This window comes from Durio zibethinus, chromosome 10 (assembly GCF_047325235.1).
Source record: "Durio zibethinus cultivar Kanyao isolate XHJ-2024 chromosome 10, ASM4732523v1, whole genome shotgun sequence".
NCBI classification, from domain to species: domain Eukaryota; kingdom Viridiplantae; phylum Streptophyta; class Magnoliopsida; order Malvales; family Malvaceae; genus Durio; species Durio zibethinus.
Window position 1 is genome coordinate 11,371,758 of NC_143171.1, and position 144,179 is coordinate 11,515,936.

Consider the following 144,179-nt stretch of genomic DNA (forward strand, 5'->3'; position numbering starts at 1 on the left):
TGTTTTTGGAAATTTTTGGAAATTTTCTAGATTTTTGTTGAATTTTTCAGCGAGGTTTGAATTTTTCGATGACTTTTTCAGCCAAGTTTGAATTTTTCGACCCGCTACCCAGTTTTCAATGACTATTTCCAGAAATCGATCAGCTTTTCGGTGAACTTTTGAAGAAAAATCCAAATTCTGACGAAAATTTTCAGAATTCGACGAAATTCAATCGGAGTTCTTTGTGGTTTAGAGAGAGGGGAGAGGAAAAGAAGGGAAGAGAGAGAAGAGAAAAAGGGAATTCTGAGAAAAAATTGACCTTCAGCCTTATATACCCTCCCCAAAACGACGTCGTTTTTGCGTTAGTAAACTCACAGGATCCGCGCGTTTTGCTCCTACCCAACCCAAGCGCCAACCCGTTTTCGACCCGCGTGCCACCCGAGTCTTCTAACCTTTTCCCGAGTCGCGTCTCCAAGCCGTTTTTCTTCCTCAAGCTGAACCACTAGCTGAGCCGTTTTCAGGTTTTTTTTTTCATTTTTTATTATTCATTTATTATTTATTAACTAGATTAGAATTGTTTAATACTTTTTATTTTATTTTTATTTATTTTTATTTTTATTTTTATTTTTATTTTATTTTCTTTAAATAAAATTTTAAAAAATATATATTTGAGGAAGAGTTGAAAGTATCAATTTTCCTTGAAAATAAGCTTTCTAAAAAATATTTTTGAGAAAAAATTGAAAGTATCAATTTTTCTTAAAATTAAGCTTTCTAAAAAATATTTTTGAGAAAAAGTTGAAAGTATCAATTTTTCTTAAATATAAGTTTTCAAAAATATTTTGGGAAAAAGTTGAAAGTATCAATTTTCCTCGAAATTAAAGTTTCAAAAAAGTATTTTTTGAGAAAAGTTGAAAGTATCAATTTTCCTTGCACAAAAGCAATCATTTTTTTCTTTTTTTTTATTTTTTTTAATGTTAAATAATCTGACGATGGAGTTTCTGCAAGTGAAACAATAGTTTTCTTGCATACTCTTGAGGTGAGGGAATTTTTTCAATTTTTTGCTAAAAGTATTAGAGTCAATTGAGAATAATTTCTAATAATTAATTACTTGATAAATTTTTAAAGCTTATTGGATAACACAAAATTAAGCTGGTACCATCTTTCGATGGGCGTTATGAGGGTGCTATAACGTTTCTCACACGTAACTGAACTCTCAAACCCTGTTTTGGTTAGTAGACCTAAACCTATTCTTTTAGAGACCCTTAAACTTAGGTGTTCCTTGAAAGGATAGATTCTTTAGGTGGCCAATCGCACCTAGATAAAAAAGATTAGTGACGACTCTTTCAAGTCAATGTCTAACAATAGATCCCCAGATCTAGACGTTATGATAGCTTGGTGACTCCACTGAGGACTCTCTGAGAGTCAGGCTAGCAAATAAATTTGTGTTATCCAAAAGCCTAATAAAATTGAACCTTTTTGTATATATATGTTATTATTCATTCATGTTTATTTACTTTATTAATTATGTCATTCATATATATATGCATAACATAAGCTCTATACCTGAGTTTCGTCCCTCTAGGAGGGAGTAAAGTACCTATTGCTTTCATAAGGTTTAATGCCTCCGCAGTGGCTACGAAATACTCTCGTTCAAATTAAACTTTTTTCGCTTGTAGCCTATAATGGGTGAGGATTAGGGTGCCTTATTAGTCTGTGATAGACAATGATGTAAGGAGCGATTTGGAAACCTTTAGACTTTAACCTCAAACCACATATAGTGAACCTTAAGAGTGCATAACCTATAGATAGAGCTATCATTCTTCCCTTTTAGAATTGACTAAAAGCATAAAATTTATTCCTTTTATTCTGTGTGATGTTTTAATTTACTTAGTTATTTATTTATTTCTTTTTTTTGGGCATACTAACCTTTTCTCTTATTCTTTTGCATTGGTTCATGCTCATATCATAAAGTTGCATAAAGAACATTTGCTTGAAAAATGGTTTTCAACAAAAACTTTTCATGGACTCCACAAAACAACTAGTTTGTTCTTCATCCGTATTAACACCTTGTGAGACACCCAATGAAGTAAGAATCCAGTCAGAAAAGATTCAACTGAAGATGGGAGATTGTTTACCAATCAGATATGATTCTATCTTATCTCAAGAAATATCTATCCTTCTCAAACAGAATAATCTAGAGGATTTTGTTGACATATGAAAGAAGATGAGTCCGTCAAGACAAGAGTAGTTTTGCTAGAGACATGGGCATATAGCATACCTTCTTACAGTAGTTATCAATGATCAACTAATCAGAGTTATAGCATAATTCTAAGATCCTGCATACAAATGTTTCATCATTAATAAAATTAACATGACACCAACCATCGAAGAATATTCGATTTTATTGGGTTTACACCTCAAGGCTCCTTATAAGATATATGTAAAAAAATACAAGTCAAGATTTCGTAAGATTTTGGCTCAACTCATGGGGATAGACAAAGAAATTGTGGATTCTCATACAAAGAAGAAACAAAAACAGGTTTGCTTGTCTTGGAAGTTTTTTCATGAGTTTCTAGTACAATATACCAACGAAGAACGGAGGTTAGATATATTTACCTTAGCTATATACAGAATGGTGATCTTCTCAAAGGTTTTGGGTTATATTGAAATAGCGATGGTTGACTTCTTTGAGAGTGTGATCAATAGTTGTAATCCTTCAACGGTAATATTAGCAGAGATTATCCAATCTTTGAGTTACTATCGTCAGAATAGAGGGCATTTTATAGGTTGTATGCAATTATTATACTATGGATGAAAAGTCATTTCGAATGGAGAAAAGGTGCTTTATCAAAGCTTTATATTCGTAATCAAGCTTCAATCAAGAAATTCTGTGAAAGTGGGTAGTCAGAACGAAAGTCTAAAAAGGAATGGATAACTTTCCTACAAAAATTGACCAATATCGAAGTCAGATGGTTGGCCCCATAGATGAATCGTGAGCCTATGTTGTATCAATATGGGGATAATACAGTGTTCCCACTTTTGGGTTTATGGGGAGCGATAAATTATACACCACTCTTAATGAGAAGGTAGTTTGAGACAGAATAGTTCACTCTTATAACGCATGGGCTTCATCAGTTAAATTTTTCTTACAGTGAGCTAAAAGTATTTCAGAAGATGAATGAGATGATTAAAGCATGGAAAAATCTCTGAAGAGTGAGCCTTGGACCATTTACTGATAAAGTCACCCCAGGGTATTTGGTTTAGAGAGTAAAACCAAGACAAGAAATGATATTCACTTATGAAAGCTTTCAACCACCAATAAAAGAAAAACTTGAAAAGACACCATCATAATTAGAGCTTGTGACAAAAGAATTTGAGTCTGAAAAGGGTAAGTTAAGATAAAAAAATCCAGAAGCTTTGAGAAGAAAAAGACTAGTGGAAAGATAGAGCTAAAAGTCATTAAGTTGTAGTTCACAAGATCACTAGAAAACATGATACATTTGTTGAAGACTTGGCAGAGCTACACCAAAAACATAAAAAGTTATGTGTGAGAGAAAGGGCTAAAGAGATAACCATTGTTGAGCTGACTGAAGAGAATGCAAGATTAAAGCAAGAGTACACTGAATTAGAAAAAGAAAGTACCTAAGTACAGATAGAGAATAACATGCTAAATAGCTATCTAAGCAGGCTAAGATAAAAGTTGAATGTATAAAAAGACCATATTACTGGATTGGTTAGAGAGCATAGGGAGTTATCATACTAAGTTTGGTGTGGTAAAAGATAGAACTTAGGAAGACAGAAATACATTGAGCACCTAACAACCCAAATTTATAAAGGAATATGTAAAATAAAAGAGATGGTGGAAGAAACAGAGGCATTGAACAAGTGGTGGCCCCAGTAGGAGAACATGGACAGCGTCTGTTGAACTTCATCGAAGAAGCCAAGGCCCAGCATGAACAGACCAAACAATTTTATGGTTATAACTCTAGGATGATAAACTTAATGTAAATAAAAGTTTTTTTTAGAATAAATGAAATCTTTTAGTTAAATACTGTCTTTAAGGTAAATGTTCTTTGCATACATATATTTTTCATTCATTGCATTCTCATTCATTACACTTAACAAAGTAACTATGAGATAGTTATACAAATTTACTAATTTTAAGATATGGTACTCAAGGTTCAAAGATAGCTCTATCTAGCGAGAACCTTATCTATCGATACAACATAAAAGCCAGAGCCAAACAAATGGAGCAAAAAACTCTCACAGATTTGAAAAGCTAAAAAAAGCATAGAAAAAGATTAAAAATAAGTTGAGTAAGATTCTAGATGCTCTTAATAAGCTGAATAAAGGAAAATGAGTTAAAAAAATACAAGCCAACAAGTTCTCTCATTACAAAAAGTGGCTGACCTTTTGTATCCTTTAGGTTTTGGTCCACCTCAAGCCCAGTTTGCACAAGAGGTTTCACCGTAACACTTCGCAAATCTTACATATCTTGGAATACTATCAACCTCTAATCCAGGGCATTATCATAGCTATGTAAATCTTGTCTTTATTGAAAAGGTAGTAAAATCAATTCCTGATCTAGATGACTTAAAAATTAAGAAGAAAGCAAAAGCGACAGAGTCTTAAGAAGATACAAAGATTAGTATGCTAGAACAAATGTTATGAGCTCTGAAAGAGATTAGATTTTATAGTTCTGTTGATGCTACTGGGCTGTGCTTAGTCTCGGATATAGTCACTCCACTAAAGTTTAAAGTACCAAAATTTGAGAAATATGATGGTACGAAATACCTCAAAACTCACATCACCGTGTATTATCGAAAGATGACAGTCCATGCTCATAATGAAAAACTCTTGATACATGTTTTTTAAGATAACCTTACAGGCTCTGCTGTCAGGTAGTATGTTCAGTTGGACAGAACCCGTATTTACTCTTGGAGCGATATGGTTCATGACTTTATCAACCAATATCGACATATTATCGATCTGGCTCCTGATCATTTATCTTTACAGAACCTAGAGAAAAAGGCAAATGAGTCATTTAAAGAATACGCCTAGAGATGAAGGGATGTAGCTTCTCAAGTATAACCTCCTCTGACTGAGAAAGAGACTACAATGCTATTTGTTAGTACTTTGAAACCACCATATTATGAAAAGATAATAGGGAATGCAAACAAAAATTTTACTGATATGATAATTTCGAGAGAAATTATGAGAATGCCATCAAGAATGGCAAGTTGAAAGGAGGTGAAACATCCAACAAAAAAGTCTCAAAGAAGAAAGAGACTAAAGCTCAGGTTGTGAGCTTTGATAGATAGAAAATTTAAGGGTTATCAATCCTACTCACCACAAGGATACCTTTCATATTACCCTACTGTAAATAACACTTCTCTTTACCTATACCAATCATTTGTACAGTCACCTTATACCCAAACATATCAACCTCCTTTTAGGCTTCAGAATACCATATATAGTCCTAACACTCAGCCTACCCCAAGACCCCAAACTCCTCCAGCTAACCTAATGGGTTGTTCACGGGAGCAACGAACTACTCGTAAAAAACCTGTATTTGACCTAATCCTAATGACTTATATAGAATTATATCGAAAGCTTTACAACAGTCATCTGATTGCTCATAGTAAGTTAGAACCCCTCAAGCCACTTTACCCTAAGTGGTATGATTCCACAGCCTATTATGACTATCACTATAGGATTACCGATCACTTCACCAAAAATTATACTGTTTTGAAACACAAAGTGTAACTATTGATCAAAGATGAAATGATTAACTTTGATACATGAGAGGTGACTGCACCGAATGTTAGTGACAATCCCTTTCCTAATCATAATGTGAATGCTCTAAGTGAAGAACATGAATGCCATGTGAAGAAAAAAGTGGTAAATATTAAGACACCTCTTAGTCAGCTATTTGATATTTTATGAAAAGTTAACATGATACAACTAGTGAGTCCACACAGTTATCATGAAGTATATATAGTCGACACTAGTTGTAAATATCATAGTGGAGCAACGGGCCACTCTATTGAAACTTGTGAGTAATTTCACCAAGAGATGTAAAAACTCTTGGATTTATACCAGATGGAGGTCTATGAAAGAGGAAAAGACTTAGAAAGTATTGAGGTGTCTATGACTGATAAGCTTGCAAGGCTGTTTCCAAAGCCAGTGACAATTTATTGTGGGAACAAGCCAAAGTCAATCATAGATAAACTCATTCCCAGACTGATAACTTTTAAAGTTTTTACTCTTTTCTCATACAAGGATGATAAAGCTATACCCTGGAGATATGGTTGTGATATAGTAGTTCAAGGGCAAGAAAAGGATGTCTCTAAAGCTGATGCTTCCAATATAACTAGTGTAAGAGGTATTACCCGAAGTGAAAAATGCTACACTCCAAAAATATTGAAGAAGGCTAGAAGAGAGAAAGCCAAAGAAAGAGAAGGATGAAATAACCTCGAAGTAAAACCCGAAAAAGATCATCCGAAGTCAGTGTCAGAAAAAAAAACTTATGAATTTCTAAAGCTGGTAAAACATAGTGAGTATTCGATTGTTGAGCAGTTGAACAAAATGTCGGCATGAATCTCATTATTATCATTGATATTAAATTCAAAGCCACACCGAAATATCCTATTGAAAGTGTTGAATCAGGCATATATAGCACATAATGTATCTGTTAAATATGTGAATCACCTGGCTAAAAATTTAATCATGTCGAATCATATTTCATTCATCGATAATGAGATTCCCTCGGAGGAAAAGGGAAATGCCAAGGCCTTGCATATCACAGTCAAGTGCAAGATCATATCATAGCTAAAGTCATTATCAATAATCGTTCTGTTATCAATGTCATGCCTATGTCAACTTTAACAAGGTTACTTATTGACTATTCTCATATGAAGGATAGTCAGATGATTGTGAGAGCTTTTAATGAAACTAGATGAAAAATCTTGGGAGATATCAAGATGCCCTTACAAATTGGGTCGTGCATTTTTAATGTGAAATTTCAAGTGATGGACATCTCTTTATCTTACAGCTATCTACTGAGAAGGTCATGGATTCACATGACAGGAGCTATACCCTCTACCTTACACCAAAAGATCAAGTGTAATTTAAAAGGTCAATTAGTAGTGGTAATTAGGGAGAAAGACATACTAGTGACCCAACCGTTAAATACTTCGTATGTAAAGGCTGTCAAAAAAGCATTAAAATGCTCCATCAATCTTTTGAGCTAGTCAATTCTGTAGGTGAAAGATTTAAAAATTAACCTTTTTCAAGGATAGTGATGAGCCAAGTCATCAATAAGGGCTGGTATCCAGGATTAGGGCTGGGCAAGAACTTGAAAGAAATAAAAGAACCCCCGACGGTGATAGACAATAGTGAAATGTTAAGCCTAGACTATGAGGTAGTAGAATGGAAGATCAAAAAAAGACCAGTAGAAAAAATAGTAAGACTAATGGTTATTCTACACCTGTATGAAACTTTTAAACCCGGAGGATTCATGTACCCAGATACAAAAAAAAATATGAAAAAAACTTTTACCAGTTAACTATTAATGCTATTGAAGATGAAGTAAGGCTTAATAAAAAAGGGTGGATCCGTCTTTGTCCATCAGATTATGAGCTGAACAATTAGAGTGCCATTGAAATACCTATGACTTTTGAAACTAATACAATGTAATTATAACATCCCAATAGCTATTGCCTAAAGCATTGTGATGATCTTTCTTGTTTGGGCCATTTATCTTTTATTATTTTAATAAAAATTAAGAATGATGCATTTCATTCATTTCTTCTTGTGTTTTCATTATTTTCATCTTTCTAAACACATCTTGCCAACATATCCCATTTTATCCAATTTTAGGTCCTTAAATGAACATAAAGATAATCATGATAACAATCAAGAGGTTAGTTTTGATAATTCAATTAACACTAATGAACTTGACAATGAAGAGAATTTTGATGAATATGTTATGCCTCCGGACCTAATGAGATTGATTGAACAAGAAAATAAGCCAATTGAGCCTCATCAGGAGATAGTTGACTTAGTGAATCTAGGAGATGAAGAGAATAAGAAAGATGTCAGAATTGATACTTCACTTTCATCAAGAGATAGACAACGTTTGGCAGACTTACTTCAAAAATTTATAGATGTGTTCGCTTGGTCTTACCATGATATGCCAGGACTGAGCATGGAGATGGTAGAGCATAGATTACCCCTAAAGCCAGAATATAAGTCGATTCAGCAGAAATTGAGATGAATAAAGCTTGAAATGCTACTAAAGATCAAAGAAGAAGTGAAGAAATAGTTTGATGCAGGTTTTTTACAAGTGGCTAAGTATCCAGAATGGGTAGCCAATATAGTACCTATTTCTAAGAAAGATGAAAATGTACGAATGTGTATAGACTATCGTGATTTGAATAAAGCTAGTCCAAAAGATAATTTTCCTTTACCTCATATCGATATATTGGTAGATAACACAGCTAGGCATTCAATTTTCTCTTTTATGAATGGTTTCTCAAGGTATAATCATATAAAAATGGCTACAGATGATATGAAAAAAACTACTTTTGTGACCATGTGAAAAACTTTTTGCTACAAAATCATACCTTTTGAGTTAAAAAATGTTGGGGTAACATATCAAAGGGCTATGGTAACACTTTTTCATGATATAATACACAAAGAAATTGAAGTGTATATAGATGATATGATTATAAAATCTTACAAGAATGAAGATCATGTCACCAACCTCAGAAAGTTATTTGAGAGATTGAAAAAGTTCCAGCTCAAGTTAAACCTAGCCAAGTGCACATTTCGGATAAAGTCAGAGAAATTACTAGGCTTTGTGGTCAGTGAAACAGGAATTGAAGTCGATCCAGATAAGATACAGGCCATTCAAAATTTATCACCTCTGAGTAGACCAAAAGAAGTTTGAGATTTCTTGGGAAGATTGAATTACATTTTTCGGTTTATCTCTCAGCTTACCTATAACTGTGGTCCCATATTTAAACTTCTCCATAAGAATAATCCTGAAAAATGAAATGAGGAATGTCAAGTGGCTTTTGATAAAATTAAGTAATACTTGTCAAATCCTCTAGTGTTGGTGACACCTGTTTTAGGAAAACTTTTAATTTTATACTTAACAGTATGTGAAAATTCAATGAGATGTGTGCTGAAGCAATAGGATGAGTCTAGCCGAAAGGAGAGAGCTATTTACTATCTGAGTAAAAAGTTCACAGAATATGAATCTAAATATTTCTCATTAGAAAAAATATGTTGTGCATTAGCGTGGACTGCCAAAAGACTCAGACAGTATATGCTCTATCATACCACATGGCTTATAGTAAAACTGAATCTAATTAAATATATCTTAGAGAAACCTTTTTTATCTGAAAGAATTGCTAGATTGCAAGTAATGCTCTCAGAATATGATATTATATGTAAGCCAAAAGGTAATAAAAGAAAGTGCCATAGCGAAGTTCCTTATCGATCGGGCTACTGAAGAATATGAACTAATGAGGTTAAAATTCCCTGATGAAGATCTAATAACTATTTCTCAATTAAAGAAAGGGAAGCATGGAAAAAATATTGCAGAATGTATTTTGATGGAGCTACCAATGCCTTGGGACATGGAATTGGGGTAATTCTGATCTTTTTAGAAGAGTAATATTACCCTGTAACAGTAAGATTAAATTTTAATTGCATAAAAATAACATTGCTGAATATGAGGTATGTGTCATGGGCTTACAAGCTGTTATAGATAGAAGAGTGAAAGCATTAAAAGTGTTTAGAGACTCAGTTCTAGTTATATATCAGTTGAAAGAAGAGTGAAAGATGGGAGATTCAAAACTCATTTCATATCATAAGTATATTCTAGAGTTGATAAAATAATTTGAAGATATTCAGTTTAACCATTTATCTCGAGAAGAGAATTTGATTATCGATGCATTGGCTACTCTGGCTACAATGATTCGAATTAATGACAATATTGACATTCAACCCATTAGGTTAGATGTTAAGGATATGCCAGCTCATTGTTTTAATGTAGAAGAGGAAAAAATGGGAAGCCTTGGTATTATGATATTCTATAGTATATTAAGGATCAACAGTACCTAGTTCAAGCAATAAAAAATGATAAAAAGATCATCCGAAGATTGGCTATAAGCTTTTTCTTGGATGGGGATGTTCTGTATAAAAAAAATCAAGATCAAGTATTACTAAGGTGCGTAAGTAAGGCTAAAGCAAGAAAAATCATTGAAGAGGTGCATGATGGAATATGTGAGGCACATACCGATAGACATATGATGGCAAGATAGATTATGAGAGCAGGATATTACTGGTTGATAATGGAGAGTGATTGCATTGACTATGCTCGCAAATGCCATAAATGCCAAATATTTACTGATAAAATCCATGCTCCGCCATCTATTTTATATGTTATGGTACCACATTGGCCATTTTCAATATGAGACATAGATGTCATTGGTCCTATCACCCAAAGGCTTCTAATGGGCATAGATTTATTTTTGTGATGATAGATTACTTCACAAAGTGGGTGAAGGCAGCATCATATGCAAGTGTAACACAATCTATGATTTGTAAGTTCATAAAGAGAGAGATCATCTATAGATATAAACTTTCAAAGAAAATTATTTCAGACAATGTCAAAAATCTAAATAGTAAGATGATGCAAGAAATATATGCTCAATATAAGATCAAACATTATAACTCAGCACCTTATCCGAAAATGAATGAGGCAGTTGAGGCAGCCAACAAGAACATAAAAAGAATTCTTGAGAAGATGACTGAGACTTATAAAGATTGACATGAGAAGTTACCATTTGCATTGTATGCATATCGAACGTCAGTTTACACCTCTACTAGGGTAACCTCATTTTTTTTATTTATGGGATGGAAGCTGTACTACCAGTAGAAGTGAAAATCCTATCCTTGAGGATTCTAAAAAAAGTTGAGTTGAAAAAAGATGAATAGATTCGAGAACGCTATAAACAGTTAAATTTCATAAAAAAAAAAGAGATTGACTGCACTATGCTATGGTCAGCTATATTAAAAAAGAATGATGAAGGCTCATGATAAAAAAATTTAACCCTGTTGCTTTCGAGAAGGAGAGTTGGTTTTGAAGAGAATTCTCTCAATCCAGCACGATAGTAAAAAAACAATGGACTCCAAATTGGAAAGGGTCGTATGTAGTGAGACGGGCTTTTTCGAGTGGAGCGCTGATACTGACTGAGATGGATGGAAATGATTTATCCCATCCTATAAATTTTGATGCTATAAAGAAATACTATGCTTGAAATAAAAAAAATGAAAATAAAAAAGAAAAAAAAGTGAATGAAAAAGGAAGACTCAAGGCGAAAACCTTAAAATGGCGATTTGAGTCATAGGAGATTTATCTAAGTTGAAAACCTAAAAAGGTAGCTTAGATAAAGGGAATACAGCATCAAATTTAAAAATCTATTGGCGTAGAGTTTAGCAAATTCGAAAGAGCTTTGAGTTGTTAAATGCATTAAATGGTTGGATTTTCAAAAAAAACCTTGAGATGTGTTATCATTATTGTCCGATTGTTCATTTTTGGGCTTTGTCTCCCATACTTATCCTTGTAATTCTTTCTTGACCAAAGTTTGCCAATATTTTGCTAATAAAAAATATTCTATTTCACTATTTGTGTCCTTCTTCTGATGACTATTTCTCAACCATTCTTATTATTTTCTTCTTAATACCCTACAATGAAAGAAATGTGCAAATGCATTCTTACTTTTTGAGTTTGAAATAATGATTGATGAATGAATAATGGCATGAAAGATTTTTATATTACATTGAAAAAGTCAAGAGTGATAAAGGCAGAATCGAGATGTTCAGTTCTTGATAAGGACATTGAATTTGGAAATAGATTTCTTACAGGAAAAATATAAGTGGAAGAGATGATTGATAGCTACACTGGCTCGATCTTAAAAAAATAACGTAATCGGGTCTTTGAAGAATCAAGGGTTCGGGGCCCAAGAAAAAAGCTTGAGAAACTTGAACACCACAATTGAATAGGAATCAAGTAACCAACATTTGCATAGCATGCATTAAATTTCACACGCATTGCATAGCATATACTACATTTAAGAAAATATAGTGCATAAATTCAAGAAGCAGGGGTATTCTAAAATCTCACATAGAGAAGACAGATGTGAAGACATTTTCAAATTTGAGAAAAAGCTTTTCAGGTAAGTTTCTAATCCTTGAAATAAGATATCTCTCAGTATTAGGGTTGATTTGTAAGACCTTTTGGCATAATTTTCTGAAACTCCTTTAAACACGATTTTCAACTCCTTTAGACATGATTGTCAAGGAGCCATTTATTTTCAAAGTTTGAGCCTCTGATTAGAGGAGCTTCATTCATTTTCAAAGTCGTTGAGCCTCTGATTAGAGGAGCTTTATTTATTTTTCAAAGTCGTTAAGCCTCTGATTAGAGGAGCTTTATTTATTTTCAAAGTTGTTGAGCCTCTGATTAGAGAAGCTTTGTTTGTTTATTTTCAAAGTTGTTGAGTCTCTGATTAGAAGAACTTTTATTTTTCTTACAAAAGTCGTGGAGCCTCTGATTAGAGGAGTTTTATTTATTTTTCAAAGTTGTTGAGCCTCTTATTAGAGGAGTTTTGTTTATGTTTTTTAAAATCGTTGAGCATCTGCTTAGAGGAGCTTTGATCAAAATTTTAACAAAAAAAAAAGGTCGAGTGGAGTCTTGAATAGGTGTCTATGTCTTTGCGCAATTTTTGTTTCACAGAAAATATGCAAAGAGGGGCAGCTGTAGACACCCAATTTGGTCCAGGCCCGGATCAATTGGGCCTGGTCCAAATGGGTAGGCCCATTTTATTTTTATTTTGTATTTTATATTTTTATTTTTATTTTTTATATTTTTTATATTTTTTTTCTTTGTATCTTATGTATTTATTATTTATTATTACTATTTATTAATATATGTATTATTTTTTTATGTTAATATATATTTATTATTACTTAGCTATTTATATATTATTATATATATGTATTTATTATTATTTATCTATTTATATATTATAATTTATCTATTATTTATTTTTATTTATCTGTTAATATTTTTATTTATTTGATTATTTTTTTTAATTTTTATTAACATTTTTTATTTGATTTGATTTTCTTTTTCTTTTTTTCGACTGAGATTGAAATATTTTGGGGAATCCTACCGTGAATTTGGGATTCAATCAGAGTCCATATTAGATTCAATGATTGAATCTCAATCCAAGGAGGAGTTGAGATTGATCAAAAACTCTTCTGATCAATCCCTATAAATAGATCCACTGATCAAAGGACTAGAACATAAAAAAAGGCAGACACTGGCTGAGAGAGAGTGGACAGAGAAGAAACGGAAGCTAATAAAGGATTTTGGTGCGTTAGAACAGCTCTAGGAATCGGTGAGAATTTTTTTAGATTTTTGGTGATTTTTTTTGAAAATTTTTGAAAAATTTTTAGATTCCAGTTAAATTTTTTGGCGAGGTTTGAATTTTTCGGCTACTTTTTCGATCAAGTTTGAATTTTTCAGTCAGTTACCCAGTTTTCGGTGACTATTTCCAGAAATCGATCAGCTTTTCGATGAACTTCAGTGAAAAACTAGATTTCGACGAAAATTTTCAAAATTCGACAAGATTCAACCGGAGTTCTTCGTGATTTAGAGAGAGGGGAGATGAAAAGAAAGGAAGAGAGAAAAGAGGAGAAGGGAATTCTGAGAAAAAAATGACCTTCAACCTTATATACCCTCTCCAAAATGACGTCGTTTTTACGTTAGTAAACTCACAGGATCCGTGCGTTTTGCCAAGATCCGATCCGACCCGAATGCTAACTCGCTTTTGACCACGAGTGACTCGTATCTCCGAGCCATTTTTTGAGTCGAGCTGACTCCCCGAACCGCATCTTCGAGCCGTTTTTCTTCCTTAAGCCAAGCCGAGTTGCTAAGCCGAACCGTTCTTAGGTTTATTTATTTATTTATTATTATTATTATTATTTATTGATTAGATTAGAATTGTTTAATACTTTTTATTTTATTTTTATTTTTATTTATTTTTATTTTCATTTTTATTTCTTTAAATAAAATTCAAAAAAATATTTTTGAAAAAAAGTTGAAAGTATCAATTTTCTTTGAAAATAAGCTTTCTAAAAAATATTTTTGAAGAAAAGTTGAAAGTATCAATTTTTCTTAAAAATAAGTTTTCAAAAATATTTTGAGAAAAAGTTGAAAGTACCAATTTTTCCTGCGCAAAAGCAATCATTTTTTTTCTTTTTTTTTATTTTCTTGAATTTTTTTAATGTTAAATAATCTGATGATGGAGCTTCTGTAAGTGAAATAGTAGTTTTCTTGCATACTCTTGAGGTGAGAAAAATTTGTAATTTTCTGCTAAAAGTATTAGAGTCAATTGAGAATAATTTGTAATAATTAATTACTTGATAAGTTTTTAAGGTTTATTGGATAACACAAAATTAAGTTGGTACCATTTTTCGATGGGCGTTGTGATGGTGCTATAACGTTCCTCACACGTAACCGAACTCCCGAACCCTATTGTGGTTAGTAGATCTAAGCCTATTCTTTTGGGGACCCTTAAACTTAGGTGTTCCCTGAAATGATAGATTCTTTAGGTGGTCAATCGCACCTAGATAAAAAAAGATTGGTGGCGACTTCTTCAAGTCAATGTCTAGCGATAGATCCCCGGATCTAGACATTATGACAATTAAAATTGCTTGATTTTTGAATCAAATGGAATGGCATTAAAGTTGATATTAGAAGATTGTGAGTTTTAAAAAGTTTATGTATGTGATGTCTTATTTAATCAAGCATAAAGGTAAAAATTTTAAAAATAGATTAAAAATTTAAAAAAAATGAAGAAGATTAAAATATTATCACATATTTTATTATAATATATTTAAAAAATTAATAGATTAATATAATAAATAATAAAATATTTAACAATATTTTAATAACATTTAAAAAATTTTAAAAGTTCATTAACAATGTATAAAATAATAATTTTACAATAATTTTTCTTTACTCACCATAAAATAAAAAGACTTCGCTTTAATAATTTTACATTCTAAAATATATAAGAAATTTCTATAAAAGAAGTCTACAATAAAGTGATATCAAAATAAATATCTTAAAATCGAAATACATTTATGGTTAAATTTGACTTTAAATTTATTTATTTTTTGGTCAATAAAAAGAGTTTTAACTGTTTTCTTTTTAATTATGTTGTTGTTTAGTAAAAGAAGGCTTATCATCGACTAAAGAGTAAATAGCTTGTGCGGTTTTTAAATTTTGGATTGTATATATGTTTGATCTATATACTTTTAAATGTCATTTGTTGAATTTTAATTTTTCAATTTTGTATCAAAATACTCTTTTCATAAAAAATTTTGTTAAATTTGATCTTATAGATTGGTTAACATTTTTTGTTAGCATAGATGATCGATATATGGATGCTAAAATTATTTATATTTTTGTATTTAAGTTTAATTTAAAAATATATATTATATATAAAAAATTTAAAAAAACTTTAAAATTAGAAAATTTTAAATTTTATTTGTTTTACATTATAATATATTATCTAGTTTTTAAATTTTGTTTTATTTTATTTATTACATTAGAATACTAGATAAAATATAAAAATAAATTATACTTAAAACTTAACAAAACTTATTAAAAATATAAAATTTATTTATTTTAAACTGTAAAATTGATAAAATATATTAAAGTTATATCATATTTAAAAAATTCAAAAAACCATTTAAAAATAAAATTTTGAAATTTATTTATTTTAAATCATAAAACTAGATAAAATATACAAATATATTATATCTAAAAAATTTAAAAAAACTTCATAAATTAGAAAATTTTAGAATTTATTTATTTTAAACTATAAATTTTGACAAAATATATTAAACTATATTATATATAAAAATTAAAAAAATATTCAAATAGAAGTTTTTTATATTTGTTTATTTCAAATTATTATATTTGATAAAAATATTTAAGTATATATTATATTTTAAAAAAGTAAGAAACTTCTTAAAAAATAGAAAATTTAAAATTTTTTATTTGAATTATAATATTTATAAATATATTAAAAATTTATATTATGTTTAAAAAATAAAAAAATTATTTTCGTTAATTTTTTATTATTAAAAATAGTAAACAAAAATTTTTTAAAATAGTATTTATTTTTTTATCTTTTTTATTTTTTACTTTTCTTTCGACTATCGTATCAATTATTTTTTATTAAAATCACATTAAATACTTAAAGGTGAAATTAATGATTAAATTGATAGAAAGACGAACTCGTTATAATAGTTGATAAATCGGAACTAATAAGTTATGTCTTGAAGTTTAAAGACCATTTCGGTATGCGTCACAAATTTAAGGACAAAAATTTACGCTATACTACAATAATTTGAAGAGTTAATATTATAAATGATTTTTAAATTATAATCAAATATTTAAAATGGTGTTTAAATTTAAAAAAAAATTTAATGTAATATATAAATTATAATTTATTAATTAATAAGATATTTAAAAAAATTATTTATTATTTGAAATTAATTGAGAGTAAATATTATTATCCCTCACAGCCACCAGTCTGGGCTCCCAGGGCATAGGTAGGCAGGGCAACTGTAGCAAAAGTTGCTGGCAGTTCAAAGACAATGAAAGGGGGAGAGACGGAGAATTAAGCGAGTGGGTGGGTTTGTGGGGGCGGAGATTGAATTTGGAGTTGGGGATTAGTTAAAGACTTCTGCTTTTGGGGTTGAAAATGGGTCCGTTTTGCAATAAATGCCGTTGTTTCTGCTTCCATTTCCTGTCCCAAAAACAACAAAACAAAAACTAACCCAGTACTTCGTTCTTTGCCTTTTTTTTTTTTTGTGTTTGAATTTCAGCCCTATAAATAAAATTTTACTATTACTGTATTACACTTACCAACCAACCATGGAGTCGTGAAATAACCAACTAACCAAGTGACTTAGTCTGTTACTCTTGAATGTATTGTTTATATGCAGATGTCCTATCTCTGTCGCTATAAAGAACCCTGCCAACTCCCTCTTTATTACTTCTTTATTTCCATTTCCCTTCCATTATTATTTTTGCCTGTTCATTTAAACAAAGCCTACCCAACATTTCTTTTTTCTCAACATTTCTTTTTTCTTTTTTTTTTTCTTGTTGGGTTTTCTTATTTATTACTCTCTTCATCTTCAAAATACTCGTTTCTTTTTCTCACTTTCTCTTTTTGCAAAACCACAAAATATCTTACCTTGTTTTTGGAAGGAGGCAGTGTGTGTTGTAAAAAATCCTCAAATTTGGGGAAAGAAACAAAAATAGAATGGCAGAAGAAGAGGAAATGAGTGTGGGTGAGGTGACTGGTCCATTTCGTCAGGTTCTTTTTGTCTCTGCTGGTGCAAGCCATTCTGTTGCTCTCCTCTGTATGCTCCTTTTCTCTTTCTTCTTCTTTTCCTTACTGATTTTCTGTTGCTGACGCTTTTTTTTTTTTTTTGTGGACACCTTAGCTGATCTTGATTGGAAATGCCCCATCTTATACTTAATATTCTGTTTATTGAATTCACTGAAATTAAAAATCTTGCCAAAACAGGGCATGCTGATTGTAGTTCAGATTTTTTGTTTCAAAAACTCACTTCAATATACTGGAAAGTAATGTCATTTGCTATATTTTTTTTTTAAGTTTTTGATCAATCAAAGATTTCCTAAATGTTTCATTTTGGAAGAAACTTGTTGGGTCTTTTTATCTTATAATAGTTTAGTTCCGTTTGCTTGTTTTGTATCTTGATCAGATTTTAGCATTACCCGTTACTGCATTGTTCTGATTTGGTTATTATTCAATTGGATGCTTTATTGTTTCTGTCAGTTGTTTCTTGCTGGAGTTTGTTCTGTGTGCACAGTACTGCTTTGCTGTTTCCGATTTTGTTATAGTTGCGCTGCATTCCTTATTTCATTTTGGCTATGATTGGTTGAGTGCTTGTAAATTACATGCATATCATCTTATATTTTTCAAATGATATTAAATTACTTTGACTTTTTTCCATCTCATGGAACTTGTCCATCTTATCTCTTGACTTTAGGCCAATTGTCATATGATTTCCATTGTTACATGTTGGACAATATTAGTGATTGATTTCATGTTTGATTTTTCTCGTGTGAATAAATTAATGCCTTACATCTTGAATAGGATCCGAGAAAAGAAAAAGGTGCTTCTGTTAGAATAATTTTTAATAAGTAATAAAAATTGGATGAATGGTCTAGGGTTTCTTGCCAGTTCAAAAACAAGACTTTTCTGTCATATCACCTTGACTTAGGCCTATTAAGGTTTAGGACATCAATTAGGATATGAATTTGTACTGTTAAATACTTGACAACTGAAATCTTTCAGTGTCTCTTACGTTTATCTATAACATGTTTCAATGTGAATAAACCGATCCAACATGGCTTTTTATTTTCTTTGTGCATATGCCATAGAAAAAAAAAAACACTTCATCTAGATTAACTTTTAGTATGAAGGAAAAATAGTATGTACGGTTTTATTGTGATGGTTAAGGAACTTTAGGAGTTTATGAAGCACCACTATTCCTTATTTTCCCGTTGTTAGTGCTGCTGCCTACTATTTTCATCAAAGGTCACTATTATGTTCATGGATATGCATACTATTAGGCTATTCAGCTATGAGAAATTGGTTTAACTTTCCCAAGAAACCAAGATGTTCTTATCTTAATAATTAATAGTGTGTCTCATCTACATCTGTTTGGATCATTGTCCTATGATGCTGAAGATTAGTTGAGAGCTTGAGGCATAAATAGTTTCGTCACAATAGTTAAGCCGCAGATCCTTTTCTCATTTAAGCTTTACAGACTCTATTTTTCCCTCATTCTTATTGCTTCCATTAACTAAAACAAACAGAAAAGTTTGGTATATGTTATCTTATTGCTTCTTTATTTTGAGGTTTATCATAATTTCTGTCTTTTGAGTCTGTGTACTTGTATCTCAAGGTTACATTCTGAAATTTATTTGTCTTACTTTATGCATTCATGTAACTTGGATAAATCTACGTAAGCCTATAATCTTGTCCTTGATTATTTGCAGCTGGAAATATTGTTTGCTCCTGGGGTCGAGGAGAGGATGGGCAGTTAGGCCATGGGGATGCAGAGGATCGACTTTCTCCTACACAATTAAGTGCTTTAGATGGACGTGACATAATATCTGTTACTTGTGGAGCTGATCATACAACTGCATATTCATTGTCACTTGCGGAAGTTTATAGTTGGGGATGGTATGCACTTCATCCTTCATAGTCTCAGACTTTTTTTTTTTTTTTTTTTTTTTCTTTTCAGTTAATTTAAGAAACATACACTTTTTTCTCTCAGATAATACATGGTTTCTAGCATGAGAGTGATAAGCGGTTTGAAAAGTTGGCTATGATACAAAACTGAGATTGTTTTGTTGATTTCAATCTCTCAAAAGTAAAATGGGTAGTCTGATTACTTTATTAAATGTTGATTAATGGTTGTGAATATGTATGCAACAAAGATTTTTTTTGTTGTAAATCTAACCTAAAGGTTCATTTGATTCAGATGTGCTGACTTTTAGAGGTGAATTTGATCAAGCTGGTTGTTAGTTTGTTGGGTTCATTAAAAGCTTCGTCAAGTCACTTTAACTATCAAGTCAAGTTGATAGTTAACTGACAGCTTAATTTTGGTTAAAGGTGGAAATGAAACCATTCAAGGTTGTTCAGTATAATTACAAGGACGATGGTTTTGTAGCTGATGGGGAACGTAAATGAATGTTTAGAAAGTCATGATGTGTAATAATTGAGCTAGTGCGCTCAAGGATGGAACTAGGGTTTTTAGATTTGGGGGCAAATGTCATATATAAGATTAACAGTTAGTTTTTTAATAAAATATATCAAATAATCTACTAAAATAACTCATTAAGCAAACATTAAAGGAAAACTGTAATGTGAAATTTTTCATTAGTTGAAATGAACACAATAATTTTTCATCATAAAAACCATCTATAATCATTGTTGCATCAAATTTTTGAACATTTTTCTTTTCAATATAAATAATTAAAGAGTCTATGTTATAAACAAAGTGCATAACTATTAAAAGAAAGAAATATTATTTCATATATTTAAACAAGATTGAAGATTATTTAATTACAATGGTCTTAAAAAGTTTTAATTTTGTAGAAGTTGGAGTAGTAAAGTTTTAATTCTGGATAAGTAAGGACAGGCTATTTTCTGAAAAACAGTGGTGCTCAGATTTATGTTTCTTTTGGGGGTTTTGTGACACTGTAGGAACTTGTGGGGTTTTATGGTTGGATTATTCTAAGTGGATCAGAAAGAAGGTAGACTAAATAGTGAGTTGTGGATCAAGGGAAGTAAGGAAACAAAATTTTGTCTTTCCTATTTTCTTGTATGGACTTTCAGTTCAATGCAAAAGCTCCACAAATATTTGTGAAAGTTCTAGAGAGATGATCTTACGAGATGGAACCAGAACGTTCTTGTCATCACCTCAGCATAGTAGCTATGGTGCTTTCTGTCATTTACAATGAAATTAAAAGGAGAAATACTATTAAATGGAAATAAGAAAAATTCAACCTTAGTGCATCTATGGGAATGATTAGGATGGCAGCATTGGCTCTGTGAATTGGGAGTCAATGTCATGATGTAGCTGGAGGTTGTAATTTATAAGATGCTTTAAATGTTATGTGGTCTTTGAGATACCTTCCTAAAAGAAGGTTCACCCTTTATAGGTGGATCTGCCTTAAAAAAGAAGTTTCTTCTCTTATGATGTCCTCATGAATCTCAATGATTGGCTATGGACTGTTTCGTGTTAAAGTTTATCCTTTCTCATTCAGGTTTACTGCATTCTTAAGTTAATAATCCATATTTATTTGGGTTGTTGCTTGTTTGTCTCATCAACTCTTCATGCAAAAACCATTTTATGCAGGAATAAGCATTTTGGTATGTCTCATTTTAAGGGTTTTATATTTCCCTTCTCTCTTTATTCATTTTTACTTGTTCATGTAGCATTTTAAAACAGGATATTTGTAATCTTAGACGTAATGTTGTTAATATCATATTCTCAAAATTTTAGCAATTTTTGAATCCTCAAATTTTACCGGTAACATCATTTATTGGTCAGTTCCAAGTTTCTTTTTCTCTAGTTTGTCAATTTTCAACTCTAATTGTATGACTTTTTTTTATTGTTACTAATACCAGGGGTGACTTTGGAAGACTTGGTCATGGAAATTCTAGTGACTTGTTCACTCCTCAACCAATAAAAACATTACATGGTCTGAGGATAAAACAAATTGCTTGTGGAGACAGCCATTGTTTAGCTGTGACGATGGAAGGGGAGGTGCAGAGGTTTGTATGGTCTTTTAGATCTTTCTTCTTGCTTTTACATTTTTACAATCCGATTAGTATAGACTTTTTTTTCCCAATTTCTCCCTATAGTTTAATTTGTGGTGCATAGAGAAGCTACTATAGTAGTTTGAACTTGAAGTGGCCAAGCTTGGTATCAAGTTTTTAATGCACCTATTATACTGAAGTAAGGGATTGGTAATATATATTGGTTCTTGTGATCTTCATCAAATAGGCTGTCATTGTAATCGAAGGTAGTTCAAGGGATTGGTAATAGATATTGGTCATTGTGATCTTCATCAAATATGCTATGGAAAATGAGAGTGTATTGAAAAACTTCTCTATTGAATTATACAAGCAGCTTAGGTCTATATACTAGGAGACTAGAAGATAAACTAGGAAACTAAATCTTCTTAGAGTTGATCCTTATAATTGAGGGATTGCCTATCCCTAATTCTCTATCTTTAATTCTAGGAATACAAAATTTGCATCCTTAATTCTAGGGATACAAATATTTATAGATTTCCAACAACTAATTACAACTGTAATTATATGTTTTCCCACATGCCCCTTTAAGTTGGTGAATAGGTGTTTATCATTCCTAGTTTGGAAATAATCTCTTGAAATGTTGCATTGTTGAGACCTTTAGTCAACACATTTGGAAATTGGCCCTTGGTTGAGACATACACTGTCTAATTTCTACTTTATGAAGTGTCAACCTACTTCAATGTGTTTTGTTCTATCATATCGCACAGGGTTGTGTGCAATGCTTATTATAGACTTGTTGTAGCAGTAAAGTCTTATTAGTCCATCTTACTTGATCTTTAGGTCTTCTAGGATGATTTTTAACCATAGTAGCTCACAAATTCTTTGAGCCATTGCTTTAAACTTTGCTTCAGCACTTGATCTTGCCATCACATTTTGTTTTTTACTCCTCAAAGTCATAAGATTACCCCCTAGGAAAGTGCAGTAGGGATCTTCTATCAATTACTAAACTTGCATAATCAACATCTGTATATGCCTCTAGTGCCAACCCTATATTTCTTTTGAACAAGATTCCTTTCATAGGATTGGTCTTTAGGTAATATGATTTACGATGGACAGCCTGTAGATGCACTTCTCTAGGATTATGCATAAACTAACTTATCTCACTCACAACATATGCTACATGAGGTCTTGTATGTGAGAGATAAATGAGTCTTCCAACTAATCTCTGGTACATCTCTCTATCCACAGTAGCATCTTCATTAGTTTTTTCTATAGGGGTGTTTGCAGGTTTACATGCCAACTTCCTAGTTTCCTTCAAAAGATCTATCACACATTTTTGTTATGAGATGAAAATACAATGTTGTGAGTGAGCCATTTCAAGTCCTAAGAAGTACTTCAATCTCTCTAGCTTTGTTATGTCAAATTCTCTAGCTAAACATTGTTTTAGAGCTTCTTTTTCTTTTTTGTCATCCCCGGTTACAATTATATCAACATATACTAAAAGAATTGTGACTCTTTTTAAATCTGAGTGCTTGATAAGTAGTGTGTGATCTCCTTGACTTTACTTTATCCCATTGCTAGCATTACTTTTGCAAATTTCTTGAACCTGACCCTAGGAATACTTCGATTGTTTCTAGTTGACCTCTAAATTCCAGTGGGACCTTAATATATATTTCTTCTTCCAAATCTCCATGTAGAAAAACATTCTTTACATCAAATTGTTGAAGATGCCGATTGTAATTTGCAGCCAAGGATAATAAAATCCTAATTGTATTCATTTTGGCAATTGAGCAAAAGTTTCTTGATAATTCACTCTATAAGTTTAAGTGTAGCTCTTGGCCACCAACCTGGCTTTATACCTTTCAATAATACCATCTGCCTTGTTTTTTACAATGAAAGCCTATTTACACCAAACTAAACTTTTTCCTTTAAACAACTCTACTAGTTCCCAAGTCTTATTTTTCTTTAAGGCCTACATTGGTAGTTTGATGATCTGCCTCTATTTCTTAGCGGATAATGCCTCCATTTCTTATTTTTCTCTTTACATCAAATTGTTGAAGATGCCATTTGTAATTTGTAGCCAAGGATAACAAAATCCTAACTATATTCATTTTGGCAACTAGAGCAAAAGTTTCCTGATAATCACTCAATAAGTTTGAGTGTAGCTCTTAGCCACCAACTTGGCTTTATACCTTTCAATAGTACAAACCGCGTTGTATTGTGAAAACCCATTTACACCCAATTGAACTTTTCCTTTAAGCAATTTTACTAGTTCCTATATCTTATTTTTCGTTAAGGCCTCCATTTCTATTTGATGGCTCGCCTCCATATTTCATCGGATAATGCTTGGATAATGTAGTTAGAGTATAAATATTGTTTAGGGTCATAAGGAAATTTTTGTCGGATGGTGAGAACTTTCAAAAGACACAAAATGAGAGATTGGGTATAGTGGATGTTTAGTACATTTTTTGGTTCCTTTTTCAATTGCAATAGGTAGATCATAATCATTAGTTTTAGCTTTAGGATATGCATGCTCATTTTGAGAAAGATGTAATTACCTCATTTCTAGAGTTAGGATCAAGTTCTTGGACTTGCATTGGTTCAAGAGCTGGAACTTTCCTCCTTGAGTACACTTGTAATTTTGTCGTAGAATCAAGAATAATATTATCCTTAGTCATAGGTTTTGTGCTTGGAATGGTTTTGGACTCAAATTTAGTGTTTGACTTGGACTTAGAAAAATTAATGGGTTGAGATGTTGATATGGAAGGCAATTCAAGCAAAAAGAAGCCTTTATCCTTATCTTTCAGGAATGAGTCTCCCTTGAAGATAAGGTTAAGTAAAAGATGGTTTATTTTCTTCAAATGTGACATCTATAGATGCATAGAATTTTTTGGTAGGAGGATGGTAGCACTTATACCTTTCATGCGTTGATGAATACCTTACAAAAATACATTAATTGCCCATGGATCCAACTTTCCCCTATTATGACTTCGAACATGAACAAATGACGTATAACCAAATATCCTAGTTGTGCAGCTGTTTGTGGTCTTTAAGTTAGGATAAAATTGTGAGAGTATTTTAATAAGAGTTTTAAATCCTAGATTCCTTAAAGGTAACCTGTTTATAATGTTTGTGGTTGTGAGAACAACTTCCCTAGTAGGATTTGGGTACATTTTCTTGAAAAATGAAGGCTCAGGTTGTGGCTAGTAGATGGCCGTTTTTCCTCTTTGTCATTTCATTTTGCTATGGAGTATTAACACATGATGATTCATTAATAATCTTCTTTTTTTGGAAATAGGTATAGACTTTGGTTGAAATAATCTCTTGCATTATTAGACCTAAACCTCTTGTTTTTCACTCCAAATTGATTTTATATCATGTTATGTAAGTTTAAGCACACACTATTCACATCTAATTTAGATTTAAGTAGAAAATCCAAAGGATCTTGGTGCAGTCATTTATGAACAAAACAAATCACCTTGCACCAAAAAATATTAGAAATTGTAAAGTGACCCAATATGTCACTATGAATTAAATAAAAAGGAGTATAACTACTTTTTTTACTAATTGAAAAATGCACACGTCTATGCTTCGCAAGCTCACAAACATCATAATGAAAATTTTTAACATTTAAACTTTTGAACAAAAAGGGTGAAGAAATTCATGAGAATTTTATTTATGAATTCTTAAGAAACTTTCTAGAGTACAAGAGTATATATATAGCTAAAACATTAAATTTGGCAAATCTTATAGTATCCTAAAGATAATAACAAATCACCTAAAAATCCTCTAACAATAAATGTAAACTACCAAGTAGGAAATAGGTCAATCAACCAAATCCCTTTTATTTAGGAAACAACCAAAATACTAAATGAATGACACCTAATCAAATCTGGTTAGGAATTGGTTTTCCACACTCCTCCTTAAGTTGGTTGGTAGATATCAATCATATCTAACTTGGACTTCAAATTCTCAAAATTGCCACGATGAAGAGCCTTGTTGAGGATGTCGGCTGTTTGATGTTTTGTTGGAGTGTAGACTAGTTTGATTGCGCCTTCCTTAGTCTTCTCTTTGATGAAGTGGCGATCAATCTCTACATGTTTCGTTTGATCATGATGATCAAGGCTCTTGGCAATTTTAATAGCTGCTTTATTATCACAAAATAGTTTCATTAAATTCCTAGTTGACTTCTTTAGTTCCTGTAGCATTCTCTCAAGCCAAATTCCTTCACAAATCCCATGAGATATAGCCCTAAATTCAGCTTTAGCACTACTTCGAGCTACCACTGCTTGTTTCTTGCTCCTCAAGGTGACCAAGTTGCCCTACACATATGTACAATACCCTGTAGTTGACCTTTGATTTGTCATAGAACCAGCCCAATCTGCATCTGAGAAAATCTCCACATCTCTATTTAGTGTTTTTCTAAAGTGCAACCCTTTGCCTGGATTTTTTTTCAAGTATTGAAGGATTCGTTATGCTGCCTCCATGTGTGTTTTTATAGGATTGTTCATAAATTTACTCACCATACTTATAGAGAAGCCAATGTTAGGTCTAGTGTATGCCAAATAAATTAATTTTCCCAAAGGTCTATGGTATCTATTTTGGTTTGCAAAAAGACTTCCATTTTCGGTTCCTATCTTGACATTTGGGTCCATTGGAGTATCCATTGGTTTACATCCGAGCATCCTTGTCTCTTTGAGAAGATCAAGTACATATTTTCATTGTGAAACAGAAATACCATTTCTTGATTGACCTACTTTCATGCCAAGAAAATATCAAAGCTGTCCCAAGTCTTTTATTTCAAACTCTTTAGCTGAAAGAGTCTTCAATCCATCTATTTCCTCTTCATAATCTCCTGTGAGGACAATATCGTCAACATAAACAATCATAATAGCAATCTGGTTATTTGGTGAATGTTTGACAAACATAGTGTGGTCGGATTGGCATTGTAAGAACCCATTCTTTTTAACAGCCTTAGTCAAACGATCAAAACAGGCGCCAGGAGATTGTTTGAGGCCATATAAGGATTTTTGAAACTTACACACCTTGCCGATGTTGTCCTGGTTGTCAAACCTTAGAGGAATCTTCATGTAGACCTCTTCCACTAGATCACCATTCAGAAATGTATTTTTGATATCAAGTTGGTGAAGAAACCAATCAGGTTTGCAGCAAGTGATAGTAATTTAGTTTTGCTATAGGAGCCAACATTTCCTCATAATCAATCTTGTAAGACTGAGTGAATCCGTTAGCCACAAGACGAGCTTTGAATTTGTTCATACTTCTGTCTGTATTGTGTTTGATAATAAAATCCACTTACATCGTGCTGGGCTCTTTCCCCAGGAAGATCAGTAATTTTCCATGTGCCATTCTTGTCTAGTGCTTGCATTTCTTCCATTACTGCAACCTTTCACTTTGGTTGTTCGAGCGCTTCTCGGATGGTATTTGGTATATGAACATCAGTTAATGATGTAACCAGTGCTCGGTAAGTAGGAAACAACCCTTCATAGGAAACAAAGTTACTAATAGGGTGCTGAGTACATGATCTCACACCTTTTCTAATAGCAATGGGCTGATCAAGATCACTAGGAAAATCATTAAAGATAGGTTCAGTAATTGTGTTACCTGTATAAATTTCAAAAGTCCTTAGATTTGTTTTAGAATCTTGGTTCTGTTTTGGAGATGTACAGGTCCCTATCTCCTTTTGAGATTTCGGTCTTGTTGAGTATACAATCATTTCTTTAGCTTTTGTCTCGTGCACAATTTCAAGAGATTTTGGAGACTTAGGATGACTAGTTGACTCGGAAGAAGAAGAAAAATTATTTGAAATGGGAATTTGAATTGGCAGACAAGTAGAGGAAAGATTAGATGATGGCTCAATCTCCCAAAGTTGATAGTCCCTTAACTCTCCACTTGAATATCGGCTTTGGGATAGAATGGCTGATTTTCAAAGTAGGTGACATCCATAGAAGTGTAAAACTTTTTGGTAGTTGGTGAATAACATTTGTAGCCTTTTTGGTTAGGTGAGTAGCCAAGAAATATACAACTGAGTGATTTGAGGTCTAGTTTATTCCGTTGTTGTTATTGTATATGAACAAAGGTAGTACACCCAAACACTTTGATTGGTATAGAGGAAATGATTTAGACATAAGGGTAGGTTTTGATAAGTGTGTGGTAAGGGATTTGGAATTTTAGCACTCGAGAAGGCATCCTATTGATAAGAGAGGCTGCTGTCAGGATTGCCTATCCTAAAAAATGTTTCAGGACATGGGATGCTTAGATCTTGCAACTTCCATCAGATGTCTTTTCTTCCACTGGGCAACTCCGTTTTGTTGAGGAGTTTCAGTACATGGGCTTGGATGAATAATTTCTTGATCTAAACAATTAAGATCCAAGAACTAAGTGATAGTATTCTTGCCCATTATCTATTATGAGCACCTTAATTTTTGCTTGAAATTGAGTTTGCACCATCTTGTTGAAATTTTGAAATATTGAACTAACCTCTGACTTGTCTTTCATGAAGAACAGCCAAGTAACTCTTGTGTGATCATTAATGTAGGTAGCAAACCATCTAGAGCCTGTAATATTGTTAACCCTTGATGGTCTCCAAACATCACTATGGATCATAGAAAATGGATGAGTTGATTTGTATGGTTGACTTAGATATGAATTGCGAGTGTGTTTGGAAAATTGAAAATTTTCACATTAATAAGACTCGGAACCTTTATTGAATAAATCAAGGAACCTTTATTGAATAAATCAAGGAACAATTTTTTTAGGTACAAGAAATTTGGATATCCTAAACGATAGTACCATAACATGACTGTATTTTCTTTACTCTTACTAGAAGAGGACTGAACAAGCACTTTTCCATAATTGTTTCTTAGATTCTTCATCTCTAAGGAGATAGAGTCTAGCACACATCCTAGCATTGCCAATCTTTTTCCTCAAATCTAAGTCCTGAAATTCACACATGTTAGAAAGAAATTTAGTAACACAATTAAGATTTCTTGTAATTTTACTAATAGACGGAAGGTTCCAATCTAAATTAGGGACATGAAAAACAGAATCAAGTGTTATGTCCTTTGAAAAAATGATTGAACTTGTCTTGGCTATTCAGGAGAGTGACCCATCTGCTATTCAAACTATGAGGTTTTCAGAACGTGGGCTATATTCATGGAACACTGATGCATCACTAGTCATGTAGTCTGATGTGCCTAAATAAACAATCCAAGATCTTGATTTTCCACTTTGCACAAGTAGAGCATTGAGAGAGTTACCTTTTTGTGCAACAAACGCTGTGCTTACAACTAACCTAGTGTTCTAAAGAGATTGTTGAACAATTTTCTCAAGGAGTTCTAACTGCTTTTTATTGAACAGGCTTGATTCCGGGGGTGTTGGAGTTGTCTCGTTGGTGACAGCATTTTCATGACTTTATCGATTTTGAGTAGAATGTTGTTTGTAGTCAGCAGGTTTCCCATGGATTTGCCAACAAATTTCTCATGTGTGTCTTGTCTTCTGACAGTGGTCACACCAAGGTCTATTACCTTTCTTTTGTCGATTTTCACCACCTTGGTAGGATTTTGGTCCTCGTTCAGCAAGAGCTGAATTTTCTTTCTCTTGCGAATTGCATGATGTCTCTAGCATCACTTTCCTTCTACTCTTTTCTTGGCGGACCTCAGAGAAAACTTTTCAGATGCTGGGTAATGGCTTGATGCTAAGAATGCTTCCATGAACATCATCAAGGCTTTTGTTTAGACCAAGTAGAAACTTATAAACTCGGTCCTTTTTCCACTATTTTCTTTTATTGTTGGCTATAGTCAGGGCACTTCCATGCTATTTTTCAAAGATATTTAATTGTTGCCAATAACGAGTTAAGGAATTAAAATATTACGTGGTAGAGGAATCTCCTTGTTGTAGGTCATGTAGAGTGTTTTTGATCTTGAATATTGCAGATGTATTGTCTATGTTAGAGTATGTTTCTTTCATAGCATCCCAAATCTCCTTGGCAGTTTTGTAGTACATGAAATTCTCACCAATCTCGTTGGTCATAGAATTGATCAACCACGATATTACCATGCAATTCTCCAACTTCCAGGTTTGATACTTCGGGTTATTGCCATTGGGTGAAACAACAATGCCTATGAGATAATCCTCTTTACCTTTTCTACAAACGAATAGCATCATTGATTAAGGCCATCGGATGAAGTTTTGTCCATTGAGTTTGTGACCAGTGATACGCAAAATAAGGGGCTCGGACACCTATGTTGCTAGCCATGGAGTAGATAGAAAGATAGAAAGAAAAAAAAATTATATATATAGGTTTTGATGATTCAGGATGAACACTCTGATACCATGAAGAAATTCATGAGAATTTTATTTATGAATTCTTAAGAAACGTTCTAGAGTACAAGAGTATATATATAGCTAAAACATCAAATTTGGCAAATCCCATGATATCCTAGAGATATTAACAAACCACCTAAAAATCCTCTAACGATAAATGGAAACTACCAAGTAGGAATTTGGTCAATGAACCAAATCCCTTTTATTTAAGAAACAACCAAAATACTAAATGAATGACACCTAATCAAATCTGGTTAGAAATCGGTTTTCCACAAAGGGAAACATGTTTTTCAAAGTTCCAAAACAAAGATGTCCAAGACGAAGGGGATAAAGCTTGATTTTGTCTTTATTGGAAGATTTTTCAGAAAGAAATGACAAAGGTAAGTTGTTCTTGATATCACTTGTGTTGTTTGATGTCTTAAGATAGTATAGTCCATCTCCTTAGCAAGTCCAACCCTCATTCTCGAATCCTAGTCTTGAAATTCACAATAAGTGGGATGAAAAGTTACGTTGCAGTTCATGTCTCTAGTAAGTTTTTGTATAGCTACCATATTAGTGGACAATTTAGGAACATGCATAACATTTTTAAAAACAAATGAGGGATTAATTTGAATATCTCCTAATTTTGCCATTAGTAAGTGAACCATTTGCAACAAGAAGTTTCTTATTACCAGGATACAAAGTATGTTTATTAAACTTCTGGGAGGAGTGTGTCTCATGTGATCATGGCTTTTGAGTCAGTGACCCAAGAACTCATAATAGACTTATCCAGGATATCTAATCCATGAGAACTAGAGACCTTACCTGAGTGTGCCAAGGTATAGAGACCGGTAGGTTTTTCGATGGTTCCCATTAGGTTTCTTAGTTTCTCAACCTCATCTTTATCAAACTCTCCTTGTTCTCAAGACTTTCTTGCTTTGACTACATTGCAATCATGTGAGCTTGCCCCTGATTTCATGGCTGTCCACCTTTATAACCTCATTCTTTGCTTGAAGTTGGGGGTTTTCCATTTAGTTTCCAACAACAACCCCTCGTGTGCCTTGACGTCTTGTACTAGGTTACCCAAAGATTGTCAAGACTTGAGGTTTTAGCCAAATCACCTTTCCCTTTCCCATTGACTAGTAATTATTCCAGGCTTTGTTTATTACCATTAGTCATCATAGTAGATCCTTCCACATTTAGGCTTTCAGGCATATCTCCTCGTTTGCTTTTTTGCTCTAACCATGGAGATCACCTTATTTAAACAAGGCAAATCATCTTTTCCCAAAATTTGGACTCTGACTTGATCAAATTCAACGGTTTCAATAAACTTCTTGAAAGTTGATGCGTCTTCTATACACTTCATCTCTATGCATCGGTAGTGATCCATCTCTTGCCAAAGATTTTTTAAAAGAATGGCATACTTCGTGATTGACTTATTCCCTTGTTTGATAGTAGTGGCCTTGATCTTTTTCTTATAAACTTAGCAGCATCCCTAATTTTGGAGTAGGTTTGTTGAATTGACTCCCAAATATCATTGGGCGTGGACAAAAACATGCTAGTATCACTGATATTTGGTATCATGGAATTGCACAACCCTGACGTAACCATGGAATCCTCTTAATCTCAACCCTCAAATCTTGGATCTCTTTTTTTTAGGTTTGGTACCAAGATGGCTCAATTTTCCTACCCCTTTTGAGAAAGGTTTGAACCAATTGAGACCACTTCAAGTAGTTCTTTCCATTCAATCTATACGCGGCTTGGATATTCTATAATTCTTTTGTGGTTTGACCCGTTGTTACTTTCTCAAATTGGGTAGTAGCGACAGATTCTGTTATCTCTGACATGGCTATCTTTCTCTGGATTGAAATGAGTCTTGACAATGAAAATATAACCATAAACAAGTCTTGGCAATGAAGGCCCGAGAAGGGAAAAATAAAACCTCTATGAAGGCCTTAACAAGGTTTGGCTTTGAAGGGCTGAAATAAAAATCAGCAATGAAAGCTGAAAATTTTGCTTCCAAGAAGAGTCTAAAGCTCTAATACCATGTGGAAAATGAGAGTATTTCTGTTGAATTGTACAAGTACCTTAGGTCTATGTACTGGGAGACTAGAAGATAACTAGGAAACTAAACCCTTCTAAAGTTGATCGTTATAATTGAGTGATTGTCTATCCCTAATTCTTTGCTCTTATTTCTAGGGATACAAATATTTACAGATCATTTTAAGATAGCTGATTCTGTCTCATTTTCCTGAAAGCAGGTCAGAGTTCTGTGTAACAGCAGAATCAGCAATCCCTTTGTGTAGTACTATAGCTTTACTGTCTTCTGAAGAAGTTTTCCAACTTTTGCAGTTATTTCTTCTTTCAATTTATATTTGTATTAGCTCTTATGTTTTTGGCCAGTGTGATAGATCTACTAAATTTTTTTTTTCACATTTTTTCTAACATTTTGTTTTTGTAATTTAATTGAAGTTGGGGAAGAAATCAAAATGGTCAACTTGGTCTTGGAACCATTGAAGACTCTCTTGTTCCTCAAAAGATTCAAGCCTTTCAGGTATTGTATGTTATCTGGCTATCTTATAACAAATTTTCATGGGATGCTACATTCTTCTGTTTGTTTGTACTTTAGCATTAAAGGAAATGAGCCTCTGCTTGTGCGTCCTGGTTCCTTGCTTTTGTTGACCTTCACAAAATGTGTATATGCTTGTTATAAATTGCTTCACACCCAAAAGTTGCATTTTTAAGACTTTAAATCATTCTATGTCAACAATATGTGATTTCTTCTTTAATCAAGTGGAATCCCTCCATTACCATGTTATACTAGCCAGAGAAGAAAGAGGATTTCTCACTGGGTTCCCTTGGAGCATTTGATGAAATATATACAATTATATGGAGGCCTTTATCAGGACTATTCAAATTTATAGTTCTGACATCTCTAACGCAGTTGTACATTTGTTGACAATAGTATTTGCATGTTGCTGAACTTTGGAATCCTGTTTTAGCCCAAAAAAGGAGACTTTGAAATCCTGAAATGTTGCCGACCGTTACTTTAAAGATTTAAAAAACCCTATCTAAATTTTTTTCCTAAGACTACAGAAGAATTCTGCATTGATACTTTGATCAAGCTAAAGGTTACATCTGTACGTTGCTGAAGTGGTTATCACCATAAATTTCGTGTCTGTTATAGGGTATTTCTATCAAAATGGTTGCTGCTGGTGCTGAGCATACTGCGGCTGTTTCTGAAGAGGGTGCCCTCTATGGATGGGGCTGGGGACGATATGGAAACTTGGGCTTAGGTGACAGAAATGATCGTTTAGTTCCTGAGCTGGTTTCTACTCTCAATGTAAGTCATGAAGCTGGTAATATTTATTTGGCCTGTTTCCTTACTTAAGTACCGTTGACTGTCCTAAATAAATATGCAAGACAGGTAACTCATAAAATCTGCATTTTAGGTTGCCATCTATATATAAGTTGACATGATTGAGGAAAAGTTTACATCAGGTGCTTTCATTTTTATCCTCTGTATTTAAAAGGGACTTTTCTTTCCTTTTGTGTTTATCTTCAACTATTTAGTCTTCTTTTTCCTAAGGTATTCTAATGCTAGAAAAGAATAATGGAAGTGAGTCTTAAAGTGTTGTTTCCTTTTCTGCATCTTGTCTTATTTTATTCCCATTCTGTAATTTCCCTTTATTTCCAATTTTTCTTGTTAAAGAAGTTGTAAAAGTTTTCAGTTGCAGGGAGAGAAGATGAATATGGTGGCTTGTGGATGGAGGCATACCATATCAGTCTCCGTTACTGGTGGATTATACACTTATGGATGGAGTAAGTATGGTCAACTGGGACATGGGGACTTTGAGGATCATCTTGTTCCTCATAAGGTTGAAGCTTTAGCTGACAGTTTTATTAAGCAGGTGATCTTTTTGTTCCCCCATCTCTTTGTAGGGAAAAATGGCAGTTTTATTATAACCTTACTGTTTGCAATAAAGATAATTTTAGGTTCTCACATGTGCCTTACAAGTTAATACTTAAAAGCATGGTTTTTCACATTCTAACATGTGTATGCTTAATGATCTCCTAATCATGTCTTTAGCTAGGGTGGGGGAGACATCATGTCTTGAAGTCTAAGTTAACTGGCTATACTTTATATGGCTTTACTGGCTTCACTTAGTGAAGGTTTGATAGAAAATCACATTTTAGATTTTAAAAGGATTTATTGGTATTTAGTGATATATTTGGAATTTGAGTTTATGTTAAGGTTTTATGTCTTGTATCTATAACTACGTGATGCCAACCTAATTTGATTATCTTATTTGGTTTTTCGTACAGCCGACCTAAGAATATGGGATATAAGGCTTAGTGTGTTGTTGTCTATAAATATGTGATAGGTTTTTATTCCAGCTTTGGATTAAGAATTCCTGAGATTTAGACTATTGAGTAATGAGATTTTCCTTCTCTATCTTGGTTCTATCTGATTTCCTTCCCTAATTCTTCTCTCTCCTTGATTCTTCTATTCTCTCTGTAATTTTCCCTTTGATCTTTATTTTCTCCTATTTGCCTCCTTGTTCTGCATCTGGGTAATTAGGAGCTTACAGCATTGTTCTTTATTAACTAGGGAAGGACTTTCTTTCATTGTGGCAGCAAGTGTTATTTTGACTATCAGTTCAATTTTGTTTTGTTCCAACCTTTTAGACCTACTAGTAAAAGGACAAATCAGTACCAGCTAGAGTTATTCTGATAATATCATATTACACTGTGTATGATCTTTCTTCCCTTTTTGTGAAACTTGCTGTGGGAAATATCTTACCATTTTGTCAGGCCTGTATAGAGTTAATACCTCATTAGTTATACTTTTCATGATATTTGATGGATATTATGCCTTCATGATATTTGCTGTTGCTGTCTAATATATGTTGACTTCAAAATTATGTTTTAAAATTGTTTTTGCATTTTGGTTTGAATCTTGTTAGATATCGGGTGGATGGAGACATACAATGGCAATCACTTCCAATGGAAAACTCTATGGTTGGGGATGGAACAAGGTTGAAAAAATCAATTTTCCTTGATTTATATATTTGAAATACATCGTATCACTATTGTGGAAAAATTAAAAAATAAAATTGTGTGAAAAACTAAGAGTAAAACTGAATGTATATTAAACCATTGCTCATCAAGAATTATACAAACACCTTAGGTTTATACACAACTAACTAGTGGGTAAACTAAGAAACTAAATATTCCTAAAACTAATCATATAATTAAGGGATTCTCTATTCTAATTTTCTATTCTTAATTCTAGGGATACAAATACTTAATTATAGAGATACAAATTTGAATATATAGATTACAAGATTACAACTAGCTATAAATAAGTGTTTTCCCACACTCTCCCTCAAGCTGTTGAATAGGTGTTTTCAATTCCCAGCTTGGAAATAATTTCTTGAAATGTTGCACTGTTGAGACCTTTAGTTAACAAATCTGCAAGTTGACACTTGGTTGATACATATGGTATACAAATCAACCCACTGTCTAGTTTCTCCTTCATGAATGTCAGTCTACTTCAATGTGGTCTGTTCTATCATGTTGCACAAGATTGTGTGCAATACTTATTGCAAACTTGTTATGAAAGTAGAGTCTAATTGGTCCATCCCACTTGATCTTTAAGTCTTCTAGGATAATCTTTAACCATTATAGTTCACAAATTCCTTGAGCCATTGCTCTGAATTCTGCTTCAACACTTGATCTTGTTAGCACTTTTTGTTTTTTTTACTCCTCCAAGTCACAAGATTACCACCTAGGAAAATACATTAGCTTGAGATGGATCTTCTATCAGTTATTGAACCTGCATAATCCGCATCTGTATATGTCTCTAGAACCAACCTCGAATTTCTTTTGAATAAGATACCTCTCCCAAGATTGGCCTTCAAAGAGTGCATACACGGTGGACAGCCTGTAGGTGCACTTTTTTTTGGACTATGCATAAATTGATTTATCACACTCAGAACATATTTTATATCAGGTCTAATATGTGAGTGATAAATGAGTCTTCCAACTAGTCACTGGTACATCTATCTATTTATAGTAGCATCTTCATTAACTTCCCCAAGTTTATGATTAAGATCTATAGGGGTATTTGTAGGTTTACATTCGAGCTTCCCAGTTTTCTTCAAAAGATCCATTACATATTTATGTTGTGAGATGAAAATACCACGCTGTGAGAGAGTTACTTCAATTCCTAGGAAGTATTTCAATCTCTCTTATCTCTTTTATCTCAAATTCTCTAGCCAAACATTGTTTTAGAGATTCTCTCTCTTTTTCATCATCTCCAGTTACAATTGTATTATCAACATACACTAATAGAATTGTGACTCTTCCTAAATCAGAGTGCTTGATAAACAATGTGTGATCTCCTTGACTTTGCTTATATCTTATTGCTAGCATCACTTTGGCAAATCTCCCGAACCAAGCCCTAAGAGACTAGTTAAGGCCATATAAAGCCTTTTTCAACTTGCATACTTTGCTTGCTTCTAGATGACTTATAAATTCTGGTGGAACCTTCATATATATTTCTTCTTCCAAATCACCATGTAGAAAAGCATTATTTACATCAGATTGTTGAAGCTGCCAATTGTAATTTGCAGCCAATGATAACAAAATCCTAATTGTATTCATATTGGCAACTGGAGCAAAAGTTTCCTGATAATCCATTCCATAAGTTTGAGTGTAGCCCTTAGCCACTAACTTGGCTTTATACTTTTCAACAGTACTAATTGGCTTGTATTTTACAGTGAAAAGCCATTTACATCCAATTGGAATTTTTCTTTTAGGCAACTCTACCAATTCCCATATCTTATTTTTCTCTAAGGCCTCCATTTCTATTTTCATGGCTTGCCTCTATTTCTCATTGGATATGCTTTGAATAATGTAGTTGGAATAGAAATAATGTTTAGGCTCACATGGAAATTTTTGTGGGATGGTGAGAATTTTTCAAATGACACAAAATTAAAGATTGGGTATAATGGATGCTTAGTACATTTTCTGATTCTTTTTTTAATAGCAATAGGCAGATCATAATCACTAGTTATAGTTTTAGAAGATTCATGCTTATTTTGAGAAACAGAGTCAAAGACTGTAATTACCTCATTTCCAGAGGTAGGATCAGGTTCTTAGACTTGCACTAGTTCAAGATTTGGAACTTTCCTTCTTGAGTACACCTATAATTCTTTTATAGAATCAAGAACAATATTATCTTTTGTCACATCTTCTATGTTTGGAATGGGCTTAGACTCAAATGTAGTGTTTGACTTGGACTTAGAAGAAACAAGTTTAGACTTAGAAGAATTAATGGGTGAAAATGTTGAAGAGGAGGACAAGTCAAGCAAAAAGAAATCTTTATCCTTATCTTCCATGAACGAGGTCTTTCCCAAAAACTAAGGTTGAGTAAAAAATGGTTTACTTTCTTCAAAATATGAACATAAATAAATTATATACAACCAAATATCCTAGGTGTGAGGTTATTTGTGGTATTAAAGTTGGGATAGAATTGTGAGAGTAGTGCCATAGGAGTTTTAAATCCCAAAACCCTTGAAAGTAACCTATTTATAATCTGTGGCAATGAGAACAGTTTCCCCCAGTAGGATTAGTAGGGTTTGGGTACGTTTGCTTGAAAAAGTAAAGCTTGGGTTGTGGCTAGTAAATGGTTGTTTTTCCTTTCTACCACTCTATTCTGCTATGGAGTATTAACACAAGGTGACTTATGGATAATCCGTTTCTTTTGGAAATAGGTAAATAAACTCTAGTTGAAGTAGTCTCTTGCATTATTAGAACTAAATCCTCTTGATTTTTACTCCAAATTGATTTTGGATCATGTTTTGGAAGCTTAAAAACACACTATTCACATCTGATTTGGATTTAAGTAAAAATATCCAAGAGACCATGGTGCAATCATCTATGAAAGAAACAAACCACCTTGCACTAGAAATATTAGGAATTGTAGAGGGACCCCACATGTCACTATAAATTAAGTAAAAAAGAGTAGAACTTCTTTTATTGCTAATTGAAAATGACGCGTGTCTATGGTTTGCAAGTTCACAAACATCAAAATGAAAATTTTCGACATTTAATCCTTTGAACAAAGAAGGAAACATGTGTTTCAAAGTTCAAAAAGTAGGATGTCCAAGACAAAAATGATAAAGCTAGATTTTGTCTTTATTGGGAGATTTTTCAGAAAGAAATGACAAAGGTAAACTATTCTTGATATTACTTGTGTTGTTTGATGTCTTAAGATAGTATAGTACATCCTTCTCCTTAGCAAGTTCAATCTTCTTCCCTGAACTTTGGTCTTGAAATTCACAATAGGAGGGATTAAAGGTCACTTTGCAGTTCATTTCTTTGGTAAGTTTTTGTATATATATCAGATTAGTAGACAATTCAGGAACATGAAGAATATTTTTAAGAACAAACGAGGGATTAATTTGAATATCTCCTAATCCTGCCACTATAGTAAGATAACCATATGCAACAACGATTTTCTTATTACTAGGACATTGGGTGTATGTACTAAACTTTTGTGAGGAATGTATCATATGGTCTGTGGCTCCTGAATCAATGACCCAAGAACTCATAATAGGCTTAATCAAAACATTTAATCCATGAGAACCAGAAGCTTTACCTAAACTAGAGAGCTTACCCAAAAAAATACCCCAATAGGCTTTTCAAGAGTTTTCAATAGGCTTCTTAGTTTCTCAATCTCTTCTCTGTCCAACTCTCTTTGTTCCCGAGACTTCTGTAGTACTCTGGTGGTTTTACCAGTGGTCACTTCCTCAAATCGGGTGGTAGTGGCAGATTCTGCTATCTCTGGCATGGTTATCTTTCTTAGAACTAAAATGAGTCTTGATAGTAAAGGATTAATCAGAGACCACTCTAGGCAATGAAGGCCAAAGAAGAAAAAAATAAGACTGAAAGATTTAATAAGATTTGGTACGAAGGCCTGAAATAGAATTCAGCAATGAAGGCTGAAAAAATTTTCTTTCCAAGAAGAGCCTAAAGCTCTGATATTGTGGAAAGATTAAAAAATAAAACAGCATGGAAAACTAAGAGTAAAACTGAATGTATTTTGAAAAATTGCTCATCAATAATTATACAAACATCTTAGGTTTTATATACAACTAACTAATGGGTAAACTAAGAAAGTAAATCTTCCTAAAATTGATCCTATAATTAAGGGATTGTCTATCATAATTTTCTTTCCTTAATTTTAGGGATACAAATATAAATATATAGATTACGAGATTACAGCCAACTATAAATAAGTGTTTTCCCACAACTACGTTTCCAACTTTTCTTGGTTTGCTTACTAAAATATTAGGCACGAATCCAAAGCTATTTTATATGCATTTTAGTTGATATATATGAGTCCCTCCCGGTTAACTGTTAGTTTTGGTAATCATGCATGCACACATGCGAATGGACTTGTTGTCACGATAATAATTTACCGGTTTCTTAATATTATGAGTTTTTTAATTACCTTTATGGTAATGGTTGCCTGTCAAAGATGCAGTAATTAATTTTTCCCTTTTAAACTTTTACTTTATTTAGTTTGATTTGTCAATTCTTTATCTGCATTATATAGAATTCATTTGTCCATCTTTTGTTGATTATATTTTCTACCTTATTTACAGTTTGGACAGGTCGGGGTTGGTGATAATGCTGATCATTGCTCTCCAGTGCAAGTTAAATTTCCTCATGAGCAGGCACATTCTTGTTACTGTATCTTCAAAATATTGGTTAAGATAGCCCTTGCGATTGATATTCAGTTCTCTAGGAATTTTCTGCTTTTAGTTTCTTATTGAGAGGTCATTTCCTCTCTCTTTAATCATGTTTTCTAAGTCTGAATTCTTTCTTCTCTTCTCATATGTTTATTTGTTACTTTGCAGAAAGTAGTCCAGGTTTCATGTGGTTGGAGGCACACGCTTGCTATTACTGAAGAGCAAAATGTCTTCTCCTGGGGAAGGGGTACAAATGGACAGCTGGGGCATGGTGAATCAATGGACCGGTAATAGCATTTTTATCTAGACTAGTGATGATAAGGGAATGCTTTTCTTTCCTCCTTGATTTGGAATGATCCATTCTAATAATAATATGTTGTAGGGGTAAATTATAAGTAAAACAGAAAGATAATTTTAGAAGCTGCAGAAAATATGGAGGAAACACAACAAAGTATGAGAAATAAGAGAGAGGTAGTTCCTTGAGATTATGTTGTCAGAAAAGTTCCTGTCTATTTTTCTAGGGTTCAGAGCTCAAAATTTGTGATCATGAATTTGAGAATGAGATAAATGAAATTCTTACAATAGGAGACAGGTTTCATGATACCATAGATATTGATTATAGTAAACAGATCTGAGAGCTAACTTTTCTTGGGCTTGTCCAATGTTTCTTTTTTTTTTGGCCAATAATGGTTTTTAGACAGGTTCTTATTTGAAACCTGTGATATTTCTTGGTATATTTGATTCTTGGTCAACATATGGTGCCTTTCTTTTATTCTCTCTTGATATGTTTTATGAAATTGAGAACAAAGTTCCCTTTTTTTGGTTGTGGACCAAAGTAGTGACATTCTGGATTCTTATTTTTAGGAATGAAGCAAAGATAATAGAGGCTTTGAGTATTGATGGTTCCAGTGGACAACAGATAGAAGCTTCAAAGCTTGACCCATTGTTAGGTGCTGTATAGTTGCTTTACAAATCCTTCCTACTTTATTATCTGTTTTATTGATAGTTTCTTCTATTCTTGAATATATAAATGTTCTATTGGCAGGTAAATCCTGGGTTTCTCCAACGGAGAGATATGCAGTTGTCCCAGATGAAAGTGTAAGTTTTAATGACAACTGAATAGCAGAATCCTGGAAATTTTAAACGCACACAAACATCTGCTTTATGTGATTGAATGCTTAGGCAATGCATGTGTTAATATTTCTTAGTATGAGCACAAACTGCATAATTTGAAGGTATAGCTTACAATGTTTGCGGCAAATATTTTTAGGGAAAATATCTTCAGACCTCTGCATTCATCCCATGTTAAAGAAATAGGTAGGTGATCAATTATTCTAAAAATTTAGCAATAAGAAATGGCCCAACTTTTATACTTAAGGTCTCACAATCTGCAATTTTGGAAGGTGTCAATGGTGTTGAAAGCCACAAAAAGCATGTATTCCTGATGAAAGTACTCTGATTAAATAGAACCTTTTAGATTCTCCTATGTTTTTTCTTCTGAAGATATTTTTATCACCCTATGGTTAAGGTCATTTACTGCTTATGTTAATGTGCATACAGGGAAAAACAGTTCGTTCAGAAAAGGGGAATGGCGGTGATGTGAATGTCCCTGAGAATGATGTGAAGCGTATACGAATGTGATTCCCTGAACCCAAATGAGCTGTTTTTAGAAATTCTAAATTTGCAGCTTCAGTACTGAATGAAGTGGGACATGCCGATCCTCACATAATCTTTAGCCTTTCATTGTAATTCAAAGCTACATCTTGAAAAACAGTGTGATCTCCTTCTATTTGTAGGTCAGTATGATTGTGCTCTACTATGATCTAATTGGATAAGGAGTGATGGAGGCAGTGTCACTCTTTATAACATTGTTTTTTTCAGTACTAAAAGACTTTCAATAGTATTTATGGGCTTGGTTTTCTGTTTTGGAGTCCTGTGAATATGAATTGTAGATCGGAAAAAGTTGTAGGAAAGACATGTAAGATGTAAAAGATATCATATGGATGTTTATGGAATAACCATGGTGTTTATGGAATTACCATGGTGAAAAACTGTTCCTATATTCGCTGGAATGGATAGTCTCTCTTCACTTTAAAGTACATAAAGTGAAAATTGTTTCAATGTTAGATAAGATTTTATTATTTTCTAAAGAAAAATGATCTTTCTTTCAACGCCGAATGCAAAGGTAAAAGTTTGTTGATTCAAGTTAAGTTTGGTTTCTACCAAAAACAAAAAAGTTAAAAGTTTATCCCTCTTAGAAAAATGTAACAATGTTGCATTATGGTTGTTTTATTATTATTAATTACTGGTATTTTGCCTGCATGTTGCGGGAAATTTTTTAATTTAAGTTTAACTTTATGAAAATATTATTCGTAAGTAATCATTTAATATATGCAAAATATAATTTTATTTAACAGTAATTGTATCGATAATGAAATAAAATTAAAATTAAATATATTGAAAGTAACAATATAATTTTATTATGAACATATTTGTAAACATAATTAATGTAAATTTTTAATTTTTTAAAAATAGTTATATTTTACTTAAAACTAATACACATTAATCTTCGTGTTCTGAAAAATATATTGATGTTTTGGAATTCAAACTATTCATTCTCATATTTGATTCAATTATTAAGAACAAAGATCACAGTTTTATATCATACTTGGTTTGATTACATACAATATATGTAAAGTGTAAAATAAATATAAGATTAAGATCATGTTCACTATATTTCTATATTGCTTAATTGAATACTTTTATTTTTATTCACATTAATCATATTATTCTTCATATAATTTTCTTATTTATTCATTATTTTTCCATTGAGATCAATATTTTATTTACTTATATGAGCAAAGTAAAAATGTATTAGAAAAATGCCCATGATAATTTTTTTTTTTTTGTTTTATCGTCTCTGTTTACTATATTTTTTGTAAAATTTATTTAATTAAAAAGACAAAAATAAGACGAAAGGTTAAAAAAAAAAGGAATAACATGTGGATACTTTAATTGGTTTCTTTTTTCATAAATTTTATCAATAAAAAATAAATACATAAAAAATTAAAAAAAAAACCACAGACACATTGATACTTTGATGTTTTATATAGAGTTTAAAATATTAATTTTTTAAATTAAAATAAAAAATAAATTAATTAATATAATACATATATATATATTAAATAAATAATAAACATATATTTTTATACATACCTTGAAATAAGTTAGAACAATATACCCTAAATACATTTTCATCCAGAGCTTTTAAAAAAAAAAAAAATTGACCCATCTCAAGGTATATTGTTTCAAGATAAAATGATCATATACATACTCAAATTGTTTCAAGATAAAATATTTTTAAAAAATGTATAAATGTTTAAAAGAAAAAAAGAAAAAGTAAATAAAAAATTAAATGTTAGCTTTTTAGGTGAAATGGTGATCCAAAAGGAGGGTAAATTAGAATGATTTCAAAATAATTGAATGAAAAATTAAGATCAATATCACAATCTAATGCAAATGACAACAAATTGATGAACTTGAAGCAAATATAAACTATAATCAAAGTAAAGAGATAGGGATAGAGAAATCAAATATAAGAATTTATAGAGGTTCGACTATTTTTCACAAGGCACCCACATCCTCTCTTTTGGTTGTCCACACTAAAACTTTAATGCACTATTCTTGAATTGAAAGTACAACCCTATTTTTTTCTCTCTAAAGATTAAGATAGAAACTTTACACTCTCTACTTTCTAGGCTAAGTAGCAATCTCACAATCTCACAAATTTAAGAGGATGCCTCACCTCTTAATTACAAAATCATTTAATATAAATGCAAACTTAAAACACTTATCAAAGGCTAAGTGTTTGCCTAATGAAGTACAAAGAAATTTGATGAATGAACAACAACAATAATTTGGATACAACAAATACAAAGATGTAGACTTTTAAGCTCTAACAATTCTTGATTCTTTTAGAGAATGAAAATATAACTTGTTGGCTCTTGCTCTCTTGCTTCATCAATCTCCCTGGTGTGTTGGAGTAGCCAAAATATAGAGAAATTGAAGAACTAGTTATTGGGGAAGCTTGGAAGAAGAAAATGCCCATTGAAAGCATGAAAAGTAGCCGTTGGAGTGATTTTGCCAAGACCTGATCAATCTTTTCCATGAGGGGATTGATTGGTTCATGTTTTAGATCCAATTCACGGCTTGAAAAAGCCTACCCGATCGATCCATTTCTTGAGGGGATCAATTAGTTCAAAGGGGTGATTGATCCTTTACATAGGTTGATTGATCCCTTTAACCAGGAGCACAATGTTGCTTTTTGGATAAAAATTCAATCGATCCTGTCTTGAAGGGATCGATCTTGTTCATGGCTGGGTGGTTGGCTTCTATTTTACACTCTACTCACTAATTTGATCATATCTTGAATTATACAAATCCAAATCAAAAATCGTTTGAAGATTTAGAAACTATACTTAAAGAGCTTTCTATCCATATAAAATTAATCATCTAATACGAATTATAGTGAATTTTGCAAAACTACACCTTGTGTAGTTTTAGATAACTGCAAAGTGTCTAGTAAAAATTCAAAATCTGTTCCTAAAAAATTTGGATTTTGATTTTGTTTGATCAATTAGAAAGTAGACCCAAAATACCTTTCTAACCATATAAAATTCAAATATTAAAGTTTTGTGAATTAATATAGAAAAATAAAACAAGTTCAATATTGGAAAATTTGTTCTTGTACAACAACTTTCTTAAGTTAATATATTTCTCAAAACCAATATTATCAAATTTGTATTAAGTCCAAAATGAATAAATTCACTTTAAAAATAACAACTGGACTTTCATTTAAGCTCAAATAAATAATCTTTAAAGATAGATTTGGTTTGAGAAATATGAAAACAAGAAAGGTTTATTTAAACTTTGAAAAACATATTATTTATTTAGTACCAAAATATAAAACTTAAGAACATGTACTAAATAAATCTTTTTCAAAATCTTGATCAAGCTTATTTAGTTTCATGTTTTGTCATTTCAAAATAAGAATCAATTCAAGGCTAACAATCTTCCTCTTTTTGATAAGATAAAACTTAAGGTCAAATTTGCTTGATGAAAAACTTTCTTTGAAATATTTAAGATTTTGAAAAATATTTTCAAAAACTCCCTCTTAAACAATGCAAGGCAAAACTTTACCTCAATTAATGCATCTCCAACACAACGTAATAAACATATGTTAGTCAAATATATGAAACAAGAACAATAAAAACATATGCATGTCAAGCACAAGCAAAATTGTCTACATGATATTTCTCTCCTTTTTTATCATAGCAAAAAGGCATGAGCATATTGATGAGCAAATAAACACAAAGAGGCATCATTAATAAATATATTCATGAAACATTTCTCCTCCTTTTTGTTTATGCTCTTTATACGAAATGTTTAAGCTCTTATATCAATTACTATAAGCATACAATAAGAAATATCTCTAAACTCTCTCCTCTTTTATGTCATTTCAAAAGAAAGAGAGATCAATTTAAGCTATAGACAAAATGCTAGATATCAATAATATCAGAGTATTTTGAATGCATGTAATCAAGTATAATGTGTACAATGAAGTTTACATACATGTATTCAAGCACAAAAGCATAAGTGCATCCAATTTTAGCATTTTAGCACAAGTCATCAAATTTACTACATGAAATTTATGAGCAAAAGAAAATGAATGATATGCAATCTATTCATAAATCATGTTAGGATAAGATGTGCTTAGAGCCTAAAACATCAATAGTAATTAAGCATAAATTCAAGCACATGCATACAAGCTCATATCAATTGTTATAGATACCAATTGTTAAAGATATGTTATCATAAATAATACCAATTATTATCACACAACAAATCAAGCAAAGTTGTATTCTAAGATTTCTCCCTCTTTTTAAAATAAGGATTAATCAATTTAAGGCACACACAATTTTGCATGAAAGGTATAAGCTATATCAATGATAGGCACATAAACAAGTGTCCATGAAAGTTAAAAAAACAAATTCTTTAATAGTTTTGATACCAATTGTTACCAATTGTTAACAATTTTATTCAATAACTTTCATAAAGCACACATACTTCAAGCATATAAAAAATTCATTTAATACATGCATAAATGAAATAGTAATATTTCATAAGCTATCCTATCCAAACAAGAACCAAAATATCATATGAATTTAATAAAGCATGAATACTAATGAGCAATGAAGTTCAATAATCATCATGTCAAAACATAGATTATGCAAGTATTTTTCAAACATGATGAACACATAAGCTAGCAAAGAAACAATGAGAGCAGAATTATTATTCAAATATGTTCTTGTTTATTTCAATGCATAGCAATTTAATCTAAACATATGCAAGTATCTAAATATATAATTCAATCAAAATCATGCAAGCATATGCAAAAACATTTCAAATCACATATAGTAATATACCAATAGAGATACAAACATTTAGACATAATGTGATACATTCTATCTCAATGATCTCAATCAATGAACATGTGTATAAAATTTCAAAATTGTAAGTTCATAATCCATGAGTCAAGGCAATTGAAAGATAAAAAAATAAATATATTCAACTCATATTAATGTCCAAAGATTCAAACAAATATTCATGCAATAAAAACTATTAATCAAAGCAATCAAGAACTAGGCATGAATATTAATCAATCCAAGCATTTAACAAAGTTAAGACAAATTCTATCAAGTAGCTTGGTGATTAATTTATGCAAAGTGTTCACAAATTCAAATATAATATCTATTTTTTGCACATATCAAAGCAAGCATTTATCAAATCATGCATTAAATATTATAAATCATAGGCACATAGCATAGATTCAATACAATTACCTTCATCCTTATCATGCTATATTGTTGTGCTCATTGTAGTTGAATGAGGCTTTGAATCCTCTATTCCACATCATTTGAGCTAGTCTTTGATGTTCTTAGGCTTGATTGATAAAGATGACTTGCTTATTGAAATTCCAAAAATGTAGGCTCATTCATGCTCATTTCAAGTTCTCCTAGCATAGACTTAGAAAAATTTCTTGACAAAAGATTTTCATTAAAAAGCATCAAGAAAATCAATCGATAAAAATTACACCAATTAGAAAACAATTCCATATTCTAAGTCATTATAGGCAAAAGAAAAATTTATTCACTAAGCACAAGTTGTCAATTGCAAGGGAGATATATACTTAAGCTAGAGGTCATATATCAATTAAACATCAAATAGCACAAGAATGGCACTAAAGTAAAAGTTCTCATGTAATGTGTAAAAATCAAACCTTTTAGATCATTCACGAACACAAAATAGACATATTCAATGTTCATGTGTATTCAAGAAATTACCAAAGAATATGTCAAAATAAATTTTAGGCTATACGAAAACTAAAAACTCAAGGAAGACATATTTGTCATAAAAAAGATATTCAAAAAAGTTTTAACACAACAGCATAAATATGTCTACACGAATTATAGCCTTAATCAACAATGACTTAAGCTAAAAATAAGCATCATAAGAAAATCATTTACTTAAGTCATATTGCAACATGTCAAGTCAAGAAAAATCATATTTATGTTATATGCACACACTTGACAAGAACAATAGATGAATTAATAACACATCATTTAAAAAACAAGTAGTCCATCAATTTAAAAACTCAAATCAAAGAGATATAACATTTAAGCATAAGAGCAAAGCATATCACAAAAGTATTTCACAAATTAAGAAATAAACAATTTAAGCATTTTCAAATCACAAGTATTAAGGTCAAGTTGAACCAATCATCATAGGAGCACATATCTTGACTAAAAACATAGATAAACAAAGAATCAATATATATATATATATTTTAAGCACATAAAGTTCATCAGTTCATCAACACAAGAGAAGAAATAAATCTTAAATTGATAAGAATAAATAATTAAAGCATGTTTCAGGACTATTCCATAAGAAATCAAAAGATTAACAATCAAACATCAATATTTATAATTTAAGCACAAGATGATCATCAATTTGTAAAATAAAAAATCAAGAGTTAAAACAATTGAGAATAAAATAATCAAGTTTAAATAATATTTCACAACCTCTAAACATTACCAACAAGTGGAGCAATTTCAAACATCATGGTTATATAGGCATGTTCAACAATCACAAATCAATACGCAAAAAAATCACAAAAATAATTTTCGTCATGCCAAAATCATTCAAACAAATATATTTATGCAAAATACAATAGGATAATCCATTCAAAGCTTAATATATCTAGGATTTTGATTTTTGCACTTTAAAACTCATTTTTGCTTGAAAAATACCTTAATAAATCTCAAAACTAGTCAAGCTCATTTTTAACCATCTTGAACCTTTCCAACAAGTTTCAAATGACAAAACAAAGTTGATCAAGTGATCATTTGGCCCTAGAAATAAGAAAATAAAAAAAAGTCAATTTTTAAATCCTATATTTCCTTGAAAAAGGTTATTAAGATGGGCCAATATGTTTAAACTCACATTTAAGCTTTTCAAACCATTTAGACAAGTTTTATATCACACTTTGAAAAAGTTCAAATGGTTTTTATGCCCATAAATGTTTAAAAACAAAATTTGACCTTTTAAGCTTCAAAATCCTTTGAAATTTGTATGTAACACTATGAAAAATTAAAACTAATGCAAGTTCTCAAGTTTTCTTTGTTTGAGCAAGTTTAAATTATTGAATTCAAGATATTCAAATTCATTTTACAATTAAAAAGCTTGCTAAAACAAAATTTCATATTTTAAGGCTTGATTATAGCAAGATCCATTTTCAAGGCAAAACATAATGTCTCAAAATCATTAAGCTTTAAGTGCTCTCTCTAAATTTGTGCATGAATACAAAAACACTTTAGCACACAATTTTCACTTTAAGCATCAATAACAATTTCACAAATAATATTCAAATATCAAGATTATTCATGCAATCTCAATATTAAGAGTATTCACATGTAATCCCACAAATTCATTAGAGCATTCATGAATTCTCTTAAAAATGTATCTAAAGCAAATAAGTATTAAACACAATATCAACAAGCATGTGGAATATATTAAAATCATACAAAAAAATGTATACTCAATTCACGCACACATATATCAAATAAAATTGGTATATTTAAGATATATCAACAAAGCATATACCAATATCCATTAAGCATTCTATGTCCAATAAGAATAGGCAACCAATTTCATATTCACTTAAGATAAAAGTTTAGGTTACCCATCTCCATTTTGTGTCTAGAGTATTCAATCTTCAATTTTACATTGTAGCTCATTGCTTTAGCACACATACAAGAAACAATCTAATTTGATTTTTGGTATCCAATTTACTTTAGGTCCTTGAAAGTTAATCACCAAGTCTTTTGTTCCTTTAGAAACCCATACTTATCTAATTCGAAATGAGACTTTTCTTTTAATAGGACAAGTATGTATAGCATGACCATGAAAATTACAAAAATTGCATTTAATCATTTTAGTACTTAATGAACTCTTTAAAAGCTTTTGTTTTTCATTCATCAATTCATCAAATTTCTTTTTCAAAACAATATTTTCTTTTTATAGAATTCATTTCTACTTTGAGGTTTCAAAATCTATTTTCAAATTTTAATTTTTTTTCCAAAATATTTTTTGCATTTATCAAAAAATCATTTTCAACATTCAATTTTGAAATCATTTTCTTGTATTTCATTTTCATTAACTCAAATTTCATAACTAACTCATGCAAGGCATCTTGCAATTCATCAAAAGTATATGAATTTGAATCAATTAAGTTAGTAGATATCTTAGGCTTTTTAAGAGCCATGACACATGATGCATTTAAGTTGAAAGTTTATCTTTCATTTAGCTCATCTAACTTCCTTTATATCTCATTTAAAGTTGAACAATTTGAGACCAAGTTGAAGTTGTAGGAGTTAAGAGCTTCATAGAGAATGCACTTGGCATTTGTATCATCCATCAAGTGCCTTATACAGTTTGCATCATTTGAAGGAATTTTAAGCCCTTTTTCTATCACATTTATAGTTTTAAAATCATGGGCTATTATGAACACCTTCATCCTTATTCTTCATTCACAAAATTTAAATTTATCAAACATAGGAGCTTTAAGGACTTTCTCACCATCTTGAAAGCTAAATTGAGCCATAGGATCTTGACTCAATGTAGTTAAACCTATAAAAAGAGACCAATGCTTTGATACCAATTATTAGCTTTTTAGGTAAGATGGTGATCCAATATGAGGGTGAATTAGATTTCTTCAAATTTTTCTAAAACAATGATTTCAAAATAACTGAATGAAAAATTAAGATCAATACCACAACCTAATGTAAAAAACAACAAATTGATGAACTTGAAGCAAATATAAACTATAATCAAAGTAAAGAGATAGAGATAGAGAAATCAAACACAAAGATTTATAAAGGTTGGATCCTTCTCCACAAGGCACTTACGTTCTCTCTCTTGGTTGTCCATTTCAAGACTTTAATCCACTATTCTTGAATTGAAAATACAACCCTATTTTTTTCTCTCTAAGGATTAAGATAGAAACCTTACACTTTCTACTTTCTAGGCTAAGTAACAACCACACAATCCCATAAATTCAAGAGAATGCCTCAACTTTTGATTACAAAATCATTTAATACAAATGCAAACTTAAAACATCTCTTAAAGGCTAAGTGTTTGCATAATGAAGTACAAAGAAATTTGATGAATGAATAACAACAATAATTTGGATATACCAAATACAAAGATGTAGACTTTTAAGGTCTAACAACTCTTGATTCTTTAAGAGAATAAAATGTAACTTGTTGGCTCTTACTCTCTTGCTTCATCAATTTTCTTAGTGTGTTGGAATGGCCAATATATAAAAAAATTGAAGAACTAACCATTGGGGAAGCTTGAAAGAAGAAAATGCCTGTTAGAAGCATGAAAAAGTAGCTGTTAGAGTGATTTTGCTTAGACTTAATCGATCCCTTCCATGAGGGGATTGATTAGTTCATGTTTTGGAACCTATTCATGGCTTGAAAAAACCTACTCGATCAATCTCTTCCTTTAAGGGATCGATTGGTTCAAGGGGATAATCGATTCCTTACATAAGGTGGTTGATCCCTTCTTCAACTAGGAACACAACACTACTTTTTGGTTAAAAGTTCAATCATCCCTTCTTTAGGGGAGCGATCCTATCCATGGTTAAGTGGTTGTCTCCTGTTTTACACTCTACTCACTAATTTGATCATATCTTGAATTAGAAATCCAAATCAAAATCTAGTTGAAGATTTAGAAACTAGACTTAAAGGGCTATTTATCCATATAAAATTCATCACCTAATTCATTGTGTACGAATTATAATGAATTTTCAAAACTATCTATTGTGTAGTTTTTAAACAACTAAAAAGTGTGTAGTAAAAATTCAAAACCTTTTTTTAAAAAATTTCGATTTTGGTTTTGTTTTATCCATTAGAAAAAAGACTCAAAGAGCTTTCCAACCATATAAAACTAAAATATTAAAGCTTTGTAAATTAATACAAAAAATAAAAACAACTTCAACATTGGAAAACTTTGTTTTTGTAAAATAATTTTCTTAAGTTAATCTATTTCTCAAAACCAATATTATCAAATTTGTATTAAGTCCAAAATGAATAAATTCATTTTAAAAACAACAATTGGACTTTCATTTAAGCTTAAATAAATAATCTTTAAAGATAGATTTGGTTTGAAAAATATGAAAACAAGAAAGGTTTGTTTAAACTTTGAAAAACATATTAGTTATTTAGTACCAAAATATAAAACTTAAGAACATGTACTAAATAAATCTTTTTAAAATCTTGGTCAAGCTTATTTAGGTTAATGTTTTGTTATTTCAAAATAAGGATCAATTCAAGGCTAACATTGATAAAAAAGAAAAAAATAACTTGAGACATCACATACATTTAGTATCAAGTTAGTCAAGTTAGCAAGATAAAAAAATTTAAAATCTAAAAAAATTTATTAAACATATAAAAATAAAAAATAATAAGAAAAAAAAATGTGACATACGTTAATATTTCATGGATCTTATAAAAAATAAAATTAAAATCTTTAAAAAAGACCAAAAAAAAGAAAAATAGCAAAAAATATGTATAAAGTGGTCTCACTTTTAAAAAAATAAAATCTTTAAAAAATATTGGTTAAATATTTAAAAGATTAAGCAAAATACAAAAAAAAGAAAAAACTTTAAAAGCACAACTTTAAATAAACAAAAATAAGAAACTTTCAAATGGCATCTCCTTTCATCATGTACTATTCATCCTTAGATAACCAAAATTTATGTGTAGAATTTAAAATATTTGTTAAATAAAAGTGAAAAAATTGTAAATAGAAAAAAAGTTTAAAAACCAAAATAGAAAATAATCAAATAGTTTGACACGTGATATATCTTTAATATCAAGTAAGTTCCTAAAAAATGAAATCTAAAATATTATTGATTAAACATATAAAAAATAGAAAAAGAACATGTGGCATATCTTTGGTATCAAGTAAGTCCAACAAAAAAATTAAAATATAAAAGAGGTTAATTAAGTGGTTTTTTTAAAAAAAATTGGTATCAAGTAAGTTCTAACTAAAAGAAAAATAAATGATTATTAAATATAAAAAGAAAACTAATAAAAGACACATAGCACCCAAGCAAAAAAAAAAAATTGAAAAAAAAAAAAACCTAAGCCAAAAAATTAATAAAATAAGTGGGTTTCACATTAAACAATTTATGAAATATATAAAAAGATTTAAAAAAAATACAAAGCCACAAAATGAGCCCCATGAAAAAAAAAATAATGGGACACATTGAAAGAGAAAATAAAAAATGTTATGAAATATTTTTAAAAGAGTAAAAAGTAAAAAATAATTGCTATGCGTTACTTAAAGAAAAAAAAAGAAAAATTAAAGTAGGGCCAATTGTGACTCCATTCATTTGCAAGATTTATATAAAGGACTAATTTATTTTAATACCTCAAAAAATATATTTTTAATAGTAATATTAAATGGGCCTAACATAGAAAAAATATTAAATATTTAATTTTTTATTAAATAAAAATGGTAAAAAATGTAAATAGAAAAAAAGTAAAAAAGAAAGAAGGACTCAAATGGCTTAACATGTTATATACTCTTGATATCAAGTGAGTTCTCTAAAAAATAAAATATAAAAAATTATTTATTAAATATATAAAGAAGAAAATATTGAAAAAAAGTAAAAGTTAAAAATTGAAAAAAAAAATACGTGGTATATCCTTGATATCAAGTGGGTTTAACATAAAAAATATATTAAAATATTTATTAAAATTTTTAAAAAAAATTAGTATCAAGTGAATCTCACAAAATTTTTTTTAATTTTTAATTAAATATTAAAAAAATTAAAAGGGAACACGTGGGAGCTAAGCAAACAAAGTTAAGAAAAGAATGGAAGAAAAAATATGGGTTTAACTAAAAAATAAGGAAATGGGTCATATGAGAAAATAACTTTTTTAGACACCCATTTAGTTTGGGGTTTCTAATTTATGAAATTCTTATTTATTCTTTTATTGGATCATAACCCAACCATTCAAAGTTTGAGTTACTATTGGACTTTGATATTTTAATTTTCATAGGCCATCTAATTTAGGTATGATAACAATTAGGCCCATTTCTTTTGCTTTTATTATTATTTGTATTTTATGTTTTAGATAGAAATAGACATAGGGTAAAAAAATAAAAAATAAAAAGCAAAAAATTGAAATTTGGTTTGGATAAAAGCTCTAGGATTAAAGGAGTTTTAAAATTTAAAAGAATTTGGATAAGGATTTTTCTCTTTCAAATCCTTTTTTTATTTGGATTAAAGTTCAAATAAACAAGATAGGATTTCTTTTAAATTTTAAAATTTGAATCTCAAGTTGATTTTGAGCCTAATCTCTACCATACTAACATCTATATAAGAGGAAGCAAAAATCAAAAGGTAATCGGAGCGAGTTAAGATTGGCAGTAAAAAAAATTTTCAATTTTTGTTGGAATTTCATTCTTTTAAAGATTTGAAATTTGTTTTGGTTTAATTTGAGAGAAATAGAGTGAGAAATAGTTTTTAGGGGATCAAATTTTATCAAAAGCGATTTTTTGTAATTTTTTGGAAAATTTTTTAGAAAATTCACAATTTTCAATTGAATTTTTCAATGAAATTCAAATTTTTTGATGAAATTTTGGTGACAACACCAAAATCTAGCAACGATTTCCAATTTCCTATAAACATTCCTATAACTGAACCTAAGTTTCAGTGAGACTCCGGCTATCATTCCAAAATTCTTGCAACAACCCTAGAATTCGATAAATTTCCTGGCAAGCTTTGAAGATTCCAGTGATCGAAATTTATAAAAGAAAAGACAGAAGAAAGAAAGAGAAAGAAATTTTGAGAAAAAAAGGTTGGCTTTTATATAAAGAAGAAACAATGTCATTTTAGAATTCAGAAGGCTAATAGGATTTGCATGTTTTATCGAGTCCTACCCAACCCGTATCGTGCGACCAAATAGCTTGCAATCTTGTTAAAGCCAAAGTTGAGCCACTAGCTATTCTAAGCTGATCAGTTGAGCCAAACATTGTTTTTATGGCCGAACCTCTATCAAGCTAAGTCGAGCCACTGACATTTTTGGGTAAAATTTTTTTCCTTCTTATTTATTTATTTGTTTATTTTATTTTATTTATTAATTTTATTTAAATTAATTTTGTTAAAAATATTTTTAAATAAATTCGTGAATCCTACCAAACCATTGTAGGATTTCATAATAAAATTTAATTAAAAATATTTTGAATAAATCATATGAAACTATTTAAAGTTTTAAATGTCAAAGTTAAATCTTACTAAACTATTAAAAGATTTAATTATTTTTATTTAAAAAAACAAAATTTTCAATCCTCCCAAACTATTGGATGATTTAAATCTCAAAATTAAATCTTACCAAACTATTGAGGATTTAATAGTTTTTTTTAAGATAAAATCATAAATAGTTTTTCAAATAAAAATCCTACCAAATTATTAAAGGATGTATTTCGAAATAAAATTTTGCCAAACAATTGGAGAATTTTATTGATTTTTAAAAATAATTAATTCCTTAAAAAACACATTAATAAAACTGATGACGAAGCCTTTTCAGAGTACGACATTAGTCTCTATGAATACTCTTAAGGTAAGAAAATTTTATTAAATTCACCCATGTTTTAAGGCTTGGATAACACGAAATTCACTTATACCATTTTTTGGATGGGTGCTATAAGGGTGCTATAACCTTCCTCATGTGTAATCATATTCTTAAACCTAGTTATAGTTTTGTAGACTAAAATCTATTACCAAATTTAAGAAAACAGAAACAATAAGAAAGAAGAAATATGGCTTTGAGGTGTGAAGAACACTATCTTAAATGCAATTATGCCTATAGGATATAATAAAGCCTTAAAAAACTCTTTAAATCAAAAGTAGTAAAATTGGTCGGGCAAAAGATCTATTTATAATAAATGAACAGTCACCCATCAAGTCAATTTAAAAAGTCATGATATTTTGTATAGTCATATTTTCTTGTTTAAATAAACTTTATTTAAACAGTTATATTTTTCTGTTAAGATATGTTTATTCGGACCATTATATTTTTCTCTGTTCAAACATATTAATTCAAAATTAGTAATATTTTGAAATAAAAAATTAAAAGATTTAAAAATTAAATCTATTTACTAAATAAACCCAAGTGCCTAAATGCCTATCTTTGATTTTAAAATTGTCTGACCCATTAAAAAAACACCTAGCAAGCCCAAATGACTTGGCTCACTCCAACATTTAGCTTAATTATTTAAATAATATAAGTAATCTCTTTTAAACTATATATAAATGATCTTTCTACTCAATGTGGGATACACCACATCCTAAACTACCAACAATTCCTCACCAGCTTGGAATGTTGGTGCTTAATTTTTAATCTTTCACACAAATATTATGAATACAAAAAGGTATCTTTTGATTTAAACCTTCAATTAGTGTATATACTTTAGAATTCTAACGAAGTTGATGGTGTCCGCAAATTAAACCTTAACTCCTAGTGTTAAAATTGGAGATATAACACATATAATATTTATTTAATATTCTATTAGAGGTTTATAGCCGCTTTAGCACTATTATGGCCATGTGCTTATCCTTATTCATAAACATTTACAAGAAAGTTTTCAATTTTCTTGTTGAAGTGGCACCACTTCTATGTTTATATAGGTGGAGTTTCTTGTTTATGTCTCCATTACTATAGACATTTAATTATAATCCATTAAGAGTTCTATCTCATCTTCCATTTATGTAATGGCTTACACTAGTATTTCAAATATTTAGAATGGGTTAACTAGTGTTTATAGACACATAACAATAACTTGTTGTTACCTATTAAACTTTATAAGTAGAGGTTACTAATTCAAAGTTAGGTATCCATTATTGGTGTCTAAAAGGAATTTTAAACCCATTCCACTTATGGTGCTTCTTACCAAATTTCTAGGTAATGCTTTAGTAAGAAGATTTACCATATCGTTAGCAGATTTAATATATATTATGATAATCACCCGATTTTTTTTTATCAATTCTTGGATATAATCATGTTTTAGAATAATATGTCTAGATTTTCTATTATAAATTTCACTATAAGCTTTAGACATAGTAGCTTCACTATCATAGTACTAGGAAATGGTTGTCATTGGTTGTGGCCATAACTCTATATCCATTAATAAATTTTTTAGCCATTTAGCTTCCTTGCCTGCTGCAACTAAAGTTATAAATTTAGATTCCATAGTTGAATATGAATGCAAGTTTATTTCTTGGATGCCCAACTAATTGCACCATTTCTAAGAGTAAACATCCATTATGAAGTGGATTTATTGTCACTTATACTAGTGATCCAACTTGCATATGAATATCCTTCCAAAACAAGTAGATATTTGGAACAAAATAAGACAAAATCATTAGTTCTTTTAAGATAACCTAGAACTCTTCCTATGGCTTTCTAATGACTTATACTAAGCTTATTGGTATATCTTAATAACTTGCAAATAGCAAAAGTTGTATTTGACCTAGTACAATACATAGCATACATAACACTTCCAATAGCACTAGTATATTCAAGTTGTGCAATTACATAACCTTGATTTTTTGTTAATTTTATACTTGTATCATATGGAGTATTGGCTTATTTTATATTAAGATACTTAAACTTATTAAGCAGTTTCTCAATATAATGGCTTTGATTAAGTACGAAACCTTTGTTATATCGTTTAACTTTAATTCCCAAAATGGTATCAACTTTAAATCTTTTATTTTGAAATTAGAAATCAAATACCTTTTGGTTTCATTTATGCCAATCATATTAGTACTAAAAATTAGCATATCATCCACATAGAGACATATTATAACTCCATATTCTTTAGTAAATTTTTAGTAAATACACCTATCCGCTCCATTATGTTTAAAACCATTGGCTACTATGGTTGAATCAAACTTTTCATCCCATTGTTTAGAAGCTTGCTTTAGCCCATAAAGTTAATTAATTTACAAACTTTATTCGTATTACCTGGAAGAATAAAACCTTGCAGTTGTTTCATGTAAACTTTTTCCTTTAAGTCACCATTTAAAAGGCTGTCTTAACATCTATTTGATGCACATGTAATTTATAAATGGAAGCCAAAGCTATAAGAACTCTAATCGATGTTATTTTAGCTATTGGAGCATATGTATCAAAATAATCTATGCTTTTTTTTTTGTTTAAAACTTATTGCAACCAATCTTGCTTTAAAGGTTTGTATAGAATCATTTGTGTTATTTTTCTTTCTAAACACCCATTTATTTCCTATAGGTTTAGAACCTGGAGGTAAACTTACCAAGACCCATGTATTATTGGACATAATTGAGTCCATTTCATCATTAATAGCCTATTTCCAAAAAACAACATCTCTTGAAATCATAGCTTTATTAAATGTTTTAGGATCTTCATCTAATTGGTGTTTTATTAAATAATTTGGTTCTATTTCCTTCTACTAGGAATACATAGAATTTGGAGAAACAAAATTAGAAGGCAAAAGATTTTTTTTTTAGTTCTTTTACTCATTCTAAGTTCAACAAAATTATTACTTTCTTTTCTTTTATTTTTAGTCATAGGAATCATTTCAATTGTTTCTCCATATCAATTTCAAATCACATATAAACTTATTTTCAAAAAATTCCACATGAATAGATTCAACAATAACATTAGTATTTAAATCAAGAAGTCTATATGCTTTTGAATTCTGTGCATAACCAACAAAAATACTTTTAATACCTCTAGGTCCTAATTTTGATTTATGAGGATGAGGTATTTTATAAAAGGTAATGCACCCTGACATTTTAAAATAATCAAAATTTAATTTTTTGCCATGATTTCAAAGTTCATATGGTGTCTTTAAGAATTTCTTTGAAGAAAATCTATTATGTATATGACATGCTATTAAAAGTGCTTCTCCTCAAAGATTTAGAGGTAATTTCACATTTAACAACATACTATTTACCATATCAAGTAAGGTTTTACTTTTTCTTTTGGCTAAACCATTTTATTGAGGTGCATAAGAGGCTGTCTTTTGATGAATAATTCTATTATCTTCACAAAAAAAGACAAAATGAATTTGGAAAATATTCACGACCCTTATTAATTTGAAGAATTTTGATTTTCTTCTCATTTTGATTTTCAACAATTGATTTATATTCTTTAAATTTAGCAAAAGCTTCATCTTTTTGTTCTCATTAGATATACAAAACTATAATGAGAACTATCATCTACAAATGTTATAAAATACCTTTTTCTTCCCTTTGTTAATAAACCTTTTAATTTACAAATATCAGAATGAATGAGTTCTAACAATTCTAGATTTCTTTTAGCTTGAAGAAAAAATTTCTTAGTCATTTTTGCTTTGATACATTTCATATTTAATGTCATGATTTTTCTGGCATGTTATATAACCATGCTTAGTTATATGATTTCTATATTGATAATTTAAATGTCTTAATCTAGCATGCCATAAAGAAGAAGAATGCTCAACAATAAAACTAGAAGCATTATTTATTTCATCAATACTTAGTTTAAACATATCATCATTAAAATATCCTTTTCCAATGAATACACCATTTTTGGACACTATAACTTTAACAAACTCTAATACAATCTTAAAGCCTTTCTTACATAATAGATTTGCAGATACAAGGTTCTTTCTAGTCTCATGAACATGAAAAACATTAAGTAAAGTTAGTTTCCATCTTGAGGTGAATTTCAATTCAACCGTTCATTTTTCAATCACTTCGGTAAGAACATGATTTCCCATAAAGATGTTTTTTCGTCTTTTACATTCTTAATAAGTCTTGAACTACTTTTTGTTGTTGCAAACATGAATTGCTACACCAGAATCTAGCCACCAATTAGATGACTTATTTGTAGTAGCCATATGAACTTCAATGATCATTCCAATTTGCATGTCAGTCACCATTACAACAAGTTCATTAATTTATTGCTCAACCGGATTCGCTTTGTTTTTAGAACTAAAACCAATCTTAATTCCAATATTTTTAAATCTGCAATCTTTAATCAAATGTCCTTTCTTTCCACAATGGACACACATTTTATTCTTGTTAAATTTGGATTTTTTAAATCTATTCTTTTTTACTTTAAAATTGTTTTGAAATTTACCAAAAGACTTGTGAGTTTTTTTAGAATTTTGTCCACTCACATAATTCACATTGGAACCTCCAAGAAAAAGTGCATCTCTTGCACGATTTTTCGCTTCAATCTGTATGTGAGTCTGAAATTCTTTAATAATGAAAGTATCTGTTGAATGTAGAACTTTCTTCCTATATCCATTCAAGAAAGAGGAAGTTTTGACAAAATAGCTCTAACTTGAAGTGAATCAGAAACCTTAATTTCTAGCTCATTTAACTTAAAATCCAGAATTTGCAACTAGTGCACTTGGACCATGATTGGTTTGTCATTAGTTATTGAAAATTCAAGTATTTTAAGGCCAAAAACTTATTGGTACCTTTATTTTCGTTCATGTATTGATGATCAAAAGTAATCCATCTCTTTTCGTGTTTCCATATTTCTATGTAAGTCATATAGAAGATCAGCTAATGAATTCAAAATATAACCTCGACAGACTAGTTCATCTTTTTCACGTTCACTTCTTGTTGCCTTAACAACATTAGAATCTTTAGGAGTTGGTTTTGGAATTTGTTTCAAATTTGGATTAAGTACATGAAACATCTTCAATGCATTAACCATTTTGTTTTTCCACTTTGTGTAGTTTGATCCTTTAAAATGATCACGTTTGATTACATCTTGATTTTAAAAATGAACCTTCATGCTTGATTCCAAATCCATAGCAGTAGTAAGGGCAACAGTAGATGTAGTATCCATAATTACCTTTAAATTATTGTAAAATTTAAGAAAACAAAAATAAAAAGAAAAAATAAATATGGCTTTGAGGTGTGAAGAGTACTATCTTAAAGGCAATTACGCATATATGATACAACAAAGCCTTAAAAAATTTTCTAAATCAGAAGTAGTAAAATTGGTCAGGCAAAAATATTTATTTATAATAAATGAACAGTTACCAATCAAGTCAATTCAAAAAGTCATGATATTCTATATAGTCATGTTTTCTTGTTTAAATAGACTTTATTTAAATAGTCATGTTTTCCTGTTTAGATATATTTATTTGGACCATCATATTTTTCTCTATTTAAACATATTTATTCAAAATTAGTAATATTTCAAAATAAAAAATTAAAAGATTTAAAAATTAAATCTATTTACTAAACAAGCCTAAGTACTCAAATGCTATCTTTGACTTTTAAAATTGTCTAACCCACTAGGAAAACTCCTATCAAGCCTAAATGATTTGGCCCACTCCAACACTTAGCTCCATTACTTAAATAACATAAGTAATCTCTTTTAAACTACATATAAATGATCTTTTTACTCAATGTGGAATACACCACATTCTAAACTACCAACATAATCTACCTTTTCAAAGATATCTGAGTTAAGCTTGGGACTTTTCTTTAAAAAAGGATAGATTTAATTAGGTGATCAATTACACCTAAGCAAAAGAAAATTGGTGACAACTCTATTCATTGTGATAGGTTTACAAACCTATACATTATAACAGTTAGGACATAACGCTTTAAATATGCTTATGCCCTGATCTTTTCTTTATTTTTTTAAAAAAAGACCTATTTCAACATTACCTCGATCTAAAAAATTTGCCCCCTTATCTAATCAGGATAAATTAAACTTTTCTACTACAAATTATTTTGGCATCTTTATCAATCAATACTATTTGTTATAAAATTAATTTAATCAAAACTTTAAAAAAAAAAGGGAAAGGAAAAAATTTAAATGGAGTTGCAATATGAATACATTAATCGGTCTCTTTTGTTAGTTAAATTAATTTAATTAAAAATAAAAATAAAAAAATAAAAAATGATTTATTAAATTAAAGTGTTAAATAATTATCATATTCATATAATACATATATATAAATATAAAATAAAAATAAAGTTATATCAAGGATTTAAAAATTGAAAAAAGGAGCAAAACTTAAATCTCGATATGATGAAGAGTGTTTGTAATATATTTTTTAATATTATCAAATAAAAAAGAACATATATTTATTAAATTAATAATATTAAATGGATCCCACTTCTTTAGAAATTTTAAAATATTTTTAAAAAATTACTAAATATTAAAATTTTTTTGAAAAAAAGCGAATGATTAGATACATGATATAAATTTAGCATCAAAGGGGTCACATAAAAAATTAAATTTATTAAAATATTTATTAAATATAAAAATGAAAAATAATAGATAAGAGAAAAAAAGAACAAAAAAAGCAAACATGTGACATACACTTGATATTAAGTGAGTCTTAAAACCTAAGAGAAAATCTGAAAAAAGAATGAAAAATTCAAATCCAAATATGATGTCAACATATTCTTCAATATCTTTTTTTTGTAGAAAATAAATAAAAAGAATGAACAACATATATTTTAATAATAATAATAATAATAATAATAATAATCATATAATATAATATAAAATGAGTTAAATTTTTAAAAAAATATTTCAATTTTTTATGAAACAAATAAAGGACAAAAGTAAATAGAAAAAAAGATTAAAAAGAAAAAGAAAAAAAGAATCAAATAACTTGGTATGTGACATACTTTTGAGATCAAATCAGTCATAAAACATTAAATCTAACAATTTGTTTGTTAACTATATAAGAAATAGAAAAAAAAGTTAAAAAAAAAAAACACATGGCATACCTTTCTTATCAAAAAGGTAAAAAGAAGTATTAAAAAATTTATAGAATCTTTTTGAAAAAAAAAAAGAAGAAGAAAGAAAATGGATAAAATTTAATATCAAGTTGGTTCCCCAAAAAATAAAAGATATTTATGCATATTTAAAAAAAAGAATATAAAAAAATTGCACGTGATAAAAAAAATCTAGGAAAAAAAAGTTCAACAAAAAAATAAAAAAAATGGGTCACATTGAAAAAAGAATTGTCATAAAACACATAAAAAATTAAACAAAAAAATTAAAAATAATCATCAAAATGGGTTGCATAAAAAAAATGCAAGTTTGATATTTTTAAAAATAGGCCCAAAAAGAAAAAAAAATTAAAGGTGCGTTTCACCTTTTAAAAAATTTTATTTAAAATTTAAATAAATTACATATGTCAGCCTTAAAACAATGTAGATAATATGTATCATATAATGCATATCCGTACACATGCATGATTAATCTATAAGATGGTTAGATGCATAGATGAATTAAATCTTAATTATTATAAGTATAGTATTTGTATTAAATTAAAAAATAAAAATGTGGGCCTCATAATAAAAGTAAAAAAATTACAAAAAAACCTGTTGAGAAAAAACTAGCAAAGGTGGGTCTTACACAAAAAAAGAATATGGGTCACACATCATTTAAAAATTAAAAAGCAAGTGGATCCCATAAATTTTTAAAAAATAAAATAAAAAATTGGATAAAAAAACAAGGTGTGGGTTAGACTTGCTCATGGGTTGGGCTGCCCACCTGAACCCGAAAGTCTGTCCAAAATTTTAAAGGGTTTAAACATGAATATTAGGCCTATTAAAAGGGTTTGGATAAATAAATGAGGTCTAATAAAAAAAAAATAGGGTTGAGCTTGGGTTTTACGATTTAAAGCTTAGGTCAATCTAGCTCAAAAATAAAAAAAAAAATCTTATTATAATGGGATAAGGTCCATTTATTTTATTATTTTATAATGGATAAGGCCCATTTCCTTTATTAATAATAATAGGAGAAAGCCTAATTTTTTTTATGTAAAACATTAAAACAATGATCCAATTTTAAATTGCATTTAACAAAATTAAATTGGATGCAAGCCAAAATGACTCATAAATTTAATTAAAATTAGTTAAATTAGTTAAATGACTAATTTACAAAAAAAATGAAAAATTTTTTTTCTCAATTTTAAAAATTTATGCTTTGGGCAGGCTTAAGCTTTATTATTACATGTAGAAATGGGCTTAGATAGAAAATAAGACCCAAAAAATCAGACTAGACTAGGTCTAAGCTTACTTAAAATGCTGAACTATCATGCTAAGCCTGGCTCGACCCAACCCAAGATTAGCTTTAGGGTGGATCCCATGCCTAAATTTTCTTTTTAGAAATGTAGGCCCCATAGCTTTTAATTTTTTTGAAAAACAAGTGGATCCCACTAATTAAAAAACCAAAAAATTGAAAAAATGATGTAGGTTCTACACTTTAAAAATAAAAACAAAGATATGGGTTCCATATCTTTTAAAAACTATAAAACAATAAAACCCATAAAAAATAAAAATAATAAAAATCAAGAAACATGTGGCAGCTTTATAATAGACATGTGGTAGCTTTTTGGTGGATATTTACACCTTTTACTTATGAGTAAAGCCCAACTTCACACGGTTTGTTGCAATAATTTTTAGTATTTTATTGAATTGAAAGCTTATTGATGGTTAATGAAAGTTAAAAAACAAACCCAATAATGGTAATTTACTTAAGGACAAAAAAAAAAAAAAACGCTTAGGTAGACTATTTCATCTTCAAATATATTGTGATGCTTTCTAGCTTACACAAAGATAGTGGCAACAATGAATGTACCAAGTTCAAGTGAAAACAAAAAGGTAGAAGTTATAAATTTTGATGTAATCATTTTATTAAAAGCGTTGAGGAAAAATAATAATACTACTCACTTGAAATATCTTGGAAACATGTATGAACGCCTTTTTTTTTCATCAAAATAACTTCTCTTGATAAACATACTTTCATTAATTCCTTTTTACCAGCTCTATATTTGATTTTCGTCAAAGCTACAAGTGACTCTTTGACCTATCAAATGGATTGGCAAGCTGGCGCTAAATGTCTAATCCAGTATGAATAACTTAAAAGGTTTTGCAAATTTATTGATTGCTATAAACCGATATGATAATTCTTCATGAAACCAATATTATTACTGATCTTTTCTTGATGTAATCTGCAATATTAAAGAGAATATAGGAAATATAGATTCATTTCAAATCTTAATAGACTTAATTTTAGATTATTTGACTATTGAAAATTTTGGTAGGTGATAATGACATAATTGTATTTGTTTCACATCATAGAATAAATATAAGAAAAAATTGATATTTTAGTAAAAAATTATCTAATATAAACAGAACAAAAAATGAAAATTCATAATTACAAAAGAAAGAAATAGAAAAGACAAAAGATAAAAAGATTCACTATCTGTAAAGCAACAGAAAGAAATTATTGCAGCTAAGAAATATTGCATTCTATAAAAGGTTTAAACTTTGTATGAATATAAGAGTTTATACTAAAATAAAATAGCAATATAAAATATTCAATTAGCCTAACTGACTAAAGTAGAAAAAAAAAGTTCATATATGTAAGTTAATAATGACAATAACAATATCAATTGAATAAACAAAAAAAAATTGAAAGCATAGAAAAAAGTTCAAAAGAAGAAAAATGCAATTTCATATATATATATATATATATATAACTTTACCAAAAAGAAAAAGCAAATCAGATTCAACAATTTGGGAAAAAAAAACACATAATACAAATAAATATCTTTTACATATGTAGTAGAAAAGAAATTGAATTACTTATATTTATAATTGTAATTAGTCAAATTACATCATTTTACATACAATTACAGATTAAACATGTAATTACTAAAAATAGTAAAAAATTACATATTAAACATGTAAGCATAATGGTATAGAAACATTTATAAGTTTCACTGATTAATCATTCATGAAACTTGTAAAACTAATTGTTAGCCTTGAATTGATCCTTATTTTGAAATGCCAAAACATTAAGCTAAATAAGCTTGATCAAGATTTTGAAAAAGATTTATTTAGTATATGTTCTTAAGTTTTATATTTTGGTACTAAATAAATAATATGTTTTTCATAGTGTAAACAAACCTTTCTTTATTTTCATATTTCTTAAACCAATTCTATCTTTAAACATTATTTATTTGAGCTTAAATGAAAGTTTAATTGTTGTTTTTAAAGTGAACTTATTCATGTTGGATTAATACAATTTTGATAATATTGGTTTTGAGAAATAGATTAACTTAGGAAAGTTGCTTTACAAGAACAAGGTTTTCCAACATTGAACTTATTTTATTTTTCTATATTATTTCACAAAGCTTTAATATTTGAATTTTACATAGTTGAAAGCTCTTTGAGTCTACTTTCTAATGGATCAAACAAAATCAAAATCCAAATTTTCTAAAAAAAGATTTTGAATTTTTACTAGACACTTTACAGTTGTCTAAAAACTGCACAATGGGTAGCTTGGAAAATTCACTATAATTCGTACACAATGAATTTGGTGATGAATTTTATATGGATAGAAATCTCTTTAAGTCTAGTTTCTAAATCTTCAAACGATTTTTGATTTGGATTGTATAACTCAAGATATGATTAAATTAGTGAGTAGAGTGCAAAATAAGAGACAACTATCCAGCTTTGACAAGATCAATCCCCTCAGGGAAAGGATTGATTGATTTTTTACCCAAAAGCAAATTTGTTTTGAAATGCCAAAAGGGATCGATCACCCTATGTAGGGGATTGATCACCCCCTTGAACCAATCAATCTTTTCATGGAAGGGATCAATCGGTAGTGCATTTCCAAGTGTGAATTGGTTCCAAAACTTGAACCAATTGATCCCCTCATGAAAGGGTTCGATTGGGTCATGCTTTTCTAGTAGAAAATGGTACCAAAACCTAATCCAATCTATCCCTTCCTTGAAACAACTCCAATGGCTAGTTTATCAAGCTTCAATGGTTATTTTCTTCTCCCAAGCATTCCAATGGCTAGTTCTTTATTTTCTCTATTTATTGGCCACTCCAACACACCAAGCATATTGATGAAACAAGAGAGCAAGAGTTAGCAAGCTATATTTTCATTCTCTCAAAGAATCAAGAATTGTTAGAGCTTAAAATCCATATCTTTTGTATTTATTGTATCCAAGTTATATTGTTTTTCATTCATTAAATTTCTCTGTACTTCATTAGGAATACATTTAGCCTTTTAAAGGTGTTCTAAGTTTGCATTTTTATTAAGTGATTTTGTAATCAAAAGATGAGGCATCCTTTTGAATTTGTGAGATTGAGATGTTGCTATTTAACCTAGAAAATAGAGTGTAAAGTTTTTGTTTTAAGCCTTAGAGAGAAAAAGATAGGATTGTAATTTCAATTCAAGATTAGTGGATTGAAGCCTTGGTGTGGACAACCAAGAAGAGACGATGTAGGTGCCTTATGGAGAAAGACTGAACTTTTATAAATCATTGTGTTTGATTTCTCTATCCCTATCTCTTTACTTTAATTATAGTTTATATTTGCTTCAAGTTCATCAATTTGTTGTCATTTGCATTATATTGTGATATTGATTTTAATTTTCCATTCAATTAATTTGAAATCATTGTTTGGAAAAAATTTAGAGAAATTCAATTCACCCCTCTATTGGATTACTATCTCACCTAAAAAACTAATAATTGGTATCAAAGCTTTGGACTCTTTTTGTAGGTTTAACCACATTGAGTAAAACTTCTATGGCTCAATTTAGGTTCCAAGATGGTGAGGAAGTCCTCAAAGCTCCCATGTTTGATAAATATCAATTTTGTGAATGAAGAAAGAGGATAAAGATATTCATAATGGCCCAAGATTTTAAAGCTTGGAATGTGATAGAGAAAGGATTTGGAATTCCTTCAAATGATGTAAATTATATGAGGTAAGTGATGGATGATGCGAAGGCCAAGTACATTCTCTATGGAGCTCTTAATCCCTACAACTTCAACTTGGTCTCAAATTGCTCCACTTTAAATGAAATATGGAGGAAGTTGGATGAGCTACATGACAGATAAATTTCCAACCAAAATGCATCATGTCTCATGGCTCTTGAAGAACCTAAGGTAACCTTTAACTTAATTGATTCAAATTTATATACTTTTGATGAATTGCAAGATGCCTTTGATTAGTTAGTTATGGAATTTGAGTCAATGAAAATGAAATACAAGAAAATGATTTCAAAAGTGAATGTTGAAAATGATTTTTTTATAAATGCAAAAAAAATTTTGAAAAAAGAAAATAAAAAATTGAAAATAAATTTTGAAACCTTTCAACATAGAAATGAATTCCTAGAAAAAGAAAATATTGTTTTCAAAAAGAAATTTGATGAATTGATGAATGAAAAACAAAAGTTTTTAAAGAGTTCATTAAGTACTAAAATGATTTAATACAATTTTTGTAATTTTCATGGTCATACTACATATATTTATCCTATAAAAAGAAAAGTTTCATTTAGAATTAAATAAGTATGGGTTCCTAAAAGAATAAGAGACTTGATGACTAATTCTCAAAGACCCAAAAAAATTTAGGTATCAAAAATCAAATGAGATTGTCTCTTGTAAGTGTGTTAGAGTAAGGAGTTGCAATGTGATTTTAAAGAATGAAACTCTAGACACACAATGGAGATGGGTAACCTCTGCACTTTTATTTTAAGTGAATATGAAATTGGTTACCTATTCTTGTTGAACATTGAGTGCTTAATGGATATTGGTATATGCTTTGTTGATATATTTTGAATATAGCAATTTTATTTGATTTATGTGAACTTGAATTGAGTATGCATTTATTTTTTCTCTTGAATGTATGATTTTTATACATTCCTTATGCTTTTTTATTATTGTATTTAATATTTATTTGCTTGAGATACATTTTTAGGACAATTCATGAATTTTTTAATGAATTTGTGGGATTATATGTGAATGCTCTTGATATTGAGATTGCATGAATGATCTTGATATTTTGATATTATTTGTGAAATTAACATTCTTGAGAACTTATGCTTATGCATGATTGTGTATATGAATGTTAGATATTGATGATATCATACATGCTTTGTGAAATTGTTATCGATACCTCATGTGATTAATTGTGTGCTAAATTATTTTTATATTTATGCACAAACTTAGGGGGAGCACTCAAAGCTTAATGATTTTGAAACTTTATGTTTTGCTTTGAAAATAATTTTTCCTAGAGTCAAGCCTTAAAATATGAAATTTTATTTTAGCAAGGTTTTAATTGTAAAAGGAATTTGAATGTTTTGAATTCATTAATTTAAACTTGCTCAAATAAAGAAAACTTGATAACTTGCAATGGTTTAAAATTTTCATAAGTGCTACATGCAAGTTTTAAAGGATTTTAGAGCTTAAAAGATCACATCTTGTTTTTGAACATATATGGGCATAAAAATCATTTAGACAATTTCAAATTATGATACAAAACTTTTCTAAATGGATTGAACAACTTAAATGTGTGTTTAAACATATTTGCTCATCTGAATAGCCCTTTTTAAAGAAATATGGATTAAGAGTTAACTTTTTGATTTCCTTGTTTCTAATGCCAAATGACCACTTGAACAACTTTGTTTTGTCATTTGAAACTTGTTGGAATGGTTCAAGATGATTAAAAATAAGCTTGACTAGTTATGAGATTTATTAAGGTCTTTTTCAAGCAAAAATAAGCTTTAAAATATCAAAAATAAAATCTTGAAAATATTAAGCATTAAATGATTTATCCTATTGTATTTTGCATAAATATATTTGTTTGAATGATTTTGGCATGATGGAAATGATTTTGTAATTTTTATACATGTAGACACCCAATTTGGTCCAGGCCCGGATCAATTGGGCTTGGTCCAAATGGGTAGGCCTATTTTATTTTATTTTATTTTTGTATTTTATATTTATATTTATATTTTTATTTATTTATTTATTTTTGTTGTATCTTATGTATTTATTATTTATTTGTTTATTATTACTATTTATTAATATATATTTTTTATTATTTATCTGTTAATATATATGTATTTATTATTATTTATCTATTTATATATTATTATTTATCTAATTATTTTCTTTTAATTATCTATTAACATTTTTTATTTGATTTGATTTTCTTTTTCTTCTTATTAGGATGGGATTGTGATGGAAATTTGAGAATTATACCATGAATTTGAGATTCAATCAGGGTCTATATTGGATTCAATGATTGAATTTCAATCCAAGGAGGAGTAGGGATTGATCAGAAACTCTTCTGATCAATTCCTATAAATAGATCCACGAATTACAAAAAAAATATAAAAAAGGCAGATATTGACTGAAAGAGAGTGAAAAGAGAAAGAAAAAGATGTCCAAAAGGGTCAGAAGCAATTTCAGGATTTTTTAAAAAATTTTGGCAAATTTTTTTTCTAGAAATTTTTGAAAAATTTTCAGATTTCGATTCAATTTTCTATGAATTTTGAATTTTTCGATGACTTTTCTAGCCAAGTTTGAATTTTTCGGCCAGCTACCTAGTTTTCGGCAACTATTTTCGAAAATCAACCAGCTTTCCGACAAACTTTCAATGAAAAACCCAAATTTTGACGAAAATTGTTAGAATTCGACGAGATTCAACTGGAGTTTTTCGTCTGTTTAGAGAGAGGGGAGATAAAAGAAGGGAAGAAAGAGAAGAGGATAAGGAAATTCTGAAAGAAAACTGACTTTCAGCCTTATATATCCTACTCAAAACGACGTTGTTTTTGCATTAGTAAACCCACAAGGATCCACGCGTTTTACCAAGATCCGACCTGACCTGAACGCCAATCCGTATGTGACCCGTGTATGACCCGAGTGCGAAATCGAGCCGAGCCGAGCCATCTACACCCGAGCCTCGTCTCCGAGCCATTTTTTTCCTCAAATCGAGCTGAGCCAAGCCGAATCGTTCCCAGTTTTTTTTTATTTTTTTATATTTATTTATTTATTATTATTATTATTATTATTTATTGATTAGATTAGAATTATTCAGTATTTCTTATTTTATTTTATTCTATTTTTATCTTTATCTTTATATTTATTTTATTTTATTTTTATTATTTTCTTCAAATAAAATTCAAAAAAAATATTTTTAAGGAAAAGTTGAAAGTATCAATTTTCATTGAAAATAAGCTTTCTAAAAAATGTTTTTAAGGAAAAGTTGAAAGTATCAATTTTTCTTGAAAATAAGTTTTTTCTAAAAAAATTTTTGAGAAAAAGTTGAAAGTATCAATTTTCCTTATATAAAAGCAATGATTTTTTGAAGAAAAAAGAGTTTATGTCTAAAGCAATCATTTTTTTTTCTCTTTTTCCCTTTTTATTTTCTTGAATATTCTTTAATGTTAAATAATCCGACGATGGAGCCTCTATAAGTGAAACAGTAGTTTTCTTGCGTATTCTTGAGGTGAGAGAATTTTTTCAATTTTTTGCTAAAAGTATTAGAGTCAATTGAGAATAGTTTCTGATAATTAATTACTTGGTAAATTTTTAAGGCTTATTGGATAATACAAAATTAAGCTGGTACCATCTTTTCGATGGGCGTTGTGAACCTTCCTCACACGTAATCGAACTCCCGAACCCTGTTCTGGTTAGTAAACTTGAACCTATTTTTTTAGGGACCCTTAAACTTAAGTGTTCCCTGAAAGGATAGATTCCTTAGGTGGCCAATTGCACCTAGATAAAAAAGATTAGTGGCGACTCCTTTAAGTCAATGTCTAGTGATAGATCCCCGGATCTAGACATTATGACAGCTTGACGACTCCACTGGAGAGCTCTGAGAGTCAGGCCAACAAATAAATTTGTGTTATCCAAAAGCCTAATAAAATTGAACCTTTTTGTATATATTTTATTATTCATTCATGTTTATTTCCTTTATTAATTATGTCATTTATATGCATATGCATAACACGAACTCTATACCAAAGCTCCGTCCCTTTAGGAGGGAGTAAAGTACCTATTGCTTTCGTGAGGTTTAATGCCTCCGCAGTGGCTAGCGAAATACTCCCATTCAAATTAAACATTTTTTGCTTGTAGCCTATAATGGGTGAAGATTAGGGTGCCTTACTATTCTGTAATGGACAATGATGTAAGGAGTAATTTGGAAACCTTTAGACTTTAACCTTAAACCACATATAATGAACCTTAAGACTGCCTAACCTATAGATAGAGCCATCACTCTTCTTTTTTAGAATTGACCAAAAGCATAGGATTCATTCCTCTTATTCTGTGTGATATTTTAATTTACTTAGTTACTTATTTATTTTTTTTTCCTGGGCATACTAACATTTTCTCTCATTCTTTTGCATTGGTTCATGCTCATATCATAAAGTTGCATAAAGAACATTTGCTTGAAAGATAGTCTTCAACAAAATTTTTCATGGACTCTACAGAATGACTAGTTTGTTCTTCATTTGTATTAGCACCTTGTGAGTCACCCAATGAAGTAAGGGTTTAGTCAGAAAATATTCAACTGAAAATGAGGGATTGTTTACCAATCGGATATGATTCTATTTTATCTCAAGAAACATCTATCCTTCTCAAACAAAATAATCTAGAAGATTTGGTTGATATATGGAAGAAGATGAGTCTGTCAAGACAAAAGTAGTTTTGCCAGATACACAGGCATATGGCACACTTTCTTGCAGTATTTATTGACAATCAACTAATCAGAGCTACAACGTAATTTTGGGATCTTGCATACAAGTGTTTCATCTTCAATGAAGTTGATATGACACCAACCATCGAAGAATATTCAATTTTATTTGGTTTGCACCTCAAGGCTCTTGATAAGATATATGTCAAAATACATAAGTCAAGATTTCATAAGGGTTTGGCTCAACTCATGGGGATAGACAAAGAAGTTGTGGATTCTCATACAAAGAAGAAACAAGAACAGGTTTGCGTACCTTGGAAGTTTTTTCATGAGTTTTTAGTGCAACATGCGAATGAAGAACGAGGGTTAAATATATTTGCCTTAGCCATATACGAAATGCTGATATTTTTGAAGGTCTTAGGTTACATTGAAATAGCGATGGTTGATTTCTTTGAGAGTGTGATCAACGATTGTAATCCTTTAACTGTAATATTAGTAGAGACTATCAGATCTTTGAGTTACTGTCGTCAAAATGGAGGGCGCTTTATAAGCTGCATACAGTTATTATACTTATGGATGAAAAGCCATTTCAAATGGGGAAAAGATGTTTTCTCGAAGCTTTATGTCCGCAACCGAGCTCCGATCAAAGAATTCTATGAAAGTGGGTGGTCAGAACGAAAGTCTAAAAAAGAATGGATAACTTTTCTACAAAATTTGACCAATGCCGAAGTCAGATGATTGGCCCCATGGATGAATAGTGAACCTATGTTGTATCAGTATGGGGATAACATAATGGTCCCATTTTTAGGTTTATGAGGAGTGACAAATTATTCACCACTCCTAGTGAAAAAGGAGGTTTGGGGTAGAATAGTTCATTCCTATGATGCATGGGCTTCATCAATTAGATTTCTCTTACAATGAGTCAAAAGCATTTCAGTGGATGAATGAGATGATTAAAGCATGAAAAAATCCTCTAAGAGTGAGTCTTGGACCATTTACTGATAAAGTCACTTTAGGGTATTTGGTTTAGAGAGCAAAACAAAGACAAGAAATGGTATTCACTTATGAAAGTTTTCAACCTCCAACAGGAGGAAAGCCTAAAGAGACACCATCAGAATTAGAGCTTGCGACAAAAGAATAATTTAAGTCTGAAAAGGGTAAGTTAAAGTAAGAAATCCAAAAGCTTCGAGAAGAAAAAGACCAGTGGAAAGATAGAGCTGAAAGTCATGAAGCCAGAGTTTGCAAGATTGCTAGAGAATGTAATACAGCTGTTGAAGACTTAGTAGAGCTACACCAAGAACATAAAAGGTTATGTATGAGAGAAAAGGCCGAAGAGATAACCATTGTTGAGCTAACTGAAGAGAATGCAAGATTGAAGTAAGAGTATGCTGAATTGGAAGAAAAAAGTACCCAAGTACAGACAGAGAATAACATGCTAAATAGCTATCTAAGTAGGCTGAGATAAAAGTTGAATGAATAAGAATACCATATTGCTGCATTGGTTAAAGAGCATAGAGAGTTACCATACCAAGTCTAGTGTGGTAAAAGAGAGAACTTATGAAGACAAAAATACATTGAGCACTTAACGACCTAAATTTGTAAAAGGGTATGCAAGGCAAGAGAGATGGTGAAAGAAGCAAAGGCATTGAAACAAGTAGTGACCCCAGTAGGAGAGTATGGGCAGCATCTATTAAACTTCATCAAAGAAGCCAAGGCCCAGTATGAACATATTAAGCAATTTTATGGTTATAATTCTAGGATGATAAACTCAATGTAAATAAAAGTTTTTTGGAATAAATGAAATTTTTTAGTTAAATATCGTCTTAAGGCAAATGTTCTTTGCATATATGCATTTTCATTCATTACATTCTCACTCATTACACTTAAGAAAGTAATCATGAGATAGTCATGCAAATTTACTAATTCTCAGATATGGCACTCAAGGTTCAAAGATAGCTCTATCTAGCGAGAACTTTGTCCATCGATACAACATAAGAGCCAAAGCCAGACAAATGAAGCAAAAAAACTCTCACAAATTTGAAAAGCTAGAAAGAGCACAAGAAAAGATTGAAAATGAGTTGAGTAAGATTCTAGATGCTCTCAATAAGTTGAACAAGGGAAAAAGAGAAAAAGAGTAGAAAAAAATATAAGCCAACAAGTTTCCCCATTACAAGAAGTGGTTGACCCTTTGTATCCTATAGGTTTTGGTCCACCTCAAGCTCAGTCTTCACAAGAGGTTCCACCACAACACTTCGCATATCTTATATATTCGAAAATGCCGTCAGCCTCCAATCCAGGGCATTACCATAGCTATGTAAATTCTGTCTTTACTGAAAAGACAGTAAAATTGGTTCTTGATCTAGATGACTTAAAAAATAAGAAGAAAGCAAAAGTGGCAGAGTCTCAGGAAGATCCAAAGATTAGTATGCTGGAATAAAGATTACGAGCCATAGAAGGGATTAGATTTTATGGTTCTGTTGATGCTGTTGGGCTGCACTTAGTCTCGGATGTAGTCATTCCACCAAAGTTCAAAGTACCAAAATTTGAAAAATATGATGGTATAAAGTGCCCAAAAACTCATATCACCATGTATTGCCGGAAGATGGTAGCCTATGCCCATAATGAAAAACTATTAATGCATGTTTTTCAAGATAGCTTTATAGGCTCTGTTGCCAGGTGGTATGTCCAGCTAGACAGAACCCACATTCGCTCTTGGAGTGATATGACTCATGACTTCATCAATCAATATCGACATATTATCGATTTGGCTCATGATCATTTATCTTTACAAAACCTAGAGAAAAAAGGGAAATGACTCTTTTAAAGAATACGCCTAGAGATGGAGAGATGTAGCTTCTCAGGTACAACCTCTTCTGACTGAGAAAGAGACTACAGTGTTGTTTGTCAGTACTTTGAAACCTCTTTGTTATGAAAAAATGATAGGGAATGCAAAAAAAAATTTTGCTAACATGGTAATTTCAGGAGAAATTATCAAGAGTGCCATAAAAAAAGGCAAGTTGGAAGGAGGTGAAGCATCCAACAAAAGAGTCCTGAAGAAGAATGAGATTGAAGCTCAAGTTGTGAGCTTTGATAAACAATAATTTGGGGGTTATCAACCCTACTCACCACAAGGATACCTTCCATAATATCCTACTGTAAATGACACTTCTCTTTACCCATGCCAATAATTTGTACAGTCACCTTATCCCAAAACATATCAACCTCCTCTTAGGCCTCAGAATACCATATATAGTCCTAACACTCAACCTACCCTAAGACCTCAAACTCGTCCAGCTAACCCAATGGGTGGTTCACGAGAAAAATGAACTACTCACGAAAAACCTGTATTTGACCTAATTCTAATGATCTATTCAGAGTTATATCGTAAGCTCTACAATAGTCATCTAATTGCTCCTAGTAAATTAGAGCCCTTCAAGTCACCTTACCCTAAGTGGTATGATCCCACAGCCCATTGTGACTATCACTGTGGGATTGTCGGTCACTCCATTGAAATTTACATCGCCCTGAAACATAAAGTGCAACGATTGATCAAGGATGAAATGATTAGCTTTGATACAATAGGGGTAACTGTACCAAATGTTAATGGCAATCCCTTGCCTAATCATAATGTGAATACTTTAAGTGAAGAACAGGAACGCCATTTGAAGAAAAAGTGACAGCTATTAAGACACCTCTTAGTCAGCTGTTTGATATTTTATGAAAAGTTGACATGATATAACCGGTGAGTCCACACATCTATCATGGAATATATATATAGCTGACATTAGTTATAAATATCATAGCGGGATAATGGGTCATTCTATTGAAACTTGTGAGTAGTTTCATCAAGAGGTGCAAAAGCTCTTGGATTTATACTAGATGGAGGTCTATGAAAAAAGAGAAGACTTAGAAGGTGTTGAAGTGTCCATGACTGATAAGCCTGCAAAATTGTTTCCAAAGTCGGTGACAATTCATTGTGGGAACAAGCCAAAGTCAATCATAAATAAACTCATTCCTAGGCCGATAACTTTTAAAGTTTCGACTCCCTTCTCATATAAGGATGATAAAGTTGTACCTTAAAGATATGACTATGATACAGTAGTTCAAGGGTAAGAAAGGGATGTCTCTAAAGTTGACTCTTCCAATATAACTGGTGTAGAAAGCATTACCCGAAGTGGGAGGTGCTACACTCTAGAAATATTAGAGAAGGCTAGAAGAGAGAAAGCCAAAGAAAGAGAAGGACGAAATAACCCTAAAGTAGAACCTAAGGAAGATCGCTCAAAGTCGGTATAAAAAAAAAGTTTGTAAATTCCTGAAACTGGTAAAACATAGTGACTATTCAGTTGTTGAATAGTTAAACAAGATGCCAACGTGAATCTCATTACTATCACTACTATTAAATTCAGAGCCACACCGAAATGCTTTGCTGAAAGTATTAAACCAGACATATGTGACATATAATGTATCGATTGAATATGTGAATCACCTGACGGAAAATCTAGTCATGCTGAATTACATTTCATTTAACGATGATGAGATTCCCTTGGAGGATAAGGAAAATGCCAAGGCTTTGCATATCACGATCAAGTGCAAGAGCCATATCATAGCCAATGTCCTTATTGATAATGGCTCCGCTATCAACGTCATGCCTATGTCAACTTTGGCAAGGTTACCCATCGACTAGTCTCATATGAAAAATAGTCAGATGATCATGAGAGCCTTTGATGGGACTAAAAGAGAAGTCTTGGGAGATATTGAGATGCCCTTGTAAATTGGGCCTTACACTTTTAATGTGAAGTTTCAAGTGATGGACATCTCTCCCTCCTACAGCTGTATATTGGAAAGGCCATGGATTCACATGGCAGGTGTTGTGCCCTCTACCTTGCACCAAAAGATCAAGTTTAATGTAGAAGGTCAATTGGTAGTGGCAATTGAGGAGGAAGACATGCTAGTGACCCAACCATTGAATGCTTTGTATGTAGAGGCTATCGAAGAAGCATTAGAATACTCATATTGATCTTTTGAATTAGTTAATTCTGTAGGTGAAGGACTTAAAAATTAACCTTTTTCAAGAATAGTGATGAGCCAAGTCATCAATAAGGGCTGGTATCCAGGATTAGGGCTGGGTAAGAACTTGCAAGAAATAAAAAAACCCCTGACAGTGATAGATAATAGCGAAAGGTTAGGCCTAGGCTATAAGGTAACAGAATGGGAGATCAAGAGAAGACCAGTAGGAAAAATAGCAAGACTAATGGTTATCCCACACCTATATGAGACTTTCAGACTTGGAGGATTCATGTACCCAGATACAAAAAAAAGCGTGGAAAGGGCTTTTGCCCAATTAAACATTAATGCTATTGAAGATGAAGTGGGGCTTAATCAAGACGGGTGGCTTAATCAATATGTATTGTCACAAATCAAGACGAGTGCCATTGAAGTGCCTATGACTTTTGAAACTAATACAATTTAATTGTAACATCCTATAGCTATTGCTCAAGGCATTGGGGTGATCTTTCTTGTTTGGGCTATGTATCTTTTATTATTTTAATAAAAATTAAGACGGATGCATTTTCATTCGTTTCTTCTTATGTTTTCATTATTGCCATCTTTCCAAACACATCTTGCCAACATATCCCATTTCATTCAATTTCAGGTCCTTAAATGAACACGAAGATAATTATGATAACAATCAAGAGGTTAGTTTTAAAAATTCAATTAACACTAATGAACTTGACAATGAAGAGAATTCAAGTCGAGCTGAACCGCTAAGCCCAGCCGATCCCAAGTTTTTTTTTTCATTTTTTTTATATTTATTTATTTATTATTATTATTATTATTATTTATTGATTAGATTAGAATTATTCAATATTTCTTATTTTATTTTATTCTATTTTTATCTTTTTTTTATTTTTATTTTTATTTTTATTTTTATTATTTTCTTTAAATAAAATTCAAAAAAAATATTTTTGAGAAAAAGTTAAAAGTATCAATTTTCCTTAAAAATAAGCTTTCTAAAAAATATTTTTGAGGAAAAGTTGAAAGTATCAATTTTCCTTGAAAATAAGTTTTTTCTAAAAAATATTTTTGAGAAAAAGTTGAAAGTATCAATTTTCCTTAAAAATAAGTTTTTTAAAAAAAGGTTTTTTTTAAGGAAAAGTTGAAAGTATCAATTTTTCTTGTACAAAAGCAATGATTTTTTTAAGAAAAAAGAGTTTATGTCTAAAGCAATCATGTTTTTTTCTCTTTTTCCTTTTTTATTTTCTTGAATATTCTTTAATGTTAAATAATTCGACGATGGAGCCTCTGCAAGTGAAACAATAGTTTTCTTGTATACTCTTGAGGTGAGGGAATTTTCTCAATGTTCTGCTAAAAGTATTAGAGTTAATTGAGAATAGTTTCTGATAATTAATTACTTGGTAAACTTTTAAGGCTTATTGGATAACACAAAATTAAGCTGGTGCCATCTTTTCAATGGGTGTTGTGAAGAGGCTATAACCTTCCTCACATGTAACTGAACTCCCGAATCCTGTTCTGGTTAGTGACCTAAACCTATTCATTTAGGGACCCTTAAACTTAGGTGTTCCCTAAAAAGATAGATTTCTTAGGTGGTCAATCGCACCTAGATAAAAAAGATCGGTGGTGACTCCTTCAAGTCAATGTCTAGCGATAGATCCTCGGATCTAGACGTTATGACAATACATATTGATTTGTGATTGTTAAACATGCTTATATGATCATGATGTTTAAAATTGCTCAATTTGTTTATAATGCTTGGATCTTGTGAATTCTTTAAACTTGATTGTGTTATAATTGTTTTAACTCTTGATTTGTAATTTTAGAAATTGATGATCATCTTGTGTCTAAATCATATATATTGATATTTGATTGTTCATCTCATGATTTCTTATGAAATAGTCTTGAAATATGGTTTAATTATTTATCTTTATTAATTCAAGATTTATTTCTTCTTTTGTGTTGATGAATTGATGAACTTTATACGCTTAAAAGATATATATTGATTCTTTGTTTATCTTTGTTTTTGGTCAAGATATGTGCTCATATGATGAATGATTCAATTTGACCTTAATGCTTGTGTTTTAAAATGCTTGAATTGTTTATCTCTTGATTGTGAAAGATATTTTGTGAATTATGCTTATTTTTGTGGTTAAATATTTTATTAATTTTGTGAAATATTTTAAATCTTTGTGCTCAATTGATATATCTCTTGATTTGTGATTTTGAATGTGATGAACTACTTGTTTGTAAATGAAATATGTTGTTAGTTAATCTATTATTCTTGTCAAGTGTATACTTATGCGATAAAGGTTATTTATCTTTACTTGACATACTTGCAACATGACTTAAGTGAGTGATTTTCTTATGAGGCTTATTTTTGGCTTAAGTCATTGTTGATTATGGCCTATAATTTGTATAGACATATTTATGCTTTTGTACTAAAATTTTCTTGAATATGTTTTTTATGATAAATATGTCTTGAATTTTTAGTTTTCATATAGCTTAAAATTTATTTTGACATATTCTTTAATGATTTCTTGAATATACATGATTATTAAATGTATCTTTTTTGTGTTCTAAAATGATTGGTATTTTGCACATTACTTAAGAATTTTTTTTTTAATGCCATTCTTGTGCTATTTGATGTTTAAATTGATATATGACTTTCCAGCTTAAGTGCGTATCTTCCTTGCAATTGGCAACTTGTGCTTAATGAATAAATTTTTTTTTTGCTTATAATGACTTAGAATATGGAATTCATTTATAACAATTGGTATAATTTTTATCAGCTAATATTTTTGATGCTATTAATGAATATTTCTTTTTCAAGAATATTTTCTAAGTCTGTGCTAGGAGAACTTAAAATGAGCATGAATAAGCCTACATTTTTTGAATTTCAAGTATAACAAGCAAAGTATGTCATCCTCATCAATTAAAGCTAGTTTTGCTTAAATGAAGTGAACTGGGGAATTCAAAGCTAAATGAGCTCTTCAATTAAGCCTAGTTTTGATTAAATGTATCGACTTTATGATATGATGTATGAGTTTGGATATATATACATACTTGCTTTGATATGTGCAAATATATAATTTTATGGTTGAACATATGAACACATTGTATAAATTAGTCACCAAGCTATTTGATAAAAATTGTCTTAATATTTTTTTAAAGCTTGGACTGATTAATTCACATTCATTAATATTCATGCCTAGTTCTTGATTGCTTTGATTAAAAGTTTTAATGCATGAATATTTGGTTAATGCATGAATTCTTAAACATGGATACGAGTTAAATTGATTGATTTTTTTGAACATGTTCATTGATTAAGAATATTGAAATAGCATATACCACATTATGTCTAAATGTTTGTATCTTTATTGGTATATTGCTATATGTGATTTGAAATGTTTTTGTATATGCTTGTATGATTTTGATTGAATTATATATTTTGGTATTTGCATATGTTTAGATTAAGTTCACTGCTATGTAGTGAAATAATTTGAAATATATTTGAATAATTATTCTCTTATTATTTCTTTACTTATGTGTTTATCATGTTTGAAAAATGCTTGAATAGTCTTTGTTATGACATGATGATAATTGAACCTTATTGCTCATTAGTATTCATGCTTTATTAAATTCATTTGAGCTTTTGGGCTCTTGTTTGGATAGGATAGCTTATGAAAGATTACTATTATCATTTATGCATGTATTGAATGAATCTTTCATATGCTCGAAGCATGTGTGCTCTATGAAATTTGTTGAATAAAATTGCTAACAATTGGTAACAATTGTTATCAAAATTGCTAAAAAAATTTTTAACTTTCATGGACACTTTTTTATGTGCCTATCTTTAATATAGCTTGTACCTTTCATGTAAATTGTGTGTGCCTTATATTGATTAATCCTTATTTTGAAAATGAGGAAAAATCTTAGAATATAATTTTTCTTAATTTGTTGTTTGATAATAATTGGTATGCTTTATTATAACATATTTTTAACAATTGGTATCCATAACAATTGGTATGAGCTTGTATGCATATGCTTAATTTATACTTAATTGCTATTGATGTTTTAGGTTCTAAGCACACCTTATCCTAACATGATTTATGAGTAGATTGCATACCATTTATTATCTTTTGCTCAAAAATTTCATGAAGAAATTTGATGAATTGTGCTAAAATGCTAAACTTGGATGCACTTATGCTTTTGTGCTTGAATACATATAGGTGAACTTCATTGTGCATACTACACTTAATTACATGCATTAAAAAATACTCTTGATATTTTGGTATCATATATTTTATCCCATGCCTTGAATTGATCTCTCTTTCTTTTGAAAGGACAAAAAGGGTGAGAGTTTAGAGATATTTCTTTTTGTATGCTTATAGCAATTGATATAGAAGAGTTAACATTTGGTATAAAGAGTTTAAACAAAAAAGAGGAGAAATGTTTCATGAATATATTTGTTAATGATGCCTTTTTGTGTTTATTTGCTCATTAAAATGCTAATGCCTTTTTGCAACGACAAAAAATGAGAGAAATATTATATGGACAAATTTGCTTTGTGCTTGACATGCATTTGTTTGATTGTGCTTATTTCATATATTTGACTAACATATATTTGTTGAGTTGTGTTGGATTAAGATGCATAAATTGAAGGGGAGTTTTACCATGCATTGTTTAAGGGGGAGTTTTTCAAAATGTTTTTCAACATATTAAATGTTTCAAATAAAGTTTTTTTATCAAGTAAATTTATCTTTAAGTTTTATCATACAAAAAAAGGGGAGATTGTTAGCCTTGAATTGATACTTATTTTGAAATGATAAAACATTAAGCTAAATAAGCTTGATCAAGATTTTGAAAAAGTTATATTTAATACATGTTCTTAAGTTTTATATTTTGGTACTAAATAAATAATATATTTTTCATAGTGTAAACAAACTTTCTTTGTTTACATATCTTTCAAACCAAATCTATCTTTAAACATTATCTATTTGAGCTTAAATGAAAGTCCAATTGTTGTTTTTAAAGTGAACTTATTCATTTTGGACTTAATACAATTTTGATAATATGGGTTTTAAGAAATAGATTAACTTAAGGAAGTTTTACAAAAACAAAGTTTTCCAACATTGAACTTGTTTTATTTTTTTGTATTATTTTCTAAAGCTTTAATATTTGAAATTTATATGGTTGGAAAGCTCTTTGAGTCTACTTTCTAATGGATCAAAAAAATCAAAATCCAAATTTTTTAGGAAAAATTTTTGAATTTTTACTACACAAAAACTGCATAAAAGGGTAGATATAAAAATTCACTATAATTCATACACAATGAATTTGGTGATGAAATTTAAATGAATAGAAAGCCTTTTAAGTCTAGTTTCTAAATCTTCAAACGGTTTTTGATTTGGACTTGTATAACTCAATATATGATCAAATTAGTGAGTAGAGTGCAAAACAAAAGACAACCATCTAGCTTTGGTAAGATTGATCCCCTTAGAGAAAGGATTGATCGATTTTTTACCCAAAGGCAAGTTTTGTTTTGAAATGGCAAGAATGGATCAATCACCCTATGTAGGGGATCGATCACCCTTTGACCCAATTGATGCTCTCATTGAAGGGATCAATCAGGTAGTGCATTTTCAAGCGTGAATTGGCTCCAAAACTTGAACCAATCGATCCTTTCATGGAAGGGATCGATCAGATTGTATTTTTCAAGTGGAAAATAACACCAAAACTTGAACCAATTGATCCCCTCATGGAAGGGATTGATCGGGTAGGCCCTGAAACAAGTCTAACGGCTAGTTTATCAAGCTTCAACGGTTATTTAGTTCTTCCAAGCATTCCCAATGGCTAGTTATTCAATTTCTCTATATATTGGCCACTCCAACACACCAAGAAGATTGATGAATCAAGAGACCAAGAGTCAACAAGCTATATTTTCATTCTCTTAAAGAATCAAGAGTTGTTAGAGCTTAAAATCTATATCTTTTGTATTTATTGTATCCAAGTTATATTGTTATTCATTTATTAAATTTTTTTATACTTCATTAGGCAAACACTTAACCTTTGAGAGGTGTTTCAAGTTTGCATTTTTATTAAGTGATTTTGTAATCAAAAGGTTAGGCATCCTTTTGAATTTGTGGGATTGAGAGGTTGCTACCTAGCCTAAAAGTAGAGAGTGTAAGGTTTCTATCTTAAGCCTTAGAGAGCAAAAGATAGGGTTGTAATTTCAATTCAAGATTAGTGGATTGAAGTCTTGGTATGGACAACCAAAAAGAGAGGACGTAGATGCCTTGTGGAGAAGGACCAAACCTTTATAAATTATTGTATTTGATTTCTCTATCCCTATCTCTTTACTTTGATTATAGTTTATATTTGCTTTAAGTTTATCAATTTGTTGTCATTTGCATTATATTGTGATACTAATTTTAATTTTCCATTCAATTATTTTAAAATCATTGTTTGGGATGAATTTGAAGAAATCTAATTCACCCCTCCTCTTGGATCACCATCTTACCTAAAAGGCTAACACTAATTTTTTTTAACTATTCCTTTTTCAACACCTTTTAACTTTGCAGAGTCCATTCTTGTATCAATTGAATTTATCTTTTATTTAACTCAATTAGAATTGTAATTCAAACATTGATGTCTTAGCTTATACATTGAGCAGGAAATACATGATGATAAATAAGAAAAATAAAATTCTAACTTCAGTTTCCAAAAGAAGAAAAAACGAAGATTGCCTAAAAACAAAGTTTAGGTTTGTATGACATTCCATATAGCAAGCTAACATCTAAGTGTAAAAGTATGATCACCCTTACCAATTTTGTTGGTATCAAATTGAAAGTAAGTAGTTGTTTTCTTTAATTTCTTATTCATTCCATCCTATAACATATTGAAATCTCATTTAAGCCAGCCAATGTTAAAAAAGATTCATCTTCCCCACCCAATGGAGAAATTTCAATAAGTATTCTCAAATTTAAGGCGGTTTAATAATTTAGTAAATACTCCATCAAAAGAAAAAAAAAAGATTAAAACCACATTTTCAAAATAGGAATGCTCATCAATACAATTTTATAATAGTAAAGGTTAAAATAAAATAAAATTTTAAATCGATAGGAACATTCTAAAATAGAAAACTAAAATAATGTAATCTTACATAAAGTATCGAAAATTTTCATCTACATTTGAAGCCCTTTTTATTCCTACAAAAAAATAAAGCCAAAAGTAATCTAAGACTATTACTCTTGGAAAAAAGTTATAAGAAACACCAAAGTGTTTAAAAAATAGTTTAAATGAGACTTAAATTAGATATATTCCATAACAACATAGGAAGAGGCCAACTTAAGGTAAATACTTATTGTAGTAATTGGATAGGGACTTATGCAATACTACTATGAATGGATGTCACACAATTGAGAAAGATGTTCTTGTTGTTTCTTATTTGACTACTGCTCAAATATAAAAAGCATCATCTTTCTTATAGTACCTTCCGTATCATGGCTCTTTTTCTATCTTGCATGGGTAAGTTTTGACTGAAGATGAGAGAATACAAATACAAATCAATGGTCTAGTCCTGTTTCATAAATCAATAAAAAATTAAAATTAGCCAAACATAATGAATTTTCTCCTTTAAACCAAGATTTCAACTGAAATTAGTGAAATATGTCATATATAGGACATAAATTTAGAAAAAAATAATAGTAATTGGATTTCCTTTTGGCATTGTTTGTATGTGGTAGGGGAATGTCTAATCTAACAAAAGCTCACTTATTTAATATTAAAATTTTGTTCTATTGATAAACATGACATAAGTTTCATGCTAGAAACTATTTGGTCATATGAAATGTTAAACAACTCTTAATAAACAGACTACTATCCATTCAATTATCTTTTAGAATCAAGCAAAAATTTTATTCTTTGTTTTTTGTGTTTTTTATTGAATTTATAATTAATTGGATCTCACAAACATAGACGTAGAGGAGAGGGAGCAAATAAAAGCAGAAGTAACTGAAGCAAAAGCTTAGATATCAACGTTACATATCACACGTTTAAGCATTAGGCTGACCTTAAAGCCAATCTTCCAAATTCTTGCATCATTTAGCTTTGCTACATGCAAAATAATACATTTATGAATCCATTTACATCCATAGAAGGTAAAAAAGGTCATCTTTTAAAAAATAGAAGTACTTATTGCTTTTTCAACCAACTTAATAGATTCATATTCCACAAACACAAGCATAATAATTGCTTTCTCAGCCAACTTAACATATAGTACTTAGAAGCAAACAAAATAAAAATTAACTTTTTTTCTACCATGAATTTAAACTTTATAAATGTTAAACCATAAGCCATCCATCTCATTTTAAAACCATCATAAAATTCGTCCAAAATCATTAGCCAGAGGACTATGAACAATTTTGGACCATTGCACACCCTATGTTCTACTACTTTACTATATATTTTTTCAAGTCTGTTACAATTTTTTTTATTTTTCTAGAATAAAAACATGAGAAAAGTTATAAGAATTATTTCAACTCCTCATTAAGCTTTTTAGCACCAAGCTCCTCAAAGCTCTCCTTTACAACAATTGTCTTTTAATTACTACTCTTAACAATTTTGCAAATGTAAGAGAACTAAAATAAAAAAAAGAAACAATTTATTAACTAATTAGTAAATATGCAATGGTTACATATAACCAATCTAATACTTTGTTCAGCTCAAAGAAGCTAATGCTGAGTTACATATAACCAACAAAAAAACAACCTCAAACCTTTAAAAAAATTGTTTTGTTTATTCTTAGTATTTCAAGAGCACAACAATACACAAAATAAGCTAAGATCCCGTTCCAAAGAAACTAAACTAAAAAAATAAAAAGAATCAAAAGCTAAAGAGAGTGTGAGGAAGAGACAAACCTAGATCAAAATAAAAGAAAGAACGTTAATGAGATATATATATATATATATATTGCGAGAGAGAGAGAGGGGGAGAAAGTATTGGATGTGAAAAGAGTGAAGTGAAATAAACCAGAAGGCCTTAGTTTTTAATACTCCTAGTTTCCTACTACTAAACAAAAAATCTAAAAACTCAGCCAATATTCTTGGATTACTTAACACACTTTTGTTAGGTCTTTTATTTATACCATCATTTTGGTTTGCTTTGCTTCCAATGCTTGGCATCTCTCTTTCTACTTTGAACTTTCTTTTATCTCCTTGTGAAAAAAATCAAATAAAAAAACACAACAATCCATAAATAAAACAAATCCTATTTTAACCATTATACAAGCAATCCAACAATTACAAAGGTTGGAGAAAAATACCAAACCGACATGAACAATTCTTTGAAGGAGTTGACCCTAAATCAAAATAGTACCAAACTTTTAACAATTTCTGTGAAAAAAATAAAATACTTAACAAATTAAAGTAAAACCATTTTCCTAAAAACATGCAAAAAAAAAAAAAAAACCCACCTAAACAATTTTCTACTAAATATAAAAACACAACCAAAAATAACAAAAACAACAAATCTTCAATCTGAAAAAGATCATTGAAAACCAAAAACCAAAAAATTGTCACCCATCAAAAGAGGAACGCATTCATTGAAAAAACCTGAAATTTTTAAACAAATAAAGAATAAAAAAACCCCATAAAGCAAAAAAAGTTTTAACAAAACAAAACCCATAATGCCTTCAAAGCCAAAAATAAAGAAACACAATAAAAAACAAAACAAAAAATTTTGAAAGTAGAAAAAATGGATAAACGACATCAAGGATGATAGCTAAGCAACAAAAAATTCTAGAAAAAGTAAAAAAGAAATAGTAAAGACCATAAAGAAACTTCTTCAAAAAAAAGGAAAAATGGTGACAAACTAAACAAAAAAAAAAAAGACACGTGGCAACCCAAGGATCCTTCGGGATCTTTTTTTATATATATAGTAGTGTAAATATATAAGATTATATTATGATAATATATATCCGCCTTTAAATTTATTCAAAATTCAATTTTCTTAAATTCTCTTTATTTTACAATTGTTTTATGATTATTTATAACTAATCCATTTTGTTTGAACAATACTTTAAACTTAAGGTTATTCCCACCTAAGAATTTTAAGAAAAAAATATCACTAAAAATTTTTTAAAATTTTATTTTAATTTTGATAAATTTTCAAAAACCATTTTCATTATTTATTGTTGATTTCTCTATCTTTTGCTCTAACCTAAGTATTCTTGTTTCCCTTTCCTTCTTTCTTTCTTTTCTTTTTTTAATGTTTTTTTTTCTCTCTTTTGCTCCATTCAAAGCAAAAATTGAAAAAAAAAAAAACAAATTGCTGCAAGTGGCAAACAATTAAGTAGCTTAATTTGACTTGTCATGCAATTAAGAGATGTTTTCATTGGGGACAATTTTAATAGTACGTATAGATGTATAAATATATATGTAGAGATATATAACCACATTTTATAGTTAGTCAATTTTGATAAAAATTTCAATTGGATCACTAACTTTAGTTTGTATGGTAAAATCATTTAAATTTGTTAATTGTACTATCTAATTAATTCAATTAAGAGTTGTTTGCATCTTAAATCACTCATTTTTATTCTTGTAAGAAGAAAGAAGTCTTGAAATAAAAATTTTGCTAGAATTAAATGGTTTATTTATGACTTTAACATTTTTATATAACATTTGATATGAGCTATATATATGTGCATGTGTATGTGTAACTATCTATCTTTATTGAATATTGATAAATGTTTTGATGAAATACTTGCTTGAAAATCTTACATTCAAAGCATATTTTATCTAAGATATGATTGTGAAACATGGTTTATAGGACTTATCCACTTATAATTCTATATTTCTTTGTAGACACTAAATTTTGTTTGGAACATTTTAGCATGGTTGAGCAAAACCCATTTGAAGCTTGTAAAAAGGCTCCTTAAAGAGCTCATAAAATGCATCATTATTTAGACTTAATAAATAAAGAAAAATGAGACCCATATAGTTGCTGTCAAACTCTTTTTTATGGGATTTATATGGATGATATCTTTTCACGTAGATGCAAGAGAAATAAAGAATAAATGAAATGAGTAAACCCAAAAGTCAAGTCTAGTCAAAATTACATAAAACTTGGTCAAAATGAATAGAACTGGGGTTAATCCTCAAATTTCACAATCTAACTGGAATCAATGTGGTTTAAAATTAAATTTGGTGATTTTTTTAAAGCATTAAAACTTTTTATTGTATTGGTGAAAGTACAAAATTACTAAAATACCCTTTTAGGAGATGTTTTCGTAACTTCATCTTTTTGACCTCTGATTTTCATAAAACCTTTTAGATCTTAATTTTATAATATTTCATAATTTTTGGAGCATTTGAAATCACAGCAGTACCCCCAAAAGTATAAAATTACCAAAATACCCTTATAAAGGTATTTTCATAATTTGGCCTTCCAAAGCTCGGATTTTCATGAAACTTTTCAAATCTTAATTTCATAACAATTCATGATTTTTTATGCATTTGAAATCACAACATTACCCTAAAAAGTGTTAAATTACCAAAATATCCCTATAAAGGTTTTTCATATTTGGCTTTTTTAAGCTTGGATTTTCATGATGTCATAACGTCTAGATCTAGAGATCTATTGCTAGATATTGACTTGAAGGAGTAGCCACCAATCTTTTTTATCTAGGTGCGATTGACCACCTAAGGAATCTATCCTTTCAGGGAACATCTAAGTTTAAGGGTCCCTAAAAGAGTAGGTTCAGGTCTACTAACCAGAACAAGGTTCGAAAGTTCGGTTACATGTGAGGAAGGTTATAGCACCCTCACAACGCCTATCGAAAGATGGTACCAGCTTAAATTTGTGTTATCCAATAAGCTTTAAAATTTTACCAAGTAATTAATTATTGAAAATTATTCTCAATTGACTCTAATACTTTTAGCAGAAAATTGAAAAAATTCTTTCACCTCAAGAGTATGCAAGAAAACTACTATTTCACTTACAGAGGCTCCATCATCGGATTATTTAACATTAAAGAAAATTCAAGAAAATAAAAAAAAAGAAATAAAATGAAAAAGAAGAAAAGAAATGATTCAGTTTTAGATACAAATCTTTTTCTCTTCAAAAATTCATTGCGTTTGTACAAGAAAAATTGATACTTTCAACTTTTTCCCAAAAATATTTTTTAAAAAGTTTATTTTCAAGAAAAATTGATACTTTCAACTTTTCCTCAAAAATATTTTTTAGAAAAACTTATTTTCAAGGAAAATTGATACTTTCAACTTTTCCTCAAAAATATTTTTTTTTGAAATTTTATTTAAAGAAAAAAAATAAAATAAAAAATACTAAATAATTCTAATCTAATCAATAAATAATAATAAAAATAAAAATAAAATAAATAATAAAAAATAAATGAAAAAAAACTTGGAAACGGCTCGACTTGAGCGGCTCGACTCAACTCGGCTTGAGGAAGAAAGGACAGCTCGAAGAGGTGGCTTGGGTGTAGGTGGCTCGGATCGACTCGACTTTGCACTCGGATCACATGCGGGTTGGCACTCGGATCGGGTCGGATCTTGGTAAAACGCGTGGATCCTGTGGGTTTACTAACGCAAAAATGATGTTGTTTTGGGGAGGGTATATAAGGTTGAAGGTCGATATTTTTTCAGAATTCCCTTCTCCTATTCTCTCTTTTCCCTTCTTTTCCTCTCTTCTCTCTCTAAACAGATGAAGAACTCCAACTGAATCTCATCAAATTATGAAAATTTTTGTCGAAATCTGAGTTTTTCATCGATAGTTCGTCAAAAAGCTTATCGATTTCTGGAAATAGTGACCGAAAACTAGGTAGCTGGCCAAAAATTTCAATCATAATTTGAAAATTTTTCAAAAATTTCTAGAAAAAAAAATTCGTCAAAATTTCTAAAAAATCCTGAAATTTCCTCTGACCCTTCTGGATGCCTTTTTCTTTCTCTTTTCACTCTCTCTCAGTCAGTGTCTGCGTTTTTGTGTTTTGGTCCTTTGATTCGTAGATCTATTTATAGTGATTGATCAGAATAGTAATTCCATCCCAATCTCAGCTGAATAAAAAAAAATCAAATCAAATAAAAAAATGTTAATAGATAATTAAAAGAAAATAATTAGATAAATAAAAATATTAATAGATAAATAATAATTAATACATACATATACTAACAGATAAATAATAAATAAATAAATATATATTAATAAATAGTAATAATAAATAAATAAATAAATAATACATAAGATACAAAAAATATATATATAAAATATAAAATATAAAATAAAATGGGCCTACCCATTTGGATCAGGCCCAATTGATCTGGCCTGGACTAAATTAGGTGTCTACAGCTGCCCCTCTTTGCACATTTTTTGTGAAACAGAAATTGCGCAAAGACGTAGACACCCATTCATGACTCCACTCGACCTCTTTTTTCATTTTTTTGTGTTAAAAATTTGATAAAAACTCCTCTAAGTAGAGGCTCAACGACTTTGAAAAACATAAACAAAGCTCTTCTAATCAGAGGCTCAACGACTTTGAAAATAAATGGCTCCTCTAATCAGAGGCTCAACGAAAGCTCCTCTAATCAGAGGCTCAACGACGTTAAAAATAAATAAACAAAGCTCCTCTAATCAAAGGCTTAACGACTTTGAAAATAAATAAAGCTTCTCTAAATAGAGGCTCAATGACTTTTGGAAATAAATAAAGCTCCTCTAAACAAAAGCTCAACGACTTTTGGAAATAAATAAACAAAGCTCATCTAATCAGAGGCTCAATAACTTTTAAAAATAAATTACTCCTCTAAACAGAGGCATCACAACTTTGAAAATAAATGGCTCCTCTAAACAGAGGCATCACAACTTCGAAAAACATATTGCCCCTTGACAAACATGTCCAAAGGAGTTGAAAATTGTGTTTGAAGGAATTTCAAAAGATTATGCCCAAAGGTCTTACAAATCAGCCTTGATACTGAGAGACATCCTATTTCAAGGATTAAAAACTTACCTGACAAGCTTTTTTTCAAATTTGAAAATGTCTTCACATCTGTCTTCTCTATGTGGGATGTTGGAATACCCTTGCTTCTTGAATTTATGCACTATATTTTCTTGAATGTATTATATGCTATGCAATGTATATGAAATTCAATGCATGCTATGCAAATGTTGGCTAACTACTTCCTATTCAATTGTGGTACTCAAGTTTCTCAAGCTCTTTTCTTGGGCATCGAACCCTTTGTTTCTTCAAAAACCAAGTTACGTTATTCTTTCAAGATCGAGCCAGTGTAACTCTAAACTATCTCTTCCATCTCTTTTCGAATTCAATGTCCTCATCAAGAACTGAACATCTCAATTCTATCTTTATCACTCTTGACTTATTCAATGTAATGTAAAAATCTTTCATGCCATTATTTGTTCATCAATCATTATTTCAAACTCAAAAAGTAAGAATGCATTTGCACATTTCTTCTATTGTAGGGTATTAAGAAGAATAAAATAAAAATGGTTGAGAAACAGTCACCAGAAGAAGCACCCAAATAGTGAAATAGAATTTCTTTTATTAGCAAAATGTTGGCAAACTTTGGCCAAGGAAAAATTAGAAGGATAAGTATGGGGGACAAAGCCCAAAAATGAACAATCGGATAATCATGATAACACATCTCAAGGTTTTTTTTAAAACCCAACCATTTGATGTATTTAACAACTTAGAGCTCCTTCGAATTTGCCAGTCTTCATGCCAACGGATTTTCAAATTTGATGCTATATTCTCTTTATCTAAGCTACCTTGTTAGGTTTTCAACTTAGATAAACCCCTTATGACTCAAACCGTCCTTTTAGGTTTTCGCTTTGAGTCTTCTTTTTTCATTCACTTTCTTTTTCATTTTCATTTTTTTTCATTTTTTCTTTCAAGCATAGTATTTCCTCACAGCATCAGAATTTATAGGATGGAGTAAATCATTTCCATCCATCTCAGTCAGTATCAGCGCTCTACCTAAAAAAGCTCATCTCACTACATACGACCTTTTCCAATTCGAAATCTATTTTTTTCTATTATCGTGCTAGATTGAGAGGATTCTTTTCAAGACCAACTTTCCTTTTCGAAAGTAATGGGGTCGAATCATTTTATCATGAGCCTTCATCATTTTTCTTTGATATAGTTAACCATGGCATAATGCAGTTAATTTATTTTCTTTTATGAAATTTAACTGTTCATAGCATTCTTGAATCCATTCAGCTTCTTCTAACTCAACTTCTTTTAGAACCCTCAAGGATGGGATCTCCACTTCCACTGGTAGTACAGCTCCCATCCCATAAACAAAAAAAAATGGGGTTGCCTCAATAGAGGTACGCACTGACGTTTGATATGCATGCAGTGCATATGGTAACTTCTCATACCAATCTTTATAAGTCTCGGTTATCTTTTCAAGAGTTTTTTATATGTTCTTGTTGGCTGCCTCAACTGCCCCATTCATTTTCAGACGGTATGATACCGAGTTATGATGCTTGATCTTGTATTGAGCACATATTTCTTGCATCATCTTACTATTTAGATTCTTGGCATTGTCTGAAATAATTTTCTTCGAAAGTCTATATCTACAGATGATCTCTCTCTTTATGAACTTGCAAACCACAGATCGTGTTACATTTGCATATGATGCTACCTCCACCCATTTTGTGAAGTAATCTATTATCACAAAAATAAATCTATGCCCATTAGAAGCCTTTGAGGGGATAAAACTAATGACATCCATACCCTATATTGAGAATGGCTAAGGCGGTGCCATAACATGTAAAGCAGATGACGAAGCATGGATCTTATCAGTATATATCTGGCATTTATGGCATTTACGAGCATAGTTAATGCAATCACTCTCCATTGTCAACCAATAATATCTTGCTCTCATGATTTATCCGTCATCATATGTCCACTGGTATATGCCCCACATATTCCATCATATACCTCTTCAATGATTTTTCTTGCTTCAGCTTTACTTACGCATCTTAATAATACTTGATCACAACTTCTTTTATACAGAACATCCCCATGTAGGAAAAAGCTCATAGCCAATCTTCGGATGATCTTTTTATCATTTTTTGTTGCTTGAATTGGGTATTGCTGATCCTTAATATATTGTAAGATATGATAATACCAGGGCTTTCCATCTTTTTCCCCTTTTACATTAGAGCAATGAGTTGGCATATCTTTAACATCTAACCTGATGGGCTGAATGTCAGTATTGTCATTAATTCAAATCATTACAGCCAGAGTAGCCAATGCATCGATAATCAGGTTCTCTTTTTGAGGTAAATGATCAAACCGGATATCTTCAAATTATTTTATCAACTCTAGAATATACTTATGATATGAAACGAGTTTTGAATCTCTCGTCTCCCATTCCCCTTTCAACTGATATATAACTAGAGCTGAGTCCCTAAACACTTTTAATGCTTTCACTCTTCTATCTATAGCAGCTTGTAGGCCCATGACACATGCCTCATATTCAACGATGTTATTTGTGTAATTGAAATTTAACCTCGCTATTACAAGGCAATATTGTTCTTCTAGAGAGATCAGAGTTGCACTAATTCCATGTTTCAAGGCATTGGCAGCTTCATCAAAATACATTTTCCAACATTTTTCTTCATGCTCCCCTTTTTTCAGTTGGGAAATAGTCATTAGATCTTCATCAGGGAATTCCAACATCATTGGTTCATATTCTTCAGTAGCACGTTTGGTAAGAAACTTCGCTATAGCACCATATTTTATTATCTTTTGGCTTACATATATAATGTCATATTTCAAGAGCATTACTTGCCATCTAGCAATTCTTCCAAATAAAGAAGGCTTCTCGAATATATATTTAATTGGATCCAATTTTACTATGAGCCATGTGGTATGATAGAGCATATACTGTTTGAGTCTTTTGGCAGTCCACGCTAATGTACAACACATTTTTTTCAATGAGGAATACTTGGATTCATACTCTGTGAACTTTTTACTCAAACAGTAAATAGCTCTCTCTTTTTGGCTAGACTTATCTTATTGCCCTAACACATCCCATTGAATTTTCACATACTGTCAAGTATAGAATTAAAGGTTTCCCTAAAACAGGTGGCACCAACACTAGAGGGTTTGACAAGTATTGCTTAATTTTATCAAAAGCCATTTGGCATTCTTCATTTCATTTTCCAGGATTATTCTTACGAAAAAGCTTAAATATGGGATCACATTTGTAGGTAAGCTGAAAGATAAACCGAAAAATGTAATTCAATCTTCCCAAAAAACCTCGAACTTCTTTTGATGTACTCAAAGATGACAAATTTTGAATGGCCCGTATCTTATCTAGATCGACTTTAATGATCGACTTTAATTCCTCTTTCACTAATCACAAAGCCTAGTAATTTCCCTGACTTTACCCTAAAGGTGCACTTAGTTGCGTTTAACTTGAGCTAAAACTTTCTCGATCTCTCAAATAACTTTTTGAGGTTGGTGACATGATCTTCATTCTCACAAGATTTTGCAATCATATCGTCTACATACACTTCAATCTCTTTGTATATTATATCATGGAAAAGTGTTACCATGACCCTTTGATATGTTACCCTAGCATTCTTTAACCCAAAAGGCATGACTTTGTAACAAAAAGTTCCTCACATGGTCACAAAAATGATCTTTTCCATATCATCTGTAGCTATTTTTATCTGATTATACCTTGAGAAACCATCCATAAAGGAGAAAATTGAATGTTTAGCTGTGTTATCTACCAGTGTGTTGATATGAGGCAAAGAAAAGTTATTCTTTGGACTAGCCTTATTCAACTCATGATAGTCTACACATATTCATACCTTTCCATCCTTCTTAGGAACTAGCACTATATTGGCTACCCACTCTGGACACTTAGCCACTTGTAGAAAACCTGCATCAAATTATTTTTTTACCTCTTTTTTGATCTTTAGTAACATTTTAGGCTTCATTCATCTCAGTTTCTGCTAGACTGGCTTATATTCTGGCTTTAGGGGTAATCTGTGCTCTACTATCTCTGTGCTCAGTCCTGGCATATATTGGTAAGACCAAACGAACACATCTATGAATTTCTGAAGTAAATTTGCCAAATGTTATCTATCTTCTGATGAAAGTGAAGTGCCAATTCTAACATCTTTCTTATTCTCTTCATCTTTCAAATTCACTAAGTCAACTATTTCTTGATGAGGCTCAATTGGTTTATTTTCTTGTTCAATCAATCTCATTAGGTTCAGAGGCATAATATATTCCTCAGAATTCTCTTTATTGTCAAGTTTATCAGTGTTAATTGAATTCTCAAAACTAACCTCTTGATTGTTATCATGATTATCTTCATATTTATTTAAGGACCTAAATTGGATGAAATGGGATATGTTGGTAAGATGTGTTTGGAAAGATAAAAATAATGAAGACACAAGAAGAAATGAATGAAAATGCATCATTCCTAATTTTTATTAAAATAATAAAAGATAAATGACCCAAACAAGAAAGATCACCCCAATGCCTTAGGTAATAGCTATTGGGATGTTACAATTACATTGTATTAGTTTTAAAAGTCAAAGGTATTTCAATGGCACTCCAATTGTTTAGCTCATAATCTGGCAAACAAAGGCGGACCCACCCATCTTGATTAAGCCCCACTTCATCTTCAATAGCATTAATGGTTAACTGGGTAAAAACCTTTTCCATGTTTTTTCCTATATCTGGGTACATGAATCTTCCAGGTCTGAAAGTCTCGTACATGTGTGGGATAATCATTAGTCTTGCTATTTTTCTTGCTGACCTTCTCTTGATCTCCCATTCTGTTACCTCATAGTCTAGGCCTAACCTTTCATCATTGTCTATCACTGTCAGGGGTTTTTTTATTCCCTGTAAGTTCTTGCCTAATCCTAATCCTAGATACCAGCTCTTATTGATGACTTGGCTCATCACTATCCTTGAAAAAAGCTAATTTTTAAGTCTTTCACCTATAGAATTAACTAGCTCAAAAGATCAGTAAGAGCATTCTACAGCTTCTTCTGCAGCCTCTACATACGGAGCATTTGACAGTTGGGTCACTAGCATGTCTTCTTCTCCAACTACCACTACTAATTGATCTTTTACATTAAACTTAATCTTTTGGTGTAAGGTAGAGGGCACAGCTCCTGCCATGTGAATCCATGGCCTTCTTAATAGACAGCTATAGGATGAAGAGATATCCATCACTTGAAACTTCACATTAAAAGTGCATGGCTCAAGTTGCAAGGGCATCTCGATATCCCTCAAGACTTCTCTTCTGGTCTCATCAAAAGTTCTCACGATCATTTGACTATTTTTCATATGAGAGTAGTCAATGGGTAGCCTCGCCAAAGTTGACATAGGCATGATGTTAATAGTAGAACCATTATCAATAAGGACTTTGGTTATGATATGACTCTTGCACTTGATTGTGATATGCAAAGCCTTGGCATTTTTTTCCCTCCGAAGAAATTTCATCATCGCTGAATAAACTGTAATTCAACATGACTAGATTTCTAGCCATGTGGTTCATATATTCAATAGATACATTATGTGCCATATATGCCTGGTTCAATACTTTCAGCAGGGCATTTCGGTATGGCTCTGAGTTTAACAACAGTGATAGTTATGAGATTCATGCTGGCATTTTGTTCAACTGTTCAATAACAAAATACTCAATATGTTTTACTAACTTCAAGAATTCACAAGCCTCTTTTTCTGACACCGGCTTCGAGCGATTTTCTTCAGGTTCTACTTTGGGGTTATTTCATCCTTCTCCTTTTTTAGCTTTCTCTCTTCTAGCCTTTTCCAAAATTTTTGGAGTGTAGCACATTTCACTTCGGGTAATACCTCTTACACTAGTTATATTAGAGGTGTCAGCTTTAGAGACATCCCCTTCTTGCCCTTGAACTACTGTATCGAAGTCATATTTCTAGGGTACAACTTTATCATCCTTATATGGGAAGGGAGTCAAAACTTTAAAAGTTATCAGCCTGGGAATGAGTTTATCTATGATTGACTTTGGCTTGTTCCCACAATGAATTGTCATCGACTTTGGAAATAGTTTTGTATGCTTATCAGTCATGAAGACTTTAACACCTTCTAAGTCTTCTCTTTTTTCATAGACTTCCATTTAGTATGAATTCAAGAGCTTTTGCACTCTTGGTGGAACTACTCACAAGTTTCGATAGAGTGACCCATTACCTCACTATGATATTTACAACTAGTACTGGCTATATATATTTCATGATAGCTGTGTGGACTCACTGGTTGTATCATTTCAGCTTTTCATAAAATATCAAATAGCTGACTAATAGGTGTCTTAAGATCTGCCACTTCTTTTTTCAAATGACGCTCATGTTCTTCACTTAAAGTATTCACATTATGATTAGGCAAAGGATTGCCACTAACATTTGGTGCATCAATCATTCCATCCTTGATCAATCATTGCACTTTGTGTTTTCAGACGGTGCAATTTTTGGTAGAGTGATCGGTAATCCCATAATGATAGTCACAATGGGCTGTGGTATCGTACCACTTAGGGTAAGGTGCCTTAAGGGGTTCTAACTTACTAGAAGCAATCAAATAACTGTTGTAAAGCTTCCGATATAATTTTGTATAAGTTATTGGGATTAAGTCAAATACAAATTTTTCGCGAGTAGTTCGTTGCTCCTGTAAACTACCCATTGGGTTAGCTGGATGAGTTTGGGGTCTTGGGGTAGGGTGAGTGTTAGGACTATATGTAGTATTCTGAGGCCTAAGAGGAAGTTAATATGTTTGGGGATAAGGTGATTGTACAAATGGTTGGTATAGGTAAGGGGAAGTGTTATTTACAATAGGGTAATATAGAAGGTATCCTTATGGTGAGTAGGGTGGATAACCCTAAATTACTGTTTATCAAAGCTCATAGCTTGAGCTTCAGTCTCTTTCTTCTTTGGGATTCTTTTGCTAGATGCTTCACTTCCTTCCAACTTGCCATTCTTGATGGCACTCTCGATAATTTCTCTCAAAATTATCATATCAACAAAATTTTTAGTTGCATTCCATATCATCTTTTCATAATATGGAGGTTTCAAAATGCTAACAAACAGCACTGTAATTTCTTTTTCAGTCAGAGGAGGTTGTACCTGAGAAACTACATCCTTTTATCTCTGGGCATATTCTTTAAAAGACTCATTTACCTTTTTCTCCAGGTTCTGTAAAGACAAATGATCAAGAGTCAAATCAATAATATGTCAATATTGACTGATGAAGTCATGAGCCATATCGTTTCAAGAACGAATGCGAGTTCTGTTTAGCTGGACATACCACCTGACAGTAGAGCTTGTAAGGCTCTGTAAGGCTATCTTGAAAAACATGCATCAATAGTTTTTCATTATGGGTATGTGCTGTCATCTTCTGGCAATACATGGTAATATGAGTTTTAGGGCACTTTGTACCATCATATTTCTTAAATTCTAGTACTTTAAACTTTGGTGGAACGACTACATTTGAGACTAAGCACAGTCCAGTAGCATCAATAGAACCATAAAATCCAATCCCTTCTATGGCCTGTAATCTTTGTTCCAACATACTAATCTTTGTATCTTTTTGAGACTCTGCCACTTTTGCTTTCTCTTTATTTTTCAAGTCATCTAGATCAAAAATTGATTCTACTACCTTTTTAGTAAAGACAGGATTTACATAGCTATGGTAATACCCTGGATTGGAGGCTGATGGCATTTCAAGATATGTAGGATATGTGAAGTGTTGTGGTGAAACCTCTTGTGTAGACTGGGCTTAAGGTGGACCAAAACCTAGAGGATACAATGGGTCAGCCACTTCTTGTAATGGGAAAACATGTTGGCTTGTATTTTTTTCTACTTATTTTCCCTTATTCAGCTTATTGAGAGCATCTAGAATCTTGTTCAACTCATTTTCAATCTTTTCCTGTGTTTTTTTCTAGCTTTTTAAATCTATGAGAGTTTTTCTGCTCCATTTGTCTGGCTTTGGCTCTTGTGTTGTATCGATGGACAGGGTTCTCGCTAGATGGAGCTATCCTTGAACCTTGAGTACCATATCTTAGAATTAGTAAATTTGCATGACTATCTCATGGTTACTTTGTTAAGTGTAACGAGTGAGAATGCAATGAATGAAAATGCGTGTATGCAAAGAACATTTGCCTCAAAGATGGTATTTAACTAAAAGATTTCATTTATTCTAAAAAAAAATTTTATTTACATTGAGTTTATCATCCTAGAGTTATAACCATAAAATTGTTTGATTTGTTCATACTAGGTCTTGGCTTCTTCGATGAAGTTTAATAGATGCTGCCCATGCTCTCCTACTAGGGTCATCACTTGTTTGAATGCCTCTGCCTCTTTCACCATCTCTCTTGCCTTGCATACCCCTTTACAAATTTAGGACTTTAGGTGCTCAATGTATTTTTATCTTCCTAAGTTCTCTCTTTAACCACACAAGACTTGTTATGATAACTCTCTATGCTCCCTAACCAATGCAGTAATATGGTCTTCTTGTTCATTCAACTTTTATCTTAGCCTGTTTAGATAGCTATTCAGCATGTTATTCTCTGTCTGTACTTGGGTACTTTTTTCCTCCAATTCAGCATACTCTTGCTTCAATCTTGCATTCTCTTCAATCAACTCAACAATGGTTATCTCTTTGGCCCTTTCTCTCACACATAACCTTTTATGCTCTTAGTGTAACTCTATTAAGTCTTTAACAACTGTATCACGTTCTCTAGCAATCTTACGAACTCTGACTTCATGACTTTCAACTTTATTTTTCCACTGGTCTTTTTCTTCTTGAAGCTTCTGGATTTCTTGCTTTAACTTACCTTTTTCAGACTCATATTCTTTTGTCGCAAGCTCTAATTCTAATGGTGTCTCTTCAAGTTTTTCTCCTGTTGGCAGTTGAAAGCTTTCATAAGTGAATACCATTTCTTGTCTTCGTTTTGCTCTCCAAACCAAATACCCTGGAGTGATTTTATTAGTAAACAGTCCAGGACTCACTCTTTAGGGATTTTTTCATGCTTTAATCATCTCATTCATCCTCTGAAATGCTTTTGGCTCACTGTAAGAGAAATCTAACTGATGAAGCCCATTCTTCATAAGATGAACTATTTTGCCCCAAACTACCTTTTCACTATGAGTGGTGTATAATTTGTCGCTTCCCATAAACCTAAAAATGGGACCACTGTGTTATCCCCACATTGATACAACATAGGCTCATGATTCATCCATGGGGCCAACCATCTTACTTTGACACTGATCAATTTTTGTAAGAAAGTTATCAATTCTTTTTTAGACTTTCATTCTGACCACCCACTTTCATAGCATTCCTTGATCGAAGCTCGATTACGAACATAAAATTTTGAGAAAGCACCTTTTCTCCATTCGAAATGGTTTTTCATCCATAAATACAATAACTGTATGCAACCTATAAAGCGCTTTCCATTCCAAAGATAATAACTCAAAGATCTGATAATTTCTGTTAATATTACCGTTAAAGGGTTATAGTCATTGATCACACTCTTGAAAAATCAACCACTGCTATCTCAATATAACCCAAAACCTTTGGAAATATCACCATTCCGTATTTGGCTAAGGCAAATATATCTAAACCCCATTCTTCATTGGCATGTTGCACAAGAAACTCATGAAAAAACTTTCAAGGTAGGCAAACCTATTTTTATTTCTTATTTGTATGAGAATCCACAACTTCTTTGTCTATCCCCATGAGTTGAGCCAAACCCTTACGAAACCCTAACTTGTGTTTTTTGACATATATCTTATCAGGAGCCTTGAGGTGCAAACCTAATAAAATTGAATATTCTTCGATGGTTGGTGTCATATTAACTTTATTAAAGATGAAACACTTGTATGCAGGATCCAAGAATTATGCTGCAGCTCTGATTAGTTGATCGTCAAGAACTACTACTAGAAGGTGTGCTATATGCTCGTGTCTCTAACAAAATTATTCTTGTCTTAACGGACTCATCTTCTTCCATATATCAACCAAATCTTCTAAATTATTTTGTTTGAAGAGGATAGATGTTTCTTGAAACAAGGTAGAATCATATTTGATTGGTAAACAATCCCTCATCTTCAGTTAAATCTTTTCTGACTAGACCCTTACTTCGTTGGGTGACTCACAAGGTGCTAATACAGATGAAGAACAAACTAGTTGTTTTGTGGAGTTCATGAAAATTTTTTGTTGAAGATCGTCTTTCAAGCAAATGTTCTTTATGCAACTTTATAATATGAGCATGAACCAATGCAAAAGAATGGGATAAAAGGTTTGTATGCCCAGAAAAAAAAAAGAATAAATAAATAACTAAGTAAATTAAAACATCACACAAAATAAGAGGAATGAATCCTATACTTTTGGTTAATTCTAAAAGAGAAGAATGATGGCTCTATCTATAGGTTAGGCATTCTTAAGGTTCACTATATGGGGTTTGAGGTTAAAGTCTAAAGGTTCCCAAATTGCTTCGTATATCATTGTCTATCACAGACTAGTAAGGCACCCTAATCCTTACCTATTACAGGCTACAAGCGAAAAAGGTTCAATTTGAGTGGGAGTATTTCGCTAGCCACTACGGAGGCATTAGATCTCACGAAAACAATAGGTACTTTACTCCCTCCTAAAGGGACAAAGCTTAGGTATAGAGCTCATGTTATGTATATGCATATGAATGACATAATTAATAAAGTAAATAAACATGAATGAATAAAAAATCTATACAAAAGGTTCAATTTTATTAGGCTTTTGGATAACACAAATTTATTTGCTAGCCTGACTCTCAAACGTCCCCAACTGAGTCGCCAAGCTGTCATAATGTCTAGATCTAGAGATTTATCGCTAGACATTGACTTCAAGGAGTTGCCACCAATCTTTTTTATCTAGTTGCGATTGGCCACCTAAAAGATCTATCCTTTCAGGGAACACCTAAGTTTAAGGGTACCTAAAAGAGTAGATTCAGGTCTACTAACTAGAATAGGGTTCGACAGTTTGGTTACGTGTGAGAAAGGTTATAGCACCCTCACAACGCCCATCGAAAGATAGTACCAGCTTAATTTTGTATTATCCAATAAGCCTTAAAATTTTACCAAGTAATTAATTATCGAAAATTATTCTCAATTGACTCTAATACTTTTAGCAAAAATTTGAGAAAATTCACTTACCTCAAGAGTATGCAAAAAAACTATATTTCACTTGCAGAAGCTCCATCGTCGGATTATTTAACATTAAATAAAATCCAAGAAAATAAAAATGAAAAGAAATAAAATGAAAAGAAGAAAAAAAAATGATTCAGTTTTAGATACAAATCTTTTTCTCTTCAAAAATTCGTTGCTTTTGTACAAGGAAAATTGATACTTTCAACTTTTCCTCAAAAATATTTTTTAAAACAAACTTATTTTTAAGGAAAATTGATACTTTCAACATTTCCTCAAAAATATTTTTTAGAAAAACTTATTTTCAAGGAAAATTAATACTTTTAACTTTTCCTCAAAAAAATTTTTTTTTGGAATTTTATTTAAAGAAAAAAATAAAAATAAAATAAAATAAAAAATACTAAATAATTCTAATCTAATAAATAATAATAATAAAATAAATTATAAAAAATAAATGAAAAAAAAACTGGGAACAACTCGGCTCGGCTTCGCACTCGAGTCACACACGGGTCACACACAGGTTGGCACTCGGGTCAGGTTGGATCTTGGCAAAACGTGCGGATCCTATAGGTTTACTAACGCAAAAACGTTGTTTTGGGGAGGTATATAAGGCTAAAAGTTAATTTTTTTCAGAATTCTCTTCTTCTCTTCTCTCTCCCCTCTCTCTAAATAGATGAAGAACTCCGATTAAATCTCGTCGAATTCTAAAAATTTTCATTGAAATCTGGGTTTTTCGTCGAAAGTTCACCGAAAAGTTGATCGATTTTTGGAAATAATCGTCAAAAACTAGGTAGCTGGTCGAAAATTTCAAACTTGACCGAAAAAGTCACCAAAAAATTCAAACTTCGTTGAAAAATTCAACTGGAATATGGAAATTTTCCATAAATTTTCAAAAAAAAAATTTGCCAAAATTTCTAAAAAATCCTGAAATTGCCTCTGACCTTTCTGGACGCCTTTTTTTTTTCTCTTTTCACTCTCTCTTAATTAGTGTCTACGTTTCTGTGTTTTGATCCTTTGATTCGTGGATCTATTTATAGGGATTGATAAGAAGAGTTTCTGATCAATCCCAACTCCTTAGATTGGGATTCAATCCTTGAATCTAATATGGACTTTGATTGAATCCTAAATCTACAGTAGAATTCCCAAATTCCATCTTAATCTCAGCTGAATAAAAAGAAAAAAATCAAATCAAATAAAAAAATGTTAATAGATAATTAAAAGAAAATAATTAGATAAATAAAAATATTTATAGATAAATAGTAATAATAGATAAATAATAATATATAAAAAAATAAATAATAATAAATACATACATACATATACTAACAGATAAATAATAAAAAATATATATTAATAAATAGTAATAATAAATAAATAAATAATACATAAGATACAAAAAAGAAATATATATAAAATACAAAATAAAAAATAAAATGGGCCTACCCATTTGGACTAGGCCCAATTGATCCGGGCCTGGACCAAATTGGGTATCTACACATGAAACTTTCTAGATTTCAATTTTATAATATTTCATGATTTTTAGTGTTTTAAAATCATAAAAATGAGCATGAAAACATTGATTTCTAAGAAGATAGTCTAAATACCAAAAACTTTACATTATGGGTAAAATGGTCTTTTCATTGGTTTAGAGGATATAAAAATCCAACCTTTGCAGTAAATAATGTGAACCATTGGATCTTTTATTGATCTTAATCCAATGGCTAAAGGTGGTTCCTTGAAAAGAAAAAAAAAAAAAGCTTTGACCCTTGGATGAAAGATTTCATCTAAGGGTCTATATTCATCCAAAATGAGATTTTTTGAAAGGTTGACTCTTGAAAAAAAGGTGGGGGCTTGTCGAAGAAAAGGGGAGGGAGCTAGAAGGCTGGAAAAAGGAAAGAGGGATATAAAAATGAAAGGAAATGTAAGCTAAATATAGAAGATGGAGAGGAAAAGGAAAAAGAAAAGAAAAAGGAAAAGAAGCTGTTGAAAGGGAAAAATGAGGAAATTACTAAAAAAGAGAAAGGAGAAAGCTACTAAAAGGGAAAAAGAAAGAAAGTTGCCAAAGGAAGAAAGCTAAGGGAGATTCTGTAAAAAAAAAAGGAGATAGCTTTTGAAGGGAAAAGGGAAAGCAAAGGTAGCCTTTTTTTTTTTAGATGTTGTCATTTTCATGAACCAAGCTCTCTTTTCTTTCAAGTTTGTTGCCTTCACCCTTACTACACACTAGTTTGTTTGATACAAATTTGTTAGTTTAAGTTAGATTGGTGTCCATTTTTGCTACTGTGTCCATTTTTTGGTTGATGCTTTGTATGTGGATGTATTTGCTAATCTAGTTCCAAGTCTGTTTTCATGTACTAATGCTATAAGTATTATGGTTGGAGTTTCTTTAGTTTGTGTTTTGAATTGTTTCTTAAAAAAGAGCATTAGTTAGAGGAAAGGTAGTGGTGATTATGGCCTTAGAAAACTCCACCAATGACTAAAAAAAGAAGAAGAAAAAGTCCTCAAAATATAGATTGTAGGACTTGTAGTTTTAGGACTTGTGAAAGTCTTCTTTTATCATTTTATGACTTTAAAAAATATTGCATGGGAAAGTGACATTGGAATGGTGAGAAGCCTTAAGTTTTCATTTTACTTGAATAATGAGCAAAAGTTTCACTACATGCCAAAAGTTGTTTGTTCTCCATAATGCCTCTCTTCATGCATGACTTATCATTCAAAGCTATGTACACTTTTTTTTACAACTAAAATTTCTTGTTTTTTTTTTTTTAGACTATTGTGAGTGGATCTATATGCTTATCTTGATTTCTTATGCAATTTAAAATTTTATATTCCAATTTATTTTTAGAGTGATTTGTTTTTCATGTGTGTTAGATTTATGCAAAATTTATTAACAATAAATTGAATGAAATTTTTCGAGGATGATATTTTAAAAAAATCTAAGTAGCGATTCTCTAAAATATCTAAGTGATGATATTTTTCTAAAAGTACTACCAAAGTAATGAAGTATTTAGGAAAATATTCAATACAAAAAGTTTCATTTGTCTATTTTTCTAAAATTTTGAGATATGTTAATAATAATGTTTAATGACTCTTTTAGCAATGAAATTGGTATAATTATAATTTAAAAATTAGATTAAAAATATAATTAATTAAGTAAGAAAGGAAAAAGTGAATGAAATTTTTGAGGATGAGATTCTAAGGATGTCGAGTAGAGATTCTTAAAAAATCCTTAGATGAGAAAATTTTTCTAAATTATTGCCAAAGTATCGGGGCACCATAGGAAAATTTTCATCAAAAAATTTTATTTACTTTGTTCTTTTCAAATTTTTAGTGATAATTAGAAAATAAATAAAAAGGATTGAAACATAATTAATATATGTTTTTTGTATACATATTCCACTTGATTGTTTGTAGTACATAGTTTTAAATGCAAATAAATTTTTCGATGATGGAACCTTAGGAAATCTGAGTAATGATTCTCAAGAATTTCTTAAGTGAGAAAAATCTTCTAAAAATTGCCAAAGTGTTGGAATATTTACAAGTTTTTTTTCAATATAAAAGATTTTCATTTTATCATTATCCTTAATTTGAGTAGTTTTTTATATGAAAATATACATTTTTTGAAATAAATTTGTTTATAGATAATAATATTATTACCTGATTTTAAAGTAATGAGAATTATTTATGATGAGACTTCGAAAAGTCCAAGTAATGATTCCTAAGAATTCTCTAGGTGAGAAAAGATTTCTAAAAATTACCAAAGTATTGGAATATTTAGAAATTCTTTTCAATACAAAATTTTTTAATTAATAATTCTTGTAAAAAGATAAAAATATATATATATACATATTTATAAAAGCATTTTTTTAATAATAATAAAATTAAGTAGTGAGAATTTTCGATGATGGGACTCCGAAAAGTCCAAGTAGTGATTCCTGAGAATTTTCTAGGTAAGAAAAGTCTTCTAAAAATTATCAAAGTATTGGAATATTCAGAAGTTTCATTTTAATATGAAAAAATTTTCATTTTATAATTATTTTCTTTAATTTGAATAGTTTTTCTTAATAAATAAAAGTGTTTTTTTTTTAGGAAATAAATATATTTGTAGATAATTATATTATTACATGACTTTTTATAATTAAAAGAATAGACAAAAAATCTTCGAGGATGAGATCTTAAAGAAATCCAAGTAGTGATTCTTTTGGAATCTTTAGGTAAAAAAATCTATCTTAAATGTCGCCAATGTATTGAAATATTTAGATTAATTTTCGATAAAGATTTATCATTTTTTTAAGTGGCATAAAAATGAGTTTTAGAAAATATTATTTGTTTTAAAAATTATAGATATCATATTTTATGAAAATAAATATGAACCACCAAAGATAAAATTTTTAAGAATTTCGAGTAGCAATTCTTAAAAATTTCTTAGGTGAGCTTATTTTTTTTAATATTACTAGAGTATTGAAATATTTTTTTAGAACTTTTCAATATATGATACTTATTTATTTATTCAAGCTTACTAAAAAAGATAACACATAATTAATTGGTGCTATTTTAAACAGGCATTGTGAGGGTGCTAATCCTTTTCCACAGGAACCAACTCTTAAAGTCATATCGTTTTTTCATAGACTCAAAAATTATCTTTTTAATAAATTAATTAAAATGATAAGTTTTAATAAGTGGCCAATTATACCTAGCCAAAAAAATATTGGTGGTGACTCCATCTTTTGTTTTCCAAATTCGTTTAATGATCCCCAAAACCTTTACGACATTCTTTATTCATAAATATCATGTTATGATTTTATGGCATTTTGCTAAAGCGCTTAAATTGAAACATTGATACATTTATATTTTTATGCTTGAATACATGTATTTGAATATTATTATGGATATTTTTATTGAATATATGTATTTCTCATGCTTTTATTATGGTTTATTGTGCTTAACTAAATTGTTTGCTTTCAACATTGTTCTATGCCTTAAATAGATTTTTTTTATGAAAAAAAAAAAGAGGAGATATTATGATGGACAAATTTGCTTTGACAAATGAATTTGCTAATGTGCTTAAATGAATATTTATTGAGTTGGCATATTTTATTATCTTTAAGATTTATACTTAAATGAATTTATCATTGCTACATGTGCTTTCATTTATTGTGTTGGCATATTGTGTTATCTTGAATATATTTGTTTAAATGATATATCTTGTAAATGAATTATGTAGGAATATTGAATTGGAGATTATGCTATAAATTGTGGAAATATACTATGAAACTAGCTTTATTTAACAAGGAGTTGTTCAAATTTTTTGACTACTTTTTTAACAAATTTAGAAAGAGCTTTTGTAAAAAGCAAATTGTCTTAAAGTTTTGTTATCTATAAAAAAAAAAAAAAAAAGATTGTTAGTCTCAAATTGATTAATGTTTTGAAATGACTAAAACTTTAAATTTGTTTTTTAAACCTAAATTTCTTTTTATTTTTGTGTATTTTGAAAATAAAATTCTCTATGTGCTTCACTTGAAAATACAAGTCAAATTGATATTTAGAGAAAAATTTTCCTTTAGCATTATTGTTTTAAAGAAGAGAAAACTTTCAAAGATGTTTTGTTTACAGTTTTTGTTCTAGAAAAGGAAAATGTATTGAGCTCTAATCTTCGCAAACATTTATTCTTATGTTTAGAAATTACTTTCAAAATTGCTTTAATGTTTCGAACTAAGTCATTTTCTAAAAAAATTGATTTCTTAAATAAATGATTTTGGTAAAACGAATTTTGGGATTAAGCCAACCATTTTTCAAGGGAAAATACTTAAATTTTCATGTTTGTAAAGAAAGGATCAATCCTTTTCTTAAATGATTGACTCTTTCAAAATAAAATCCCTTTTGGCTAAGAAATGTTGAAAGGATCAATCCTTTAATCCTACAATGACTAAATTTTCAAATTTGTAATCAATGGATTGATCACTTTATCAAATGATTGATCCTTTCATGAAAGGATCGACCACTATCTTGAAAGCATTAGTACTTTCCTAACGATCAAATTTTTTAATTTGGAAGCAAAAACATTGATCCTTTATAATAAAGGATTGATCCCATATTGCAAAATAAATTTTAAATAAGCTAAAATTTAAAGTTTTCAATAGTTATTTCTCATCTAAATAATACACAACAACTAAAATTCATATCCCACTATAAAAAGAAGTTTCAAAAACCTTCCAAAATAGAAAGTCATTATCCAAGAACATAAAATCTAGTAATTCAAGAGTTTTCAAGTTTCTAGTGTTTTTAGTTTTTTTTTTTTTTTAATTCTTGTATGCAATCTTTGTTAATCTCTTTTTTAATCATTAGGCAAATATCCAACCTTTTGACAGGTTTATTTAGTTGTAAACTTCATTTATAAAATCGTATAGGTTGCTATTTAAGCCTAAAAAGATAGAAATTAGAGGTAAGTACCCCAACCTAGAAAGATAGAAAGTTAAAGGTTACTGCATAAACTTTGAAAGGTATTGACTATATATAAAAGTTATACTTAAGCCTAGAAAAGGTAGTTTGTAAAGATTTAAAGAAAGAGAGGATTAGACTCTTGGTAAGGAAGGTATGGGAGAGCACGTTGATGCCTTGAAGAATAAGCAAATATCTATAAATTATTGTGTTTGAAATTTGAATTTTCTATCCCTTCTTAAGGGGCGAAGCCAAATATAAAGAGATGAGGCTTAAGTATTAATTTCCAAGGGTAATGAGGGGTCAAAGTAATATAATGCATGGGGTCAGCCATAGTTGTAAAAGGGTTTTCAAATATTTTTAGGGGACTAAGCCCGTGCCTACCATTCTTGGTTTTGCCTTTATCTTTATCCTCTATTATTTTAAATTAATTATGTTTGAATTTCACATATATATTTATTGAATTTTTGTTTTTCCACTAACATATTTTTAATTTTTAATTTGGAAAAGAAATTATAGTTACCCCAAATCACTCTTTTTAAATTACATATCTATGCTTTTAGCTAACAATTTATTTTTTATCCAAATGCTTTTTCTATTTTTTTTTTGTCATAAACAAAGGGTACTTAATAAAAGATCAATAAAAGGAACTTTATATTTTTTAAAAAAACAAAGGTCAAATTTTGCTAAAGGTCTTTATACTTTACGAAAATTTAGAATTTAATCCATATATTGTAATTTATACAAATTTAGTTCTCATACTATTTTGATTTGATAATCTTAATTCAATTATTAACTTTGTTAATTTTTTATAGTTAAAAATATTGATGTGATCGTTGACTTAATGATGTAGACGTTGATTTTGTTGACATAGCCTTGACTTGCTGATGTGGCAACTTGAATAGATGAAATCAATTGTTAAATTATGTAAATGATATTTGTATTGACATGAAATTTGAAATTTAACGTATATATTCTCACGAAATTTGAAATTTAGTTCCCCTAATATAAAAAATATTTTGAATTTTTAAGAGAATTTCTAGTTTGTTTTAAATATTAAATTTAATTTTTTCAATATATTTTTTTATTTCATTTTTTGAAAGTTTTTCCATTGTTAATTTTTTAATATTTAGAAATTTAGAAATTTTCTAGAAATTTTAATTCTATTAAATTTTTTAAAAAATGTTCTACTTTTTAAAATATTAAATTTAATTTTTTCAATATTTAATTTTTTAAATAAAAGTCATTTTTTACATTTTATATGTTTTCAAGTTCTAGAATTTTATCTAATCAAAATATTTAAACTTTTGTTTTTAACTTTTTAGAATTTTTATAAACTTGTTTTGTATTTTTTAATTTTTATGTTATTTTTTGTAAAATTTTCTATATTATTTTAATATTTAAATGAAAAATAAATAAATGAATAAACTATAAAGAGGACATAGGTCTTTAAAATTTGTTCTAATTGGTATATTTAAGATGGAAGAAAATAAAAATCTAGATATAATAGAGAAGTAGCAAAATACCAAGAGTATTTGATTTATTTTTCACTAAATAAGATTAAAAAATGTACAAAAATTTAAAAATTTATAAAGACTTTTTTAAAATATAAAATCTTATAAAAATTTTCTAAAAACATAAAAATTGAAAAATTGGGCAATTTTTATGGAAATTCCAAAAGCTTTAAAATAATAAAATTAAATATTTTTAAAATAAAAATGTTAAATTTTGAAAAATACCAAAACTTTCAAAAAATAAATTTAAAATATTAAAATATTTAAAAAATAAATTTAATATTTTTAAAACTAAAAAATTATTAAAACAATTAAAATATTTTTTTATATTAAGGGGACTAATTTCAAAATTTTTGCAAGCACATGGACTAAATTTAAAATTTCAAGTGAGTACATGAATCGTTTGCATAATTTAATAATTGATTTCATATATCCAAATTACTATATTAGAAAGTCAATGTCACATCAATATTTTTAACAACATAAAGTTGATGGAATTAATGATTGTACTAAAATTATTAAACCAAAATAGTACGAAAAGTAAATTTATATGAATTATAATATAGAGATTAAATTTTAAATTTTTGCAAAATATTGAAATCTCTTATATAATTTAACCAAAAATAAAACCACTGCATTTGAGATTTTCTACTCTTCTTTATCCCTTTCTTAGCTACTCACTTTCGTATTAGGCTTGTTAAATTTTAAAAATGACGAAATCAAATGTACAAGGAAATTACTATTGTAACATCAATTATAACCTTTTTAATCTTATATCTTATATAAATATATAAAAGTTAAACTTTTTGGTAAAAAAGAAAATTGCCCAATGTTGATGGCTTATAATATTTACATATGGACAACTTTTAACAATCACCACGTATCCTGTATTAATTATATTTATTCATATTTATTTTCTTTTCAATTTTCAATTAACTTACCTTATATATAAGATAAAATATATGAAATTATAGATTAAATTTAAATCAATGATACACTATAATCAAAGAATTTCTTAATGATTCAAAAAATTAATAAATACTATAATTATTATCATTAAACATTTTTTTAATGATTTAAAGAACCTCTATTGAAATTTAATCAAAAATATTATAAATAAAATTTAATAATCACAATAATTATGATCAATAGTTGACTCTTAATTAATTATTTGATACATTCATATTTGATTAAATATAATATCCAATTGAGTAATGGATGTTATTCATATATAAATATATATAAATAATATAATAACTTTATATATTTATAAAAGATTAATGATATATTGTAATGTTAGATTTTTGTTTTTGTGATAAAATCAATCATACATTATAATGTTAGATTTTATATGTACGGGTTATCATTAACAAGTCGTGTATCCCATATCTCATATAAAAATAATATAATAATTTTATATATTTATATAAGAAATTTGACATGTGGACAATTTTAGACAATTGCCATATGTCCTACATTTAACAAATATACATTCTTAATTTAATAAATAATTTTTAAAAAATTAATTACAATTATTCACTACTAAATAACTAATATTCTTGCTTTCAATAAATAAATTACTACAAAATACATTAAATCACTATCAATCAAATTAAATTAAATTAATTATACAAGAAAAAGTTCTTTTTTATAATATAAAATTTTAATTGGTTACAAATTAAGAAAATTTAAAGTATACCATATATATATAGTAATATGTAAATTTTTTGTGAAAGGAATCTGCCGTTGAAGACTAGCATGTATTTGCTTTTCTTGGTATAGAAATAATTAAATTAATTAAATTTTGATTTTTCACCCAAAATCATAGGGATTTTCTTTTTGTCATAAATAATTCATGTTGCCTATAAATACCATCTTATGAAGGTGAATGTAGCCATGGGTTTTAAACATTACCAACTAACCTTTCATTTTTTTTTTATGCAATAATCAATAGGTGTTAAAACATTTTTCTTTTATTTTTTTAACTTAATTTAATTTGTGTGCTACCTTAATTTATTGGTTTGTAGTATATTTTATAATATACTTCCTTGATTTTATATATTTTATGTTTTATTTATTTATTTATTATTAATTTTTACATTATTTCAATTTATCATGTTATTAGATTATTTATATTACTCCGGATACTATACAATTTTTTTATTGCAAATCTATTGGCATATCTTACTTTTTCATTAAGTTATTTTAGTATTTACTAAGTTTGTTTGTCATTAACATCTTTATATTAATGGTATGGTAAGTGATTTTATTTTTTAAACTTTATTATCACCTTTTCTTAATAGTTTTTTTTTATGAATAAATTTTTATAAGTAATATCTATGAATCTCCCATATATATGAACATAGGTACTTTGGAAGAGAATAATACTTTAAAAAAGTGTGATTTTTTAAGTGGGTAGTTTTTTTTTTTTTTTTTTCAAATTGAAAATACATACACATGCATATTTAGTTGTATATTTTTATATTTTATTTTTTTTTGTAATTTCTTTAATTAACTCAAAGAGCATCATTATAAATGAAATACTATTTCAATGTGAAAAAATTTTTATATAATGTTCTTTAATTCAATAAGACTACATTTTAATTCATAAATTTTTTTATTAAAAAATATATCTAATATTTCCTTTTTCTTATTCATATTTGTCATTTTGTAAATATGTATTGTTTATATATAAATATCTTTTACCTATTTTTGTATAACCAAAAAGAAAAAAAGAAAGGGAAAATTTTATATTTATATTTTTTATTAATTATTGCATTTATTCCTATATTTAAAACATTATGTGATATTTTTTTTATCTAAATTGGCATTATTCATTAGTATTCAAAAGAGGTATTAAAAATAAAAACCAACTATTCATGATATAAACTATCTTTAACATTATTTTTGTAACATACAAATTTACATTTACAACGAAGAATTTGCTAGTATGAAAAAGAAAAGAATTGACTATTAATGATGGCAATTAAAGTTTTATTATCTTTTATATAAATTTTAACTAAGAGTAATTTAAGATAAGTAATAGAATATAATTTTTTATTCAAATTAGTTAAAAAAATAAAGGTTGACTATTAACAAAATTATAACTAATTACATCGAAAATATTCAAATTAGAATAAAAATAAATAATGCAAAACTGGAATAAAAGATTTTTTTTGAAAAGAATATTAACTTATCTTAAATTGGAATAATCGTAAATAATGCAAAATTAATGAAGTAATGTTAAGTTAATCCAAAATTTTTTTATAAGATATATTCACTTTCTTTTCTTTAATGATATTGCTCATTGAATATTTTTAAATTTTATTTTGTTTAGATGTCACATAAATATATGCATATATAAAAATTGTATTTTTTTATTAAGAATATTATTTGTGTGTGTGTGTGTGTTTGTGTGTGTGTATATATATATATATATTAATTCATACATCGTACGGATCATAAACTAATAAATATATAAATAGCTAAAACTTTTGATAAAAAATATATATCTAACGTGGATAACTTATATTATTGACATGTGGACAATTTTAAAAAATTATCATGTATCTTTTAATAAGTTAATTACATTTATATTTTATTATTTATTTTAGATTACTCTCAATTAAATTCATATTAAAGGTAATAAAATTTTAATTGTCATCATTATATAATAATTTTGTGACCTATTTTCCTAATTTTAAATATTCAACTCTTAAATTACATTTATATAAAAAAATTTTCAATTGCCAATTTTTTAACCTATAACCTGTTTATTTACTCTACCATTTAAGCTATGTTTTATATATAAATATACATGATTAATATGTATATGTATTATTTGAAAATAATTAATAGACGATTAAATCAATTAAAACTAATTTTTGCATATATAATATCAAATGAATTTCATTAGGATAAAATTTTCCTTTTCCATTTCTCCCAAACAATTTAGTACACATTATGTTTGATTATTATAAATGTAAGTATAAATTACTCTCAATTTAAAATATTATTATTGATATTAATTTGGTTCTTAAACTCATTTTAATCAATTAGTCATTCAAAAATTATAAATCATTCCATAATTATATTTAAGACCCATCCTATAAGTGTATTTTGATATGCCTAAGAAATAGATTATCATTTTAATATTTTTTTTCTCATTGTCTTGATATTCCTTTTGCCATGTAGTAAAAACAGCTTAGGTTCTTTTTTTTTCTTTGTGATGTTATACACGCAGATAGATTAGATGCACAAAATTTAATAGAACCAATTACTTCTTAAATTCTTTTATTTCTTTATATTTGGTTTTGCATTGTTTTAGTTATTGCTCTATTTGTTTCTTTTGAGTGAAACTTTTCCAAATTCATACTTCATCGTAATCATATAATAAGCTTTTTTTCTTTCGGAAAAAAAACCATTTTGAAAATACATTCCTTTAAAATAATCCATTTGGGTTCCAAGAAAATTAAGCAAAATTTCTTGAAATCTTATATATATATATATATATATATATATATAATATAAAAGCCAAAGCCAAAGCCTTTGGCAAAAATGAAAATTATCCAATGCAGATAGCTTATATTATTTACATGTGAACAATCTTGAAAAATCTTCATGTTTACTGCATTTAATTATTTTGATTTAATTTCATATAAAATTTATTTCTTTAAAAGATTTATTTTGACTAAATTAAGTATATTTATTATCTTATAAAAATAAAATATTCTCACCTTTTATAAATTTACATTACAAATCAATTATCATAAATCATTTTTAAAAAATTCAATTCTTAATTTTAAGCATAAAATGTGATCGCTATAATTAAAAAATATACTTTGAAAATATTGGCTATTTAATAACTATAATTTTAGTGTTTAATTAAAAAATAATTTATGCATTTATTAATCTAATTGAATATATAAGACAAATATATAATGCTAGAAATTGAAACCTAAAATAAAAAGTCTAATTAATTGCAAACATATATATATATATATTTATATTTCTTTCTATTTGCAATCACATATATTTGTAGACATAATTTATTCTTTGATAAGAACTTTTCAAAATATTAAACATAGACTTTCCAACATAAAACAAGATTACTACACCAAAGTGGAAACAGTCAAAGTAGGCATTAATTTAAAATCAATTATTTGAAATCACCTCTAATAATTTTATAAATAAAAAATTATTTTATGAGAAAAGATTAACAACTATTCTTAATTTGATGATATGTTTCCATGATATGTTCCACAAATAGATTTTCGATTTACATTTAACTAGTTTCCATGATATATTCCAAAAAGAAAAACCATTTATTGAAAACTGACTAATTAATTTTCCCTTTAATTAACCTTTTAAAACTAATTTACATTGCCATCCATATGCTTTTAAATTTAAAAACCAAATTTGTCAACACATCTAATATATAAACATTTTCTTTAATCATCTTCAATGAAAATTTCAAATTTTAAAATTGAATTATATAGAAGGAAACTTATTTAATTCTTAATTTTTTAAAATTGAATACCGAATTAATTCAAAATATATCTTTCCCTTTTTATTAAAACTCATTAATTACTATCATTGAATTCTATTATTACTTTCTTTCTTATTTGATATTATAAATATTAGGTTCTTAATACAATGATTCCATTACATTTTTTTTAACATTTGCATTATTTATAAGTATCACTATATAGATCATAGCTTTCACCTTTTTTTTCCTTTTCAATCTTAGCTTATTTGCTTTCTTTCGTATACTTTGACATTTATAGATCTGTGGATGGTGAGTGAACTTTGTCTATACTAAGCATTTTGAATATTTACATTTAATATGTAGCCATCATCTATTATTAAAACTTATTTTGTTATATATTTAATAACTTTTTTATCTATTAATCTCCTAAAACTTCTTTTGTTATATATGTAATAACTTTTTTATCTATTAATCTCCTATAAATTGACATAATTTTTATTATGTCTTTGTAATTCTTTTTCTTCTCTTACCATGCATCTTATGGAATAGAATAGTTGTGTATTTGATTTGCTAATTGCAGTTAAAAAATGTACAGATTCATCTTCTCCTAAATCGTAGTGTTCAATTGATGGCTTAATTTTCTAATGGCAAAGATGTGAAAAATATAGATTTTGGAGTCCTCAAGGTATGAATGGAATTATGTCTATGAGTTCGTTGACTTATTTATCAATAAAAGGATTAATGTAACAACATTTGAAAATTTTCCTCCTGCAGGATCTTCAATCTTGAAAACTAAATCAATATGAAAAAATTTTATAATTAGAATCTTCATATACATGAAAGAAAAAAATTATCAGTACTATTTTAAGAATGGTGTGACAATTTCGATGAGTGTAATTGTTTAACTTTTTTCTTTTTCTTTTTTTCCTTTTTGTGTCCCATTCTCATTCTAGATTCTTTTTAATAAGTTATTTTGACATTTTTTCTCCATTTTTATATGATATTGTTTATTGATCCCATAATTTTTTGATTAGTTTTTTAACTTTTTATTGAGATTATTTTTTTTATGCAAAATATAATAATGGTATAATGGTATCATACATAATCTTATTTGCTAAATTAAAAATGTATAATTATTAAATTATCATATAATATTTATGTTTTATAGAAGAAAAAAATCTTAGATCTTATAGTTGTTTTTCTTTTACAAATCAAAACAGATAGGGTGGAAACCCTACTTTTCTCATAATATCTTATTTGATAAGTAATTCCATTGCACTTGCTATATAGATTAAACTTCAATTTTTTGTTATTATATATGCAAATATAGTAATTAATATACAAGAAAAAAAAATGTTATTGATATATTTCATGTTATTTAACAATGCTTTTTTTTTCCTTTAAAATGTAGGGCTTAGGGTATCTTCTATCGCCATACAAGATTTAGTGATTGCATTTAATAAGCAACCAATCCTTTAGCAAATTGGCAATATATATATAATTTTTATAATTTCATAGTAGAATGTTGTTGTGTCAACTGTCTTGCTTTTACATTTAACATTTTTCATTTTTAATTTTCTTCTAAATTAAGAGAGAGAATTACATTGATTTTAATTGAGATTTTTATTTTAGTTGACAATTTTGCTATGCGATTATTTGCTAAACCATCAATATCAAAAATTTAAACTCAAGTCTCACAAGTACATATATAATGAATTATAATCATAGATTTTCTTTCTCTTTGAACTTGATTTACTTTATTAATAGATTATCATGAGTAACAATAAATATAAATTATTTGAAAAAGTAAACATAGTCATTTATTAGAATCAATTTTTTCTTTTAATTTTTTCTTAGAAAAGTCAAAAGAAAACATTATATTTACATTTTCTTTAAATTAAATTTGCTAAAATATTATTGAAATTGCACCAAAATATATCTATATTACTCTTATAATCCTAATAGATAAATTTGAGTTAATGTGAAATTGATGTAAACATAAATAATGCACAAGTTATTTTTATATAACTAACTTATGTTTAACTAGAATAAACATAAAAATGTAACATTGATGAAGAACTTTGAGTTGATGCAAATTTTGATTTTTTTTAATAATAATACTGTTCAAATATTACATTCATATTAGAAAATCACTAAACTAAATTAAACAAATAAATCAATCAATATTTATATTAGGATATAACTAGACAAATCCAATATAAAGTTTAATCAAACCTACATATGATAAAATTTGAACTCTGGATCTCAAGGTTTCAAGATCTTTTTTCCTTACCAATAATTAAGAAAAGATCTCATTGACAAAAGTTTTGTTTTCTTAAAAAGGTAAATTGGATTTTATATATATATATATATATATATATATAAAGATATGTAAATTTTATATTATTTTATTAAAAATACTTATTTGTGTGTATAGTTATATATATATAAATAATGCGTGCATTGCATGGGCCACAAAGTAATAAATATATAAAAGCCAAAACCTTTGGCAAAAAAGGAAAAAATCTAATATGGATGGTCTGTTATTTTGACATGTGGACGATCTTAAATAATCGCCACATGTCTTGCATTTAATTAGTTTTATTTGATTTCATATAAATTTTAAAATATTTCATTACATTTATTATATTTATTTCCTTTCAAAATTTCATTTAACCTATCTTTTACATATGTATGTGATATAAGAGTTAACTACCTAACCAGTTATTTGATAAAATTATGTTTGATTAAGTATGATATCCAACCGAATAATTGATTTAACCCATGTGTAAATGTAGAAAACAAAAATATTTAATTAATTTTTCGTTATTAAGTTAATTAATTATATTATTTCACTCTCAATTTCCAACTGAATTTTTTTTTATCACCATTCACTTACAATATTTATTATTTCAATATTCAGTTTCATCACTTTAAAGTTGCTTATTAATTAACCTACAACAAACTTTTTGTATATATAACTCTAGATTTTTTATTTTGACAAGTAACATAATTTTAATCACTGTTCACTAATTTTATATCTTTTTATAAATGCCCAATTTTCACTTCAATTTTTTACTTTGAATCATTCCTTGGTCTCTGTTGTTTAAAGTGTCTTTTATATTGCTCAACTCTCGAATTATGTTTATTGAAAAAAATACAACTTTTTAAAAATATAAGCTAATAGGCTCCATCTTTTAAGTTATGTATATTCTTTTAATAGCTTGATTTTAAAATGATTAATTAATGATCAAATCAATTAAAATTAAATTTCGTATGTCAAATCAAAACAAATTCATTCATCATTCTTACACTAATTTCAAAATGCTTCTCTTTTCATTTCTCTCAAATATATTAAATATAAATTATGTTTAATTATTCTAATTGTTAAGCATAAATTACTATTAATTTGATTCTTTAATTTTATTTTAATCAATTAATTATTCAAAAGTTATAAATCATTCCATAATTACTTGTAAGACCGATCTATATAAGTGAGTTTTTTGGGATGCTTAAGAAATAGATTGCTTCATTGCAAAAAAAAAAAAAAAAAATTCAAATTCATGATACTCTTTTAGCCATAGAGTAAAGGTAGCTTAGGTTTTTTCTTTTTTTTGTGATGTTGTACATAAATGGATTAAATACTCAAAAATTAATAAAGTCAATTATTATTAAAGTTTTTATCACTTTATATTTATTTTTGTATTATTTTGATTACTATTTTTTATGGAAAGTTTGAATTCAAGTTTGTTGTGACCTCCTTTTGGGAAGGCATATTACTATTGATTAAACTATCTCTACAACATAGGAGTTACTAATGTATTCTTCAAGAAAAAGGTTTTTGACTAAATGGTAGGAAAATTTTACACAAATGATCTGAAATACAAATTTGAAAAAATATATATTGTGAGGATTAATAAATATTTTCTCATAATTTGCTTGATGATTAATAATCTTAATTTGTTTGAGGAGTGATAACCAATTAATTCATAAACCAAATTAATAATCTTAATCTATATATCATAGGTTTAAGTCTTTTTAGAATATCATTGTATAAATTTACTACTCATATTATTAAAATTAGAATTTTAATAACAAAAATATCATGAAAATATAGTTTTTTTTAATAAAATATGTTAATTTTGTTTATAAATAATAATATATATAACAAAAAATATAATAAAATTGTTTACCCTGTATATAGCATGGGTTTAAAACTAATTTGTTTAAAAATAAAATCGCGTAATTTGTTATTTAAAAAAGTACATATTTAATATATAATATTTAAAAATTATTATCTATTTTTGTATTCAAATGCTTTTTCATTTTTTTGTCATAAACAAAAGGTTATTAACAAAAGTACCAATACTTATTAAAAAAAAAAAAAAAGTACCAGTAAAAGAGAACCTTAAATTTGTTTAAAACAAAAGCACTACATTTGAGATTTTCTCCTTTTCTTTATCTCTTCCTTAGCTGCTCACTTTCGCATTAGGCTTGTTAAAATTTTAAAAATTAAACCAAACCAAATGTATGGAGGAATTCCTCTTCAATTGCCCCATACGGATATTTGAGTATCAATTTAAAAGACTCATGCATCATCCTAAGATAAATGTGACAAATTAGTATAAGAAATACTAATAACTAACAAATTTTATATAAATATATAAAAGTCAAAGCCTTTAATAAAAATAGTAATTGTCCTATGTAGATAATTTAAGTTTTTGACATATAGATAGTCCACATTAAAGCCATGTGTTCACTAATTAATGCATTTGATTTAATTTAATAATTTGTAATTTAAAAATAATATTTTATTAAATTAATTGCATTTATTTGTTTTGAATATCTAATATCATTGCCTTCTACGAGTGAATTATGATTAATGTGATCACAAATACAAAAATCCAAATTTTAAGAAAAAAAGCTCATTAATATTTGACAATAATGATATCATTAAATTAGGAAAGATTTTATTTTTTCTTAAACATAGCAGATTAGGTAAAAATTCAAAATCAATAATTTTGAAGGGAAAACACATTAATTCCATGTCTTTTATTACTTATTACATTATATGATTAATAATAATAAATTTTTAATGCATTTATGATAATGTGTCTTGAAAACAATACAAATGCAAATGTTCTTCCAAAAAGAATATTAAGCAAATCATATTTGACTATTCTTCAATTTTGTCTTTATTATCTTATAACAAATTTATTTTATAATCTTTCTTGTTCTTTTTTTGTAAGTTTATTGAGGTTTTACTCATATTTTTTATATGTGTAATTGTTAGGTTTTATTTTTAGAATTTCAATTTATTAACTATAAATGTTAGTGTAATTTTTTTTTTCTAATTTATAATTTAAAGATGAATATTTGATATTTTCTATATATATGTTAAATGTAGTATTACTAGAATTTTTTTTTCTTTTACAAGATATTGATTAGTAGAAACTCAACTATTTTGTTTTATTTTGAGAGGTTACTAGATAGATTATATTGATTTTGTTTTGTACTTTTATAACTTTATAGCTTTTGATTAAGAAAAAAAATCTATATCATACTTTTTTTGTTTTGTACTTTTATAGCTTTATTTTTAATAATTAAATCAATTGTGAATAAAATGATGACACAAATTATTTAGGGTGACTTAAGTGTTTTTTGTCAACCATAATCAATATATTTGTAGTCATAAAAATAAATTTTAATTTGTTCTCTAAATTTGTAATTATATTAAGTTTTGAAATAATGTTATATTACAAAAATTATTTTAAATACATTTGCCTCGAGTATAATACAAATATAATATTTTAAATTTTCAAATAAGTAATGTTTGACAACTAATTTTTTGAATAGAAGAAATAGCAATTTTTCTAATCTTAATTTTTTGAAATTACATAATATTTTAAAATATTTTATAGAAATTAAAACTTAATTTTCCATCGTTGTAAAAAAAAAAAAAGAGTGGACATGTTAAATGTAACTGTGTATTTATCATGTCAATATAAACTTTTATTTATATAACTCTTTTAACACTAATAATATTATATGTAACGAAAATTATAGTCGTTGACTTACCCGTACACAACACGAACTTAAAACTAGTTTCATTGATTATCAAAGAGAAAACAACGAATTGAACTAAGCCAGCAATATTATTAATATTATTATTATTTTGCATGTATCATATTTATTAGGATTGAGTATGGTTATATGTTATATACGTAAATTTTTTCTATTTAAACAAAAAATTATTATTTTAACATTTTGTATTAAAATGATGATCTAATTAATTATTAGATTAAGTTAACTGATATTGACATCATTTTCAGTTTTGTCAAAATTACATCCGGTAAATTATTTATGATTTTTTTACCAAGTGTTATCCAAAAAAAAAAATGATTATATAAAATAGTTACACCATGTTAGTATATGTCATTTTTGTTTAAATTATTCCATATATTCATATTATTGAACAAAATCAATTATTTATTGTAAAATAATTAATAAATCTATTGAAATAAATATTTATAATTTAATTATCACATATAATATATATTAAATAATTAACTTTTTTTAATAATATAATTATATGATATGATTTGAATAAAAAAATACATGTTGATGTGATTTAATTGTTTGATACAATTCTTTTTCTGTGTTGAATTTCATGAATTACTTATTTATGATTTTTTTACTAATAGATAAATAAGGGTTAGCAAAAAAATAACTTTAAATAATTTTTTTATTTAAATGATAAAAGATTTCTAGATTTTATTCGGTACATCCCTCTTGAAACAGTCCAACCCTAAATAATTTACTAATGAACAGAGTGCTTCAAAAGAAACGGAATTTGAGATTACAACAGTTTCAAATCCAAATAGTGCATAATTTACAAAAACATTTGCTTTCTTTAACATCAATAACTGAACCAAGTAAATCAAACAAGTGAAAACCCACACAAATCTTTGACCTATGAATTAACCAGCGACGCTTCTTTCTTGATTTCGACCACAAAAGCAAGCAACCATTAGTAGGTAGTCTTAAATGGCTCGTAAACCTTAAGGTCAAGAATCACACCAACAATTGAACCTGTACCGGCTACAGTCGAAATCATCAAGCAAGCCATGCTTAGCATCTTCAGACAAATCCATCTGCTACTCCACTTGGATATCTTCTTCTGTTGAATGTACATCTCCACTGGAAAATAAACTGTTAAAGGCCAAAATCCAAGCGCCCCCAGAATTCCCGCAACATCGTTGAAGAAAGGAAGCAGCATCGATATTACTGTGGTTAAGACCACAAACACTGTTCTCCAAACCAATCTAAAAAGGTTGAGTTTGTAAGAACCATAACCCGGGATTGGGATTTTGATCTCCTTCTTAATAAAGAAGTTTTCAGGACATCTTTGTATTGCCAATTTTTCGATGGAGGCAAAAATAGGCTGACAAAACACTTGATATGCTCCCACAAGGTGGATTACTATAGCAGCATTAGCAATATCAAGAAGCCAAAAAGGGTTATAAAAACCAAAACCAGTAAGGAGATTTCCAGGTGCAAAGTCTCCAAAGGAGGCGTAGCCCATACAGCCACAGAGCATGTAGAATGCTGTTGTTACTGCAATACTAGTTTTAGTGGCCTTCTTCATTGTCTTTGCTTCTGCTGGTGGGGATTTGACTGTGTCCTACAACACCAGAAGCAAAGCTATTTACTGTCCGTACTATATATTTCAACCAAAACCGAACTTTCTCATTAGAGTGAGAACTGAGAGGCATACCTGAATTTCAATAAGAATCACAGAAAATGAGTATGCAAAAGCAATGTCACCAAGAGCTTGGAAGCTCCTCCATATCTTTTGAGCTTGTGTCACTGTTCCGATGCTTACTCCAGTAAGACTACCCCTAAAAGTTCCAGTAGCTGTCGACAATGAACACAAACCATCATTTTAAGAAGATTAAAATCCTCATGCTTTGGACTTTAGTCGTCTAATAGTTGATCTAAGAAGCCATCTATACCTGCAACCTTCGCAATTCCAAGACCAAGACCAATGCCAGAGTAGGTAAAAGACATGACCGCAGCCACAATTGAGAGCCACCATATCTGATCAAAATCTGGAATTTGAGAAAGTAAGATCTCAGTGACCCCGAAAATAATCATGTAAGGATAGCTGGACATGTGACACGGGTTCTTCCCGCCACTCTCGTGGAAACAATTAGACCTTTTTATTGCCCTGCCAGCTCAAAATAGTAATAGGTGTCATAAGCCACGCACATCAACCACAATAATTTGGAATTTACACGAGAAACAATTTATTTCATATAAATTTTTTGGGTGAAATTATTACTCACATCATACTAATCGATGATGCAATAGTATATCCAATGGAAATGCCAAAAAGATTTAGATACTGAATCAACCCGCATGCCTTCATTTTGTATCCACCTGATCAAATAGAAAGAAGAAAAATTTTCTAAGCTGTTTTATTTCACATTATTAATTCTTGGGTTATATGTGATTTTACATTAATTTTGGGTCTCTTTGCCTACTATCAATTGTTTTTAGGTTATATGGTTAACATGATACTAAGGGTCAAGTTTATTATGTTCTCGTGCTTGTGTTTGTTCTGGTTGTTACCTTTGTCACGTGGTAATTCTACGCACATGCGATCGGCTTATTAAAGTTTATCACAAATATGATAAATTTTAGATTTATCACATGTATGTTAAATCTTAGATTGTCTGTTGTCTTATATTTAAGTTGAATTTTTTCACTTATTATCAATTGATTTTAAATTGCATGTGTTGTTTTTGCTTTTCATTTCTTCCGAGTTTGTCACAAAGTAGACTCCTCCAAATTCATCTACACCTGATTAGGATCAGTTGAGTGATGTTGTCCGACGTTTGTTAAGTCTTGATTTACCTAAAGTCTTATATTCATGTTGAATGTCTTCACCTATTACCGATTTCTTTTATGATGCTTTTAGTGTTGATAGGTAACATTGTTAACATTATTCCAAAAATTAGCATGATTTCAAGGGATATTAAGCAGAAACAAAAAATACCAAGAATGGAGCCAACAGCATCGGTGTAAGTGTAGTTCCGTTTGCCGGAGACAGGGTCACCAGTCCGATAACAATCGGTGAGGAGAGCAGAAGTGTAATAAGTGACAAAGGAAAACAAGAACATTACAGCAGGACCAGCAATCCACCCGAGTTGAGCAATGGCCCATGCTAAAGAAAGAACCCCAGATCCAATCACGGCTGTTATAATGTGTGCACTGGCGGTGCATAATGTTCCTGTGGATCCAATACAAAGCGTTGAATCCTTATGTTCATTTATATCTTGATAAAAGCAGAGGTTAAATTTAATGTGCAAAAACAGGGGAAGGGAGTGAAATATGTACCGGTTCGTTTGAGACGGCCATCGTCATCAAAACATTCTGAGCCATTCTGAGAAGGGATACCGATGGAGACGTTAAAGACTTGGCGGTGGTTCTTGGTGGCAGCGTTCTCACCCATATTTGCAACTGAGAAGAGTTAAAACTAGGAGAGAAGGAAATGTAAGTAAAGCTGGAAACCAAATTCTGTATCTTGTTTGTATCTAACACCAAACCAAAAAAGCCTAAGAAGAAGAAAGAGTGTGGTTCACTTGAATGTGCAAATGCAGTAACTAACTCCGAATGAGAATATAATAGAGAAGTTGGGAATACGAAAGAAAAGAAAAGAAGAGATATTAATGAAGGGAAGCCGAGAAAGAAGGAGGGTATTTATACAGGTTTTTTGCATCATAAAAGCGATCAAGAATTATTACTCATTGCTGCAACTATTGTTTGGTAATATTTTTACATAAATTTTGTTTAATGGACATTAAGGCTTGTGGGAAAAGAAGCTAAATTCTTGTGTGGGAAAGCGTTTTGGATCAAAACCAAGATATAACACAAAAAATAATGAAGTAAACCTCTTTGATAAAAATTTATATAAAAAATATACCAACGCCTATTAATTCGGGTGACAAAGAGCTTGATTTTTTTTAAGTAAGATCTCGATTTCAAATTTTGTGAATAAAGAAATAAGCTTGGAAAAGTTTACTTCTTTTATAAGATTCGACCTGATTCAACTTCGGATTAATTAAAACTCAAAGTAATTACAGAAAGCAATATAAATTAATTTTAATGATTGGAAAATAAACAAAATTTAAACATCATAGTCCATATATTAGGCATATAAACGGTAGAATAAAAAATTAAATTCTTGCCAATAGTTTGTTTTTTAATACAATACAAAGTTACAAAACGTACAAAAAATTTAAAAGCATGATAGATAATTTAAAAAGAAAAATGAAATTAAAAGTAAAATTACATGCACAATTAATTGAGTAGAAAATATAGTAATTTAATTTAATTTCTTTAATAGTAATAGAAAGATATTGCTGCGCACGGTAATAAAATATGAAAATGCTTCTTTAGTTGATTGAAAAGATAAATTTTGCAATATTAGAAGTTAAAATAAAACTTATATGTATCAAATTTAGCGATTGATTAATATTTTTAGTATTTACTGAATTGTTTCTTTCATTCGGACTTGGTCGAAGGATCATTTTATTGCAAGTATAGAAAATCAACTTGAGGAGCATGTGAAAGACCCAAATGACATCTGTTCCAAAAGAACCTCAATCAAAAAAGAATCAAGGAAGAGGAAGAATAAAGTGAAGAAGCAGGGAAACGAAACACATAATCCTAGTCAACCTCTCATTCTCACTGATTTGCAATGTTAAAAGGCGTTACGTAAATGAATTTTACTTGTCGGTATCAAATGAGAACAAGTTCAAAGTGCTAAGCGCTAGCTATAGATATCCTATACTAGCCTTTTTTTTTAAAATTAAAGTTATTAAAATTTAAATTTAATTATTGAAATTAAAAATTTAACATTCTATCAATAATTCATATAATTATTGGCTATAATCATCTTTAATTTGCATAAAACACGACATCTTTGTTAACACAAGCTGCAAATCCATGCTATTGATAAAGGCTTAAAGTTTATTTGGTAATCACTTGCTAATACTTTTACTAATTATTTTCAACATCCTTCGTCCAAATATAAAGCCTAAGAAAGAAAAAAAATTGAAAGTGTGGTAGCTCCTAATTGGTCTCACTCTAACTGTCCGACGATGAGCCCCATAATTCAACTTGAAGGTTTCTATCGTTTGTGAGTTGTATGACTAATTGGCATTTCTTTGTCAGATGTAAGTTGAGATTCGGACAAAAGCATTGAAATTGGAACTCGAAATTTCATCCAAATGGAGGAACAGCTGATACTAGCTATATATTCTTGCTCAGCAAAGCTATATATTCTTATTTTGTCAAAAAAAAATCTAACTGTATCATATAAATATGAAAAAATATACTCTTAAAATCATTGGAAGAAAGAACTAAACTTAAACAAAACTTAAGACACTCCTTATCATATTACGAAAAAAAAAAAGTTACCAAATGATATGATAAAGGACGCCTTTGGTCATGTTCAATGTTCACAAGTACCGTACCTCAACTTATTACTTACGGCATGCATAGAGATTCAGCATGATTAAAACTAACCCAATCAGTACTAACAGACAAAATGTACCTTTACAATCCTGAATTTATTAAAAATAAATAAAATGGTAAAAGACAAATCAAAGCTAATCAAGTTGTCCATTATAAAATTATTTTCTACTAAATAATTGGAGATTTTTGGTGTAATAACCACTTAGCAAATCATCCTAATTCGTGGGTCATTATACATAATAAAACCAAAACAGAAATGCAGTGTATAAATACTTATTATAAACAACTTCTCACCTGTCTTATTCTTAGTTCTTGTCCTGATCTCCCAGTTCCTCAATAAGAGGAAATCTAATTTTATTAATTATATTATACAAATTGAGAGGGTCTTATTGAAAAAGAAAATTAGTGAAAGATGGAATGAGAATTTTAATTGCTGCAATTGTTTTGATGTGCTCTCTCCATCTTATAATTTAGGGGAATTTTATTTATACCTCTATTTTTATTTTATTCATCCTACTATTAAATACACTCCAAATTCAAACTTAAATTTTTTAGTTTTATTAAATACACCCCACAACCTTTTTTTGTATTTTCTCTTCCCACCCTTTCCCCTTCATTCTCTATTCTTTTCTCCAATTAAAGCCCTAAATCAATTAAACTAACCCCATATCAGCTTTGTTTTTGAGTTTTTCACTTATTAAAGGTAACATTTCTAGCTTTCTTTTCAATTGATTTGGTTGAAATATGGTTGAAATTCATGTACAAATAGGGTTTACGATTTACGATAGAATTAGGTTGAATTTGAGCTTCTCGAAAATGTGTTTTCAAGAAGACTTGAAGCCTCTTGGAAATGAATCTCTAAGAAACACATGGTATTCTTAGGAATGAATTTTCGAGAGGTTTTAAGTCTTCTCACGTCTTCTCAAAAATAGTTACTCAAGAAGACTTGAGGTCTCTCAGAAATTCATTTCCAAGAATATTTATGGCCTCTATGACATTCATTTTTGAGAAGGCTAGAGTATATTTAGACATTCATTTTCGAAAAAGCTATAGCTTTCTCGAACATACATATCCAAGAATACTTGAGATCTCTCAAAAATGAATTTTCAAGAAGACGTAAGGCCCCTCGATAATTGATTTTCAATAAGCTTAAAGATCCACTTTTTGATTGTATAAATTTTATTCAATTTTTCCATGAATTAATATATTTTATAAATTTATCTTTGAGTTGACAATTTTAATGAGTTGTGTTTTGTTATAGATATGGCTCGTACCCAAGGTAGAGGTACTGGAGTTGATGTTGGCTCGAGTCGTAAACATTTGACTGCCTTCAATAGGAGACAGCAAGTAGGAGGGACAATGAGCCAAAGGACTTGACAATTGATAACATTCCTCAGGTTGAGCCTTTGACTTTTACCACAAATATGCATCACATGGAGTCTTTCTCAAGGGGTCCGATTGATACTTTTATTATATAAAGCTCATTTCTCTTGTTACATTCCAAATTTGGAATGACCATGTAATCACTCAAATTATATAATACGAATCATGTTAGTTTATGTATTTAGAGTTTAGTGGTTGGTTGTTGTTATTTATGATATTGTGTATGTTGGTATTGGAGATGTTATATTAATATTTTTATTGTTGTTGTTACTACTGTTACAAAAGCAAGGTTAGTTGAAGTCGATTAACCATAGATCAAAGTTACAGTATTGGCATCTAGATGATTCAAGCAGCAGGATTCGAGCCCATGTCATCTAGTCAGGGTTGTGCACACTCATCAACTGCACCTATCATATTATTAGCGCAATAATAGTCTTTGCTTTTGTCAAGAGTTGGTAGCCAGAGATGAAAATATTTCATACACTATTCAGTGAGATGATTATCATACTGGATGAAGTGTTTACCTTTTTTCACATCCTAATTAGAGGGACCCTAGTTACAGTGCCTTATTTGTTGATAATGCACGAGGTAAACACATTATTGTGAAGGTTGCTTGGAGTTTCTTATGATGATGCTAGAAATGAGACCAAATCGAGTAAGAGATCTACTATTCAACTATCTTGATTGTGTTAGACCTTTAGGCATGGCACTGATACATCAAATGATGAGGCGATTGCATGTGCATCTCGTGCTTTTCTACTATATTTAGTAGGGAGTACGTTATTTTGTAACAAGACTACGTCGAGAGTCTTACTAGCATACTTACCCTTATCGGAGGACCTCATTATCATTGGGAGGTATGCTTGTGGGAAGGCTGGACTCATTTACTTGTAGAGGCAACTTGAGATTACGAGCAAGGCACATATACATCAAATCGTTGGATATCTGACACTTGTTTAGGTAGTATTTATTAATTATTTAAAACATATTATAATGATTTGATATATTTTTTATTGGTCATATTTGTGATTATCTAACTAAATATTACTGATATATTTCATGTAGGAATGGATTTACGAGTATTTTCCATCCTTGGGCCTAATCATCGATTTGATATACTTAAACAATCTACCGTGTACTTGATGATAGAAGGCTCATACTTATACTAATACATTGCCCGCTTTATGTCAGAGCTTAGGTAGGTTGATAGTAACGAACGTGTACTAAGCCCATACATCAATACATGGTAGGCACATCCATTGGATGAGATTGCCTTTTTCATTAGATGTATCAAGTGCTAGGCAACTGTAGAAATATATCAGCTGGAGAGGGTTCAATGATAGTTTGGCTTTGTATGGACTATTCCATAGAGACTGTTGGCCTCGTCTCGTGTTCAATGAAGATCATCAATTAACCGGTATGATTTTATATATAGCTTCCTAAACCAATACTGAGAATGATGAGATTTGCAAGTTGTGTTGGTTAAATGTCGAGGTCAAAGATGTCAGAGGCCATAACAGTGTTCATTAGACTACGATGCCTAGTTCGTAGCTATTTGACACCCTTATATTCAAAATCTAGAGCATTGATCAGGATTCCAGCCTTAGCTGGTTCATAATACACATACCAGTGATTTACTAAACTATAAATTTTATTATTCAAAGATTTTTTATTAATTGGTTAATTTAAATTATATGATATCAATACTAATGACGTTATTAATATTTTTGTAGTGAAACTCGATGGGTTTATCTTTTGTTGATCATATCTTGGTTGGCAGATTTAGTCAAAGCATTGACTATTAGAGAGATGCCTTTATTCGAGTATAAGCCATATTAGACTTGTCTGACCATACTGTTGCAAGCAACAACAGTCAGTCTAGATTGGCATCGACTTCTACACCATCAGTTCAAGCATTCAAGTTGTTTAAACCATCAAGGCCACTCATGCCCACTTTATCCACAGTCCTATTGACATTGGCACCTCCGAAAATGATAGCAGAACCTACTCCTAGCCCACTTGTGCATGGTCCATCAGCACCTCATGTCCTGTTTACGTCTATGCTGTCCCCACTACTAGTGGTATTAGTCACATCATCATTCTTGCATGGTTCTCCCCTCTGCTAAAATGATAGCAAAGCCCACTCCTTATGTACCATGTCTATATCATCAAGACAAGAGACCAAGGGAGAAAGATTAATGTTTAGATATAGGAACTGATTTTATGTTTACATACTGACTTTATGTGTAATTATGTTTATGTTAGTTTGTGATTATAGAATATTCATTAGCTTATTATTTGTTCAATGTCAATTGGATAACATGTTCATAACCCTAAACCCCTAAATTTAATAATCATCCATTGGATAACATGTTCATAACATAATATAAAGCATAAGTAAATATAAACAATAAAAATTAATACAAAATGTTTAGAATCATTGCAAAAATATTATCAATCAATGTCTATTATTTCTCGAGCAGCCATATCAGAATTTAAACTAAATAATAACTTAAAATCCTTAATGTAAGGTACATATGAAATCTACCTCTCGAGTATAATTATACTAAATCTTACGTCAATTGCATATAATAGAAGGTATTAGTGCAAATAGCTTTAGAAACACCTGCATAATATTAGAACGCTATTTATATAATGCCATTAACACTTGTATAAAATAAAAATAATAAATATAAACACTAATTAATAACATTAATTAATAGTACCTACATAAAATGACATTCATTAACAAATCCAATCGTAATTAATCTATGCTCTAATGGTGCAGGTAATATAGATCTAATAGAGATATATGTCAGGCATTGTCTCAAACTGATGTGGACTAGCACAACGTTATATCGGGAGGTAATCAAATGACCCATATCAGGTAAGGTCATCCATTTATCGTATGATGCAGAAGTTTTGAAACACGATAAACTTTGTAACAACCCTCAACCTACTCCACGAATCCATATAAAGTTAGATAATCATCTCGATACTGATTAAGCTATTCAACTAAATCTTATCGCACTTGTACCTAACCATCTAATCTCAATATGACCAACCTAGTAATAGCACAAAACCCACAATGTCCATCCACTTCAACGTCAATGATGCTATGTATATACAAATGTAACTCTACTAGCAAACTATCCAAATATTGCATTTTCTGTTTACATTGAGGCCAATGAGCAAGAATTTTAGTGATATATTGTGTTGGTTTCTTTGAGTTTATTGTGCTTGGTGGTGATGTACTATATTGAGTTGATAACACAATCTACCAGTGTAATAGGTCGCATTGTGTAGAGGCATATGCTTTTAACAGTTTGCAACCTTTTGACTTAGCTATCTCTAACGGTGGCATTAAGATAGTTGTAGATGGACCACAAGGTTCTTATAGCTTTTTTTTCATGGCCAACTAACCTAACTCATCACATTCATTGAAACGTTTGATAATTTGATCAACCTCAAACTAGATGATTAACTCATCAGATATTAAATTATCTTTGCTTTTCATTAAATCTAACTTCTTCCAATATAAAACGTTTTAGATAAAGAAATTGGACTTTCCATTCTTATATGCTCTATAACTTCATGAGCACAAAGTAATCCATGTGTGCTTCTGATCATACAACCATAAGCATATGCATCAATTTCAATATGATTAGCTCGTTTAATCTTCATTAATATCATATTCAATATGCTCCTAAATACCAAACCTCGCAACTCTTTAAACAATGAAGTCTTGAAATCATGCTCCACAATGGTAATACTTCATTCAAATGAAGCCTTAATCTTTGTATGTTAAAGCTTAATAAGTGCGTTAACTATCTTCCATGATTATTTGAAATCCCCCTATAATGATCCAAGGTGCCTCTTTAATTTCGAATGTGCATTCTTGGCCATAAAAGAAAATAATAAATATATATTAATGATTTGTTATAAAACACTAAAAACCATTAATAATATTATGAATATAAATCATCCCTATTTGTTGTAACATTACCAAAGTACATTATTTTACCTATTCAAGTCACAATAAATTTGTTCATATACTTTGCCCACCACTGCTCTTTCACATACTTTAATGCATCTGGATAAGTTTGGTAATATAATGAGCTCAAATGCCTTTTATACTCGTTATAGGTAGATGAATACATTAGTACACTCCAACCGAACATGAATACCTCTCATTTCTCATTTCATTCAAAAAATTTCTTGCAATTCGTAAGCACATTTATGTTGATGTGCAATCTACAAAAAAAATTGATCATGCTCGAAAACATTACCTTTATGGCATTCATCAATGCCAATCTCTATCAGTAACAATGATAGTAGGAAATTTACCAGCAAGCATAAAATCCTTTAACTTATCTAATGCCTAATTGTAATTCTCATAACACTGGGCCTCTATGTACACAAATGCAATAGAAAATGTCATTTCAGTGGAAGTTATACCAATAATTTTATGTAGTGACATACGGTACTTGTTCGTTTGATAAGTGTAATCCATAATCAAGATTGATAGGAATGTTTGCAATAACTCTATACTAGTAAGATGAGCCCAAAACAGGTTTATCACATAATCACTCAACTCATCATACCTATGCCACTCTAGGTATTTATAATCTTTCAACTTCTTCATCAGTTGTTGTATTTATAATTTACTAGCTTTCTCAACATATTAGTGTTTTTTACGTTCATTGTATGTTGTCTTTATAGTGCTGATATTCTTTTCATCATGTTGTTTTATAGTGAACAGTATATTTCTGGGTTTGATTATACTATTTAACATATCAGCAACTAATTTTTTGTCTTTTTCAGTTAATCAACCCATATATGAATATCCTTTTAATGTTGTGTTAGTAGATGATTGTGAATTCCATATACTACTTTCACACCTCATTCATTATCCATTGCCAACTTAATCCCATGTAACTCAAACAAGCAACCAAACTTTTTCGTTCCCATTCTCTTATGTTTCATATCTTCTACATTGTCCTTATTCTTAAAATGTCTATATTGTTCACTTTGTTCACATTTCAATTTTATTCTAGGTTTTCTCCAGCCTCTCACCTCAAAATGTTTAATCTCTATCACAAAACCTTCATACTTTCCAACACGTCTAGCCTATGAAATTAAAGTTTCTCTACTACAAAACACTTGCAAAATATTTTCTACTTATTACATATATACAAACTAACATTCTATGCTTCTATGCCTTCTAATAACGCTAAATCTCAAAAACATAATCTTACATTTTCCATAACAAATGAATTGGTGCAATCATATCTAGTATCTAAATTGTGTGGCGATTGATCCCACTCTATCAGTGCATTTTTCGAATTAATCTACATATCACACAATATGTTAAAAAAATATTATTAAAAGAAATATAAAGATTTTTTTTGAATTATTTTGTATTCTCGAAAATATGTTTTTGAGAATACAACATAAATCTCAAAAATGGATTTAGAGAATTACAATATATTTTCATAAACATATTTTTGAGAATTATAATGTATTTTTAGAAATGAAATTCTGAGAATACAAAATAATTCTCGAAAATGGATCTCCGACAATTACATTGTATTTTAAAAAATTTGTTTTAAAAAATTATAATATATTCTCAAAGACGTATTTTCGAGAATTACATTGCATTCCCATAAATTTATTTCCGAGATTACATTGTATTCCCGAAAATTCATTTTCGAAAATGCATCATAATTCTTTTAAATATGTTTATGAGAATACAATATAATTCTTGCAAATATGTTTTCGAGAATACATTATAATTCTCAAAATTCATTTTCGAGAATTACAAAAGTTCAAAATCGACTCCACGCCTCATTAAACTCTTCTCCCCCAGTGTTGTTTCATAATTTTGAATCTATTCTTACATGACTTGTAAGGTTTAACTAAAGTTTTAAAATTTGAGTTTTAGCTTTAAAGATTTAAGATTTAATGTATACGAAAAAGGGATTAAAGAGAAAGAAGGAAGAAATGGGGAAGAAAAAAAAGGAATGGGTGTATAAGATATTGAGAGTATTTTTATCTTTTCTTAAAGTTTAAATTTAGTATTTGATATGCGAGTATTTTTTTTAAAAAAAGAAATTTATAGTGTATAAAGAATTTTTTGTGGTATATTTAAAATACCCTGTATTCTAGTTCAAAAGTGAATACAAATTGTAACATAATATATATTATAAGCTATATATCTTTTGATTTAAAATTGGGTGTGAACGGCAACTTTTGTATTGCTGTCCGGCGTGTGCAGTCTCTCCTCCATCCTTGTCGAAAGAGAGGAATCAGTGCTCTTTCCAGCCCCGTACCTTTTTTGCCATTCCGTCTTTATGCCTGCTAGTTATTGGTGGTCAGTGCACTTGTAGAGAATAATCAAATTGAGAAAGAAATGCACAGCTTTATTTCAAAGGAAAGGAAGTGAGCTTATGGCCACCTTTCTCCTTTTCATTTCTATACGAATGGAATCCTTTTAAATAATCTTATGTATTTTCTTTTAAAGAAAATGATGGCATACTATATATATAAACTACGTACTGAAAATGTGGCGTTCACAACAAAGAAAAAAAAAACACAATTTAAGCAGAAATTAGTAACATAATCGCAAATTATTGATTGAAAATGGGTAGCTTTCAATGTGCCTATAGAACGATACACCAGCTCTTAGAATTTGAGACTCCAGTGTTTAAAGATTTCAAGTTCGAATTTAATACTTATCAATTGCCATGATAAACTTCTCTTTTTCTTTTTAGCTGCGTGCTACACCTAATTTCTATGATTTTTTTAAATGTTTCAAGAGCTAACTAGAATAATTTTTAACGTGATATAATAAGCTGATTAAATCAAACTTCTGGGTTCTGAGAATAGATTATTATGGAATAATAACTAACGTGTAAAGAGAATTGGAAAAGAATCCGACAACTTTGATGGCCAAACACTGAGGAAAGACCGGTTATTGGACAATCAAAGTGCTAGCTCTTATTATTTTTTAAGTAGGACTGCCTTTGAAGTTTCAAATCTTAAAATCATACATGCGGTATTATAAATTCCATTATAAGATATGTCACGCTAATATTAATGTGAATAATTTATATATTTTAACACATAAAATAATATGTAAAATGATGAAACTTGACAAATTCAAATAAAAATAAAATTTGAAATTTATAATTTATAAATATTTAAAATTATACAACTTACCAAAATAAAAAAAATTAAAAAAAAAAACGTACATACACATGTTACAAAGGCTGTTCTAACATGTATCTACTCACACCATTAAAAAAGTTCAAGCCAAAGGAAACATGACACATATGCAAACTAAAGAAAGTTGGACTTGGTTTATTTCCAGCACAAATGGGTTCTAAATTAACCTAAAATTTTACAATCCTAAGAACGTTATTGTTTAGTTCGATTCAGCTTTTCATTGTATATGATTTCATTTTTTATTCAAAGAATGAAATTTTAAAATTATTTAAACCAAACTGAATTATATTTATTTATTAGTTTTTATATTATTTTTTAATTTTTAAATAAAAATAATTATTTTATTTCTAAATATATGTAAAAAATTAAACAACATTAAAAAATAAAAATTAAATTTTAAAACCAAAGAATCAAACTAAAATGAAACGATGAATTCAGTTCAAGTTGATTAAGTTATTAAATCTATTCGGTTCATTTTTTTTTTCAGGCTTTGAAAAAAAAGTGTATTGCACATTAATTGAATTCTTTTCACGATTTGAGTCAAACAGAACATATACCATCCCTATTAAAATGTTGGAGGAAAATCTTTTATCGGCATCTATCCTAATTTTTTTTTATCTCCAATACATAGTTGATCACCTTTTTTTTTCTAAAGCCAAAATTTATTAAAGTAACCCAAAGGTTTCATAGCTATAAAAAAAATGATCAGTACTTCAAAATGTAATTTAAAACTTTTTATGATATGGATGATTAAGAGTTCTTAATATCAAAAAAATAGAAAAAATGAAAATAAATATTTGTATGAAAGAAAAATAAATTTAAAATATAAAAATGAAAACATGATTTGATTTTAGGACATCCCAAATTCATACTCGAAAAATGATGGCAAGGGGAAATAGCAGAGCAGAAACTTTGTATTGGGGGTTACTACAAAATGATGCTATAGATATATATATATATATATATATATATATAGGAATGAGATCCATTTGCATCAACATAAAACTAAATTAGTTTTACATTATTTGATATATTTTTATATAATATATAGATATATTCAAATCAATTTTGAAATCTTCAAATGATAGCATCCACACTTTTCTCAAAGGATCTTCGAATTAATTTATACTACGACAACAAGGTCGCAAGTAGCAGCAAAACAGCACACAATTCCACAAGACGATAGCTAAGAATAAGCACACAGCCACATCATTTAAAAAAAAAAAAAAAAAAACTGTTGATAAATTTAAAGACGTACATGGTCTGACTCTTGGTCGCATTTGGGATATTTAGGATAATTACTACTGGCTGTTACTTTCTTTATTTTTTATATATTTAAAAATCAAGATTTAATAATAACATCCGGTCAGTTAATGAGATTTTATGTCAATAATTTAATTAATTGCAAGAGTTTATATCTTTTAGATTTCATATTCAAGTTCTATAATTCAATTTTATGTAAATTTGTTGGCTTATTTATTGATTTCTTTTACCTGATGTATCTTTAACGATATTTGATCATATATTATTATATAATTGTTTCTAATTCATTATGCAAGTAATTCATTAAAAAGAGTTTAAAGAAAACAAAACTTTAAAAAATATATATATGTATACATCCAATGAACAAGCGCTTAAAAGATTTATCAAATTATATGGTAAGATCAAATAGACAAAATTAAAGGCCGAATATTTTGTTTGCTAATATTGAAAAGTGAAGACCAAAATCGATCCTTCTGCCAAAAAGCCATGGGGAATCTTTGCAAATTGGCATTGAGCATGCGTGCCAATAGTGATCATTTTTCAAGTTCTGGTACGGTGGCTCACGCTATCTGTTAATGAGTTCCGTCACCTTACAAGTACAACGACAAAAATATTATGCTGAGGTGGTGGAGGTCCTTTTGTTTAATTTTATTGAAGCCAAAAGACATAATCAGTGCAATCATCAAGGTCTATAGCAGGTTAATTTTTCTAAAATCAAAATTGTCATTATTTATGTCGTAATAATTTTATGTTCGTCCGATGAATTTAAAAACAAAATAAATATATATATAACGGAATCGACATCAATTTTTTTTGGTTAGGTGCGATTGACCACTTACTAAAATATATATTTTTAATAAAATTTTAAAATTAATTAAAATTTATTAAAAAAAATAATTTTACGATCTGCGAAACAGTCTGGGTTCAGAAGTCAGTTACGCGTGAGGAAGGATTAGCACCCCTACAGCACCCGTTAAAAACAGTACCAATTAACAACGTGTTATCCTTTGATTTTTATAAAAATAGTCCAATTTTCGGTGTTCGAAAAATAATTTCCTTGATATTTTTTTAATTTATTAGAAAAAAATTTATTCTCGAGAAAAATAAATTAAAACCTTTTTATTGAAATAATTCTTAAAATATTTCAGTACGTTGGTAACGTTAGAAGAACTTTTTCTCACCTAGAGATTTCTTAGGCATCACTTCTCGGAATACCTTAGAATCTCATCTTCGGAGGCTCGAATTTATTTTTTTATAAAAAAAATATCATGCATACAATGCAAAATGTTACCATGTTTTTACACACATTTTACTCTCCTTTGTTTATTTTATTAACATTCTTATTGAAATTTTGAAGAAAAAGGAATTTAATTATATTGAAGATTTTCTATAAATATTTCAATACGCTGGTAATATTTTATAAAAAATCTTCTCACCTAGAGATTTTTTAAAACATCTCTACTCGGAATACTTTTAGAATCCCATCACTGGATTAAATTTCTTTTCTTCTCATTTTTGTTACTTATTTTTAATATATTAATCAATTTTTATTTATTATTTTTAAAAAAGAAATTTTTATTTAAAAATTTGAAGAAAAATAAAATTTTTATTATATTGAAGATTTTCTATAAATATTCCAATACACTGATAATATTTTACAAAAAATCTTCTCATCTAGAGATTTCGTAGGCATCACTACTCAGAATACCTTTGAATCTCATCGTCGGATAAAAATTTCCTTTTCCTACTTTTTTATTAGTTTAGTATTATTATTAAATTTATTTTTATATTATTATTTTTAAAGTTTATTTTTAAAATTAACATAATTACAATAAAAAAAATTTAACACAATTTCATCATTTAATCTAACAAATATAAATATTTTAATATGCATAAATTTAATAAAATAATATATAAAAAATTCAAAAAATTCAAAAAATAATTTTTTTTTACCTGAACCGGATCGGTCAACGGTCCGATCAACGAGCGGTTCGGTTCGACGATTCACTCAAACGGTTCGGCTCGGTCTGGGCACGGTTCAATGGTTCAAGTGCGGTTCGGTTTGGTCTGGGCGATCTGGTCCGGTTCAAATGGACCGATCAGGGGCAAATAGAGAAACGGGTCGTCGGGTCGGGTGCGCAGATCCCGGGTCGGATCACGGGTTGACGAGCTGATCCTCCTTGGTCTAAACGACGTCGTTTTGGGCATTTATTGAAATGACGTCGTTTTGGCTATTGATAGTTTATATAAAAGTTTAAAAAAAAATTTTCATTCATTTCATTCATTTTCCAGCAAAAAAATCTCTTTTTTTTTCTCTCTTCTTCAACTGACCTGGGGCCGGTGGCCGTCCGTCACGACGGTCGCCGCAGTCCTTGCCGACGGCGAGCTCCGACCGTCGTCGACGGTGTCGAAAAATTTTAAAAATCTCTCACAAACTCTTCTCGACCCCCTGAGCACAGATCTAACCTCCTTTTCACCTAAAGCAGTCTCTACTTCCCTATATCTACTTTCAAAGTTTCGATGAGGTTATTTTTTTTGTATATTTTGACTCCTTTTTTTTTATGAAACTGACCCATTTTTTTGTGCAGGAAGCTTTAGGCGCTGGGTTCCTCCCTACGGGAGGACTATGTATTTTTTATGTGTGTTTTTTTTCATTTTTTTTGCAGCGTCTCTTTTTTTTTCGTTTTCTTTGGCTTCGCTAGGAGCTCTATTTATAGAGCTCCAGCCATGTGTGTTTGAGGGGACGAGCCCTATGCCTCTTTTATTAGTTTTGGCCATATCCGACAGTTTTTTCAACGGAAAGAGTAATTAGAGGGGTGAAGGGTAGAGTATAGTCATCAGAAGAGTGGGGTGTAGTGTCGGTAAGTCTGGTGGCATAGGTGGTGGCAGTGGTGTCGGGGATGGCACCACTGCCATCCTCGATTTTTTTGTTTTGTTCTATCTCTTTTTTTTCTTTTTTTTATATATTATTTCATATTTTTTTATTGTATTTCGTATTTTATACCTATATTACGTATTTATTTATTCTGGATAAATTAATATCTACAGCTGCCCCTCTTTGCACATTACTGATAATTAGTAATAGGGCAAAGACAAAGACAACAATTTTGTTCGGAATCTAAACGAAAATTTTTTTTAATTGAAAATGCTCCTCTCACTTGAGGCTCGACAACTTTAAAAATTTTATCTTGAAAAGGGTTCCTCTCAGCAGAGGCTCTATAACTTTAAAAATCTCTTTTGAAAAAGCTCCTCTCAGCAGAGGCTTAACAACTTTAAAATCTCATTTGAAAAAAGGCTCTTCTCAGCAGATACTCAACAACTTTAAAATCTCATTTGAAAAAGGGCTCCTCTCAGCAGAGGCTCAACAGCTTTAAAATTTTATTTGAAAAAGCTCCTCTCAACAGAGGCTTAACAACATTAAAATTTTATTTGAAAAAGCTCTTCTCAGCAGAGGCTCAACAATTTTAAAATCTCATCTTCTCTTAAAACTAATTTTTTTTTTTAACAAGTAAATTCTTCTGTTTTGAAATCTTTTGTTTGATCAGGAAATGGAAAGTCTCCATCCTTATTAAAACTGTTCATGGATGCATGTACTGAGTGCTCTAAATGAATACATGTAATGCAATCAAAATTATTCATTGTAGTAAAAAAGTTCTTGAAATCTCTCGCTTTTGGCTTCTTTTACCATAATTCTTATATGACCAATCTGTTCTTAACATCTGACCACAATATTTTTCTTCTTCAAAAGTCTATAACATCAATGTCTTGTCATGTTTTTCATCCTTTTTCATTTGCCTTTGTCAACTTTAAAAGTAATGCTGAGATCTTTCATGTTTGTTTTTTTTTTTCATCAGTTTAAGTTCAAGACAAATAAAATGCAATCACACATTTCTCTTATTCACTTGTACGATGAACAAAAATATCAAATAACGATAAAGGAATGGATAGGCATTAGTTTTAAAGGAAAGATAACGTATTTCATTATGGCTGATAACAAGTGCATGTCAAAGTGTTTGAGTTGAAACAAAGGTATCAAAGGAATGATCATAAGATAATCATGAACAAAATGTTCTCAGATTCTTTCTTTAAAACTAAATCAGATGACTTCTTTAATCATTTAAAGTTCTTCAAGCTACACTTGCCCCTGCATTGTGGGATATTTTCTTAATGATTCTTCTTCTTCGCATCCAAGCTGTCTTTTTTTAGGTTTTCAGCTTCAGATGAGTCATTATTTTTTATTTTTTACTTTTTTTTCTTTTTTTCTCAAGCAAAATTTTCTTCACAGTATCTGAGTTTATGTGAGCAAGTAAATCACTTCCGTCCATCTCTACCAAAATCAATACCCTACTAGAAAAAGCCTTTTCACCACATATGGGCCTTCCTAATTTGGTGTCCATTTTTCTCAATTATCATGTTGATTTGGAAAGATCTTTTTCAGCACTAAATCTCCTTCCCTAAAGCAACGAGGATGGATTTTCTTGTCATGTGCTCTTATCATTCTCTTTTGATATAATTGACTGTGACAAAGTGCCGTAAGTCTTTTCTCTTCAATGAGGTTCAACTACTCGTAGCGATTTCAAACTTATTCTGCTTCCTCTAATTCTATCTCCATTAGAACTCTCAGCGAGGGATTTTTCACTTCAATTGGTAGCACAGCTTCCATTCCATATACCAAAGAAAATAGAGTGGCCTCGATAGATGTTCGGACTAATGTTCTATAAGCATGCAAAGCAAAAGGCACCTTCTCATGCCAATCTTTATAAGTATCAGTTATTTTTTTCAGGATTCTTTTGATATTCTTATTTGTAGCTTCTACTGTCCCATTCATCTTTGGATGATATGGTACTGAATTACGATGACGAATCTTGAACTAAGTGCAAACTTCATTCATCATCTTACTGTTCAAATTTTTGACATTATCAGAAATAATTATCTCTGAAAGCTTATATTTGTATAGTATCTCTTTTTTTGTGAATTTACATACCACAGATCGGGTCACACTAGCGTATGATGCAACTTCTACCCATTTTGTAAAGTAATCAATCATCACAAAGATGAATCTATATCCATTTGAAGCTTTTAGAGTGATGGGACCAATGACATCCATACCCTACATAGAGAATGGCCATGGAGGAGCCAAAACATGCAATGCTGTTGGAAGAGTGTGGATCTTGTCAACATAGATTTGACATTTATGGTATTTTTTTGTATAATCAATACAATCACTCTCCATTATCAACCAATAGTATCCAGCCCTCATAATTTGTCTAGCCATTATATGACCATTTACATGTGCCCCTAAACTCTATTATGCATTTCTTCAATAATTTTCTTCACTTCAGCTACATCACACACCTTAAGAGTACTTGATCTTGACTCATTTTATAGAAGACGTCTCCATCAAGAAAAAAACTCATAGCCAACCTTCTGATAGTTCTTTTATCATTTTCTGTTACATGTCCTGGGTATTGCTGGCTTTTAATGTATTGCATGATGTCATGATACCATGGTTTCCCATCAACTTCTTTTTCAACACTTGAACAATATGTTGGTTCATCTTTCACATCCAGCTTAATGGGTTGGATTTCAGTATTTGTATCTATTTTAATCATTGCAGCTAGAGTAGCTAGTGCATCAGCAATTTGGTTTTTCTTTCTAGGCAAATGCTCGAATTGAACTTCTTCGAATTGTTTAACCAACTGAGAAATGTACTTATGGTACTGTATCAACTTGGAATCTCTAGTTTCCCATTCTCCTCGTAACTGATAGATGACTATAGCTAAATCTCCAAACACATCTAATATTTTGATTTTCTTTTTAATTGCTGCTTGCAGACCCATAACATAGGCCTCATATTCAACCACATTATTTGTGCAATTAAAATTTAACCTAGCTGTAATGGGATAATAATGCCTATCAGGAGATATTAAAATTACCCCAAAACCATGATCTAAAGCATTAGCAGCTCCATCAAAATACATCCTCCGAGACTCTTCAACAGGTTCATTTTCTTCAATGGCCATCACATCTTCATCAGGGAACTCTAGGTTCATTGGTTCATAATTTTCGACAGTACGATCAGCAAGGAACTCAGCTACGACACTTCTTTTTATAACTTTTTAAGTCACATAAATGATATCATATTCTAAAAGCATAACTTGCCATCGCGCTATTTTTCCTATCAATGAGGGCTTTTCGAAGATATACTTAATAGGATCCAGCTTTGCTATAAGCCAAGTAGTGTGATAAAGCATATATTGTCTAAGTTTTTGAGTTGTCCAGGCTAATGCACAACATATCTTCTCTAATGATGAATACTTAGACTCATAATTAGTGAATTTTTTGCTCAAGTAGTATATTGTTTGTTCTTTCCTATCAGTTTCATCTCTTTGCCCCAGCACACATCCCATAGAATTTTCATGCACTGTTAAGTACAAGATCAAAGGTTTTTTCAAGATTGGAGGCACCAACACATGTGGATTTAACAAGTATTCTTTGATTTTATTAAAAGTTTCTTGGCATTCATCATTCCATTCTCCTGGATCATGTTTTTTGAGGAGCTTGAAAATAGGATCGCACTTATAGATGAGTTGAGAGATGAAACGAGCAATATAGTTCAGTCTCCCTAGGAAACCTCACACTTCTTTTTAGGTATGAGGAGGAGATAAGTTTTAGATAGCTTGTATCTTATCCGAGTCCACTTCGATTCTTCTTTCACTGACCACAAAGCCCAATAGTTTTCATGACTTGACATTAAATGTACATTTAGCAAGATTCAACTTCAGCTGAAATCTTCTCAACCTGTCAAACAGCTTTTTGAGATTGACTATATGATCTTCTCTTTCATGAGATTTTACAATCATATCATCTACATATACCTCTATTTCTTTATGTATCATGTCATGAAAGAGAGTCACTATTGCTCTTTGATAAGTGGCACCAGCATTTTTCAACCCAAATAGCATGACTTTGTAACAGAATGTTCTCCACATGGTCACAAATGTAATTTTCTCCATATCATCTCGAGCCATTTTGATCTAATTATAGCCTAAGAAACCATCCATAAAGTAAAATATGGAATGCCTAGCAGTATTATCCATTAAAGTATCGATGTGAGGTAAAAGAAAGTTATCCTTAGGGCTTGCCCTATTCAAATCTCGATAATCGACACACATTCTCACTTTTTCATCTTTTTTAGGAATTGGCACTATGTTGGCTACCCATTTAGGATATTTTACCACTTTCAAGAATCCAGCATCGAATTGTTTCTTCACTTTCTCTTTAATTTTTAGCAACATCTCTGGTTTCATGCGCCTTAGCTTTTGCTGCATCGACTTACATCCTGGTTTTAAAGGAACTTGTGCTCTACAATATCAGTGCTGAGTCTTGGCATATCCTGGTAAGTCCACGTAAACA

General features: G+C 29.6%; 2 protein-coding genes across 5 annotated transcripts; one reads left to right on the plus strand and one right to left on the minus strand.

Annotated features, from left to right (window-relative positions):
• Positions 1 to 16,645: 16,645 nt before the first annotated feature.
• On the plus strand, positions 16,646 to 41,447 carry LOC111292069 (ultraviolet-B receptor UVR8-like). 4 transcript variants are annotated; one of them, XM_022884261.2, is made up of 12 exons: positions 16,653 to 17,499; positions 19,169 to 19,355; positions 21,309 to 21,455; positions 32,235 to 32,316; positions 32,950 to 33,105; positions 33,500 to 33,673; positions 34,730 to 34,801; positions 39,440 to 39,511; positions 39,695 to 39,813; positions 40,391 to 40,476; positions 40,572 to 40,624; positions 41,087 to 41,447. In XM_022884261.2, exons 1-12 carry the CDS (start codon positions 17,400 to 17,402, stop codon positions 41,165 to 41,167), a joined length of 1,329 nt encoding a protein of 442 aa, XP_022739996.2. In that variant the 5' UTR covers positions 16,653 to 17,399; the 3' UTR covers positions 41,168 to 41,447. The 4 variants fall into 4 exon arrangements, with proteins under 4 accessions (XP_022739998.2, XP_022739996.2, XP_022739995.2 ...); XM_022884260.2 differs by having other exon boundaries at positions 16,667 to 17,499; positions 33,494 to 33,673; XM_022884263.2 differs by lacking the exon at positions 34,730 to 34,801 and having other exon boundaries at positions 16,646 to 17,499; positions 33,494 to 33,673.
• Positions 41,448 to 122,198: 80,751 nt separating this feature from the next.
• Positions 122,199 to 125,080, minus strand: LOC111292105 (amino acid permease 4-like). The gene is made up of 6 exons (XM_022884320.2): positions 124,749 to 125,080; positions 124,408 to 124,641; positions 123,695 to 123,788; positions 123,362 to 123,576; positions 123,124 to 123,263; positions 122,199 to 123,030 (listed from the first exon to the last, which is right to left on the minus strand). The coding sequence occupies exons 1-6, from the start codon at positions 124,861 to 124,863 to the stop codon at positions 122,377 to 122,379; spliced, it is 1,452 nt and encodes a 483-aa protein (XP_022740055.2). The 5' UTR covers positions 124,864 to 125,080; the 3' UTR covers positions 122,199 to 122,376.
• Positions 125,081 to 144,179: the final 19,099 nt, after the last annotated feature.

What these genes read in the sequence shown, in the direction of transcription:
- LOC111292105 (XM_022884320.2), bottom strand. Translation starts at nt 124,863, where the DNA reads ATGGGTGAGAACGCTGCCACCAAGAACCACCGCCAAGTCTTTAACGTC. An exon ending in TGGAATTGCGAAGGTTGCAG is followed by an intron (nt 123,264 to 123,361) that starts GTATAGATGGCT and finishes CATTGTCGACAG; the next exon opens with CTACTGGAACTTTTAGGGGT. An exon ending in TGATTCTTATTGAAATTCAG is followed by an intron (nt 123,031 to 123,123) that starts GTATGCCTCTCA and finishes CTGGTGTTGTAG; the next exon opens with GACACAGTCAAATCCCCACC.
- LOC111292069 (XM_022884260.2), top strand. Translation starts at nt 17,400, where the DNA reads ATGGCAGAAGAAGAGGAAATGAGTGTGGGTGAGGTGACTGGTCCATTT. An exon ending in CCATTCTGTTGCTCTCCTCT is followed by an intron (nt 17,500 to 19,168) that starts GTATGCTCCTTT and finishes GATTATTTGCAG; the next exon opens with CTGGAAATATTGTTTGCTCC. An exon ending in AAAGCTTGACCCATTGTTAG is followed by an intron (nt 40,477 to 40,571) that starts GTGCTGTATAGT and finishes TTCTATTGGCAG; the next exon opens with GTAAATCCTGGGTTTCTCCA.